The sequence below is a fragment of the Artemia franciscana genome, chromosome 3 (genome assembly GCF_032884065.1).
Source record: "Artemia franciscana chromosome 3, ASM3288406v1, whole genome shotgun sequence".
Taxonomy (NCBI): Eukaryota; Metazoa; Arthropoda; class Branchiopoda; order Anostraca; family Artemiidae; genus Artemia; species Artemia franciscana.
The window spans coordinates 40,540,190-40,642,845 of record NC_088865.1 but is presented as its reverse complement, the minus strand read 5'-3'; the positions used below and the strand labels follow the sequence as shown (position 1 = coordinate 40,642,845).

At 35.4% G+C, this 102,656-nt stretch overlaps 1 protein-coding gene across 1 annotated transcript; it reads right to left on the bottom strand.

The window, feature by feature from the left end:
* Positions 1-2,270: 2,270 nt before the first annotated feature.
* LOC136025267 (uncharacterized) lies at positions 2,271-60,993 on the bottom strand. The gene is made up of 3 exons (XM_065701128.1): positions 60,847-60,993; positions 15,704-15,835; positions 2,271-5,214 (listed from the first exon to the last, which is right to left on the bottom strand). The coding sequence occupies exons 1-3, from the start codon at positions 60,887-60,889 to the stop codon at positions 2,516-2,518; spliced, it is 2,874 nt and encodes a 957-aa protein (XP_065557200.1). The 5' UTR covers positions 60,890-60,993; the 3' UTR covers positions 2,271-2,515.
* Positions 60,994-102,656: the final 41,663 nt, after the last annotated feature.

Here is a 102,656-nt window from a genome sequence, read left to right as displayed (position 1 = left end):
ATATATATATATATATATATATATATCCCTTTTATATCATCTGTTCTTGCGTAGTAGCACTCCAAATGTTTATTTTTCTACAATCTCAAGCAAGTTAAGGTTTATGTAGTGGCAAATAAATTAAATATGCTTGTGTTAAAAAAGTAACAAACATTTAAAATAGGGTATCAAAATTCTTTCACAATAAATAATTTTTTATGATATTTTTAATATATATAGGGAATTTTCAAGGCCACTATAAATTCAGATTTACATTCGAAGAGCTATTACCTGACGCTTTGCACTCACTGGGTCAATACGATAGTCCTTGTTAAAAAACAACAACCCAAACAACAAAATACACATCTGTAAACCCTTGTTTTTACCTCCAAAACCATTCTTCTTGGGGAAAATAATAGATTTCGTCTTTTGTAGATAAGGGTTCGGAACATCCATTTTAAGGTTCTCAGACATGTCAAATTTAATAGTGCAGTTTTCATAAGGATCAGATCTCTTTTCATGGGTGTTTTACCTCTTTTCTAAAATTTGGCAAATCGTCTTATGATAACAACTTTTAATGGGCACCGTTGAGCTTCATTAGTTTTACATATTTGGATCCAGATTTCAGGTAATTTCCTTTTAAGACATATATAGCATAGAACTTCAAATTTTCAGGTAAACATGACAAGGGCCTTTCTTTACTTACTATTCATGACAATGAATAGCTCGGTAAGCTCTTGTTTGCAATTGTATCGAATTTAATGTATAAATTAGCATTACAAAAAGATTCAAGACATACAGTACAAATACAGGAATATTCAAAATTGAAAAAAAAAAAAATGCCTGAACAAAGAAAAATATAAATACAAGACGCCAAAAAAAAACAATGCGTAAAATACAGTAATCAGTAAAATGAGGAAAGAAGCGAAACAAAACAAAAGAAATTATAAATACGGCAAAATAAAAAAGACATAACAAAACACAACTAAATAATTATTAAGTGAGGAGGTTCACCGGAGTATTTTTACCAACAGTATCGATTATCACACATATTACAAAATGTATTTTCAGAGAGAAGGAGGGAGGTGGTTAGTGAGGGGCTTTACCACATATTTTTGAAGATGTAAAAGACTACCGCATACATCTTAAAGCTTTTATCAAAGAACATACGGACTTAGGTTAAGAACGTGAACTGCAAATACCCATATTTTAATAGTCCCTGTAAAATTGTCTGTAATGATATCAACTTACTGAAATCAGCAGGTTGCAGGAGCTGATTAGCTCGCTTGTGGCTAATTTCTGTGAAGAATCGCTAGGTAAGCCAATGCTTATGCCCCCTTCTCGTGAAGTTTCTCCCCTTTAAACAAGCCATAGCTGGTACAGTTGATAATAAACTGACGACTGGGTATATTTACATATAAAAGTACTTTTTATAACCATTTTAAGTTTAATTGCAAGTTGACTTTTGCTTTGGTCTCAAATGGCAGCCAAAGTAGCCTTGAGGAGGCGTTACTGCAAAAAATTGATTTCAAATATATCCTTATTCTGAATCAAATTAGTTATTGATTGAGTTTAAGTTTTGTAAAGATGAAAAAAAGTCCGAGGTAAGGAAACATTAGTTTTAGACACTTGATGTAGATGTTTCCTTTAATTTGAGTCCTTTTTATAGCTTACTTTGCGATGATGAATTGCGTTTTAAGGAAAATCTATCGTATAATATCAAATAGTTCATAAAAACGATTTTCAACAATTACCAAACACCTATTATTGAAAAATCATATGTTTAAAAACACCCCTATGAAATAAGTCACGGGTGTATTCAAAAAGAGTGTATCAGAATTTAACGCTCCGAACCCGCTGTTTCAAATGCTTTGATTATCTTAAAAATTGTCGACAAAAAACACATGTTTGGTGCAACTTTCAATGTCATTCCATACCCAATTGAAGAAAATAAAGTAAAACACCTATTGGGACCATTGTCGTAATGGCTTATCCCATCTAATCCATCTGTTGATCCTTTTATGTGAAGATTAAATAGATGCATAATGTACTATGGTCAATCATGGTAAAGGACTAGCTACCTGTAGGGCAGTTACAATGTAACCGGCCCCGTAAATTACGTTGTAAAAAAAAATTCGATAAGTAAATGTTCAAGATCCAGACTGCATAATAAGTCGATTTTCTAATGGGCAAACTTTGTTTCATCAAAAAGTACGTCCCATCTTTAAAATTTGAAGATGCACGATACGCACTTTATAATATGTTACTCATAGTAGGCAATACAACTTATTTAATAAATGTTGACATGGAACAACTTTCTTAACCATATGCACTGTTAAGAAATAATTTTTGTTTAGCGTTGGAGTATTTTCTAACTTTGACATTTTTTTATGATTAAGGATAATCCCTTGTTGATGTCAATTGTGTTCTTAGATTCAAGATTCACAACACAACTCTCGGAAAGTCTGACACATTTCGTGCGATAGACTTGCGTCACAACAGAAGTAACTGTTTTTTTTTTCACTAGAATGTAATTTTAACCAAGAAAACCTGGAAATGTCAATCCACCCATTCCTGGGAACATATTAGGGAACATTGTCGGTTGCAGTGGTATGGAGGAAGTTACATACGAGGTAACAACAGTCGGAAAAACTGTGGTAGAAGTTACTGTTGTCATCGTCGCTTGGGCTCTAAAAATGATTCTGTATGTCCTATAATCTGTGGAAGTGGTCATAGTCTCCACTGTTACGGGACTACTCATAACAGTATACTGGAGAAAAGGGTTTGTAACAGAGGTGCTTGGGATATTTTCATATTTTGTTATCGTTGTTTCACCAATTTTTCGCGTCAAAGAGCTATAAATCGTAGAAACACCGTTCCAAATAGGAACTAAATCAGTTTTGAAAACATCACTAGTTTCAAAAACTGGCTTCTGAGAAGCTTGGGGAAACAAAGGATTTACAGGGGGCATTCCAAATCCAAATCCTGGGTTCATGTAAGGGTTCAAAGCTGCATATTGGTTTACGTAACGCATCATCGCAAACTGCTGCATTTGCTCTGCAGTCAAACTGCTTGGTTCTGAAGCAATAGGTGTTGCATCAATTGTTTTGTAAATTTCTGAAACAGCAGAAGTTACTTCTTCAAGTGGGGGTGTTGGTTCTACAAGTAATGCCGAAGTATCGATAATGCTCGGTAAAATTTCAAACCTTTCAAAGTCGGTTGGATCAAAGTCATTGTCAATTTCTGATAAATCCGATAAGGTACTATATGGCTGGCGAAGAACTCTTTTCTGATTTGGTATATTTTCATCATAGTCATCCTTAAAGTTAAGGTCGGAATTGTCTAGTCTACTGTTATCATCACTTGTTTCAGGTAAAGAATCCAGTAAGTCAGTTTGTAAAAATTCTGAAGGAACAGTCTTTACAGCAGTAATGAGCCTAGTTATATAGTATGATTGCGTTAAAGTCATATCTGTTGAAAGCCTACCTCTAGTGAATGGGACAATGCTTGTTTTAGTCATGAGCTCAACAGAGCTAAATGTTTCTGTTATAGTACTCATCATCAGCTCAGGCACAAAATGACTGTCTTCTATGTCTTCATTAACTTCTTCCAACTCTTGAACTTCCTCTTCTCTATTTACAGGTTCTATCTGAGGTACCTCTACATCACCTCCTTTAGTTTCATCTACCTCTTGTTGATATTGGTACTCATTGTCTTCTGGAAAGGGCTCCTCAGGTTGTATTGGCTCGTCGTAATCAGGAACTTCTATTTCGGGTTCTGGTGTAAGAGGTCTTGGAGAGTGCCTTGTACTTGTTTTGGTAACAGTTAGATACCGGGTGCTTTTAATATTTCCAATCTTCATTACCTGGGGAGACTTTAGTGTTACAAGCTCTAAGTATATATCTGAATATGCACTAGGAGTCACAGTCTGTACATGCAAAGTAATTATTGTAGGTTCTAAGGGTGGCTCGGAATTAATTTGTTCAACAGCAGCAGGCTCATCATAGAGATCTTCTTTTTCTAAACTACTATAAAAATCTTGTTTACTATAATTATCATACGATTCATCGAAATCTTCATCATAATAGCTTTCAGATGTAGTCGTAGTTGGTTCAGTCGTTCTTTCCTCTCTAACCTGCTGATAGCGATTTTTTCCTTGTATATTTACGAAGGGCTTCGGAGAAGGACGGTAGCGCCATCTTTCTCCATTATTTTGCAGCTTTCTAATTGCTACTATTCTACCCAATGCTGGTGTTTTATTTATGTTATTTTCGACATTAAGGTTTCGCTTCTTAGAGACTATGTACCCAGCCCTTCTAGTATATCTGGGTTTATCACTCTGATCTAATGGCTCTGGATTAGTTGGAGCAATAGTTGTACTTCGGAAGGAGCTACGACGGAAGGATGGTTTCACAATAGTTTTTTGTGCAATAGTTTCTGCCGCATCTGCATCCTCGTCGAGTAGTTGGTTTTGTCGATGGCGCTGTAACCTTTGCAAAAATGTTTCTTGTGCTGATTTTCTTTCCAAATGTTTTTGACTCGTGGTCTCAACTTTGGGAGACGACTTGAAGGACTTTCGCGTGGTACTTTCAGGCTTTGTTATTTCAAAAAGAGCTTCAAGAGGTAAATTTTCATCGTTGTCTAATGATGATTTATTAATTTGTGGCGTGGATGTAACTGCAATGGCAGCATGAATAAGTGACGGTTTTATTCTGTTATTATCATCATCTCCAGCAACAACTTGTACAGAGCCTTTTTTCCCACCTACTAGATCACTACTGACAGCCATAAATATTGTTGACGTGCTTGATTTTAGCTGTGCATATTTTCCATCTATATACGTGCCAATAACACTTGTTTCATGAACTGTTGTAACTCCATGTTTAATAACTGTTCCACCATATTTTGAAACAAGGCCAAGCTTTAGTTCAGGATTATAAGAGTTTGTTTTACTCTCTTCGGATTGCTCTACGTTCATGCTCAATGGCTGCAAGACGTCTTTTAATTTATAAACTGACAGTTTAGCATATGCAACTCCATCATTCGACCTGCCTGATTCAATAGCATGATCTGCCACGTCAAACTGTGCTTCAGTACTTGTCATACTTCCTTCAATGAGTATGTTTGCGTCTGTGCTAGCCTCTATGCTATATGAGTTATGAAGCTTTTTCTTCACCGGATTTTTTGAGCTTTTCTTCTGTGACCCACTGCTACTAGATTTCTTCGGATGTTTCTCTGTAAATAAAATCAGAATATTAGCTCCAGCTTACTTATACAGAATAACTTTCACTTTTAAAAATATATGGAAAGTTTTGCCCTTAAAGAATTAAAAGAAAGTTAAAAAAAAAATAAGATTAAAAGAAAAAAAACTGTTTTGTAAAGCTGGCAAATTTCAACCTCGAAGAATGGATATATCAACAGTTAAAGGGACAAGTAGCGAAGACTGATACGTAGATTAACTTTATTTACGGACATAAAATGTACGAACAGAATAAACATACTAACATTAACACAGAATTAACGATCGAAAATTAACTTAAGAACAAACAGAAATACGACTTTTCTCTTTGTTGGGGGAGGGGAGGGAGGGAGTATGTAAAAGCTTAAGCAAAGCTTAAGTAAAACCCACATCTAAATTTATTGAACCACAAAAGCCGAAAAGATCATCACTCATCGTACAAAAAAAACACAAAATACGGAATAAGACTTTAAAATGGACGACAAACTTAAATAAGAAGAAGAAAAGGACATATGAAGGAGCAAAACTTGAAAATACCGAAAAGCCGAAAAAGTTGAGGAAAATGGGAAAATAATACAGGAGTCATGTAATTTATAGGTTGCGACCGCTGTTCTTGCATTTTCTGAGTAGAATTATTTTTGTTTTATATTATGCTTGTCTTGTGGTAGAAAAAATGGATAGTCTTTCCGATACACAAATTAGGTTTTGAAAACTCTGAAGATCTTAAAATTTTCGATTTATGTATAGATCAGAATTCTGTTGATTCAATATCGATATGTTTTTCCAACAGTTCTGTTAAGTTGTATCAAAGAAGGCGGTGAAGTGCCATGACTTATAAGTTGGAGATAAAACAATAATATTTGATGCAAAACCCGAGTTTTATGTGGAAATTAAACAAAAAAGTTTTTTTTTCAAAAGCAAGTAAGGAGCAACATTAAAACTGATAACAAACAGAAATTATTCCGTATATGAAAGGAGCCAGCTCTTTACGCTGAAGTTTTTTGTTACTTTAAAGAGCAGAGCTGTGACTAAGAGGCAATATGCAGCGTAAAGAGCGGGGCGTTGAGGAGGGGACAGCCCTTTTCATTTCTGGAATAATTTTGTTCGTTTTAAGTTTTAATATCACCCCTTACTTTATGTTTAAAAAAACTTGTTTTTTTTATTTAATTTCTGAAAGTTTTTCAACTAATGCAGGTTCGAATTTGGCTCACCTTACATGAACAACTAAAACTGAACTTGCAAATTAATTTTGGCGAAATTTCCCACACGTAAAATTTCATCTGGAAAGTTCATCTCTAGAAACTATCCTCCCAATGTGAACATCTCACAGTATAAAACCAATATTATTGATTGTGTGTGAGCGGGCTGTGCCCTCGTACAGTTGCCAGGAGATGTGGCTCCCTCTCCATGAAAAATTCCTTCTGCTCAGTTCTTCCCACATAAATACCCCTTCACCAAGAAAATACCCCCAAACAATTCCATACTAGCTGAAAGTTACCCCTGGAAAATTTCTTGCAGACGATTCCGGCTGATAACTTTTTCTTAGCCCACTTTTATTTGAAAAAACTTTAATTTTTGATTGTTCTTCAAATCCTGCTGGAAATCCCCCCTCTGTGGAAACTTCTTCTCATAAATACCACCGCTCCCTAGTAGAAAGGTGTTCCCGCAGAAAATTCCATTTAGAGAATTTATCCTGCGGAAAACTCCCCCATGGAGAATTTTCCCATGAAAAATCCTCCCACCAACAGAAATATGCTCTAGACAATTCCAACCCGGTAAATATTTCCCCCGGACAATTCCCCTTAATATCTCCACATGTAAAATTGAGTCGGCAAAGAGAAAGAAAGACAAAAAAAAGAATTTTACATAGGAATCTTGGCGAATTTATCCTGTGTAAAATTTTCTTTGGAAAGTTCACTCCTCGTGAACTACAGTTCCCGAGTAAGTTCACTACAATTACTGGACTTTTCGACTATGCTGTACAGAAAAGCTATCTCAGAATTTCGGTAGGATGACTTTTAGGAAAAAAGTGGGTGGGAGGGGGGCCAGTTGCTAACCAATTTTTCGGTCACTTAAAAAGGGCACTAGGACTTTTAATTTCCGATCGAATGAGCCCTTATTGATATTATAGGATTATTGGTTCGATGCAATCACCCCCGGAAAAAATTATAATAATAAAATAAATAAACATGCATTAGTGATCTTTCTTCTGGCAAAAAATACAAAATTCCACATTTTTGTAGATGAAAGCTTGAAACTTCAATATCAGGGCTATTGGATACGCTGAATCTGATGGTTTGATTTTCATTAAGATTTTTTGACCGTTAGGGGATGCTTTCTCCCTTTTTCGAAAATTTTGCAAGTTTTCTTATTCTCATAGCATTTGATGCGTAACACTAAACTTAATGAATCTTATATATTTAGAATCAACATAATAAGCTGATTCTTTTAATATATCTATTGATATCAAAATTCCGTTTCTAGAGTTTCGGGTACTTCTGAGCCGCATCGCTCCTTACGTAAGTAAGACGTATTCGTTACCACGAACTGTTGGATGTAGCCTAGTTGCAGAAATTGAGGGGTTGATCATTCAAAACAAAACCTTTCAGCCTGAATATTCACAACCCTATCTTTGCGTACTTTGTGTTGCTCTAAGCAAGGCGTAAACGTAGGGACTTATAACGGTGCGTTTGTGGGGGGGGCTACATTTTAGGAGTGTTTAAAAATTTGATGAGAACAAAAAATAAGAAAATTATATATTACATCTACGAAACACAAGAAAAATCAAGAATTTGAGATGGCAGGAAGGACAGAGTCCCAAACTTTCCCCTCCTCTTGCAAATGTGCCTACTTCAAGGGTGTTGAGTTTTTTTTTTTATACAACTAAAATACTGGAACTATATAGTGACAACAAAGGACATTTATGATAAGCGAAGATCAGAGGATTTCACCCCCCCCCCTGGAACACAAAAATCTACGAAGGTTTCACATTTGTAGCATTTGTAAAGCAATATGTGCTTTTTTGACAAAACGAAAACTTTCCTCCAACCTTTAATTTTGCCTGGAAATTTTTTTTGCAGGCTCAGCGCCCCTTCTATCCAAAACAATTTGACTGATGCCTTCTTTCAGGGATTTTGAAGTTGTTCTATACAACTAAAATACCGTAACTAAATACTGACAACCAAGGCAACCCACGGGGATTGCAGATGGATGATTTCGCCCCCCCCCCTTTCTAGAGTAAGATAGTCTATGTAAGTTTCACATCATGTAACATTTGTGAAAAAATAATACTTATCAAACAGTTGATAAGTATTGTACAGTTCGTGGTAACGAACTGTAGTAAGGAGCGACCCGGCTCAATAGTAACCGAAACTCTAGAAAATGGAATTTTGATACTAATAGTTACATCAATAGAATCACATTTTAATACTGATTTTAAATATATAAGTTTCATCAAGATCAATTACACCCATCAAATAAGAAAATTTGCCTCATTTTAGAAAATAGGGGAAAACACCCCCTAAAATTCATACAATCTTAACGAAAATAACACCATCAGATTCAGCGTATCAAAGAACCTTATTTTAGAAGTTTGAAGCTCGTATCTACAAAAATGTGGAATTTCGTACTTTTTTCCAGAAGACAGATCACAGGTGCGTGTTTATTTGTTTGTTTTTTTTTGTTTTTTTTTCCAGGGGTGATCGTATCGACTGAGTGGTCCTAGAATGTCACGAGAGGGCTCATTCTAACGGAAATTAAAAGTTCTAGTGCCCTTTTTAAGTGACCAAAAAAATTGGAGGGCACTTAGGCCCCTCACAAGCTCATTTTCTCCCAAAAGTCACCGGATCAAAATTCTGAGATAGCCATTTTATCCACCATAGTCGAAAACCTAATAACTATGTCTTTAGGAACGATCTACTCCCCCGCAGTCCCAGTGAGAAGGGCTGCAAGTTACAAACTTTAACCCGTGTTTACATATAGTAATGGTTACTGGGAAGTGTACAGACGTTTTCAGGGGTATTTTTTTGGTTTAGGGGGAGAGTTGAGGGGGGAGGTTACGTGGGAAGATATTTCCATGGAGGAACTTCTCATGGGGGAAGATAATTTCAATGAAGGGGCGCAGGATTTTCTAGCATTATTTGAAAAAAAATGAAAAAATAAATATGAAAAGTTTTTTCTACTGAAAGTAAGGAGCAGCATTAAAATTTAAAACGAACAAAAATTATTACGCATATGAGGGGTTTACCTCCTCGTTATACCTCAATCTTTACGCTAAAGTATTTTTAGTAATTTCAACTATTTATTCCACGGCCTTTGGGATTTAGAGGTCATTCTTAAGGAATTGGGACAAAATTTAAGCTGTGTGTAAAGAGCGAGGTATTGACGAGGGTAGAACCCCCTCATATACACAATAAAAACATACGAATATAGAAATTCGTTACATAAGTTAATTCGTAAGTTACGTGTATTTTTTACCAGTGAAAATGTTTGTAAAAAATTAAAAGTTCTAGTTGCCTTCTTAAGCAGTCGAAAAATTGGAGGGCAACTAGGCCTCCTCCCTCGCTCCTTTTTTCTCAAAATATTCCGATTAATTGCAATTAATTAATATGCAAATTTCGTTTTAATTATTTGAGTGCGGAGAGCCAAGATCAAAACGTGCATTAATTCAAAAACGTCAAGAAATAAAATAAAAAAACAAGTTTTTTTAAATGAAAGTAAGGAGCAACATTAAAACTTAAAACGAACAGAGACTACTCCGTATATGAAAAGGGCTTTTCCTCCTCAACGCCCGGCTCTTTACGCTAAAGTTTCTTACTGTTTTGAAAAGTAGAGTTAAGAGAAAGAGTCAAACTTTAGCGTAAAGAGCGGGGCGTTGAGGAGGAAAAGCCCTTTTCAAATACGGAGTAATTTCTGTTCGTTTTAAGTTTTAATGTTGCTCCTTACTTTTATTTAAAAAACTTTTTTTTTTAATTTAATTTGGCAAAAAAGAATGTTTCCCAAGTCTTAGTTTCTCCTGCAATTTTTTTTGTAAGCTCAGTACCCCACCCTCCATGAAACAGTTTAGCTGTCTCTAGGCATAAAACTGTCTCTTTAACGTGCGGAATACTTGTAGTTTCCTAACAGTTTCTTACAAGTACATTATATTGATATTAAAACATTAAATCACAAGCCAATTATCTCACATGTTTCTTGCTGGCTTAATTGACTGCTTATACCATTTCAATTAAAATAACGCACCAAGGACTCTACCTGAAAATTTAGGGTGTAAAATTTGCATCTTAAAATCATGCCCTTTTAGATCATGTTAAATTTATTTTTGTTTTTTCTTTCAAGATTTTAACTAGTATCAGAACAAGGACGAACAGGTTTTATTAGGGCTTAAGCGATTTTTGCTTCAATGTTTAAATGTGGTTTTAATTTTTATTGTCCTATTTAACCTCATGCTATTGTTTTAATTCATATTATGCAAAAGCTATTGCTGAGATATATTTTACATCATAATTAATTATGTATTACGTAATTGCTCAAATCCGTCATAAATCAGAGTTGTCCCAGCCTCTCAATGCAAAAAAGGGAATTTTCTACTTGTCAATAAAGATGGACTTAGTATTTTGATTGAGAATGTCTTAACTAAAGAAAACATAAAAATTGGCCTATCAATTAATCAAGTAAGGAACATTTAAATTCATTTACGACCTTCCTGGAGGCTCACCCCCTCCCTCTGAGAGATTCTTGTGTGGCATGCCACCACGCAAAAGTTTGGATTTGTCAACTAAAGAAATAATCAAGTTCTAAATATAATAAAAAGAAATAAATAAAAACAATTTTAGTTTCAGCATGCAATCAAAGAATATGATGATTCATATAATTTTTGGCATTTAGTCAAAGTTGGGGGGGGGACATAAAAACACCCAAAAACTTGTGGAACACTCCAGAAATATGAGTATTGGAGTGTGCTTCACCGATTTTGTTGTGAAATTTAACTATTGCTCCATTACAAACACATTTTATATTTGCATTTCAAAAACTAAATTAATTTTTGTCTCAAATTTGAACTCTAGACAATAGAAACACAACTAAGAGTAGAGATACGTTGCATTGAAGTAAATGACGAAAACGATTACAAAATTAGGCGTACATTACTGACATAATAGTAATCAAACCATTAAGAAGCAAATGAGGAAACAGATATGCAAGCAGTATCTAAAGGTAGGGGTAACTAATGTAAAATGTAAAGACTGCTTTAAAAAATATTATTACTACCAACAGGTCGTTAAAGCACCATTGCCAACACTGCTGCACAAACTCCTTATCCCCTAATAAGCGTCTATGCGTCATTCCTAGGGCAGAAGAACTAAGGTTGATAGTCATAGAACTAAGATAGTCATAGAATCTCTAGTTTTCAAAGTGCTTGGTTAAATGGAACGGGTACATTACTGACATAATAATCAAACCATTAAAAAGCTAATGAGGAAACAGATATGCAAGCAGCATCTAAAGGTACAGGTAACCAATGTAAAGTTTAAAGACAGCTTTAAAAATGCTATTACTATTAATAGCTCGTTATAGAACCATGGCCAACACCGCTGCCTAAACTCCTTATATCCCTTAACATTTTCATAGTTTCACAATTCACTCTCCCCATGAAGCTTGAACTTACTCTACATAGTTTTTATGACCCACGTCTGCCTCATTGGAAAACATTTTTTTGGCCCCAGCTTGATCGCAAAAGAAAGCAACATTTTTGGCAACGGACGGTTATTTTACTGCAGCTCGGTTTTATCTACCATAGCGCCCTCACTTTGACAGCGACATCAATGCAAGACACTTAGCCTCATCAATATGGGTGTCTAGCAGAGTAATAGACATTTAAGTACTGTAGCTAAGCATGCATAGGTCTAACACACGCACATACATATATATATATATATATATATATATATATATATATATATATATATATATATATATATATATATATATATATATATATATATATATGTATATATATATATATATATATATATATATATATATATATATATATATATATATATATATATATATATATATATATACGGAACTACTAACTACTACTACTAAAAACTCACCGCAGTACCAAGCCACCTGAAGCCACCACGGCTACGAACGCTCCTCCTTCATCCCAATCTATTCACAGCCTCCCTCTTTACACCCTACAGGAAGTTTCCATTTCCTTTAAATCCTTCTTTATGACATCCTCCTACCCTAACCGTGGACGCCTGCTTTCCGTTTAGCCCTACACGGCTGGCTGGAATCCTTCATCCACAGAACGTGCCCTAGCCATCTCAACCTTTCTCTAATTATAGCCCTAGAAATGACACGTTATACATGTATAGCCCGGAAACAGATGCGTAGATACGTATCTGGTCATATATGGTCATTATTTTACATGGTCAATGTGTCCCTGTTCATTTGCGTCTTTTGACTTGAAATATTGTCATTAACATTAGTAATAAGATATTAGATTCGTTACTGTTATGCTAGCCTGGGTAAATTAGGTGTAGGAAAAGAAAATAGTAATGGCTACAGACTATTGCAATTTTGTAGGTATAACAATATAGTTATAATCAATAAAAGTGTGGTAAATTATTTTCTTAAATATGGCGACTCTGAAGTTAAAAATAAGCAACTGAAGATTATGAATACGATTTTTGAAAAAAAGGGAAGTACCTAGCTCTTTAAGGAAAATCTTAATTAAACCACTGTACATGAAAGGTGATAAGAGTAAGTGTGGTAATTATCGAGGCATTAGTCTGGTCTCTGTAGGTAGCAAATTACTTAACAATATGATACTTTTCAGACTGAGAGATGCTGTAGACAAAGATTTATGAGAAGAACAATGCGGTTTTTAGAAAAGGTAGAGGATATGTCTACCAAATTTTCACTCTTAGGTTAATAATTGAGAACTGCTTGAGTTATCAAACACCTTTGGTCACTTCTTAGTTTTATAGATTATGAGCAATCGTACGATTCTGTTGATAGAAGGGCCTTAGCAAAGGTCTTGTCTCTGTATGGTATACCAGACAAAAACCATTAAAGTGATTGGTGCTATATACGAGAATAACACTGCTGCGGTTAAGGTAGGAAATGAGGCTTGCAGCTGGTTTCCTATTGAATTAGGAGTTAAGCAGGGTTGTGTTCTATCTCCCTTTATATGGATCATTTTGATGAATTTTGTTTTAAGGTGTACAGGAAAGGCGATGGAAGCCCACGGATTCAAATGGGGAGGAAAAACTCTCCTAGACTTAGACGGCGAAACCAGTGAAGATGTCAAAAGTGGAATAGCCAAGGCTCAGGGTGTTTTTTCATAGTAAAAAAAGTTTGGAAGAATAGGAACATAATTCTGCAAACCAAGATTAGAATATTAGAAGCTACAGCTATGACAATGGTCAAATATGGCTCTGAGGCATGGGCGCTCCAAAGAGCGGATGAAGATTTGCTAGATAATTTCTAGAGAAATTGGTTACGGAATGATCTAGGTATCTGGCTGACTGACCGTATTTCAAACAGTGTGTCTAGGTACCCAGGCTGTACGAAAAGTATGGTTCGATCTCGCTTTCTAGAGCTATAATGAAAAAAGAGGTCGAGATGGCTAGAACATGTTCTACGGATAAAGGGTGACAGATTGCCGAAGATTATCCTTTTCGGCCAACCGTCTAGGGCTATGTATGTACGGATGGATGATACACTTATCTATTAAAAAGTAAAATGAGATCATTTTTATACATTCCTAAAAAGGGATTATACCTAGATTTACATCTCACCTGGACTATCTGTCTTGGCTTTTTCTAAAATTAGCCATGGCTTGATGCCCGCAACCACATGATTTTGATTGAAAACCGATGGACTCCGTATATTTTTAATTAAAATCATGTGGTTGTGTGCATAAAACCATGGCTAATTGAAGAAAAAGCCAAGACAGATAGTCCTGGCGAGAGGCAAATCTGGCATAAGTCCTTTTTGGTATTGTATAGTTTTCGAAGTGTTTGGTTAAATGGCATGCGTAAACGGCGGGAGTGAGTATGACTCTCTTGTTGGACAAATACTTGTGTGTTAGCTTTTGGAAAGGCACACCAACCTAGTGTCTCAGGCAGGTTAACCAAGAATTTAAAATTGACACAGGACCGATAGATTGCCTGGAATGACAAGCAAATATGGCAAGCCCTCCTATAGTCTTAGGCAGGATGATCAAGAATTTAGAATTGACACAGGGCCCTTAATTTGCCTTGAATGACAGGCAAAAAAGCGTCCAAAGCCTAGTAGTGGGGCCCCAACTATCTCGAGTGTCAGGCAAGTGACTCAATCAACAAACTCAGATAGTTGATCTACCAAAAAAATCATTTAATATTGGGTTACCAAAAGTTTGCCTGGAATAGCAAGGCAAACAAGTATCCAAGACCTATTTGGGCCAATCCGGATAGTATCAGGCGAGTTACCAGATTCATAAACTCAGACAGTTACACTAACAAAAACTTGGTTCGATATTAGTTCAAAAACGGAAAGAAGGTCGTCCGCGGTTGGGGTGGGAGGATGTCATAAAGAAAAAAAAAGTAAAGGTAAAGGATACGGCATTAGACTTTACAGTCCCTACCGGCGGTTCTGATCTCCGTTTCTTGGCCCCTCAGCCAGGAAGTGCAATAGGGGCTGGGGGCCAACCATCCTGTGCTTTCGCACACCCTTCCTGTTTACCTTCCCCAGATTTCTCCAGGCACCCATTTAGAGCTGGGTCGACTGTAGCTAAGCTTACAGAGTCAAGCCACTGACCCCCGTCCCAAACTGAACAATTGGGTACACTGGGATTCGAACCCGCATCCTCTCAGACAAAGGATCCTGAATCCAGCGCACCAATCCACTCGGCCAGGACATAAAGAAAGATTTAAGATGTCATAAAGAAAAATTTGAATAAAATGGGAACTTCCTGGTAGGGTGTTAAGAGGGAGGCTTTGAATAGATTGGGATAGAGGAGGAGCGTGCGTAAATGTGTCTCCCTCAGCCGGCTCGGTGGTGCAGTAAGTTGTTAGTAGTAGTAGTAGTATATAAGGTACCGAAATTCTAGATGTCCGTTAAGAATTTTTTTTTCATCGATGCTTGTATATTTCTATAATGACGTCAAGGAGTAAACCTTTAAATAACATACCTATATCCTTAGATAATAAAATTCAATTAAACAAATGGACAAAAGGGAGAAAAAATTGGTTTTTAAGAGATTTTTAATACCTATGGCTAAAATGTAAAAGCACAAAGATGAAAAAGAATAATAAAGTAGAGTAAGCGATACACTGATGAGTTTTTTTGCTGAGAGACGGTGTTTTTCTTTGGAGAAAAGAAGGGGTATACGGTTAGCATATAAATTGCACACTGTTCCATAGACAATGTCTAATAATTGGCTGTTAATCCTCTCCCACCCGGAAGAAAAGCACAGTTAACGAACCCTTTGTTTACCTGTTGGCTTGTTTTGTGGCTTGAAGACCATGACTGTATTGCTAACAGTTGTAGTAAAATCTGAGAATCCATAGACAGTTCTTGTTGGCATTGCCAATGACGAGTCAATTGACGAGACATCCTCTGCTAGAGCTGAAACATATTTCAATTTACTAACGGTTTTATTCTAACCCAATTTTGGTGCCGACCTAGTGATGAATAGGTCTGCTAATACACACTAAATGTTACAGAAATGATGCTTGCAAATCGTTGATGTAGTATTGTGCCCCTAAAGGGGTTATTCACTAGACTTCTTTTCGGAGAGAGTTCAGTGACAAAGTTCATTCAAAGTATTGATGTAAATTTTCTTCTTTAATCTTGCCCAAACGTAAAATAAATTTTCAATGAAGGTGGCAAAGTCTTTTGTATCTTTTAATTACAAACGAGATGATGATTTTATAACTGTATACTTGATTTGCCTCATTTCCCCATATATACGACTAATATGTGATCGGAGTATCTAGACTTTTATACCCGTTTTCACTGTCTAAATAAATGGATTCATCCTCATTTGAACGTTTATTTGTTCGTCATAGAAAGGCAGTGTGGTCTGAGAAAAGGATACCTAATTTAAGGCCTTGCTTCGAAACTTCTGATGTATATATTTTGCAGCAGCTTTGGGAAGTTCGCGGGGGCTTCTAAAAATATTAGTACTTGTGGTTACCTATATAAGACCAATGATACCAAACTTACGAACATTGGTTAAGCAGCACACAAAAATTAAAAAATAATTCATCCCTCCCATCTAAATAACATGAACCGTCGCAAGGTAAATTCCTTTTTCTTCACCTAATAGTCCATCCCAGTTAAAGTCCTGAGCATAATGCTCAACTAAGTTGAAGTCATTTTTTCAACATTCCATGCGTATTTCGGTCTCGAGGGAATTATCTTTCATCACTCTTTCCCCATCGAGAGTCAAGGTATGTATATGTTACCCTGAATATCCGAAATCTGGGTAATGTCGACATCCACCCGGTAAGTTTCCAATTTCTTCTTCTCTGCCTGGATTCAATTAGCTTTGCGAGTCAGCTTTTTCAGTTTTATGCAAGCTATGATGGTAAAAGTTAAAGTTAGGTTAGGATAGATTATGTTAGTCTAGGCTAGTTAAGGTTAGGGTTAAAAGCCTAATCTAAGTTAACCTGTCATCATCAAACCTTGCATTAAGTTGAAAAAGTTGATTGGCAACGCTGAAAACCTAAGGCTGAAAAGGTTGAAAAGCACACCCTAGAAGCTTCAAGAATAATTTTCTTAGCAGCAAAATTTCTCCTTGGAGTGGTCTCCTGATGGATGTCAGGCCTTAAGTACTTCCAGTAGAAAGCTTAAAACGAAATCTTAGGAATTTGACAAACCGCAGTGAAACAGAAGCGTTTCAGAGGGGAGAAAAGCGCGTAAAAAAATGCTAAACATTATCAAATTGCATGGCAGTATCGTATTAAAAATGTTCCGCGGGACTAGCATAAGTTACAAAAGCTCTGTTGCTACATTAGATAACAGAGTACAATTGTATCGACTTTTCAATCAATGTTCAGCTTAAATTGCTGCATTAATCAATGACACCTACTGTTCAGCATGAATTTTACCTATTAATCAGGCACGTACACTAAATTAATCTCAGGAGAAGGGAATCGTCAAACCACAAAGAGCAAAAGATCTGTGTGAAAACTGAAGAAAATTATATGAAAATCTAATAAAATAAAAACATTTCGGAGGAAGATGGCCTTTAGTGTCCCTTAAGTACGTAAATACTTTCAATAATTTTGATAATATAGCAATGTCATGATCAAAATTATCGGAATGATGGTAGTTTGTAATAATTTAATCAAACAGGTCGTGGTAACGAACAGTAAGTAAGGACCGACACGGCTCAATAATAACCAAACTCCAATAAACGGAATTATTATACCAATAGATACATTGAAAGAATCGGAGTTTTGTTCTGATTTCAAATATATAAGTTTCAATAAGTTTAGTCTTACCCATCAAGAGTTAAGAGCCTGAGAATATTTGCCTGATTTTCAAAAAAAAAAGGTGGAAACAGCCCTGAAAAGTCAATAAATCCCAATGAAAATAAGTTTAGTCTTACACACCAAGAGTTATAAGCCTGAGAAAATTTGCCTGATGTTCAAAAAAAGGTGGAAATGCCCCTTAAAAATGAACAAATCCTAATGAAAATCACACCATCAGATTCAGCGTATCAGATAACCCTACTGTAGATTTTTTTTTCTTTTTTTTTTCTATATAAATATACACCGGGAAAATGTATAAAAGGAAAAGGTAATTTTTTTAATACCGGGTGAGGGCTCATTCGAACGGAATTCAAAATTCTAGTGCCCTTTTTAATTGACCAAAAATATTGGAGGGCAACTAGGCCCCCTCCAACACCCTTTTTTCTCTAGATCATATAATCCAAATTTTTATATAGCCATTTTGTTCAGCATAGTTGAAAGGCCGATTAACTATGCCTTTGGAGATATCATGACCCCCAGTGCCCCTGGGGAAAGGTCTTTAGTTTACAAAATTTGTCCATTCTTTACGTATGGTATTTGTTACTGGGAAGTATGCATGTATTTTTAGGGTGGGGGGATTTTTTGCAGGGAGAGGGGTTTTTCTACGTTGATAATTTTCCATCGGGAGGGAAGTTTCCAGGAAGTGAATTTTTCATGAGAAATTTTACACTGAAGGAATTTGTCAGAATTCCTTTAGCGTTTTATGTCTTGCTTTCTCTTTGCCAACTCAATTTTACGGGCGAAGATGCTAAGGATAATTGCCCAGGTAAATTTTCACCAGGATTGAATTGTCTAGAGAATAAATCTGTGGCGAGGAGGGGTTTTTCTGAGGAGGTGTAGCAATATATCCTGAAATTATTAAAAAAACGATCAGAAATTAAATTAAAAAAAAAAGTTTTTTCAACTGGAAGTAAGAAGCAACGTTAAAACTTAAAACGGATAGAAGTTATTACGTATATGAGGGGGGTTGCTCTTCTTCAAGAATTCGCTCTTTACTCTATGGTTTGAATTCTATCCCAATTTTTTAAGAATGACTCCTGAAACACTACTTTCGTTTCATTAGAACAATATGAAGCTTTTTTTAAAAGAACTAAAAAACTTTAGCATAAAGAACGAGGTGTTGAGGAAGACCACACGCCCTCACATATGTTATAATTTCTATTCGTTTTAAGTTTTAATCTTGCTCCTTACTTTCAGCTGAACAAACTTGTTTTTTTATTTAATAAATAAAGAGAGCGTGGAGAAATTTTACCAGCCTTTTGTCAAGGCTAACATTTGATTTTCAATCAATTTCTGTTGGATAATTGTTATATTACCACCACACGAATTCAATGTGTGTCAAAGTTCAACGTCCAAATCAGTTCTTCATTTCACTTAACCGGAATCATAAGCACATTCTGTTTGAGTTTATCTCTAAAATTATTGCAGCATTGTCATATATATTTATTTATATATATATATATTTGCGCCAATTGGCTGTTTTTTTTTCTAGGTTGTTGCAAATTGAATTTTTCAAATCAATACATTTACTTAGTGATTTTTTTAACTGCACCTTCTCGCATTCCCCCCCCCCAAAAAAAACTGTGCTTTGGGCACATTTTATTTTATATAGCCTAATATCGGACATTTGGCAGCACTTTTTGAAGGCAAGGCTATCCCATATCCTACAAGTATGCCTCAAAATTCATTAATTGTCATAAAAATATTATAAAAATGAGCATTTGAATTTTAGGAGGCTTACTTTGGGAGCTTGACCCGAACCAAAAGAGATCAAATCTAATGTATTGTTTTGAGAAGTAGCACTTAAAATCCTTTTAAGTTCCAAAATAAATTTTTGCTTAGGCGTAAAACATAATCAGGTTGTTATATGCGTAGCAATGTTAGTCTTCTAGTTTCAGAAAGTAGAAATTATGTTTAACCAGTGAGATAAAATTCTATTTATAACCGTAATTAATGTTTTTTTTTCTTGGACAATTTCAAAGCCTCATAAGTGTGGGCTTTGAACAGGGGCGGATCCAGAATTTTCTTTAGGGGGTTGGGTTACATAATGGTTTGCTTCGATAAACTTACGAGCAAAGAAATACCCGTAATTTAAAGGGAACCTCCACAACTTTGTGTCCTAGATAGGTAGCGGAAATGGTCGTAAATTTAGTCTAAAGTCTGGTGAGGGTTAAAGTTTTAATTAATCTGTTGATATTGAAATGGTATAAAAATGTTGATTCAAAAAAATATTAAGCTATAACAACCACCCCGCCATAGAAAAAAGCTGTTCACCATCTATAAAAAAATATGATATTTAATATTACCTGCATAGTTTTTTGCCTTTGCACCTCTGACCACTATAGCAAGTGAGTTAAGCTTTTTATTATTATTGTCAAAAATAAAAGGTCTCGAACCATCTTTTGGAGTCATGCACTCTTTGTGAGAATTTGTATAGGTCAAACCATTTAGCATGTCGCCTAATTTTGCGGCATCGCTTAGTAAATATGATAGTAATGAAGAGTAGGAAATGAGGATAAAGATATAACTTTATATTCGTAAAAGAATATTAAACATTAAATACTAGTTTTTTTTAGGAGTGTAACACAAAAAACAGAAGGAAGATGCAGAAATGCATAGTAGACATTTAAAACGAGGGTCTTAAGTATAGGCAATATAGCATTAACTAATCACTGTTTCTTTCTAAATATAGTGTTTTAATAAACAGTGTCCACTTTAACGAAATCTCAAAAATTTAATAATGAAAATTATACTTTTCATAAAAACGTAGCGTAGGCTATCTTTCAACTTTTTAAAGTTTGATATATTTCGCTTAAATTACAGAATTCAAAATTTTATTAGGAACAGTCGATTTCTCGATTTCCACTCCTGCCATATCTATTACACGGTCGATGTCTACCTCATTATTTTGGTGAACGTTTATAATGGCTAGTCCCGTCAGTTTAGAGCTCTTTGTTAGTACTTCCTCCTCTATTCATCCTAAAATATTCGAACAAAAACCAAAATCGTCAGAAAAATATGAACTCCAATATGTGCATCAAACTAGGTATATGAGCCGAAATGCTCCTTAAAAAATAAACATTTATGTGTTTGTTATCCTTGTATTTGATAGGTATAGATTGGTAATTTAAATTCTCAGGGTTACAAACCGTAGAAATTTCTAATTATTTTTTTTTAATCTTGATATTTTCAGATATTCAATTCAAACGTTTGAATCTGAATATGCCTGTTGAGCACAAAAATAAAAAATTGATTCAGATTTAGCATTAAGCAGAAGAATTGTCCTATAGAAATTTTGATTTATAAACAACTAATCGTGGAAATACGATTGATGGCAGATATCAAAGTAAGTATAAAAATCCTCAGCGGTATATATAGCAGTTTAGACAATTTTATGGACAAATATATGCAACCCTTATACAAAAACACAACTATATTTTGTGACTGGTTGGTATTGAGAAGGTGCAAAATTATGAACTAATTGTGTTGCGAGAGCAACACTTTGGTTTTGTCGAATTTTTTTTTTTTTTTTTTTTTTTGTTCCTAACACCCCAATTTCAGCTTATTTCCTAGAAAGTGGTAAGGCTCTAACCTCTGCGGTTTTTACGGAAAGTGTGGATATTAGGCTGGATTGATGAATACTACTGCATTTTGGAAAGCTTCTTAGAACTCTTGCCTGGAGCCAAAAATTGTTTCTACACATTTTGTTTCTACACATTCCTGTTTGTGATTTCAGCTGAGTTTGTCATTCCGTTTCTTGCACATGGGATGGAGGTAGAGAAATAATATCAGATGTGCCTCTTAAACCTTAAAAGTTCTCTCATTCCTAAAGAAATTAGAGTTTATCCTTTGCTCCTTTCTAAGTGATGACGTTAGAAACTTGGCCTACGGCAAAGAAAGTCAAATTTTGAGCTAAGACAGATAGATTTTTTTTTCGACGGCAGTCGATAGCTCTTGGTGAGCTGATCGAAGCGTATGTCATCTTTATGCTTTGGTGGAAAAAGTCCTCCATGAGATATATTAGTTACAAAATTTAAAGGAGTTGACAACTTCAGTAGTAAGGTACACAATAAAACCAAAATTAGGCCGATACAGAAATGGTATCAGATGTGCCTCTTAAACTTTAAAAGTTCTCTCATTGCTAAGGATATTAAAGTTTATGCTTTGCTCTTTTCTAAGTGATGACGTTAGAAACTTGGCCTGTGGCAAAAAAGTCAACTTTTGAACTAAGACAGATAGATTTTTTTTCGACGGCAGTCGATAACTCTTGATGGGCAGATCAAAGTATATTTCTTCCATTTTTTGGTAGAAAAATTCTTTTATGAAATATACCAGTTTGAAAGTTTAAAGGGGTTGACAACTTCAATAGTAAGGTACACACTGAAACCAAAAATAGACCGATACCAATTGTGAGACATATTGGGGAGTTTTAAGTAACAGTCGGCTGTTAGCTCATAATCATCTTCAGCAATGAGGGGTTCGCAACTTTTGGTAGTTGGTGTATCTATTACTTGTTTCCGTTGTATTTGATGGTAAGACCAATTTGGTTCCAGTGATAAGACATGTTGGTTCCAGTGACTTGTAAGTAATCAAATAAAAAAAAAACAAGTTTTTTTAACTGAAGGTAAGGAGCGACATTAAAACTTAAAACGAACAGAAATTACTTCGTATATGAAAGAGGCTGCTTCCTCATCAACGCCCCGCTCTTTACGCTAAAGTTTGACTCTGTCTATCAATTCTTCTTTTTAAAACAGTAAAAAACTTTAGCGTAAAGAGCGGGGCGTTGATGAGGAAGCAGCCTCTTTCATATACGAAGTAATTTCTGTTCGTTTTAAGTTTTAATGTCGCTCATTACTTTCAGTTAAAAAAAACTTGTTTTTTTTTATTTGATTTCTGAACGTTTTTGAATCAATGCATGTTTTGATTTTGGCTCTCCGCAGAGGAATAATTAAAACGAAATTTGCATTTTTTTTTGGCTAAATGGCTTTCTCATAATTTTGATCGAATGATTTTGAGAAAAAAAGAGCGGGGGAGGAAGCCTAGTTGCCCTCCGATTTTTTGGTTAATTAAAAAGGCAACTAGAACTTTTAATTTTTTACGAATATTTTTATTAGTAAAAGATTTACGTAACTTATAAATTAGCTTACGTAAAGAACTTTTGTATTCTCATATTTTCATTACATATATGAGGGGGTTTGCCCCCTTGTCAGATCCTCGCTCTTTACACTTAAGCTTAAATTTTGTCCCAATTCATTAAGAATGACCCCAGAATCACAAAAGCCGTAGAATAAATAGTTGAAATTACTAAAAATACTTTAACGTAAAGAGCAAGGTATTAGGAGGAGGTGAGCCCCTCAAATGGGTAATAATTTCTGTTTGTTTTAAGTTTTAATGCTGTTCCTTACTTCCAGCTGAAAGATTTTTTCATATTTATTTTTTCATTGTGTTTTTAAATAATGCTAGTAAATCCTGCGCTCCCTTCATGGAGATTTTCTTCCCCCATGACAAATCATCGATGGAAAGTTTCCCCCAGCATATCTCCCTCTTCTCAACCCCTCCCCCAGCCAAAAAATCCTCCTAAAAACGCCTGTATACTTCCCAATAACCATTACTATATGTAAGCATTGGTCAAAGTTTGTAACTTGTTGCCCCTCCCATGGGGACTGTGGGGGAGTAAGTCGTCCCCAAAGACATAGTTATGAGGTTTTTCGACTACGCTGAATAAAATGGCTATCTCAGAATTTTGATCCGTTGACTTTGGTAAAATAATTAGCGAGGGAGGGGGCCTAGGTGCCCTCCAATTTTTTTGGTCACTTAAAAAGGGCACTAGAACTTTTCATTTCCGTTAGAATGAGCCCTCTTGCAACATTCTAGGACAAGAGGGTCGATACGATCACCCCTGGGAAAAAAAAAACAAACAAATAAACACGCATCCGTGATCTGCCTTCTGGCAAAAAAAATACAAAATTCCACATTTTTGTAGATAGGAGCTTGAAACATCTACAGTAAGGTTCTCTGATACGCTGAATCTGATGGTGTGATTTTTGTTAAGATTCTATGACTTCTAGGGGGCGTTTCCCCCTATTTTCTAAAATAACGCAAATTTTCTCAGGCTCGTAACTTTTGATGGGTGATACTAAACTTGATGAAACTTATATATTTAAAATCAGCATTAAAATGCGATTCTTTTGATGTAGGTATTGGTATCAAAATTCCATTTTTTAAAGTTTTGGTTACTATTGAGCCGGGTCGCTCCTTACTACAGTTCGTTACCACGAACTGTTTGATAATCGGCCGTTAGGCTACAATCATCATCAGTGATGAGGGGTTTGCAACTTTTGCTAGTTGCAATGAGGGATTTGCAACTTTTACGAGTTGGTGTACCTAGTATCTATTTTAAGATCCTTACAGATTGACAACTTCAGCGTTTAATCGAAGCGAGGAAACAAAACTGAAGTGTTACTCTCGCAAGACTTTACTCGGCGAAGCCGAACAAAGGTTGCCGCAACATCTCATGTTGCCCATGCAACGCAGATCTATTATTGTAGTTGCATTCCGTTTCCGTGGTTAACTTAAATTGTATGAATTTCCACTTTTTATCGATATTTATTAGTAAATGTTAGAAAAAAGCGATGCCATTCTACTGATTCGAAGACCCATTCAGAGACCCATCTATTCCAGCTAGAAAAAAAACATATAGTTATTTGCCTTCTTTTATAAAAAAAATTTTCGAAGATTTATTCCTCTTAAATGATTACTCCGACCTTTAAAGGAGTATTATGACTCATATACTTAGTTTTAAGTATATACTTATACGAACCTTTATTAAAATTCTAAAGAGTTTTGCCATTATTTTAATGTCTTAGGATGAACAGTGAAGGTGACATGTCATATAATGCAGAGTTTTAATTTGATTAAAATAGGCTGTAAAGTGCCCACCATTTGCTGACCAAAATCCAAAACTTAAATTAATAATTTTTTGCAATTCTCATACATTTACTTTCTAATATGCACATCCCCTAAAAAAAAAAGGTTGCAAAAACCACCCCGCTTCGCAAAAAAAGAAAAACCCAAAAAACCAAAACATGTAATAATATCAATTTCTTCGCCTCAGGGCCATAGCAAGAATCGAAAACAAATTTTGGTAGAGAAAAGAGGTAAATATTTTGCTTTTCAGTCCCGTTGTGACACCACAATCCTGAAATATAATTTCGACAGCCTAAAGAAGTTAGGATTTCAAATTTCCCCTCCTTGCTTTTACGAAATGAAGATTTTAATCTTCCAATTGGCTTTTGCGGTAATACGGACAGATTCACTTGATAAATCCAAATTTAATTAAATATTTTTTGACGGTATGCGTCATTAGTAAAACTTAACAGAAACTGCACAAAGTAGCTAAAACCTTGTTTCAAACATGTTTGCAAAAACAAACAATCTTAATAATTAAAAACTTATTGAAAACTCAACTATTAAAAACCAATTACAAAAAAAATTACTCTTGTCCCAACCCAAACCAGAGCAAGCGGTCCCAATCACAAATTCACAACTAAGTCAGGGGGCGCGCCCCCTGGATCTGCCACTGGCTTGGAATTGTGTGGATATGGTTCCTTTTAATACTAAACGCACTCATTCAGTGTTTTTATTTTATTAAAAGACTAAGAATTTAAACAAAAAGAAACCTAGAAACGTAACAAAAAGAAACCTAAAAACGATCAACAAGAGATCCAGAATTGCAGACTTGTAATCATAAAAAATATCCTATTTGGCAGTTTCTCCCACGCTTGTCATATTTGATCGGTGCTCACATTCAATTATCACTACACTATTAACACATTTAAGCACGAAGTTTTTAGGTAAAACTTTCCAAGAGTGTTGACAGGCATTAAAATTTCTCACGAGATACAGAAAATTCACAGACTTAACTAAGGAAGTCCCAAGGTATTCTTTACGGCCTTTAAAGGATTCATGAACAGTGTCGCCTACATATTATATCCCGGAAATAGTATGATGTATTAATGCCAATTTTTCATGCCATTCTCGCTGCTAAACATAAATTTTCATTAAGATAATAATGTAAATGACCAGAACACTTTCTGAGCTAACTCGTCCTGGACCGCTTTTACTCCACGTTTAGGAAAATATTTCTGGTTAATGGGTGGAGAGCCTAAAAATTACATTTGGATTGCAAAACCAGATTTTCTAGTGTCAGGGATTATTACAACTTTACTTCTCTACTTTTTTGGCATTGATTAGTAATACCTTTGTGTAAAAAAAAAAACCTATTCCAAAGTTACGCGTAAGAAATTAACGAAGAAGCTCAGGCCCTAGATGCACATAAAACAGAAAAATTTTGTCAACACCCACGGCTTTCTGTGTTTAAAAATTATAGTTGAATCTGAGGATAGTGATTGTCATAGTAAGGAATTGTTTATACTCCTCGCAAAACTTGGGCATATCAAACACAACAACCAAACAAGCTAAAGCCAACACAGCTTTTACAAACTTCAAAAAAGCATAAACTTTAGCCCACCAACAGCATCCATAATTGAGAAGATTTGGTCCCAATAATGGTCAACGTGTGATGGTGTTGATTCTACTGAGTTCTTGGCTTATACACACTCACTTCTAACACTGAAACTGAAACTGAAAAACTTCTAAACTGAAAAACTAAGAAATGCACAGCTGTATGCTAAAGGGTGACCCAAAAAAAATGCGTACCCATATGTTATTCGATAAAAAAAACAATTTTTTAACGAATGTATTTTCGGTTGCAAGACTAAAAGGTGAACCTATGAATGATCGTCTGCTCCCAAAAATATCTTGGACAAAACAGCAGAACATATTCTCCCTGAAGACCTATTTTGCGACAAAATCATACCAGAGTGTGCAAATTCAATTTCGAAAATGTTTCCCTTGTCGCAACTTTCCACCAAAATCAACGATTGCTAGTTAGGTTACGAAGTTCAGAGAGCATGGGACTGTAGTGGACTTAAGTTCTAAAGCCACAGGGGGAACTTATTTAGGCAGGAAAAAGAGTGCAAGGACAAAATAAAACATTGTTGCAGTGAGGGACTACACTGTCCCTCACTGTTCAACTATACGTTACTAAACGTGTTCAATTAAACGTAAGAACACGTCGCAGTGACTCCCTTGTCATTCCGAGTTCTTGGCTGCGTCTACGCTGATTTCCTAGAGATGTGTCCTACTGAGTCCGTCACTGCCCCAATGTTTTCTTCTGTACAAATACAATGCTTGATGTACATACAAAGACAAGGATGCTTTTTCTTGGAGGGAGGGGATATTCACCAAGGAGGAATTGCCATCATAGTAGCTATGGAAAATTTAGGAGTCACATGATTTTTTAGAAGTAGTCCCTCTGTTTCTCGGAGGCGGAGATGTATACAATTAAAGACTGAATAATATTAACTAAACCATTAACAACTGTAGAATTATGGTTATTATGCTATATTGAAAGCGAGAGATAGTCATTCCAAAAGATTATTAACCAGTGTGTGGTGCTTCGAACAGTTGGCTTATAAATGCGGTTTTTCTACGGGACGAGCGGTAATGTTGTGCTGATTTCAGTTTATGCGTAGTTAAAGCCAGTGTACAAGAGGAGGATTCAAGTGCAAGCCTTCCAAAATTTCAATTTGTTATGATATATCCTGTGATTTAATCTGCTTTTTATTTAGTTCATCTAAAGAGGCAACGAAAGATAACTGTTATATATTTTCGTGTTCAAATGTATGCTTCAAGAGCATTGGTTTATTTTTATGACGTATTATCGCAAGCCAATTGCATTATTCCTTTTTCCAGAACAAAACAGTAGCCACGCCTGTTTAAAATCGGTTTAACTAATACTTCGGGGTAGCTATGTCAACAATCTAGCAAGACTAGGAAATTTAATTTTCGAGAGACAAATAATTCTGACTTTTAAAAACCTGGTTGGTTCTTTTGCATAAAATCTTAAGCCAGTAAAAAACGACAAATAGTTTTTTAGTCATATAATTTTTGTAAGTATACTCTCTGTTTCTCTGTGGTTGGTCCCCTTCTTGCTTTTTATTATTATTATTACATCGACAAATTTGTCACTGATTATAGCCTACGAGCCGATTGGTTTTTGCTACATAGTATTAGATTCTTAGCTCTTACCAAGATTTTGCTTATAAATTTATTTGTTGATCATAATGTGTAAGAAACATTTACAAAATATCTAATGAAAAGTTTACTCATGAATTTCTTAGGTATTTGATTTTTGATTTTATAGCTGATACCAGTAATCTCTACTTTGTATTTTTTCACTTGAGGTTCATTTGAGTAAGATAGTTTATTCTGTTTTTGTTTTTAAATTTCATTTGCAATTGCTATTAAGCTTAAAACAAAACGAAAATTTCACGACTCGTCAAAATTGGATTATGCTATACTACACGCATAGTCAAACTCAGGTCTTTAAGACTGAATGCGGTTCTCGAAAATAATCGAAAAATTAATAGATATGGAATTTATTTCATTGAATGAAAATAAAAGAAATATGACAAAATTCATGCTATTCATATCTAACTGTACCATCATAATGTAATGAACTATAATGTCTTGTGCACACAGTCTTAAAATGCATCACAAATCAGCACAATCTGCATATGAGTTTCAGAAACTAGGGTTACAAGCAAACTACCCGAATTCAAAAAATGGTGCTTGCAGACTACTGTCCACATTCGGCACAATAAAATGGTGTTAGGCCCTTCTTTCAAAAATGAAGTTTATAATGTCAAAGCAACGTTCAAAACTCACATATTAGTATATAACAGAATTAATTTGTATCACGCTAAAGAACTATAGCTCCAATTCCAGAAAATGGACGGCCCAATTACAAATAATAATGCAGCAAACAATAGATGTCATGAAATGCAATTTAAATATATGTATTATATTTTAAAATATACCCAAGAAAATAAAAATTCCATAACAAATGATATTTTTAACATCTTGTTTTTATGCTGGCTCTCGTATCGAAATGACTGTTTGAATGTGGCTTCACGCATGTAATAAGGCTCGGCCAGCTCTGCTATATTATTAAATATAAGAAAAAAAACAAGTTTGTTCAACCAAAAGTAACGAGCAACATTAAAACTCAAAACGAAAAGAAATCATTCCGGATATCAAAGGGTTGTTTGTCTCCTCAATACATGGCTCTTTACTTTAAAGATTTCAGCACTTTCAAAAAAAGCTTCCTACTCCGATTAAACGGCCCTTGTGTTTCAGGAGTAATTTAAAAAAAATTGGAACAAACAGTCAAACTCTAGCGTAAAGAACAAGGTATTGAGGAGGGGCAATTTTTTCATATACAGAATAATTTCTGTTAGTTTTGAGTTTTATTGTAGCTCCTTACTTTCAGTTGAATTTTTTTCTTTTATTTCTGATCGTTTTTCAATTAATGCCAGTAAATATGGCTCACCCTCAATGAAACATTCCCTCTCCTCACAGGAAAATCCTCCGTGGGATGTTCCTCCACGCAAAACACACCCTCCCGGTAAAATTCCTCCCGGAAAATTCCATCCTCAATGAAATCCCGTCCCACCACCCTTCCGTAAAATTCTTTGCCGACGATTCAGCCTGAAAAATTGTCCTTAGCAAACTTACATTTGAAATTGAATTTATTTTTCAGATTACTCCTGAAATACCCCCTTCCGTGGTAATTTTTTTCCAGAAATCCAAACACATTGAAAATTTTCTCGGACAATTCCTCCGGAACATCTCTAAGTGCAAAATTGAGTCGGCAAAGAGATATTAATACAAATACAAATAATTTTTATAAGGATTGTGTCAAATTCCCTTCGTAAAATTTCCCATGAAAAGTTCACCCCCTTATATTTACCTCCCAATGGAGAATTTTCAATATGGAGACCCAGTCCAAGCACAAAACCCTCCTCTGAAAAATGCCTGTATACTTCCCAATAATAAATAGTATACGTAAACAATGGGCAAATTTTATTAAGCTAAAGACCTGCCTCCAGGGGCATTTAAAATTTTAATCAGACGGTTTGGGCAGAAAAGGAGCATGGAAGGGAGGCTAGTTGCCCACCAGTCTTTTTGGTCACTTTAAAAGGGCACTAGAACTTTTAAGTTCCGCTCAAGTGAGTCCTCTCCCAGTTTTCTAAGACCATTGGCTCGATACGATCGCCCCTGGGAAAAAAAACAATGAAAAAACAAATGAACAGGCATTCGTGATAATTCTTTTGGCAAAAAACATAAAATTCCACATTTTTGCCGATATGAACTTGAAACTTTTACAGTAGGGCTCTTTTATACGCTGAATTTAATGGTGTGATTTTTCTTCAGATTTCTGACTTTTAAGGGATGTTTCTTCCCTTTTCCAAAAATTAAGCACAGATTTTTCAGGCTCATAGCCTTTTATGGGTAACACTAAGCTTACTGAATCTTATATATTTAGAATCAGCATAATAACCCAATTCTTTTGATATTTCTATTGATTTCAAAATTCTGTTTTTAGGGTTTCGGTTACTATTGAGCCGCATCGTTCCTTACTTACAGTTCGTCACCACAAACTACTTGATATCAGTTACTATGATTTATTATCATGTTCTTCGATGTAACAGTATTATGTTTTTCTTTATAATTTCATTATGATGTATTATTATGATGTATTATTCTGATTCATTATTTTGTTATATAGAGTCTGTCATGGTCTTGTTTACCATAGTTTTCACAATAAAAGCTAAATGTTCACAATTACACAGAGAAAAAAAAAATGATTTGAAGATTGATTGCGGTTATCGATTATTGTTGGATAATTAAAATAAAAGAAAAGACGGTATAAAAAATGGATAAAAATTCATCAAATTTATTACCAATTTTACTATTTTAATAAAAATTTACCACATATTAATAAAATTTACCAATTTAATAAAACAGTAAAGCAAATGGCAAAAAATTAATAAAGTTGCGTTAAAAAAAATTTCTTATGCGTTTTTGAAGTTTTTCATATTCCCCCCTAAAAAAATATCCCTCCCCCAAAAAATATCCCTTCCTTCAGAACAAAAATCTTTGATATGGCCTTGTCATTGATTGTTTTATCTTGGCTTTTTAGTACCTAGAGCAAAATCCTTTAATTTGGCTTGCATTTAATAAAGTAGAAAACTAGCTGATTTCACCTAAATTGACCCCATTTTTAGATACTAGACAAAAACTGGATTTCACAAGGAAAAAGTTAATGAAATTCTCATAATAAAACGCCCATTCCATGTTTTTTTCTTTTTTGCATAGTTAACAGGAAGCTAAAAATTGGCATTATTTATTGTAGCGCATTCGCCGGTAAAATGAAGTTCAGCATAATTTATGTTTGCTTTGATTAAAACATCATGAAGTTTTGAAACATAAAAACAATGTGTTATTTGTGTGTTTAGTGTTTTCATGACACTAAATTTTGAAGCAATATCAGATTGGAAGGCAAACTTTTTGTTTTTATGCATCTTTTTGTTACAGTAACTTCTAGAGGCTGTCCGCTTTGAATGAATGTCTCCACTAGTGCCACTCAGGGCTAAAGCGTGCAAAATTCGGCCGGAAGTAAGCCATTCATGGTGTGCTGGGGCAGAATTATGCCACGCATGGTAAAGCAAGTAGTGTTTTAAGATGTACACCAGGAGTAGAGGGTAGATAACCCATCCTTCAATTCCTTTTGCATTTTTACAAGTCTTTTTTTCTGTTTTTTTTTTTTTAGATACTAAGCAACAACTCTGATAATCAAATTCATCAAATTTCAAATTTGAATTCATCCATTTTATGATCATCAAATTTCCATTTAGTGTGTATATGATAATATAGCTAATTTTGGAAACAATACACAGTTCTAGATGTTTGAAGAATGTAGCAAAATGTGAGAAAACGGATATAACCAATCGATATAACTCGCTTGGCCTGAGGTTGTGGAATTTACAAATTTACGTAAATATGGGTTTTCCAAAAAATATTTTTTAGCATCACTTGTATTACAGTAGATAATTTGCTTAGCACAGAGAAGTACGCACGCAGTACACTCCTCCTAAAACACTATGATTTTTATTCCATTATTGCATGTTTTATTATTTGTTATATACATATGTGGTCTATTTTGACAAGCTATCCGAGCTATCCTGACGATCTATCCTCCACACTCTAATGATACTGTATTATGTATACCTGGACATTCATCTAAGAAAATTTCCTGTAAGATCAGTATTTTGTCAAACAGTTCGTGGTAACGAACTGTAATAAGGAGCGACCCGGCTCAATAGTAACCAAAACTCTAAAAAATGGAATTTTGATACCAATAGCTACATCAAAAGAATCGCATTTTAATGCTGGTTTTAAATATATAAGTTTCATCAAGTTTAGTCTTACCCATCAAAAGTTACGAGCCTGAGAAAATTTGCGTTATTTTAGAAAATAGGGGGAAACACCCCCTAAAAGTCATAGAATCTTAACGAAAATCACACCATCAGATTCAGCGTATCAGAGAACCCTATTGTAGAAGTTTCGAGCTCCTATCTACAAAAATGTGGAATTTTGCATTTTTTGCCAGAAGGCAGATCACGGATGCGTGTTTATTTGTTTTTTTTTTTTTTTTTTTTTTTTTTTCCCAGGGGTGATCGTATCGACCAAGTGGTCCTAGAATATCGCAATAGGGCTCATTCTAACGGAAATGAAAAGTTCTAGTGCCCTTTTTAAGTGACCAAAAAAATTGGAGGGCACATAGGCCCCCTCCCACGCTACTTATTTTCCCAAAGTCAACGAATCAAAATTCTGAGATAGCCATTTTATTCAGCGTAGTCGAAAAACCTTATAAGTATGTCTTTGGGGACGACTTACTCCCCCACAGTCCCCGTGGGAGGGGCAACAAGTTACAAACTTTGACCTGTGCTTACATATAGTATTGGTTATTGGGAAGTATACAGGCGTTTTCAGGAGGATTTTTTTGGTTGGGGGGAGGGGTTGAGAAGAGGGGGATATGCTGGGGGAAGTTTCCATCGAGAATTTGTCATGGGAGAAGAAAACTTCCATGAAGGGAGATCAGGATTTACTAGCATTATTTAAAAAAGAATTAAAAAATAAATGTGAAAAATCTTTTTCAGCTGGAAGTAAGGAACAGCAATAAAACTTAAAACAAACAGAAATTATTACCCATATAAGGGGCTCACCTCCTTATGATACCTAGCTCTTTAAACTAAAGTATTTTTAGTAATTTCAACTATTTATTCTACGGCTTTTGTGATTCAGGGGTCATTCTTAATGAATTGGGATAAAATTTAAGCTTTAGTGTAAAGAGCGAGGTACTGACGATGGGGCGAATCCCCTCATATATGTAATAAAAACATGAGAATACAAAAGTTCTTTACGTAAGCTAATTTATAAGTTACGTAAATCTTTTACCAATAAAAAGATTCGTAAAAAATTAAAAGTTCTAGTTGCCTTTTTAATTAACCAAAAAATCGGAGGGCAACTAGGCTTCGCCCCCGCTCTTTTTTTCTCAAAATCATTCGATCAAAATTATGAGAAAGCCATTTAGCCCCCCCCCCCAAAAAAATATGCAAATTTCGTTTTGATTATTCCTCTGCGGAGAGCCAAAATCAAAACATGCATTGATTCAAAAACGTTCAGAAATTAAATAAAAAAAACGAGTTTTTTTAACTGAAAGTAAGGAGCGACATTAAAACTTAAAACGCACAGAAATTACTTCGTATATGAAAGAGGCTGCTTCCTCATCAACGCCCTGCTCTTTACGCTAAAGTTTTTTACTGTTTTAAAAAGAAGAATTGAGAGAAAGAGTCAAACTTTAGCGTAAAGAGCGGGGCGTTGATGAGGAAGCAGCCTCTTTCATATACGAAGTAATTTCTGTGCGTTTTAAGTTTTAATGTCGCTCCTTACTTTCAGTTAAAAAAACTCGTTTTTTTTATTTAATACAAGAAGAAAACGAATCCACCAAATAATGGTGTACTTTTCTTAGACTTGATGTGTTTTTGATATCAGGAATATTGATTTCTGCCGCCGGAGGTCTCTATGACTAGTGGTTTAGTTGTAGGAGGGTAAAACGTTTTACATTTTGAGTGAATCCGCAGATACTGGTAGTTAAATTAAGATGTAGCAATGTTCCATTTTCAAAATTAGACACAAAAACTGTGGTTATGACATAGATTACAATGTTTTGTCAAGAAACTAGATATGATAACGTATAGTTATTATATAACTACAAAAGGAGTTATTTAACTATAAAAAGAGTTATTATAAATCATCCATGGCCTCCTTCTCAATAATAAAAAAAAATTTGGGCATTCCGAGAGCTAAAAAACAAACAAAACTAGCCCTTCAAATACCCTACTGGAAAAATACAGTAGAAAAAAAAATCTAAGTAGACTGTAAAAAATTGTCGCTTGTTTACTTCCTTTTTAATCTCTACTTTGGTGTTGCATTTAAGTGTCTTCTCTTACTCCATTAATTTATTCCTGGGGAATTGAATTTATTCTAATGTTCGTAGTATTTTTTTAATCTTTTTTTGTAATCTGACATTAAAAAAGAATAAGATAATCTTTATAAACTTTCGATAACATATTTTTGATATCTGGCGCGACCACCTTCTTCTCTTAAATGAGACAGGGGCTGAAACCGGGCACTGTAAAATAAACTATTGTATTGTAAATATTAGAATCAAACGTTCTTTTCATAAATATTGATATTTAAATAAATCGATTGACACAAGCCCAAAATTGTAGAAATTTTTTACACTTATTTATGTGCATGTTCGTTCGTCAAATGGCACATTTTAAATAAGAAAAGTACTTATTTTTCTTCCTTCAACATTTCCAGAATTTTGAAGGTGTTTTGAAATTTAATTTACAAGTGTTTTTGCTCATTTCAATATAAGATATTTTTTAAGGTTTGCGTCGACAATAGATCCAACCCTGAATAAATAAAATACAGAATGCATATATTGATTTAAGTATGATCGTTCTTCAAGAATGGTCAGATGTCATGGCTCTTTGATGTGCCATCATAATTAACGCGACACTGATCGAGATCCTGCTCCCGAGGTTGAGGGTTCGGGTCGAATCTACGACCTCCAGAACAGGATCTTCATGGCGCAGCCGATTCCTTTAGCTCCCGCAGAGGCTAAGTTTATTCTGAAGGTCATTTGCTTAATCATATGCTTAATTGATTCTTGGTTATTAATTATTGTCAATATTGATTAGCATAGACATATGTAAAATAATCCTAAATAAGTCAATTCCATCAAAATTTAATTTCTACGAAGCTTCAAATTTTCACAGTTTTGAGATATTGCTAAAAGTTGTCTTTAGAACATCTGAGAGAAGAAGAGAAACAAAAAGGCAAAAACTCAGATTGATGACGAATTTATTGCTTGACTTCAAAAAGAATTTGATATCGTATCCGACAAAGCATCTTGTTTTAACTTTTAAAATAGTGTGCTCAAAAACATGTTTTGTCAGATGCCAAGTATTTCCAAAATACCAGCCTCTCCTCCCGCCTTAGTGGTATATAATTTTTGTTATTTAATTAGATTCCTTTTATGCACACGAAGGAAATGCTAAGGCAAGAACTATATTAGGTCTGGGTATTCAAAATAGCAACTACCATTACAATTATTAGATCAGCCTTATCTATCCCAATCCCCCTAAATATAGCCCTCAGCTCCATACTAAAGTTAGCTGATTTAATTTTTTTTTTCTTTTTTATTCCTCATTAATGGAGTTAGTAATACCAATTAAAAAAAAAGCAATAAAAGCAAACTTTTGTATATAACAATAATGTATGTTTTATTTTTACCGGTTATAAAGTGGAAAGTCAAAAATATATAATATACTAGAAGCAAAAACAGTGAAATGAACTAAAAGGAACTAATCTTTTGAAAAACATGAGATAAGACCGAGAGACAAAACAAAATTTGAAAAATGAAGACTCAGACAACCGAAGATAATGACACCATTGTCATTCAAAAAGCAGTCACACAAGATAAATTTTACTGGATATCAGAAAAACTAAAAAATCAATTTTATGATTTTTCCACAATTATTTAAAAGCAGTTACTTGCAAAAGGAAGTGCAATTCCTAATGATACTAAAGAAATTTAAAATAATCAAAGTGCAAAAAGAAAAATCACTAGCAAAAGCTCAGCTTGTGAGATCATACGGCGAAAACGCTAAGAAAAACAATAATAAACAAAATGAAATAAACACACAAAAAAAAAACACCGAACCAAAACATTATATTACATGACCCAGAGCAACATGACAATTTTGCCATCTTTTCTCTAAGTTATCTGATCTTTTCTTATAAAGACAGATAGTCCAATTGTTGGGTATTATCGTTGACGATAATACTAACGTGGAAACTAGGCATATGATAATAATCGGTCATTGTCGACGTCAAGAGCCACAATAATGACCTAGGTGACGATGGTATCGTTGATAATAATGGCGAGAACGCCAAAAACAGGGATGATGATAACCAACGAAGAAAGCAATGAGGTCTATGGCGATAAAAATGGTGATGAAAATCGTAGTATTTAAGATTGCGATGATGATTCGCTTTTGATAAACCTGGATGTCATATGGCTTAGTACTATCTCATCTCCTTCTTTGTGAAGATTAAATAATAAAAAAACAAGTTTTTTTTAACCGAAAGTAGGGAGCGACAGTAAAGAGCGATGCGAGGGCTTGAAAAGTAAATCGGTCCTAAGAAATAAGCCTTTTTTAATGTCAGATTGCGAAAAAAAGATTAAAAATATTATGAACATTAGAAAAAATTCAATTCCCCAGGAATGAATTAAATGAGAAAAAGAAAGCAAGACACATTTGGGTTTCAAGTTCTTTCTCGAAATTCCTGAGATTGGGTGTAATTTACTTACTGGTGAAATAAACAAAAATAGTTTTTCCTTTTTTATTCCTTAATAAGTTTTTTATTCCTTAATAAGGAATAAAGATTCTAATTCCTTGTTCCTTGATAAGCAATAACAAATATTAATTCTTATTCCATAATAAGCTTTGAAATTGAACGAAACCCTTATTACATTGGAGAGCTTTTTTCTCAAAACTCGTTTTTATTTTTCACTTATTTATTAGACCCGGAAGGGGAATACTCAAGAGGGGATTTTAAGCCTCCGGTTAAGGACTTTTGCGATGGAGATTTCAATGCTACATTGTCTATGCTTGTAGCCAAATGCACTTCAGAAATGACATTAAAAGTCCCATGGTGCCATATACGATCTTACAATGACCTTATTCAGACAAATTTACGCAAAGCACAAAAAAGTAAGCATTAGCTTTCAAATGAACTGTTAGACTAGCTTTCTACGATGTTTCGGTAGCCCACTAATGCTAAAGAAATAAAAAGAATATACAAAAAAGACACATCAGCGTTTTAACCACTAATTGAAATTTCTTAAAAATTGTTTTAGTACTTACCTTTTAGGCTACTGTTAAGATAATCATAGATAACCGTTGTTATTCCAAAATCAAAGTTAACATAATTATTTCCTTAGACAGTTGTTTCTGAAATCTTTTTTTGGTTTTTATGAGCAAAGGGTGACTGAAAGAGGGGGTATACAAAAGAGGGAGCAGTAAGCCTCCAGTTAAAGTTTTTCTGATTTCGACAGAACCTGTTTTTTAAAACGGTACCCGTTTATACTTCCCAATCTTTCAATTTCACAAACGGCACCAAAAAGTGCTATTTTTAGTGCTAAATGACACTTTTCGATGAGATTAACAAGACAAACTTAAATAAACATGTAGATATGATCAATAGCTTCGAAAAGAATCTCTCTGTGATGTGGAATAGACGATAAATAGTATCAACAAGAATATTTTAAAAGTCAAATTCTAAGAGGCGACAAGCATCAGCTAATATCTAGTTTTGGAATAGGCTAAATATCGGTGTAACCAAAATATTCAGATTCATTTATTCAAAAATGAATCTGAATAGTAATGAAAATATTCAGATTCATTTATTCAAAAATGAATCTGAATAGTAATGAAAATATTGGTAAGATCAGTGAAAGTAACCATTTAAGATTTGAGTTTATCATTTTTTAATCTTTACAATTCTACGGCTTTCCAGCCGTCTATTTTGCTTTTTAGGGTTATAAGGAGAGAAATGCCGAAATAGCTAGGACACCATCTGTGGATGAAAGATGACAGATTGTCAAAGAAAACCATATTTGCCAACTATCTGGGGCCAAACGAAAAGTGGGTCGTTCCCGAATGGAGTTAGAGAGATCGTAAGAAAGGATTTACAGCAAATTGAGGATTCTTGGGAAGGTGTAAAAAGGAAAGCCTTGAATAGATTGGCATGGAGAAGGAGCGCGCGCAGCTGTGTTGGTCCATCTTGTTGCTGCAGTGAGTTGTTGCTATTAGTAGTAGTAGTAGCATTTTTTAAAGTTAAATGTCACATAGCTTCTTTTGAATTACCCCATCTGTTTATTTTCTAGAATTACCTCATTAAAAATAGAAATAAACCACCCTCTTTCTAATATGAGTCAAATACTACAGTGACGACTTTGGAATTATTTATGCTTTTTTTGAGTCGTGAAAAGAGAAGCATAAAAACTAGTTCAATAAAAAAACAGATTGCAAATTTAAATGACAAAGAAAAAAAATGATAATCATCATATTTTACAAATTCAAGACCTTTTCATACTAACTAAGGTCAAACATCATATGCTATATTTACACCATACGAGCGAACAAATGGCTTCAACGCTTTATGATCTTCGGTGAAAGAGAGAGTATTTGAAACTAATTAAGCCATTCAAATGAGAAATAAATACTACATAGTATTATTAAAAACATTCAGTCAACTGTTCAAAAAAAATACCTACCAAAAACGACCAAATACTACGCAGAGATCAGGGCTTGAGATTTAACTGTCCCTGAAATTGTACAGCATATTGAAAATATGAAGAACAGACAACGTTAGTTACTTTTGGCAAGAAGGTGTTTTTACTAATATCTGGTTTTGAAAGAGGCTGGATATCGGTGTAGCTAAAACATCGGTATGTTGGGTGTAAATAGCTATTTAAGATTATAATTTATCAGTCTTTCAATCTTTATAATTTTATTGCTCTTCAGCTAAGTAATAAAGATTAATTCTCAATGTCTCTTAGTCTGGTGGCATGCAAAGTCCGTCTGTGATAAATCAAAACAAGTTGTTTATTTTCAAATAAAAAAAGAGTGGCGTTGAACCTTAAGAACAAGAGCTAAGAGCTCATATGGCACTTGTGGCGAGGTCAGAAGAGCCAAGAGCTCATATGGCATGAGCTCTAGCAAAATTCTAAGAATCAATAGATTAATTTAAAAGGAAAATCAGAGGCTTAATGCCAGTCGGGATTTAAAATAAGAGCTCTGAGACACGAAAATTCAGAGCTCTGAGACAAGAAAATTCATTAAGATCCGATCAACCACTCGTAAGTTAAAAATACCTCATTTTTTTCTAATTTTTCCTCTCCCTTCAGCCCCCCACCAGATGATCGACTCAAGAAAAACGACTTTATCAAGTCAATTTGTGCAGGTCTCTGACACACCTACAAATTTTCATCGTCCTAGCACGTTCCGAAGCACCGAACTCGCCAAAGCACTGGACCCCTCTAACTCCCCCAAAGGGAGTAGATCTAGTTCGGTTACGTCAATCACGTATCTACGACATTTGCTTATTCTACCCGCCAAGTTTCATCCCGATCTCTCCACTCTAAGTGTTTTCAAGATCTCCAGTTTCCCCCTCCAACTCCCTCCCCAATGTCACCAGATCCGATCGGGATTTAAAATAGGAGCTCTGAGACATGAGTTCCTTCTAAATATCAAATTTAGAAATACCTCAAGAACGGTCACCCGTTCTTGAGTAAAAAAGACTCAATTTTTCTAATTTTTCCGAATTAACACCCCTCCAACTCCCCCAAAGAGAATGGATTCAGTCTGGTTATGTCAATCACGTATCTAGGACTTGTGCTTATTCTTTCCACCAAGTTTCATCCTGATCTCTCCACTCTAAGTGTTTTCCAAGATTCCCGGTTCCCTTCCCAACTTTCCCCAATGACACTGGATCCGGTCGGAATTTAAAATAAGAGATCTGAGTTACGAGGTTCTTCTAAATATGAAATTTCATTAAGATCCGATCACTCCTTCGTAAGTTAAAAATACCTCATTTTTTTCTAATTTTTCAGAATTAACCCTCCCCCAAAGAGAGCGAATCCGTTCTGGTTATGTCAATCATGTATCTAGGACTTGTGCTTATTTTTCCCACTACGTTTCATCCCGATCCCTCCACTCTAAGCGTTTTCTAAGATTTTAGTTTCCCCCCTACATCCCCACCAATGTCAACGGATCTGATCGGGATTGAAAATAAGAGCTCTGAGACAAGATATCCTTCAAAATATCACATTTCATTAACATCTGATGACCCGTTCGTATGTTAAAAATACCTCAATTTTTCTAATTTTTCCGAATTAACACCCCCTCCAACTCCCCCAAAGAGAGCGGATTCAGTCCGTTTATGTCACACACGTATCTAGGCCTTGTGTTTATTCTTCCCACCAAATTTCATCCTTAGCTCTCCACTCTAAGCGTTTTCCAAGATTTCGGTCCCCCCCCCCCCGGTCGGGATTCAAAATAAGAGATCTGAATTACCAGGTCCTTCTAAATACGAAATTTCATTAAGATCTGATCACTACTTCGTAAGTTAAAAATACCTCATTTTATCTAATTTTTCAGAATTAACCCTCCCCCCAACTCCCACAAAGAGAGCGAATCCGTTATGGTTATGTTAATTACGTATCTAGGACTTGTGCTTATTTTTCCCGCCAAGCTTCATCCAGATCCCTCCACTCTAAGCGTTTTCCAAGATTTTAGGTTTCCCCCTCCGAACCCTTCAATGTTACCGGATCTGGTCGGGATTTAAAATAAAAGTTCTACGGCACAAGATCCTTCTAGATATCAAATTTCATTAAGATCCGATAGCTACTTCCTAAGGTATAAATACCTCATTTTTTCTAATTTTTCCGAATTAACCATCCCCCCACTCCCCCCCCAATGGTCGAATTGGGGAAACGACTATTCATAATTTGATCTGGTCTGGTCTCTGATACGGCTGTCAAAGTTCATCGTCCCAGCTTATCTGGAAGTGCTTAAACTACCAAAACCGGGACCGACAGAACGACAGAATTTGCGATCGCTAAATGGCGCTTGGTATTTACCAAGTCCCATAAAAACAAAATTATCTTAAGTAAGACGAGGATTCCACCCGCTCCAATATTTCCCTCTTTACACTAAAGTTCACTCTTTTGTTTAAGTATTAAGGACGTTCAATACTGAAAATGCCATTTCGCGAGTCGGCTGACAGTTTCAAAGACAAGAGTCCATTTGTAAATTTTCCCAACACCACGGACAGCTTCCGAAAGCAGTTTTGGTAGAAATTAATAGGGGGTCTAATATATGTCAACAGTTTGCACAGCTAACGAGATACTAAATAGAATTATAAGCTTCTTAAAAATTCAAAAAACAGCGTAAAGAACGAGGTAATGAGGAAGAGGCAACCCCCTCATATATGTACTAATTTCTGTTCGTTTTAAGTTTTAACGTTACTCCTTACTTTAAGTTGCAAAAAACTGTTTTATTATTCAATTTCTGATAGTTTTTTTAAAAGTAATGCTGGGAAATCCAGCTCCCATGTAAAATTCCCTACCCCACCAAATTCCTCCATGAAAAGATCCTCCCACGTAAGCAACCCCACCAGAAAATCCCCTCCCCCTGAAAATATCTTTATGCTTATATATGCTCAATAGCCAATACTATATGTAAGCAATGGGCAAAGTTCATAATTGTAGCCCTTCCCCTGGAGGCTGTGACGGGCCAGGTCATCCTGAAAGATATGGTTTCTTTTGACTAAGATATCTTTTGACTATGTTGAAGAAAATGGCTATCTCGAAATCTTTTATCGGACAATTTTGGGTAAAAAGTGGGAAGGGGCGGGTAGCTGCTCTTCAATATTTTTGGTCACAAAATGGCACTACAATTTTTGATTTCCAATCAAATGAGCCTTCTCCCAATTTTCTAGGGTCGCTGGTTTGATACGGTCACTCTTGGGATGACCGCACAACAAAACAAATAATAACAAATAGCAAACAAATAAAAACGCATCCGCTATCTTACTTTTAGCAATAAGTTCAAAATTCCACATTTTTATATATGGGAGCTTGAAACCTCTCGAGTAGAGTTTCTGTTATCCTGTGTCTCATGGTGTGGTTTTCATAAGAATTACCAGATTTCTTAGGGGTGTTTCTTCCCTTTTTCAAAATTAGGAACATTTCTCAGGCTCGTAGCTTTTGATGGGTAACATTAAACTTAATGAGTTCTATATATTTAGAATAAGTATCAAAATTTAATTCTTTTGATGTATCTATTATTATCAAGACTCTGTTTCTTACAGTTTCGGCTACTATTTAGACGCATCGCTCCTTACTTACTGTTCATTACCACGAACTATTTGATTGAATAGAAAAATACAAGTTTTTTTTTCAAAATCGGAACGATTTTCGTTCGCTTTAAGTTTTATGCTGCTCCTTACTTTCAGTCGAAAAGACTTGTTTTTTATTTAGTTTCTGATCGTTTTTCAAATCAGGCCGGTAAATCCCCCTCCGTGTAAAATTACCCCCGGGAAATCCCCCTTAAAAAAACCTCCCGAAACGTTTTAAGTTTTATCATTGTTTTTTATATTCATGTAATAATTATTGTAACTATAAACTTCTTTTATTTTGCAATGTCTTAAGAACACAAAATGTTTCAATAAAGTATATTACTCATTTGAATCCCAAATTTCTTCTATTGTTCGCTTACAAGAGGAGGATGTAGCATGTTTTCGTTAAGAGTACTAAGGCCTCCCGAATTGTGGCTACAGGGCAGGAACGTGTAATTTCAGCCCCGCCGAAACCATAAATTTGGCCTAGTTTATGGTGATTTCTTATTCAAATCATTCATAGTAGTGTTTTTAATTACATCCCCCTAAAATATTACTGCGTGCGAGCCTAAGACAGAGAACAAACATATAACTTCCCAGGGTCTTCGAAAGTACAAATTTAGTAGCAATTTTCAAAATAGTATTATTACTAATTCTAAAAAAAATATTTGCATCTCCTCAAAGCCATGCCCAGGGGGGTTACTGGTTAGCCCCCCTCCCCAATTTTTTTCTGATGTGTAAAAAAATTAAAAATGCATATAATCAAATTTTGATGCACTCTGTAAATACTTTGTTCTAACCCTCCCCCTCCTCCTCAAAAAATGAATCCTCCGAAAAAAAAATCCTAGATAAGCTATTGCCTCTCCCTCTATTTTGACGTGAATTGGTGCTATTCGAACGAATAGAAACTACAATGAGTTATCAAGTCGGTTTTAGAACAAAACCAATACTAACAAATGAGAGTAGGGCCTCCGTCCTAAATCCTCCCAACTGTACAATATACACCTGGAGTGTCATTGGCCAGAGTGCCAAGCTACAGTTTAATCACTGTTTTCGTGATTTTCTACATTTCTATATTTCCTACGGTTTCTACATTTTAATCACTGTTAGGCGGAAACCCTCATTCCGCCTAACCTCCTCTCTTTCTTGGGACGATGCAACGTTGTACATGAATCAATGAAGTTATATCAACTTATTCAAACGAAGCTTTCAAATCAAACAGTTCTAGCGTAAGAGTGAGGGATTGCGGAGGGGACAACGCATTTCATATACGGAGTATTTTCTGTTCGTTTTAAGTTTTAATGTCGCTCCTTACTTTCAGTTAAAAAAACTAGTTTTTTTTTATTTAATTATTGACAGGAACAAGCCATTAAGCTTGTATATTCCGGTGGTCACGGCAAAAGTAAAGAGGTGTCAAATCATTTTTCTGTTGCTATAAATTTTAAATAAAACTATAATTTTTTTTTACCGTTTAGTTACGAAATTGAGAGAAAGTAAACTGTTTTTAAACAATAAAGCTTCAATGATGAAATCGTAACAGCTGCTAATAAGAAATCATGAACTATAGGCCTACGTAAACTGCAAAATCAGATCGAGATGATTAAATGTTTTTTAGATTACTCTCATCATTGGTGGTACGAATTTCTAATTATTCATTGACGGACTTTGATCAATGACTGCAGCCAGTACAGGCCAGTAGCAGGAGAAGGTGCTAAGTCTATAGCAGAAAGTAGTTAAACAAAGGGTAATAAAGATATATTTTGCAACGTGGCATACATGTTCATGTAATAGGTGAAACCAGTAAATAGTTCGAGAAAAATTCCTTTCCCAATGATCAAAGGATCCCAAAAGTTCGCGAAGCAAATACATTCTCTAAGTCTTTTTCTGTTTTAATGGTTTTTCCATGACTTATTTCTATTCAAATTTGATATTTTTCAATGTAATTTATCTTATTTCAGGAGCCCATTATAAAATAAAGGTCGTACTGTCAAAGAGGCTATAATGAGCTGAAACCTCTATACCCCAAGCTTGAGGAACTTATCTCTGAGGAACTATCATCTTATTATTAGAGACGAGGTGTCTCAGTTGTGAGAATATGAAATTGTACATTAGAGGTTAAAAGGGCCTCAATAACGCATGCGTTTAGTCTTCAGAAAATGACCTAAAATCAGTACTTTTTGCAAGAATAGGACTAGAATGTGTATTAAAAATGCTGAATTTGTATTAACTTAAACTTATTTTTATTTTTTCTCTTCCTTTTCTAAAAATTACAGGAACTTCATACTGCAAGCCCGAATAATAATGCTAAGGGGATTCTTTGACCCAAAAAGGTTCTAATCTTTCGAATAAAATCCATGGGTCAAAATTTAATATCTATGTTTGCAAACTATAAAACCTGTTTGACAGTTCATTCATCTGCAATAAAACAAAAAAATGCGGGAGCCAACAAGATCTGCCTCACGGATAGACGTAACCTTAACCCTGAAAGTATATGCTTTCACTGATAGCTATTGGGTCTCATTTGGAGAAAGTTATCTGATAACATTCTAGTGTGTTTTGAACATAAGTAAATGATGTCAGATAATGCATCTCCTGGAATTACCGAAGTTGCATGCACTATTCACGTTTTACTGAGCCATAAGAATGAGAGGCATAGTTATGGGGGAGCCGAATTTGAAAAGAAAAAATTATGAAGAAATTTGGTTGTTTTAGTTACACATTAGCTATAAAGTACACCTTTTGTAGTTTGATTCAAATCACTCTCTTACAACGTATTTGATCCTCTCTCCCACCCCCAAAAATACTTCTGGCCACGGTGCTACAAAAATATGTACATTGGCCAGACCGAAGCAACTAAACACAGAAGATAAACAAGAGCCGAGAGCTCATATTGCACTTGTGACGAGGTCGGAAGAACCAAGAGCCTTCAGCCCCCCAGATGGTCGAATCAGGGAAAACGACTGTTATCAAGTCAATTTGTACCCTGACACACCCACCTATTTTCATCGTCCTAGCACATCCAGAATCCCCGAATTCGCCAAAGCACTGGAGCCCCCCTCCAACTTCCCCAAAGAGAGTAGATCCGGTCCGGTTATGTCAATCACGCACCTAGAGCTTGTGCCTATTCTCGAAATCGTCAAAGCTCTAGAAATCCCCCAACTCCCCCAAAGAGATCGGATCTGATCCGGTTATGTTAATAACGTATCTAGAACGTGTGCTTATTCTTCACATCAAGTTTCATCCTTATATCTCCACTCTAAGCGTTTTCCAAGATTTCTGGTTTCCAAGATTTTTATTTTCCCCCTCAGTCCCCCAGTGTACCCGGATCCGATCTGAATTGAAAACAGAGCATCTGAGACATGACATCTTTCTATATATCAAGTTTGATTAAGATCCGATCACCCATTCGTGAGATAAGCATACCTAATTTTTCGCGTTTTCCCCTCCCTCCAGGCCCCCAGATGGTTGAATCAGGGAAAAGACTGTTATCAAGTAAACTTGTACAGGTCCCTGACACGCCTACTAATTTTCATCGTCCCTGCACATCAAGAAGCACCGAACTCGCTAAAGCACTGGGAATCCCCCTACCCTCAACTTTCCAACAGAGAGCGGATCCGGTCTGGTTATGTCAACCACGTATCTATGACTTGTGATTATTCCCCCCACCAAGTTTCATCCCGATCTCTCCACTTTAAGCATTTTCCAAATTTTTCGGTTTCTCCCTCCAACTCCCCCAATGTCACCGGATCCGGTTGGGATCTAGAACAAGTGCTCTGAGACACAAGGTCCTTTTAAATATCAAATTACATTAAGATCCGACAGCCCATTCGTAACTTAAAAAATACCTCATTTTTCTAATTTTTCCGAATTAATCGTCCTCCCACTCCCCCCACCCCCAGATGGTTGAATCGGGTATTCCTAAGCGAATACCCTAGGGAAGAAAGTATTCTTAATTTAATCTGGTCCCGTCCCTGATATGTTTGCCAGCTTTCATCGTCTTAGCTAATCTGGAAGTGCCCGAACTAGCAAAACCGGGACTGACAGACAGACAGAAATTGCGACCGGTATATGTCACTTGGTAAATACCAAGTGCCATAAAAATAAGCTATGCAGTCAGAAAAGTAACTAAAATATTTTTTTCAGGAGGCATAGACGTAAAAATTTATTGCCTCAATGGAAGAGGGACAAATTCGTCAAAATCTGAAAAAGACAAAGATTATACAGAGCTGTAGAAAAACTGTAGAAAGCTAGAAGTGGTAATGGGGGGGGGGAATGGGGGAAGAGAGTATCCTCTATTATTTAAGTTATTTTTCTCCTCCTACATTTTGAAAAATACTCGTTTTGGTACTTAGTTGAAAAAAATTTTTGATTGTATTTTATTGAAAAAAAAGAAAAAAAAACAGAAACGCCCCTCCAATTTGATTTAGATAAATTAACTTTACTCCCCCGCCCCGTAGATTTTCCTAAATTGGCACCACTGTAGAAATCATGAATTTTCTCTATTTGTCGAATGTGTGGACAGCAGTATACGTAGGCTGCGTGTCTGTCTATATGTCAGGTCATCTAGTTTATATTGATGAACAAATGTGATCATAGACGAAAATTAAATAAAAAAAACATGTTTTTTTAAGCGAAAGTAAGGAGCGACGTTAAAACTTAAAACAAACAGAAATTACTCCGTATATGAAAGGGGCTTTTCCTTCTCAACGCCCCGCTCTTTACGCTAAAGTTTGACTCTTTCTCTTAACTCTACATTTTAAAACAGTAAAAAACATTAGCGTAAAGAGCGGGGCATTGAGAAGGAAAAGACCCTTTCATATACGGAGTAATTTCTGTTCGTTTTAAGTTTTAATGTCGCTCCTTACTTTCACTTAAAAAAACTTGTTTTTTTTATATTTAATTTCTGAACGTTTTTGAATCAATGCATGTTTTGATTTTGGCTCTCCGCAGAGGAATAATTAAAACGAAATTTGTATATTTATTTTTTTTGCTAAATGGCTTTCTCATAATTTTGATCGAATGATTTTGAGAAAAAAGAGCGGGGGAGGAAGCCTAGTTGCCCTCCGATTTTCGGTTAATTAAAAAGGCAACTAGAACTTTTAATTTTTTACGAATCTTTTTATAAGTAAAAGATATGCGTAACTTATAAATTAGCTTACGTAAAGAACTTTTGTATTCTCATGTATTTATTACATACTAGCTGTTGGGATGGCACTTCGAGCCACCCCAATACCTAGTTGGTGGGAGCCCCCCCAATCCCCCCCCCCCACCGCGCGCGTAAGTCGTTACGCGCCATATTAGTTACGCGCCATTGTAGTTGTGTCCCTGTGTCCCACCCGTGAATATATATATATATATATATATATATATATATATATATATATATATATATATATATATATATATATATATATGTTTATATATATATATATATATATATATATATATATATATATATATATATATATATATATATATATATATATATATATATATATATATATATATATATATATATATATATATATATATATATAGATATATATATATTTTCAACTACGTAAAACTTGCAAATATACAACATTCCTCGCTGTCCCATTGTCTGTGTATATAAATAGATTGTCAGGTTTACTGACTCTTGAACATGCAACATATAATTGTCCATGGGAAAAACAATCTGTATTCAGATCTATACCTCATTATTCTAATGATTGCCCTTGATCTTTGTTGATGGTGATTGCTAATCGAACATTCCCTGTGTCCCCGTCGTCATTTATATATACCCCTATGCCCCCGGCGTCCCCGTTGTAGTTGTGTCCCTGTGTCGCGGTCGTCATTTATATTCCCTGTGTCCCGGTGTCCCGGTCGTCATTTGTGTCCCGGTCTGTAATTTCTCTTCGAACATTCCCTGTGTCCTGGTCATTTATATATCCCCCCTGTGCCCCTGGCGTCCCCGTTGTAGTTGTGTCCCTGTGTCCCGGTCGTCATTTATATTCCCTGTGTCCCGGTCGTGATTTGTTTCCCGGTGTCCCAGTCTGTAATTTCTCTTTGAGTGTCCCGGTCGTCATTTATATTCCCTGTGTCCCGGTGTCCCGGTCGTCATTTGTATATCGGTGTCCCGGTCTGTAATTTCATCAGTTGACAAACATGACGTCAGTCGACAAACAACTTCATGACGACATACAGCTTAATCCTTATAATGCCGTCAGTCGATAGACATACAAACAAACAACTTATTTTTATATATATATATATAGAAAATAGATAGATATGAGGGGGTTCGCCCCCTCGTCAGCACCTCGCTCTTTACACTAAAGCTTAAATTTTGTCCCAATTAATTAAGAATGACCCCTGAATCACAAAAGCCGCAGAATAAATAGTTGAAATTCCTAAAAATACTTGAGCGTAAAGAGCGAGGTATTAGGAGGAGGTGAGCCTCTCTAATGGGTAATAATTTCTGTTCGTTTTAAGTTTTAATGCTGCTGCTTACTTCCACCTGAAAAAAAACAACTTTTTCATATTTATTTTTTCATCCTTTTTTTTTAAGTAATGCTAGTAAATCCTGTGCTCCCTTCATGGAAATTTTCTTCCCCCATGACACATTCCTCGATGGAAAGTTCCCCCAGTATATCCCCCTCTTCTCAACCCCTGCCTCCAACCAAAAAAATCCTCCTGAAAACGCCTGTACACTTCCCAATAACCATTACTATATGTAAGCACTGGTCAAAGTTTTGAACTTGTAACCCCTCCCACGAGGACTGTGGGGGAATAAGTCGTCTCCAAAGACATAGCTCTAATGTTTTTCGACTACGCTGAATAAAATGGCTATCTCAGAATTTTGATCCTTTGACTTTGGGAAAATAATTAGCGTGGGAGGGGGCCTAGGTGCCCTCCAATTTTTTTGGTCACTTAAAAAGGGCACTAGAACTTTTCATTTCCGTTAGAATGAGCCCTCTCGCAACATTTTAGGACAACTGGGTCGATACGATCGCCCCTTGGAAAAAAAAAACAGACAAATAAACACGCATCCGTGATCTGCCTTCTGGCAAAAAATATAAAATTCCACATTTTTATAGATAAGAGCTTGAAACTTCTACAGTAGGGTTCTCTGATACGTTAAATCTGATGGTGTGATTTTCGTTAAGATTCTATGACTTTTAGGGGGTGTTTCTCCCTGTTTTCTAAAATAACGCAAATTTTCTCAGGCTCGTAACTTTTGATTGGTAAGACTAAACTTGATGAAACTTATATATATTTAAAATCAGCATGAAAATGCGATTCTTTTGATGCAGCTATTGGTACCAAAATTCCATTTTTTAGGGTTTTGGTTACTATTGAGCCGGGTCGCTCCTTACTACAGTTCGTTACCACGAACTGTTTGATAGATTTTTCACTTGATTAGAGGCAGACGTTTTTACTGAGTTTTGTCTTTTTAACAATAAATTTCCTGTTGTTTGAAAATAACCACGTCTATATTAAACGGTTCACGGTAAACACACTGTAAGTAAAGAGTGACCCATGTAACTCTTAAAATGACCCGTATGTACTTATGCATGTCACTCTTTACTTTAATTGTGATGAAATGAAATGCATGCAATAAGTTTTAATTTTGCGTGATTTAAAAAAAAATACAATGAAAGCAACTTCTAGCAATTGATTTCGAAATAACTTTCGTCGTTTGGATGAAACGAAACATATTTTTTTTTACGTCAGTTATGATGAAGCACCCTAACGGAGCAATTCAACATAAAAACGTAAAGCAGTGTATCTTAAAATTATACTTTCTAACTGGGTATATGTCTAAACTAAAAGGCATAAAATTGCTGACGAATGTTATTTCCTTTTCATAAATATCTACAAGAACGTATGTTGATGGTAATAGTTTCAAATAAATCAAAGAAGAAATTTTATATTAATCATAACTACTAATTTTAATTTTTTGGCAAAATATGATCATGAGCCATTAGTGTTGAAGAGGAGAGACGGAAGATGAACTATGATTTATTTCTTTTAGGAAGGAAAGGGGGCTTCCCTGTTTTGACACACTTTAGGGATACTTTGCACTTTAATGAAGATTTTCCCTTAGTCTCTTCTGCCCAGTAGTGACTTTGTTTATGACATGACAGACTTACAACTTGAAAAGAAGTAAACAATGCCTTTAAGACGCATGTTGTTCCTTTTACTACTTCCATTCATATGTTTCTTTATTTGGAATTCAGACGGTTTTCGTGGGAGCACCTTCCCCAATTCCTTATTCTTTTTGCAAGCATCAATGGCCGAGTATAGTTTTAACAGTAAGTCAAATCAGCGCAAATGAATAGGTATGTTTTTGATGAAAAAAAAAGTGTGGCCTAAGTATTGACGCTTCCAAAAAGTAAAGAGTTTCGGATGAAATTTTCCAGTACGCATTCTCAAGAATTGTGAATACATAAAATGTATTTTCTTAATTGACGAAACATAGTTATTTAGATTTATTTATAATATTTTTTCTTTCTTTTTAATGAATAGAGTATGATGAAAGAGGGCATTTTGAGTTGTTTTTTTTTTAATCGTTGAGTAATCAGTAGAATCAAAGGAATGCAGGAGTCCTATATCAGGCGCTTTGATGCCTTCTCTTGGTAATTGTTTTTGAATGGTATTTAATTGTAAATAAATTAGTCAGTCAGTCAGTCAGTGTACTACTACTCAATGCAGCGTCAAGCCACCAGAGGTCAACAAACCTTTCCTCTAAAAGCTGCAAGCACCTCTAAAAGCTGCAAAGCTGCGAGCACCTTTCCTCCACTCGATCTATTTAAAGCTCCTCTAAAAGCTTTAAAGTTTTCCTCTAAAAGGAAAACTTTATACCTTTAATAGCTTAAAGTTTTCCTCTAAAAGCTGCAAAGCTGCGAGCACCTTTCCTCTATTCGATCTATTTAAAGTTTCACTCATTACATCCCCTCATGAAGTTCCGATTTTTTTAAATCCTCTCCCATGGCCTTTATCATCCAGTTCACCCCAACTCTTCTCAGGGAATATAGGTGTGAATAACAATAGGAAAAAAAGATACAGGAGTACCTATAATGGAGCATTGAACTGAAAATAGTTTTATTTTAGAACATTTTTTTGTGGTCCAATTATCGAATAATGAATGTCTTACAAACAGAATAAAGCCAAAACGGGGAAGACTTTCTTTATAAAAGCAAAATCAAAGATTTTAAGTATTTTGTTTCTTTTTGAAGTCTCAGTCAAATATAATTTATCAGTATCCAAAACAATAAATTCAATGTACAAAAGAAAACAACAAATCGAAAAATAATGGTACGTTTGAAGTAAACAATCCTTTCTTGGGGCCTCTATACTTTTTACAATGAAATTCTGTATTTTGATACTGAATCTAGGAAAGGTTGGTCTGATTTAAGGAACCCGAGCAAGCAGCTCATCATTATCAAATTTCTCCTTAAATCACAAGCCCATTGCACCTAAAAAGAAATGATTTCAGACCAATTGCCACAAATAACACATAGTCGGCAACTTTGCCGTCTATTTGAAAAAAAATTAAATAAAAAAAAACAAGTTTTTTGAGCTGAAAGTAAGGAGCGACATTAAAAATAAAAACGAACAGAAATTACTCCGCGTATGAAAGGGGCTGTTCCCTCCTCAACGCCCGATCTTTACTTTGACTGGAATCGCACTTTCTTTTTCCTCAATGGTAAACAGATGTCAAATAGCCAAATCCAAATTCAAAATTACTTAATGTACCAAGAAAATAAAAACAAAATATTTTTGGCCCTCTGATGCATCCTAGGTGCACTCATTTTTGAAAACACAATTTTCTAAGATTTTCGCTTTGGTTGTTTTAAGTTTATGAAATTTTCAGGGCAACACTGTATTTTCAAAATAAATGAGCCAACTACTTAAGATAAAGCTGACAACGATTTTTGTCGGTAAAAAAAAAAATGAAACATTAACACTCTTTTGAATTCTCAAAATTACCATAACTTCAAAGAAAATCCAAACTGTTTGATGCTGTTTTTTTCAGATTTTTCACCAATCTTTCTTTTTCTTATACTTGACACCCACTGTTAGGAAAACTTCAGAACTGCATATGAAGGGTCTATTTCACTACAAATAAATTCTACCGATTTTATATATATATATATATATATATATATATATATATATATATATATATATATATATATATATATATATACTGCTGCGTAAGTTTCAACTTAACCAATTCAAACCATCAGATTCTATTTTTATTGTCCTTGGTACTTTAAAATAATATTTCTCGTCATATCGCTTCGGTTAAAAGTAGTTCAAATTTTAACAAGCTTGTAATTAACATGGACTGAACAAATGAACTCACAAATGAACCGAAGCCTACTTCTAATTAAAAAATGAATTATCAACAGCCTTGCTCAAATCACTAGGCATTGATCACAAATCACTGAGTAAAATATAAATTTTACAGTTGAGGTAAAAATCAAATAAATTTGTGACAAAGTTTATGGAACAATAAACATCATCAATAACAGATTTTCACGAAAATGGGAGTGTGACTCGGGGTGGCCTTGTTATGTTTTTTTTTTTTAATAAGCTCTATCAAGCTGAAAAAATTGTGTAAACACTACATTCGAGCGTTGACAGGCTATATTAAAAACCAATATTTCATTTCATTAGTTCTCTTATGTCCTTCAATACAGATTTAATTCCAACTGAAAATCCCTTTTATTAGCTGCAGAGAAGCTACAAAAGCTACTGCGAAGAACTACAAGAATGACATAGTTGTAAAATATAAATTTGAAATTTGTACGATTCAGCTGAAATTATATCCGAGTCTTCTCATTTAAATTCTAATTTTAACTGTTTTAAAACAAAGATTTCCTTGCCTTGCATCTCTTATTTCTGAATTCAATGTGACGATTTAATCTAGAGATTAATTTGACAAGCTCATTTAATTCAGATGAATTTTGACTTGACCGAATCAACAAGCAAAACTTTCTTTCTGATACATGCGAAGAGCATTAAAACTTAGAACAAACAAAGAATGCCAAATGTTGGAAGAACAAATGAGAACGGGAAAGTCTGCTTTGTTTAATGTGATGTAATCCGAAAGTCACTTGCAACTTATTTACGGTTTGCATCCACACACTATTTTGTTTTTCAATTTGGTATTTTAGAGTCAATGCTAGAGTGCTGAGATAGTAAACAGCGATGTGTTTTGTGCATATTTTTTCTCTGGCCACTGCAGAGATTGGATGGTCTTTAAAACTTGGAATAAAACTCATGATATCTCTTTTGCCCAAATAAAGGACAATATATTATCGGAAGACAAATCGACCCTTTTCACCCCCTGGGCTTCCCTACAAACCCCTATGACATCAGATCAAAATTTTCAGATAGTCAGTTCACACAAAAAAGTCAAAAGTTCCATTCGTTAATGATCCAGATATAGAGGCAAAGTTGGGCTTGTTAGCTTGTTACGCGACGGACTTTCTGAGTCGGCTGTTATAGCTATTTTGAATCTGCTATTTTGTAAGTAAATCAATTATATATTGTATCAATTATAAATATATATATATATATATATATATATATATATATATATATATATATATATATATATATATATATATATATATATATATGTATATATATATATATATATATATATATATATATATATATATATATATATATATATATATATATATATATATATATTAATTTAATCTTTAATATGATATAATGTTATTTAAATGACTTTAATGCGATATTTAAATAAATATGTTGTAAATTGCAACATGTCGATCTTAATATTTTAATCAATGTTATAAAATAGGTTATAAATAAGCTACAATTATTATATCTAAAAACCCGGTAATTCTAAATATGTCCAATCAACTGCCCAACTTTGTTTAGTACGTTAACCTACTGATGGAGCCACATTTTTGATTTGGCGAACAAAAGTGAAAACTTTACCGTTTATAAAGCACATATCAAAAGCAAAACTCTTATGGTCACCGCTAATAATTGGTTAATCGTCGTTTTTGTTGCTTTAACGGTTTTTATAAATTAACCGTTTATTTGTAAAACCACTAAGTGATCATTTGGTTTATCATAGAGTCTATAATTGTTTAAATCTTAATATTTCAGTTTTAATATTCAAGGTAAAGAAGGGAGATTTATATAATACCCACACAAACACTCGCATAGGCACATGACACCTGAACAACCTGAAATACACCCGAAATAGACACCTGAACATAACAGAACCTCATACAAAAATATGTTAAATAAAACTAACACATATCAAAGCTTACACGTTGCAACCTGCATAACGTAGTTTTGACTAACAGGGGTCCGTTGAAAACACTTTGAGATACAAAGGTAAACTTTGACTCGTGGAGGTAAAGTGAAAATTTTTTTGGCTAAATGGCTTTCTCATAATTTTTATCGGACGATTTTGATAAAAAAAAAGGGTGGGGGAGGAGGCCTAGTTGCCCTGCAATTTTTAGCTACTTAAAAAGACAACTAGAACTTTTTATTTTTTTACGAACGTTTATATTAGTAATGAATATACGTAACTTACGAATTAACTTAAGTAATGAACATATATATTTGTATATTTTTATTACGTATATGAGTGGGTTCATCCTCTCGTCAATACCTCACTCTTTACATTAAAGCTTGATTTTTGTCCCAATTCTTTAAGAATGACCCGTGAATCACAAAGGCCGTAGAATAAATTGTTGAAATTACTAAAAATACTTTAGCATAAAGAGCGAGGTATCGTGGAGGAGATGAATCCCCTTATATAGGTAATGATTTCTATTCACTTAGGTTCTAATGCTGCTCCTTACTTCCAGCTGAGAAAAACCCTTTTTTCTCATTAGTTTTTTTTAATAATGCTAGAAAATCGGTCGTGGAAATTATGAATTTCCAATTTGGAATATTAGGAAAATTTGGAAATTTGGAAAATTAGGCCTCTTCATGGAAATTTTCTTCCCTCAAGATAAATTCCTCAATGGAAAGATACTCCCACGTAACGCCCTACCCTCGACCCCCCTCCCTTAACGTTAAAAAGTCCTCCTGAAAACGTCTGTACACTTCCCAGTAAACATTACCATATCTAAACAAGGGTCTAAGTTTGTCACTTGCAGCCCCTCCCCCAGGGACTGTGGGGGATTAAGTCGTCCCGAAAGACATAGTTACTTGGCTTTTCGACTAGGCTGAACAAAATAGCTATCTCAAAATTTTGATCCAGTGACCTTGGAAAAAAATGAGCGTGGAAAGGGGCCTAGGTGCCCTCCAATTTTTGGTCATTTAAAAAGGACACCTGAACTTTTAATTTCCGTTAGAATGAGCCCTCTCGCGACATTCTAGGACCACTGGATCGATACGATCGCCCCTGGGGAAAAAAACAAACAAAAAACAAACACACATCGTGATCTCTCTTCTAATAAAAAATACAAAATTCCATATTTTTATAGCTTGAAACGTCTACAGTAGGTTCTCTTATACGCTGAATCTGATGGTGGGATTTTCATCAAGATTCTACAACTTTTAGGGGGTGTTTCTCCCTATTTTCTAAAATAAGGCAACTTTTCTCAGGCTCGTAACTTTTGATGGGTAATACTAAACTTGATGAAACTTATATATATTCAAAATCAGCATTAAAATTCGATTCTTTTGATTTAACAATTGGTATCAAAATTCCGTTTTTTAGAGTTTCAATTATTATTAAGCCGGGTCGCTCTTTTCTACAGTTTCTTACCACGAACTGTTTGATAATGACTCACGTTAGACTTTGCCCGTTTATAAATTTTCACTTCACTTCCATAGACATTCATATGACAGATAAAATACCTTTTCTCAATTTTTAGTGCCTACTATTATTCACCCGTTAGCTGAAATTAATTTATTCATTCGAAACAGCAATCGAAACGATAGGCACGAAAGGGAAAATCAATGCCGAAAAGGGGAAAATCTGCAATGAACGTCGATTTGGCAGCCCTGGACAAACCAAACTTAGAGTTTTAGACTAAACAAGGTTGGCCTATCCAACCACCAGTGGTTTAATCTTGTAAATTTATTTCAAGATCTAGCAGAAAAACAAAATGATTTTGTTCCCTGATTTTTTTCTTCTTTCAGTGAGGCCAAAAAAAATTTGTGCCGCCTTCATATATCTTGTGCTCATTTTATATGTATATGACCTTTATGGGAAATTTATGTTTCAAATATTGTAAGATAGGCAGATATATTGGACCAATTTCTTAGAGCTTCTATTTAACATAGTTATCACCATTCTCATTTATCAAACATTTCCAAGTTTTAACATTCATCTTATTTTAGAGTTTGCTTGCCCTCTTCAGTATTTCTCAACTGCAAAAAAAAACTGATGCTGTGTCTTAAGAAGGCTTCTCGAAAAAAAAAAAACGTTCAGAGTTCTAGCAAGGGAGGGAACGCCATAGTGCCGTCATTTATTCAAGAATGAAACGTTACTGAAAATTTTGAGGAAAGATGATATGAATTGTACCTTCGGTTTAAATGGCACTTGGTATTAACCAAGTGACACATAGCAATCGCCAATTATGTCGGTCTGTCTGTCTGTCGGTCTGTCTGTCCCAGTTTTGCTACTTTAGGCACTTCCAGGTAAGCTAGGACGATGAAATTTGGCAGGCGTATCAGGGACGAGACCATTTTAAATTAGAAATAGTCGTTTTCCCAATTTGACCATCTGTGGGGGAGTGGGGGGCCGGTTAATTCGGAAAAAATAGAAAAAATGAAGTATTTTTAACTTATGAATGGGTGATGGGATCTTAATGAAATATGATGTTTGGAATGATATTGTGTCTCAAAGCTCTTATTTTAAATTCCGACCAGATCTGATGACATTGGGGTGAGTTGGAGGGGGGAAACCTAAAATCTTGGAAAACACTTAGAGTGGAGGGATTGGGATGAAACTTGATGGGGAAAATAAGCATAGGTCCCAGGTACATGATTGACATAATCGGAACGGATCCGCTCTCTTTGGGGTAGTTGGGGGGGGGGGTAATTCTGAAAAATTAGAAAAAATGAGGTATTTTTAACTTACGAACGGGTGATCGGATCTCAATGAAATTTGATGTTTAGAAGGATATCGTGTCTTAGAGCTCTTATTTTAAATCCCGACCGGATCTGATGACATTGGGGGGGGGGAGTTGGGAGGGGAAAACCTAAAACTTGGAAAACACTTAGAGTGGAGGGATCGGGATGAAACTTGGTGGGAAAAATTAACACAAGTGCTAGATACATGATTGACATAAATGGAACGGATCCGCTCTCTTTGGGATAGTTGGGGGGGGGGGGGTGTTTCTGAAAAAATGAAGTATTTTTAACTTACGAACGGGTGATCGGATCTCGATGAAATTTGATATTTAGAAGGATATCGTGGCTCAGAGCTCTTATTTTATACCCAACCAGATCTGGTGACATAGGAGGGGGGAGTTGGGAGGGGGAAACCTAAAACTTGAAAAACACTTAGAGTGAAGGGATCGTGATGAAACTTAGTGGAAAAAATAATCACGAGTCCTAGATACATGATTGACATAGCCGGAACGGATCCGCTCTCTTTGGGGTAGTTGGGGGAGGGGTTAATTCTGAAAAATTAGAAAAAATGAGGTATTTTTAACTTACGAACGGGGTTATCGCATCTCAGTGAAATTTGTTATTTAGAAGGATATCGTGTCTCAATGCTCTTATTTTAGATCCTGACTGGATCTGGTGACGTTGGGGGAAGTTTGTGGTGGGGGAACCTAAAATCATGGAAAACGCTTAGATTGGAGGGATCGGGATGAAACTTGGTGGGAAAAATAAGCAGAAGTCTGACATACGTGATTTACGTAATTGGAACGGATCCGATCTATTGGGGGGGGGGGGGGTTAATTCTGAAAAGTAAGAAAAATGACGTATTTTTAACTTACGAAGGAGTGATCGGATCTTCAAGAAACTTCATATTTAGAAGGACCTCGTAACTCAGATCTCTTATTTTAAATCTCAACCGGATCAAGCGTAATTGGGGGGGGGGGGGAAATCTTAGAAAATACTTAAAGCGGTGAGATCAGGGTGAAACTGGATGGGAAGAATAAAAACCTGTCTAAGATACGTGACTGACATAACCGGACCGGATCTGCTCTCTTTGGTGGAATTGGAGGGGGGGGTGGTAATTTTGAAAATTGAGGTATTTGTAACTTACGAAAGGGTGACCAGATCTTAATGAAATTTGATATTTAAAAGGATCTTGTGCTTTAAAGTTCTTATTTTAAGTTCCGACCAGATCCTGTGACGTTGGGGGGAGTTGGAGGGGGAAACCGGAATTCTTGGAAAATGTGAAAATTGGGGTATTTTTATCTTACGAATAGATGATCGGATCTTAATGAAATTTGATTTTTAGAAAGAATTCATGTCTCAGAGCTCTTATTTCAAATCCCGACCAGATCGTTTGACATTGGGGGAAGTTGGAGGGGGAAATCTTGGAAAAACACTTGGAGTGTAGGAATCGGGATGAAGCTTGGTGGATAGAATAAACAAATGTCCTTGATACGTGATTGACAGAATCGTACTGGATTTGCTCTCTTTGGGGGAGTTGGGGGGGTGTTAGTGATTTGGCGAGTTTGGTGCTTCTGGACGGGTAGGACGATGAAAATTGATAGGCGTGTCAGGGAGCTGCACAATTTGAATTGATAAAGTCGTTTTCCCAGATACGACCATCTGGGGGGCTAAAGGGAGAGGAAAAATTAGAAAAAATTAGTTATTTATAACTTACGAGTGGGTGATCGGATCTTAATGAATTTTGATATTTAGAAGGACATCGTGACTCAGAGCTCTTATTTTAAATCCTGACCGGCATTAAGCCTCATATTTTCCTCTTTAAATCAATCTATTGATTCATAGAATTTTGTTAGAGCTCATACCATATGATCTCTTGGCTCTTAGCTCTTCTCGCCTCGTCACAAGTGCCATATGAGCTCTTAGGTCTTGTTTTTCATTAAAAGTACCAAAAAGGAAGTATTTTTCCAGAACTAAGAAGAACAAATACCCCCTCCTTTTGCCTCGCTCCAATTGGTGCCACTGGGAGAAGGGTGGTGATGAGGTGAGTGGCAGCTTTGCTCATTCCTAAAATAACCTCATTATGGTTTTTAACTTTAAAGTTGATCTTTACCAATAAACACACTTTTTTAACTTAATTTCTGTTCGATATTCAAATGTTCGATTTTATGTGGTTTTTCAGTTGAAGCTACTTATAGAAGAGAAATCAGTTAGGAAAAAAAAGAAATATATTATTCGGTTCACCATTCAATGTTCTTTCTAAATATGATAATCACTAACATTCCGAATTTGTACCAGCCCGTCCCCCATCCCTAATGGGACCAAATATAGCCTTAGCCTGTATTCAAAATTTGTTTCTTTAAGCTTAGCTTCATTTGGAATTATAAAAAAGTTACTGGAAAGAAATATATTAAGAAAACAAAATTACAAACCTACAAAATCAACAAACTCTTGCATATAGCTTGGGACAATATTTGGCCCATTTAGCGGGTGATGGAGACAAACTGTGATGACAGGGAAATTGTATTTGTAATAAGCATTGAATCGGAAGTGCTTTTCTTAGGGTATGTTTTCAAGGTATATTTTTTAGGGTATACATTCTTAGAAGGTATATTTTTTCATATCTGATTTCTCTTCCGTAAGTAACCTTAACCAATTTTTCAGTGGAAGGGGGGGGGGAGAAGCGCACCTCCTGTTATACCTAGAATACTCGTTTCTTTAAGGTTTGACTTTGCTCTGAATTTTCCTTTTAAAAACAAGTCTCCTTCTGCCCAATGCTCTTTTTGGCTAAAGGTAGCTGAAGAGCCCTCAAACTTAGTTATTTGCACCAAAGTCATCTATGGCTTGGAATAATGAACCCTTTTATGCCCAGCGACAGACTAAAAAGGTTAGATTTTAGCGAGAAAAGACAGTGATTCAGGTTGAGAGGTGGTTGTCGTCCCGATTGTACTGAGGATAAGTTGCATATCCCTTAAATTTGATGTTAACTATTCATTTCACATAAGGAAATTTTATGGAGTTAAAATCACTAGGTGCGAGGGTTTCTCATATATATTTCTTTATTTCAAGGAGGTTCGACGTGAATTGACCCCTACCGTCCTTTATATTCGGATGTATCCTCTCTCAAGGGATTTTTGAGAATTTATGCTTTAAAAATTTGTGCCCTGTCCCTCTTCTCCGGAGAAAGCTCTTCTTATCTCCGCCTAATAGCCTAGTGGATGTGTATCTATCCAGCACTGTATAAATATAAATTTTGTTTTAATTGAATCAACCAAAGTTTACAAATAATTATAGCATATAACTCGCAAATTTATATTATTATTTATCCCTCAGTTGGCAGGTGTCCATGTCTATCCCCTTTCCGTTTGCCCTGCTTGCACCCATGCCAAAAAAGAAGTTTGAATACTAATAGTAATACTATTGTTTAAGCATAATTGAAAAACGACAGACGCATAGAAAAACTATACATCCTATATACCTAAAAGGAAAAAAATAATGCCAAAGCAAAAATACCTGAAAATACCGAAGAAAGTAAAAGAAATATCCAGCCGTTCATGATGGGCAAGTGCGACTCACTTATGAGAGATATGAAACAAGTCTGCTTAACTAACTTAAATAATTTGCCGGTACGGGTAGAGTACCATGCTTTGACATTGGGTAAACTTCTAAAACGAATCTAGTACCTCACAATTTACACAATCTTACGCAAAAATCAAGGAGATCGAAAAGCCTATTATTCATAACCGTATTAATTGGGCTGTCATTTATTTACCGATTTCATTAACAAAGCGCAACGGCAGTTGACCCACAAGTACCTTATAATATCTTTTATAAATTTTGGATGAACACGAAATTCCATTTCTCTCTGCTTAAAATTTGTTTTATGTCTTGACCCAGTACGGTACTCAGTGGTTAGACGGTACTGGGACCTTCCCCAAAATTAATACAAATTGTAAACGAATCTGTAATTCAAAATAATATAATGGCTATTCAAACAGTTTTAATTTTTGATCCTAGGCCCTCCCAGTAGTCACCCAAACGTTATATATATATATATATATATATATATATATATATATATATATATATATATATATATATATATATATATATATATATATATATATATATATATATATATATATATATATATATATATATATAGTACATATAAGGGGACCCATCTTTCCTACAATTTAAGAATCCATAAAATAATTGCAAAGAAAACGATACATTTTCGTTGGTACTGTGTACCCAGGCAGATCATGGCTCTTCACCGCAGCTCCAAGAAAAATTGAAATAGTATATATATATATATATATATATATATATATATATATATATATATATATATATATATGTGTATATGTGTGTGTGTGTTTGTATGTGTATATGATACAGTGTAATAGATAAAATATACAATAAGCTATAGAAATCCAAATAATTTGTGGCTGTAATTTGCTTCTTGTACTTTAAAAAATTTCTGGAAATAAAAACGGGACACTACATCTTTCACGGATGTCGAAGAAATAAACTTCACTTTTTCCACTTTTTCTAATGCATTTTTATTTCTTCGTTCTTTCTTTATTTTTGTGATTGTGCCAGTGCAAGTCTTGAATTGTTTTTGTGTTTATGGTGACACTAATAGCGATCGTGTGTCACTATTTTTGGCAATTACTTGTTTTGTCATTGTATATTTTGCAATACGTTTTTGTATTTTTTTTTTCATTGCACGTTTTTATTATCAATATGGTCAAGATAAGATTTATTCATCATGAAATACACATACAATATTACATTTTACTATTACCCAAAAATATATTTTTCTTTTCTCGAAAACGGGTACATATTTTTTCGGAAAAATTGGCATCCTGGGATCTTTTGGCCAAAAACAAACAATATATATTGGTCAAAAGTTTGAGAAGGTTCGTTAAGAGCCTTAATCTTGGAAATTTATGAATTCGAAAAGCATACTTACGTCATAGTTTATACAGGACATAGTTGATACTTACGTCATATATACAGGAGTTGTGTCGTTTTCAGTGTCTATGATGCAGGCAAAATTAAACAAGAATCATGATTGACAAGAAAAATCATATTTATGAATACATCTCAAGGGATAAATTGCATAATCCCCCTCCAGAAGTGAAAGTATCGTTCTTACAACTATGACGCATGCGAAATTACAAAAGGAGCATAGCTAAGAATAAAATCCCAAGTGTAATTAGTTTACTTACAAAAGGCCTTTTAAGTAGTTTCATAATGCCTAGAGAACAATTGAACAACCTAGACCATCAAAGAAAATACCAATCTGAGCAGCTTAGGTAAAGGGTATTTAAAAATGTCTAGGGTAATGATAAACGAAAATGAGAAGCAAATGCATACAGTCAGAATACTCCCGCCAGCAACAATTACAACGAGTCAAAAACAAAAGTGAAGAATAAAGAAACACACGGTTTGAATCTAAGCAGCAGTAAGAATTAAAAGTACTCAAAAACAAAATTGAAGAACAAAGAAGAATGCGACTAAAAAATACCATAGCGAGAACAAGGAAATATGTGGGTAAAAGACAAGCAACAGTCAGAATTACAAGCAATAGCCAGAAAGCGAGTATCAGAACATGCCAAAAATAGAGTGAAAAAATCGAATCGGGCTGTTAGATGACAAGACCCTTCAGCATTCTAAGTGTTCCCTGGAGAGCCCTCAATTTTCCCGAGGATAGGGTAGCAAACAAAGCTGACTCATTTGGAGGTTAACTACTTACAACGAGAATCAATATATACATACAGTGGCGTCATTGAGTGGGGCACGAGGGGCAGTTGCCTATCACCAATAGTTTGGAAGAAAACTATAATTTATTAAGTAGCTTTAAAACTGTTGCTCGTTTTAAGCGTCAAATTTGTTCATTAGTTTGAGCAGGTAATTTCTTTTAAATTAATCAATGCTTGTTTTTAACATAAGGAAAACAAGAAAAATAGGGGTCCATTACACTTCTGTGTATCCTTGAAGCCTTATCAAACAGTTCGTGGTAACGAACTGTAGTAAGGAGTGACCCGGCTCAATAGTAAACAAAACTCTAAAAAACGGAATTTGTATGCTAAAGGATACATCAAAAGAATCAAATTTTCATGCTAATTCTAAATATATAAGTTTCATCAAATTTAGTCTTTGTGAAACACCCCCTAAAAGATAGAATATTAACGAAATCACACCACCGCATTCAGCACATCAGAGAACCCCATAGAACCCAAGCTCCTATCTACAAAAATGTGGAATTTTTATCATTTATGTGGAATTTTCCCAGGGGTCATCGTATCGACCAAGTGGTCCTAGAATGTCGCAAGAGGACTCGTTCTAACGGAAATGAAAATTTCTAGTGCCCTTTTTAAGTGACAAAAAAAATTTGGAGGGCACCTAGGCCCCCTCCCACGGTCATTTTTTCCCAAAGTCAACGGATTAAAATTTTGAGATAGCCATTTTGTTCCGCATAGTCGAAAACTATACCAACTATGTCTTTGGGAATGACTTACTCCCCACAATCCCTGGGGGAGGGGCTGCAAGTTACAAACTTAGACCAGTGTTCAAACAGTTCGTGGCAACGAACTGTAGTAAGGAGCGACCCGGCTCAATAGTAACCAAAACTCTAAAAAATGAAATTTTGATACCAATAGCTACATCAAAAGAATCGTATTTTAATGCTGATTTTAAATCATCAAGTTTAATCTTACCCATCAAAAGTTACGCGCCTGAGAAAATTTTCCTTATTTTAGAAAATAGGGGGAAACAATCCCTAAAAGTCATAGAATCTTAACGAAAATCACACCATCAGATTCAGCGTATCAGAGAACCCTATTGTAGAAGTTTCAAGCTCCTATCTATAAAAATGTAGAATTTTGTATTTTTTGCCAGAAGGCAGATCACGGATGCGTGTTTATTTGTTTGTTTGTTTTTTTTTTTTTTTTTTTTCCCAGGGGTGATCGTATCGACCCAGTGGTCCTAAAATCTTGCAAGAGGGCTCATTCTAAAGGAAATGAAAAGTTCTAGTGCCCTTTTATGGACCAAAAAATTGGAGGGCACCTAGGCCCCCTCCCAAGCTAATTTTTTCCCAAAGTCACCGAATCAAAATTTTCAGATAGCCATTTTGTTCAGCATAGTCGAAAATAATAATAACTATGTCTTTGGATGACTTACTCTCCAACAGTTCTCGGGGGAGGGGCTGAAAGTTACAAACTTAGACCAGTGTTTACATACAGCAATGGTTATTTGGAAGTGTACAGACGTTTTTCAGGGGGATTATTTTGGTTTGGGGGGGGGGGGTGAGGGGAGGGGGCTATGTGGAAGGATCTTTCTTTGGAGGACTATGTCATGGGGGCAGAGAAATTCAATGAAGGGGGCGCAGGATTTTCTCGAATTATTATAAAAAAAACAATGAAAAAATAAATATGAAAAAGTTTTTTCAACTGAAAGTAAGGAACAGCATTAAAAATTAAAACAAACAGATATTATTACACATATGAGGGGTTCATTTCCACCTAAATACTTCACTCTTTACGCTAAATTATTTTTAGTAATTTCAACCATTTATTTTACGGCCTTTCTGGTTCAGGGGTCATTCTTAAAAGAGTTGGGACAAAATTTAAGCTTTAGTGTAAAGAGTGAGGTATTAGTGAGGGGACTAACCCCCCTCATTTAGATAATAAAAATATAAGAATATAAAGGTTTGCTACGTAAGTTAATTCTTAAGTTACGTATATTTTTTACTAATAAAAACGTTCGTTAAGTAACCGTTTTAAGTAACCGTTTCGTTTTAAGTAACCGAAAAATTGGAGGGCAACTTGGCCTCCTTCCCCACCACTTATTTCTCAAAATCGCCTGATCAAAACTAAGAGAAAGCCATTTAGCCGAAAAAAGAATTAATATGCAAATTTCATTTCAATAATTTATGTGCGGAGAGCCAAAATCAAACATGCATAAATTCAAAAACGTTCAGAAATTAAATATAAAAAAAATAGTTTTTTTTAACTGAAAGTAAGGAACAACATTAAATTTTAAATTGAACAGAAATTACTCCGTGTATGAAAGGGGCTGTTCCCTTCTCAACGCCCCGCTCTATACGCTAAAGTTTTTTACTGTTTAATAAAGTAAAATTGAGAGAAAGAGTCAAACTTAAGCGTTAAGAGCGGGGCGTTGAGAAGGGAACATCCCCTTTTATGCACGGAGTAATTTCTTTTCGTTTTAAATTTTAATGTCGTTCCTTCCTTTCAGTTAAAAAAAAACTAGTTTTTTTTATATTTAATTACATATAATAATGGTTATTGGGAAGTGCACAGACGTTTTCAGGGGGATTTTTTTGGTTTGGAGGTGGGGTTGAGTGGAGGGGTTATGTGGGAGGATCTTTCCGTGGAGGAATAGGTCATGGGGGAAGAAAAATTCAATGAAAAGGGTGCAGGATTTTCTAGCGTAAAGAGTGAGGGATTGCGGAGGGGACAACCCATTTCATATACGGAGTAATTTCTGTTCGTTTTAAGTTTAAATGTCGCTCCTTACTTGGAGTTAAAAAAACTAGTTTTTTTTTTATTTAATCATCAAGTAAAAATGTGAGCCTAGTTAATGGAAAAATTTAAAAATGTTGTGTGTTTCCATTTCACCAAATTTACTCAGCGCCACTTGTGGGACACCTCCAGACCCTGATTTAAACGAGAAAAACTTTTGATAGTTCTTATAGAATTAGTTTTTTTAAATAAAGATACAATGGGGAAGGTAATTTTCAAACTCTACAGGTCAATTTACCCTTCCAATTGGCATCCCTGTCAATTTCTAACTAATTTAAGGTTTCTGCCAGAATGATACCAAGAATTGTTCATATTTTCTGAAGGTTCATTGTCAAACAATGCCCAACGGATAAGTTAATAATTCTAACATTACTTTTCGAATAGTTTCAAATTTGAAGTACGGTCGCTATCTCAATGTTTGGTAATTTTTGGTAACAATCTTTATAACACAATCTTTGGTAATTTGGTAACCGCTGAAAAAAGCCAAGTGTATACGACGTTCACCTTCACTTACTCGAAAACTTGTCTACACTTTACTACTTTCGTCTGCAGCAGCTCATTGCTGACAATCATAGACAGGCGCAAGAGCGCTGCCTAAGTAAAGAGCAAAGTGGGTACAATGTACTATTTATTTATTTACTTTTTTGTTTGGGTTAGACTAGGGCACTTTGTACCAAAGGAGTTTTCGTAGAAACTTTGAAAAGGAGGATTTTTGAATTGTGGATTTGAAAGAGCTAGTGCCCTTTTTAATCTTTAGCAGTGATTGGAGGGCAAATAATCCGCCTCCCAAGCCTACCATTTCCCCAAAAACATCCAACAAAAATTTTGAGATTGTAATTTTATTCAACGTAGTTGAAAGGTGTACCAACTATGTGTCTGGGTATGACAGCCCCCCTCCCCCCTCCACAGCCCTCAGGGCAAAGGTTGTAAGTTATGCCCTGGGCTCATATAAGGTCTATATAGAAATAGTAAGCGTACAAACTTAGGAGGGGGTTCATTGGACTGGTAATCAGACGTTCTAGTAGCCTTTTTAAGATTCAGACTGATCAGAAGGTGAACCCCCACCACACACACATACATCGTATTTTCCCAAATACATCTGAAAGAAACTTTGAGATGACCATTTGTTGTCGTATAAACTTCGAAAAAGGCTCGTTTGATTAGAAATTGAAAGGGCTAATGCCCTTTTTAGTAGTCCAAAGTAATTGGAGGGTAACTAAACCCCCTCCCACGCAAATCCAATCAAAATTTTGAGGTATCCATTTTTTTCAACGTGGTTGAAAGGTCTGGAAACTGTGTCTTTTAAGATGACAACCCCACAGCCCTCAAGGCAAGGGTTGTAAGTTATGCCCTGAGGCATATAAGGTTTACATAGAAAGGGTGAGCGTATAAGATTTGGAGGGTAATCAGAAGTTCTAGTGCCCTTTTTAAGATTCAGATTGATCGGAGGATGAAAACCCCTCCTCACACCTCGTATTTTCCTGAAATGCATGTGATAAAAATTTTGAGATGGACATTTGTTGTCGCAGAAACTTCAAAAAAGGCTCATTTGATTGCAAATTTAAAGGGCTAGCGCTAATTTAATAGTCAAAAGTGATTGGAGGGCAACAATCCCCTCCAAGCCCATGAATTCCCATAGCACAAATTTTGATTTGTGAATTTTGTAAATTTTGAAATTTTGAAATTTTGAATTTTGAATTCCCATAGCACATCTAATGTAAATTTTGAGATAGCCATTTTGTCCAGCGTAGTTGATATGTCTGTAAATTATATCTTTGACGATTTTAAAGGTTGTGAGTTATGGTCCAAGCACATATTACATAAAAAAAAAACGAGTTTTTTTAACTGAAAGTAAGGAGCGACATTAAAACTTAAAACGCACAGAAATTACTTCGTATATGAAAGAGGCTGCTTCCTCATCAACGCCCCGCTCTTTACGCTAAAGTTTGACTCTTTCTCTCAATTCTTCTTTTTAAAACAGTAAAAAACTTTAGCGTAAAGAGCGGGGCGTTGATGAGGAAGCAGCCTCTTTCATATACGAAGTAATTTCTGTGCGTTTTAAGTTTTAATGTCGCTCCTTACTGTCAGTTAAAAAAACTCGTTTTTTTTATTTAATTTCTGAACGTTCTTGAATCAATGCATGTTTTGATTTTGGCTCTCCGCAGAGGAATAATCAAAACGAAATTTTGCATATTTTTTTGGGGGGGGGGGCTAAATGGCTTTCTCATAATTTTGATCGAATGATTTTGAGAAAAAAAAGAGCGGGGGCGAAGCCTAGTTGCCCTCCGATTTTTTGGTTAATTAAAAAGGCAACTAGAACTTTTAATTTTTTACGAATCTTTTTATTGGTAAAAGATTTACGTAACTTATAAATTAGCTTACGTAAAGAACTTTTGTATTCTCATGTTTTTATTACATATATGAGGGGATTCGCCCCATCGTCAGTACCTCGCTCTTTACACTAAAGCTTAAATTTTATCCCAATTCATTAAGGATGACCCCTGAATCACAAAAGCCGTAGAATAAATAGTTGAAATTACTAAAAATACTTTAGCGTAAAGAGCTAGGTATCAGAAGGAGGAGAGCCCCTTATATGGGTAATCATTTCTGTTTGTTTTAAGTTTTATTGCTGTTCCTTACTTCCAGGTGAAAAAGCTTTTTCACATTTATTTTTTATTTTTTTTTTAAATAATGCTAGTAAATCCTGCTCTCCCTTCATGGAAGTTTTCTTCTCCCATGACAAATTCTCGATGGAAAGTTCCCCCAGAATATCCCCCTCTTCTCAACCCCTCCCCCCCAACCAAAAAAATCCTCCTGAAAACGCCTGTATGCTTCCCAATAACCATTACTATATGTAAGCACAGGTCAAAGTTTGTAACTTGTTGCCCCTCCCACGAGGACTGTGGGGGAGTAAGTCGTCCCCAAAGACATAGTTATAAGGTTTTTCGACTACGTTGAATAAAATGGCTATCTCAGAATTTTGATCCGTTGACTTTGGGAAAATAATTAGCGTGGGAGGGGGCCTAGGTGCCCTCCAATTTTTTGGGTCACTTAAAAAGGGCACTAGAACTTTTCATTTCCGTTAGAATGAGCCCTCTTGCAACATTCTAGGACAACTGGGTCGATACGATCACCCCTGGGAAAAAAAAAACAAAAAAAAAAACAAAAAAACAAATAAACACGCATCCGTGATCTGCCTTCTGGCAAAAAATGCAAAATTCCACATATTTGTAGGTAGGAGCTCGAAACTTCTGCAATAGGGTTCTCTGATACGCTGAATCTGATGGTGTGATTTTCGTTAAGATTCTATTACTTTTAGGGGGTGTTTCCCCCTATTTTCTAAAATAACGCAAATTTTCTCAGGCTCGTAACTTTTGATGGGTAAGACTGAACTTGAGGAAACTTATATATTTAAAACCAGCATTAAAATGCGATTCTTTTGATATAGCTATTGGTATCAAAATTCCATTTTTTAGGGTTTTGGTTACTATTGAGCCGGGTCGCTCCTTACTACAGTTCGTTACCACGAACTGTTTGATATGTTTTTTTATGGAAAGGTGATCTTGAAAAACCCTAGAATGGGCTCATTTGATTGGAAATCAGATGTTCTAATGCACTTTTTATGAGTCAAAGTGATCAGAGGGCAGCCACCCCCCCCCACATTGTATTTTCCACAAACGTATCCTATAGAGATTTTGAGATAGCCCTTTATTCAAAAGTCTTTACTTTCTAAGAAGACGAAGGGGATTCAGTCGAGCCTTTCAAAGAATGTTGAGAGCAATGTTAAACTGAATGAAATCACGTTATATGTATACGGATATTCAAAAGGGTGTAACACAGGAATAGCTGAGAATATTAACTTGGCGAATTCAGGAAATGATAAGGGATATGATTAAAAAGGTAATATTTGTATGCTACTAATACTACTACAACTACCACCACTACTACTAACTGACTACTCAATTTACAGCATCGAGGTAATATTTAAACTAAATCAAAATACACCATGTGCATGTAAATTTTAAAAATAGTATATCTCATGAACTGATTTGGGTATTAAGTTGGAATTTCCAGAGAATGCTTAAAGGGAAAAATAATCATAGGTAGCACATTAGCGCTGCCTAAGTAAAGAGAGATGTGGGCACAATGTATTATTTATCTCACAAAGAGGCAATATGTTTACATTACTGTTATTACTACTGTTACTGCTACATTTACTACTAATGCTTCTACTACTTCTATTGCAACTACTTGTAGGATTAAGAGGTTTGAGATGAAAATTTCAAGAAGTATATGAACATAGACGTTATTAAAAGTACATATCAGTAATGTCGTACCAATGGCTAATTGTGTTAAGTTGAAATTTCCAGGACTAGATGAGAGGGATGTTCTACTGACCAAATGGCAATATGGCCATGTTACTACTACTAGTAGTACTACCGCTATTCAATACTATTATTATTCAATTTTATTATACTGAAAACAAAATAAGTTTTAAATGTTTTTACTTTACTCTACTTTCATAAATAAAAAAAAATATCAAAACTTTAAGGAAAAATATCACTACATTTCAATTAAACTGACAAACCATGGTCATTTGTTTGTTTGTTTTTTGTTTTGTTTTTTCAGTGAAACGCAAATTATGTTCTGGTCTTGAAAAGGCATGTGGGTTATCAGCCCTTCTCTTGTTAATTTCTGCTCGTTTTGAATTTGACTCCGCTGTTTATTGTAATTTATGTTCGTTTTTTGAGTTTCATTTATTTATGGATAGTGATTTGTGGTAGTTTTAAGCTTAGAAGATTCTTTGACTTTATTTCTGCTCATTATTTGCCTAATGGAGCTCTTTACTTTTCTTTGGACTTGTTTGTGGAAAAAGTTTTTTAGGTTCATTTTAGTAAAAGCCAAGCACCACCACTTATATTCATGATTGTTTAATGTGTGTTTATTGTTTATAATGAATTGCGTAATGTTTTTAAATTCACCAATAAGCGTGTTTGTTAAGCAGTTACTTTTCTTCACTGCCGTTTGAATAGCGCCTACTTCAATAGCAACCTCTTTTGGCCCCCCCCCCCAATAAAAATACTGTACCTACGCCCCTGTGCAAGTCCACCACATGCCGAATGCCGGGACCCAGCTTCGAGATCGGCTACATAGTTTTTTTTTCTTAATTAGCATATTGACATTTCTGGCCATTTAAATGATCTAAAAAGGTCACAACTTTATGGAAGAATTTGTATTTTTCCCATGGTGGTTGTATGTACCCTACGGTGACACTGTGACATCAAGAAGAGGCTCACATTGTCTGCGGTAACAAGATGGGTGACAATGAGAATCAATAAAAAAACCTGTCACGTAGCCTTGCCAGGCCCAGCCTCAAAATCGGCTCAATAGTTTCTTTTTTTCTTAAAACTCGCAAAATAAAATTTCTGGCTAAGAGAACAATCTAAATAGGTACAACTTTTAGAATGAATTTTCTTTTTCCCAGGGTGGCTGTATCAAACCTGATGTGAACCGTCATGACAACAAGGAAAGGTTCAAATTTTCTGCGGTTAGAAGACAAGTGACAATGAGAATCCATATAAGAAGCCTTCTATGTGCCAAGAGCCAGAGCCCGGCGGCACAACCACTGGGCTCCCGATACTTGTATTTTATTGTATTGTACTATCTTAGTATATTATTTTCATTTGATCGTACGATTTTCATCAATTTGAACAACATTTCTTTCATTGCGTTTCTTTTCATTTTTTTTTTTTGCGACTCCTCAAAACAGTTTAAACGCCTCTTAAAGACGTTGGAGGATGTATAGGTGATTGCTCCTTCAAGAAGACTCTCGGAGATTTTTACTACTCAGTAGAGTTTGCCTTCAAAAGGGTAAATGTGGTAGCATTACTGGGCACAGAGAAACGCTGGTAACTTTCCATATTAATAAAAAGAGAACTGTTTAAACCAGGGCATTGCGTAAACTATCCATTTGACAGGAGCTGTTGCAACAGGAGAGGTTGTGTCACATATCATCTAACTTAATAAAAATCTAATTTTAATTGGATTTTAATAAAAAAATCGATTGAAATTAAGAAAAAGCATTAAAACTTGGAACGAAAAGAAATTATTCCGTATATAAGGAAGGCTGCCTCCTCTTAAATTCTCCACTCTTTACGCCAAAGTTTTAAGGCTCTATAAAAACACTTCTCCTTCAAATTCATTATATTTCAGCAGTAATAGTTCAGCAGTCGTCCTTATAGAAATGTGACAAAAAGAAAATCTTTGGCATAAAGAGCAGGGGATTGAGTTGGGCAGCACCCCCTTCACATACGGAATATATTTTGTTAGTTTAAGTCTTACTGGTGCTACTTATTTTCAATTGAAAAAGCTTGTTTTTAATTTCATTTTTGACTGTTTGTTAAATCATACCAGGAAATTCTCTTCCTTCCCCCTTGTAATATCTCCCTAGATAATTCCCCTAAAAACTTCTCTCCCCGCAGAAACTTTTCACTTGAAATATCCCCCCTACAGAATTCCCCCCACTACAAAAAAGAAATCCGTATGTCTCTCAATAACAAACCCCATATGTGAACAATGGGCAAACTGTGTAACTTACGGCCTTTTCCCCAGGGACTATGGGGAGCCATTTCATCCCCGGAGACATAGTTATTGGGTCTCCCGATGATGCTAAATCAAATGGATATCATATGGATAAATTATATTAGATTTCTTTGGTGGAAACAGGGGCGTAGGAGGGGGCTAGTTGACCTTCGGTCTTTTTGAGCACTTAAAAAGGACGCTAGAGCTTTTGATCTTCGTTGAATGAGCTTTCTGACGATCTTCTAGGACCATTGGTTTGATGTAATCACCCCTGGGAAAAAGCAAATAAATGAACACGCATCCGTAATCTTTCTTCCGGGAAAAATTACGAAATTCAATATTTTTGTATATAGAGCTTGAAACCTTTGCAGTAGGGCTCTCTGATAGGCTGAATCTGATGGTGTGATATTGATTAAGATCGCTTGACTACTTAAGGGTGTTTCTTCTCTTTTTTCAAAAATCAGACAAACTTTCTCAGGCTCGTAGTTTTTGATGGGCAAGATTAAGCTTGATTAATTTTAAATGTTTGGAACCAGCACAAAAACCAATTTGGTTCAGGTATCTATTGTTATCAATTTTTTTTAAGAATTTCGGTTACTATTGGTTAGAATCACTCCTTACTTACAGTTCATTACTATGAAGGGTTTGAAAGGTTAGATCTACAATAGAAATTTTGAATCCTTAGCTCCGTGCAAGTTAGGTCTATGGTTCTTCTAACTGAGAAGAAGAAAGAGAAGTCGGATGTCAACCCAAAGCGTGAAACAGTGATGGTAAGCTTCGGGAGGGTGGGTCAGACTACAAATATTACGTAGAAGAAATTCTACCGTTTTAGCAAAAATCATGTTTTGTAAGGGTTTACTCTTAAGTAAGGGGTACAGTACCCTTCTAATTACATCTAATAGGACACAACAATAAAAATCTTTTACCATATGGGCTGTACATAAATCAAGCATTAGTCAACTCATAGTGTTTCATCTGTAAACGCATTAAGCTACCCTATACTGTAATGGGGTAGCTACTCTATTTTACTCGTGGTCAGTGGCATCATCGGGGGAAGGGGCAGTTGCTCCCAATAATTTGAAGAAAATATAATTTAAGTAAGCTTTATCTATAATTTAAGTAATATAATTTAATATCTAAATATAGTATGATTTAATATAAGTATAATTTAATATAATATAATTTATAATTTAATTTATTAAATATATAATTTAATATAATATAATTTAATAATAATTTAGTAAGTTCTTACTAAATTATAATACGAATATAATTTAAGTAAGCTCGTGTAAAATTGACAGCATTTTCAAAATCTTATTTTATTCACACTAAACATAAGCCTGATAGCCAACACTTGCAGATTTTCATGCAGATTAAACCATATCCTGTTAATTAAAATTATGATGTTCATTTCTGGAAAAATGGCTATGTTTTTTCTCGTGCTTTTGTCGTGGAATATTACTTATAATCTGTGAAGTTTTGCTTCGTGTTAAATAAGGAAATGGCGACGGTTTAGTATTTTGGCCTTGCTGTAACTTTTTATCCAAAGTGCGTTGAACTTGAGGGTGAACCATATAAAGGATGTTCTGATAAGTGGCTTTTACTACACGTTTATAACTGTTCACCCCCCTCTTTTTCTTTCTTTTTACATTTGCATTTTGCATCAAAGTATAATCAGCTATAAACACTACTATCTTTTTTAGCCATGCAATAAAATGGTTATTAAAAACATAATTTTTGTCATTAAAGTAAAACGGAGCATCAAAACTAAAAACAAACATAAAGTAGTCCAAATTTTTAAAATAAATTCTAAGGTCATGGTCTAAATTTCCTGAAACTTGGGAATTTTTCTGTTCCAACCCCCCCCCCCCCCCTCTTGTGTAAAGGTAGGCGGAAGAACATAATCGTCCATTGTCCTTACAATTTTTTTTATTGACAGAGGAACTTCATAAATGGCTATGTTTTTCTCATCCTTTAGTCGCGGAATATTATTTCATAATCAGCAAAGTTCTTTTTTAGCACTAAACCAGGAAATGGTAATGGTTTAGGATTTTTGACCTTGCTACAAATCCTCATCCACGGAGTATTGAACTTAAGCGCAAACAAATGTTCTTAAAAAGTAGCCTTTACTCTGGGGTGTCACTTGAAAATACAGAAGGGGGTCAAAATTTATGTTTCAAAATCTAGGGGAGGGGATTTTGTTTCAAAATCTAGGTAATTTTTTGTTCTTTCAAATTTTGTAAATGAAAATACAAAACGGTGACTTTCAATGAAAATTCCAATAATAAGGAATTTTTCAAAATCTAGGGAAGAGACAAAAAAATCTAGGAAGAAATTACGCGTTTGTTCTCCACCCCCGATTGGCACGCTTGTTTTTATTAAGTTTTAAGGATTGTAGTATTTATTAATTTTATACCAAAATATGAAATAATCTGTTACAGGCTTACAACCATCTTTAACCATACAGTAAGACAGTTATTCAAAAACATATCTTTTCACATCAAAGAAAATACAACATGAACACTTAAAACAAAGATATTACCCCAAAAATTAAATCTTAAGGGCAGAGATAAATCTTAAAATCTTAAGTTCTTGGTAGTATAGGAGTTTTTTAGACCAATACCCTCCCCCCTCTTCTAGGCAAACGTAGGCTAAGGGAGGTAATTTTCAATTCTGGCTGAGGTTTCTCTCTTTTTAAGAGGCTTTGTGTTTATTAGTTTTACCCAACACATATTCAGCAAAACCTACCATTAGTTAAAAAAAAAAACTCACAACAAAACAAAAATACAGCATTAAAGCTTGTAACAACTAAAAGGCAATTTGTTCATACTACTGCTATTACTACTAATGATACTGCTACTACTAAGGTTATAAGGGTAAAATTTGTAGAGAGTATTAAGGGGGATGTCGAACTAACCTAAAGGAGCTAAATGTATACTATGCCAATACTGCTACTATTACATGCTGCTACTACTATCTCTATTACTACCAGTACTACTGCTACTACTATAAACTACTACTACTGCTACTATTACTTACTGCTACTACTATCTCTATTACTACTACTACTACTACTACTACTACTATAAACTACTACTACTGCAACTAATACTACTACTTCTACTTCTACTGTTCTTACCGCTACTACTACTGCAATTATCAAACAATACGTGGTAACGAACTGTAGTAAGGAGCGACGCGGCTCAATAGTAACCAAAACTCTTAAAAATGGAATTTTGATACCAATAGCTACATCAAAAGAATTGCATTTTAATGCTGATTTTAAATATATAAGTTTCATCAAGTTTAGTCTTACCCATCAAAAGTTACGAGCCTAAGAAAATTTGCCTTATTTTAGAAAATAGGGGGAAACACCCACTAAAAGTCATAGAATCTTAACGAAAATCACACCATCAAATTCAGCGTATCAGCAAACCCTAATGTAGAAGTTTCAAGCTCCTATCTACAAAAATGTAGACTTTTGTATTTTTTGCCAGAAGGCAGATCACGGATGCGTGTTTATTTGTTGTTTTTTTTTTTTTTTTTTTTCCCCAGGGGTGACCGTATCGACCCAGTGGTCCTAGCATCTTGCGAGAGGGCTCATCCTAATGGAAATGAAAAGTTCTAGTGCCCTTTTTAAGTGACCAGCGAAATTGGAGGGTACCTAGGCCCCCTCCCACGCTAATTATTTTCCAAAAGTCAACGGGTCAAAATTCTGAGATAGCCATTTTATTCAGCGTAGTCGAAAAACCTTATAACTATGTCTTTGGGGACGACTTACTCCCCCACAGTCCCGGTGGGAGGGTCTACAAGTTACAAACTTTGACCAGTGCTTACATATAGTAATGCTTTTTGGGAAGTGTACAGACGTTTTCAGGGGGATTTTTTGTTTGGGGGGAGGGGTTGACAAGAGGGGGATATGTTGGGGGAAATTTCCATCGAGGAATTTGTCATGGGGGAAGATAATTTCCATGAAGGGAGCGCAGGATTTTCTAGCATTATTAAAAAAACAATGAAAAAATAAATATGAAAAGTTTTTTCAACTGAAAGTAAGGAGCAGCATTAAAACTTAAAACGAACAGAAATTATTACGCATATGAGAGGCTCACCTCCTCCTAATACCTCGCTCTTTACGCTAAAGTATTTTTGGTGATTTCAACTATTTATTCTAGGGCTTTTGTGATTCAGGGGTCATTCTTAATGAATTGTGACAAAATTTAATCTTTAGTGTAAAGAGCAAGGTACTGACGAGGGGTGAACCCCTTATATATGTAATAAAAACATGATATTACAAAAGTTCGCTACGTAAGTTAATTTATAAGTTACGTTCATCTTTTACTAATAAAAACATTCGTAAAAAATTACAAGTTCTAGTCGTCTTTTTAAGTAACCAAAAAATCGAAGGGCAACTAGGCTTCCTCCATCGTTCCTTTTTTTCTCAAAATCATTCAATCAAAACTATGAGAAAGCCATTTGGCCAAAAAAAAAACTTGCAAATTTCGTGTTGATTATTCCTCTGCGGAGAGCCAAAATCGAAACATACATTGATTCAAAAACGTTCAGAAATTAAGTAAGAAAAAAAAGTTTTTTTTAGCTGAAAGTAAGGAGCAACATTAAAACTTAAAAAGAACAGAAATTAGTTCATATATGAAAGGGGCTGCTTCCTTATCAACGCCCCGCTCATTACGCTAAAGTTTTTTGCTGTTATAAAAAGCAGAGTTGAGAGAAAGAGTCAAACTTTAGCGTAAAGAGCGGGGCGTTGATGAGGAAGCAGTCCCTAACTAATTTCTGTTCGTTTTAAGTTTTAATGTCGCTCCTTACTTTCAGCTAAAAAAAAACTTGTTTTTTTTACTTAATCACTTCTAAGGCAAAGTGTATTACGGTGAAACTTTGAGGGAATGTTGAATTGGATATAGAACTAAATTAGAGCACATTATGTGCACACACGATGTCGAAAACACATATTAGCGAATTTTTAGGAGCGACATAGATTATCAAACAGTTCGTGGTAACGAACTGTAGCAAGGAGCGACCCGGCTCAATAGTAACCAAAACTCTAAAAAATGAAATTTTGATATCAATAGCTACATCAAAAAAATCGCATTTTAATTCTGATTTTGAATATATAAGTTTCATCAAGTTTAGTCTTACCCAACAAAAGTTACGAGCCTGAGAAAATTTGCCTTCTTAGGAAAATAGGGGGAAACACCCCCTAAAAACCGTAGGATCTTAACGAAAATGACACCATCAGATTCAGCGTATCAGAGAACCTTACTATAGAAGTTTTAAGCTCCTATCTACAAAAATGTGGAATTTTGTATTTTTTGCCAGAAGACAAATCACGGGTGCGTGTTTATTTGTTTGTTTGTTTGTTGTTTTTTTTGTTTTTTCCCCAGGGGTCATCGTATCGACCAAGTGGTCCTAGAATGTCACAAGAGGGCTCATTCTAGCGGAAATGAAAAGTTCTAGTGCCCTTTTTAAGTGACCAAAAAAATTGGAGGGCATCTAGGCCCACTCCTACGCTCATTTTTTTCCAAAAGTCAACGGATCAAAATTCTGAGATAGCCATTTTGTTCAGCATAGTCAAAAATCATAATAACTATGTCTTTGGGAATGACTTACTCTCCCACAATCCCTGGGGGAGTGGCTGCAAGTTACAAACTTTGACCAGTGTTTACATATAATAATGGTTATTGGGAAGTGTAAAGACGTTTTCAGGGGGATTTTATTTTGTTTGGGGGTGGGGCTGAGGAGAGGGGGCTACGTTGGAGGATCTTCCCTTGGAGGAATCTGTCATGGGGGAAGAAAAATTCAATGAAAAGGGCGCAGGATTTTCTAGCATTACTATAAGAAAACAATGAAAAATAAACATGAAAACGTTTTTTCAAATGGAAGGAAGAAGTAGCATTGAAACTTAAAACGAACAGAGATTATTACGCATATGAGGGGTTCTAAAAATACTTTAGCATAAAGAGTGAGGTATTTAGGAGGAGATAAATACCTTGCTATTTATGTAAAAGTATTTTTAGTAATTTCAACTATTTATTCTACGGCCTTTCTTATTCAGGGGTCATTCTTAAAGAATTGGGACAAAACTTACGATTTAGTGTAAAGAGCGAGGTATTAACGAGGGTACAAACCCCCTCGTGCACATAATAAAAACATAAGGTTACGAAAGTTTGCTACGTAAATTAATTCTTAAGTTACGTATATTTTTTACTAATAAAAACGTTCGTTAAAAATTAAAAGTTCTAGTTGCCTTTTTAAGTAACCGAAAAATTGGAGGGCAACTAGGCCTCCATCTCTACCCCTTATTTCTCAAAATCGTCTGATCAAAACTAAGAGTAAGCCATTTAGCCAAAAAAAAGAATTAATATACAAATTTCATTTTAATAATTTATGTGCGGAGAGCCAAAACCAAACATGCATTAATTCAAAAACGTTCAGAAATTAAATAAAAAAAAGGTAATTTTTTTAGTTGAAAGTAAGGAGCGACATTAAAACTTAAAATGAACAGAAATTACTCCGTATATGAAATGGGTTGTCCCCTCCGCAATCCCTCGCTCTTTACGCTAAAGTTTGACTCTTTGCCACAATTCTACTTTTTAAAACAATTAAAAGCTTTAGCGTGAAGAGCGAGGGATTGCGGAGGGGACAACCCATTTCATATACGGAGTAATTTCTGTTAATTTTAAGTTTTAATGTCGCTCCTTACTTTCAACTAAAAAAATTACCTTTTTTTTATTTAATTAAGCTGAAAAGTTCAGGGTGTGTTGGACAAACCAAAAGGAAGACAAAGCAAAAGGTAGTAAAGGCTACAACTGCTATCACTAATGCTACTGATGCTCATAGTACTGTGACTGCTACAACTTCTTGTAAGGCTAACTGTATTAAAGTGAAAGTTTCAGGGAACGTTCAGGGGGGTGATTAACTAAATCAAAACACACTCTGTGCATGCAGGTTGTCAAAAGGGTGTATCAGCAATATCTAAAGAACAGTGTAGAGTATTCAGTTGAAACTTACAGAGAACGTGAGGGGGATGTCGAACTAACCAAAAGGCACAATGTGCATACTTCTAAAACTACTGCTACTACTGCTACTGGTGCTACAGATAATAGTTGGGCTAAGGGTATTAAGGTGAAAATCTCAGGGAATGTATGAGAGGATGTTCAACTAAATCAAAATACACCAAGTGCAAACAGGTTGTGAAAAAGTTTTATCAAAAATATCTCAGGAACGGCTTACAGAGTTAATTAAAACTATCATGGCATGTTTAGGGGGATACTGAAGCAGCATAAATGGAATATATTCATACTCCTACTGGTACAACTACAATAATGACCGCTAGTACAACTGATAATCAGGGTATTAAGGTGAAACTTTAATAAGGGGACATTGAACTCACCAAATGGCTCTATGTGCATACTATTACAATTACTACCACCATCACTACTAATACTAAGATTATAAGGGTGAAACTTGAAGGGAGCATTGAGGGGGATGCTGAACTGACCTAAAGGAACAAAGTACATGCTACAGCTACTACTGCTACTAATACTACTGCTATTAGAACTACTATTATTACTATTTTTACTATTACTACTCGTGAGACATTCAGGGAAATTTGAGTGGGATATTCAACTAAATAAAAACGCACTATATGCTTGCTGGTTGTCAAAAGGGTGTATCAACAATATCTAAGGAACGGCGTAGAGTATTAAGGTGAAACTCTCAGGGTCTGTTGAGGGTATCTTATATTAACCATAAGGCAATATATGCATACTACTACTATTATCATGGCAAAGGGTATTAAACCAAAACTTTCAGGGCTATTAATACTACTATGGCTACTCCTACTAATTACTGCTACTATTGGGCCAGATCAAAAGACTTTAATTGCACCCAGGCTGTCAAAATGGCACAAATGTAATCTCCCAGGCACTGGGTAGGATGATAAGTTGAAACCTTAGCGGAAACGTGAGGGGTCTGTAAAAAAAAAATGAAAAAGCGCTAGGTGCAAGCAGGACGTCGAAAGGGTGCGTCACATGCGTCACAAAAGTGTGTATGCATTATCTCAGGAAGGACTGAAGGTAATAATTTGAAAATTTTACGGCTACTTCTACTTCTAAGAGTACTACTATTTATATTATGGGACTAATTCAAAAGAGTTTAAGTACATCGTGGCTGTCAACATCGTAAAAGTGAAATATCTCAGGAACGGAATATGGCGTTTAGTTTCGACTTTCAGGGAAAGCTCAGGGGGTGTAAAACTAAAGGAACTAAATGCATTCGAAGCATTACAAAGAGTGTATATGCAATATACCAGGAGTAGTTAAGGTTGTTACGTTGGAACTTTCATAGCAAGTTGTTGGGGAGTTTGGACTAAATCAAAAGAGACTAGTTGCATCAAAGATTGTCATGAAGGCGTATTTGCAATATCACAGGAACGGCTAATTGTATTTGGTTCAAACTTTCAGGGCATGTTGAAAGAGATTTTTAACTAAAAAAAGTTGTTAAAAGGGCGTATGTTCAATATCTCTGGAACGGCTGAGTGCATCAATTTGAAGTTCTTAGGGCGACTTCAATCTACTACTACTGCTACTACTACTACTAACGCGACCAGTTATGACTGCTACTGTAGCTAATTGTGACTTTGAGTTCTTAAAACTGGGATTTCTTACAACTACTACTGCAACTAACCGTTATTGCTTGTGACTGCGATTGGGAGTTCTTAAAACTGTTCTTAACTGTAACCGTGAATATTCACGGCTGTGGCTAATTTTCCCTCCGATTATTATGACGGTGACTCCAACAGCCCAACTACTTGTGACCGTGATTACTTGTGACTGTTACAACTTGAGACTGCGATTGTGACTATATGTCATTCTGATTCCAGAAAAAACTTGCTTCCGCAGCTACTTACGACTGCGACTTCAACTAATTTCAACTGTTTCCACGACGATATGATAAAGCAACTGTGACTACTTATGACTGTGACTACTTTTGATAGCAACTATTTGGAAATACGACTTCGACAGCATGTGAATGCGAATACTTGCACCGACAGCTTTCCCTTGTAACTTCTACTCCTTGTGACTACTGCGATTATAACCACAGCTATTACTACTACTTATATAAACAACAAAAAGGTAAAACAATCAATAAAAAGCTTACAAAAAAGATGAATTTCAGCCAACCCCATATTCCACCTAAACATCAGCAGGGACCCACTTTTTTCCCAGTGAAATAAGAGAAAAAGCAAAGAAACTAAAAAAACCGAAAGTTACCAGGACTCGACCGCATGTCACCTGAGATGATTAAGGCATCAATGTCCTCATGTATCTTCCTTTGGCCTTTACTCGTCACTCGGATATGGACAATGGCCAAAGAACCATCAGACTTGAAACGCAGCACACTCATAAGGATATTCAAAAGAAGACACTTCTGTGGCAGGCAACTGGCAGGGTGTAAATCTAGCGTGCATACCTGGGAAGATTATCTCTCACTTTATCCTACAGGGAACCTGACCACGACTTTATCAAAACATCTGAGACGAATACCGTGGTTTTCGGTTAAATGGGGGATTCACGCTTAGACTTCTAGTTGAAGAAAGCAGAGAGTGGCGTTTGAAGATCTATGTGATCATTGTGAACTTCAAGAAGGCTTTCGACTCTGCAGATCGTAAACGTCTATGGAAGATTCTCATCTATTATCGGATCTCTGAGAAAATAGTGAAGAGTATTACCATCACGTGCATTATATCTTGGTTAGGCCTAGGCATGATTTGAAGAGAGATTAGAAACAAAATTTTATAAAACAAGTGTTTTTCTTCTGAAAGCAAGGAGCATCATTGAAACTTAAAAAGAAAAGAAACTATTACGCGTGTGGGGGGGACTATTCCCTTCTCATTTCCTAGCTCTTTACGCTAAAGTTTCACTTTTTGTCACAATTCTTTAAGAACGGCTGCTGAAACACCAGGGCCGCTGACTTGGAATATGAAGCTTTTTCAGCACTATAAAACATTAGCCCAATAAGCGAGGGAAGTTCCAAGAAGCATGATAACGGATACGTGTTTATTTGTTCGTTTGTTCCTCGAGGGTGATCACATCGAACCAATGGTACTAGAATATAGGGTAATAGCTCATCATAACGGAAATCTATCGTTCTACTGACCTTTCATGGTGTTAGAAAATATTTTCTCACAACAAAGTAGCGTTATCTTCCAATTTATGGCGCAAAATGACAATTTTGGCCCACAAAGTGCCTGAGTTTTAAAAAGTGTACTTTTATGCCAAGATTTTCTAACTATCCGTGAGCGTTTGGGTAAAAATATAGAATGTAGCCAAAATAGTTTTTGCCATATTTTTATATATGATCTGGGTAATAGCACTCTTTTCACTGCAAAAAATATTTTCGACGTAATATAAAAGATTATATTCTTGAGTCTGCCCACATAGAAGTGAAAAGGAGGGGAGGGGAGTCATGAGCATCACCAGGAAATTTTACGTGGGGGTTAGAGGGGGATGCAAATGATACTAGGAGCCTTAGTTTCATCGCCACGTGAATGGCAATATTTTTCACTTCCTGTTTACATACAATGTTTGATGTCTTCATGTTTCCAGGGGACGTTATACATCTTATGGCGTCCATGAGCAGCATCCTACAGAATTATTTTTAAGAATTCGCCTTTAAAACGGTGATAATGATAACCCTATACTTGGTTTTTGATATACCTCTTCCTACTACTAAATGTTTGAGGATGAATTTTTCAGGGATGATTATAATTCTAGAAACTTCCGTTTACGAATATTGCAAAAACAGGGGTTAAATGAGGGAGTAGTAGCCCTCCTCCACAATTAAGAGAACCATGGATCAAACAGCTCTGAATAACATACTTGAAGAGTGACTCTTGTCAATAGAAACCAAAACTGTAAAAAAACGAAGTTTTGATTACAATACACACTACAACAAAATCTATTATTTATGGTGATTCTAAAAATACAAAATGTATTAATTTTAGGGTTGTTCATTAAAAACTATTAGCAAATAAAAAATTTCTTTTGCTTTAGGAACAGGAATTAAAATCCCCCAAAAACAGAGCGTATGAGGCCTGAGAGGTGAAAGCTCACTCCTTATTGCGGGTATGATAGTTCATTGTAGATGAATATACTTTAATTTTGGAAAGCAATTACATTAAATGAGCTGTTTTTCTCCAAGCATTGCTGCGCAAAGTGAAAATCTGAGTTAAAGAGTTTGATTTGAGAGGGGGTTGCCCTCCTTACATTTAAGACAACACATAAGCATTTTTCATAAATTTGTCTTTTGGTTATCAAGCAGTTCGTGGTAGCGAACTGTAGTAAAGAGCGGCCCGGCTCAATAGTAACCGAAACTCTAAAAAACGGAATTTTTATAACAATAATTACATCAAAAGAATCGCAGTTTAGTGCTAATTTTAAATATATAAGTTTCATCAAGTTTAGACTTACCCATCAAAAGTTACGAGCCTGAGAAAATTTGCCTTATTTTAGAAAATAGGAGGAATCACCCCTTAAAAGTCATAGAATCTTAACGAAAATCTCACCATCAGGTTTAGCGTATCGGAGAACTCTACAGTAGAAGTTTCAGGCTCCTATCTACAAAAATCCAGAATTTTGTATTTTTTGCCACAAGACAGATCATGGATGTATGTTTTTTTTTTTTTTTTTTTTTTTTTTTTTTTTTTTTTTTTTTTTTTTTTTTTTTTTTTTTTTTTTTTTTTTTTTAGTGGTGATTGCATCGACCCAGTGATCCTAGAATGTCGCGAGAGTGCTCATTCTAACGGAAATTAAAAGTTATAGTGCCCATTTTAAGTGACCAAAAAGTTGGAGGGCACCTAGGCCCCCTCCCACACTAATTTTTTTCCCAAAGTCACCGGATCAAAACTCTGAGATGGCCATTTTATGCAGCATAGTCGATTGACCTAATAACTATGTGTTTGAGGACGACTTAATCCCCCGCAGTCCCCGTGGGAGGGGCTCCAAGTTACAAACTTTGCCCAGTGTTTACATATTGTAATGGATATTGGGAAGTGTACAGACGCTTTCAGGGGGATTTCTTTGTTGGGGGAGGGGCTGAGAAGAGGGGCTTATGCAGGGGGAACTTTCCATGGAGGAATCTGTCATGGTGGAAGAAAATTTCTATGAAGGGGGCGCAGGGTTTTTAGCATTTTTTTTTTAAAAACAATGAAAAAATAAATATGAAATTTTTTTTCAACTGAAAGTAAGGAGCAGCATTAAAACTTAAAACGAACAGAAATAGTTACGCATATGAGGGATTCACTTCCTCCTAATACCTTCCTCTTTACGCTAATGTAATTTATTAATTTCAACTATTTATTCTACGACCTTTGTGATTCATGGGCCATTCTTAAGGGATTGGGAAAAAATTTAAGCTTTAGTGTAAAGAGAGAGGTGTTGACGGGGGGGAAAGTGAAACCCCCATATACGTAATAAAAACATACGAATATAGAAGTTCGTTACGTAAGTTAATTCTTAAGTTACGTATATTTTTACTGATAAAAACGTTCGTAAGAAATTATAAGTTCTAGCTGCCTTTTTAAATAAGAAAAAATTGGAGGGTAACTAGGCCTACTCCCCCGCTCCTTTTTTCTCAAAATCATCCGATCAAAACTATGAGAAAGCCATTTAACCAATAAAATAAATTAATATGCAAACTTCACTTTAATTATTCATGTGCGGAGAGACTAAATAAAAACATGCATTAATTCAAAAATGTTCAGAAATTAAATGAAAAAGCAAGTTTTTTTAACTGAAAGTAAGGAGCGACATTAAAACTTAAAACAAACAGAAATTACTCCATATATGAAAGGGGCTGTTCCCTCTTCAACACCCCGCTCTTTACGCTAAAGTTTTTTACTGTTTTAAAAAGTTGAGTTGAGAGAACTGCCACCAAGAAAACTTTAGAAAATATGTTTACACATAAACATATAATTTTGATATATTTGAATATACAACTAATATCACTTGGTTAATATTCATATTAATTACTTAGTAGTAATTAGAGCTAATATAAATATTAATCAGACATTATGTTATTTGGCATGTAAATTTAATATATAATAGGACATTTAAAAAAATAGAAAAGCGCTTAGTACCTAAAAAACACGACAAATTTACGTCTAGCGTTTTTCACTTTGCTTGATATATAATAATAATTGCTTTCAAATAACAGATGGCCTTCAAAGTTTTTTCTTCAGTCGTGGATGATTTGGGTTAAAATTTTGCTTTTATTTAATTGCTACGTACGTACGCCGTTTGCATTCTGTTTTCATCGCGATATTAAAATTGACCTTGCTCCTTTTTTGGGATTTGAAATAATTTTTTTATTGTCATGGTTACTTTCAAACGAAAACAAATTTGTGTCTCATTACAATAAATGCATCAAAATTAAAAAAAAAAGAAAAAGATCTAAGTTTGAAAACGCAGCAGTTTTCCCACGACTCAACTTTTTACGTGACTGACACTAAACTAAAAATTTAAAACTTAAACTACGAATCGCCATTACATCATGAGTAGTCACAATGTACTGTCATCCTAGATTAATGCGTTTCTTGTCAAAAGAAAAAGTAAGAAAATCACATGCCAAGGTTGATTCTTTCTTGTGCCCTAAAGAAATAAGAAAACATATTTGACTAAGAAATTGCAATCTTCGTCCAAAGAAAAGCAATCATAGAGTTGGAAAAATGCAAGGAAAAACAGAAGGTAAATGACCTCTTGAGTTTAGCTTTATCAAGAATGTAAATTTTACCGACTCCTTTTATGGAGATGGATTTTAATCTAGTGTTACAACAATAAAAATGGTGAGGGATGATATCATAGTGTCTCTTTATTTTATTTATTTTGTTGCCCACCCTTGTCATACCAAATGAGACGTTAACCTTTTTAGTGTAGTCTCTTTAACTTTATGAACGAATTACGTTGAAAACACGATTTCATAACTTTTTTATTGATTTTATTGATTTCATTTTTATTGATTATTTTTTATGATTCGTTGTTATGATTTTATTGATGATCATTTTTACTGATGTCATCAATAATTTTGCCTTTAATTATTAACAATTATTTTCAGTAATTAGAAACTGATTTCCTATTTGACACGATCAATTTCAATTTTCATGTAGAGTTGGCTATCCTTAAGTTGGTTTCCCCTTTTCAAATATCTTCTATAGCAACAAAATTTGTAATTCATTGAATTCAGTATAGCTCTATTTAATAAATTTTTATAGGGGCTATCATTTTATTGGCATTTTACAAAGACATTTGAAATTACCACGTTTTTCAATTGGATCAGGTTAAATGGTAATTAATATACTACTACTACTACTACTACCAACAACTCACCGCAGCACCAAGCCTCGTGAGGTGAAAACAACATAGCTACGCGTGCTCCTTCTCCGTTCCAATCTATTCAAATTTCCCTCTTTATACCTTCCCAGGAAGTTCCCATTTCCCTTAAATATTTCCTTATGGCATTCTCCCCTCACCCCCCCCCAAACAAAGGACGACCTGCTTTTCGTCTAACCCTAGAAGTTTAGCCAGAAAGGACAATCTGTCATCCTTCATCTTCAGAATGTGCCCTAGCCATCTCAACCTTTCTTTCATTATAGCCCTAGAAAGTGGGATTGAATTCCACTTTTCGAACAACCTTAGTAGGGGGACAATTCTCCTGTGAGGCCCATAAACGCTACTCTTTACTGCTATACTGGTTTAAGATCACAAAGAAGGTTTAACGGTGATCCACTCAGGTCATTCTCCAAGACACACGTGGTATTGTTTATTTGGTCTATTGTGCACAGGTACCTGTTACGTTACAGTTTAGCAGATGTTATTATTTACATATGCAAACTTAAATGTGGATGACGTTGATTTTCTGCAAATTTAAATGTTTAAAAACTATGAGTCAGGTACGAAAAACAGCAAGGACCTTCTCCAAGACTTTAGTCTAATGTTTACTTATGCAAATTTAAACGAACTTATCAATGATGTGGTTTAGAGGGTCAACCACGCTTGTTTTGCTTCCAAAAACCTTTGTTACCCGACGACAATGGAGTTTGAGGTTCCACGACCATTGTTTTGGTAGGGCTTACGCAAGCGTTTTTTTTGGTCCAAGAAGCCTCGTGGATATAAAAACCTGATATTTCCCATTACTTGGCCTACACAAGGGTTCGTTTTGATCCAAGAAGCCTCGTAAACACAAACATCGGAAATATCCCATTACTTGGCTGACGCAAGGGTTTCCTTACGTACAGGGTTCTACACTTCACAGCATAAGAGTCTCATGAATACAGGCAGGGCCCTATCCCTTTGATTCCCGGTACATGAACTTTTTTTAAGCTATTGGATATTTGAAAAATGCTTAATAGGCTATTTTTATTCAATATGTCTTTTTCGAGATATTTTTTTTCTTAAAGACTTTTTTCTTCGAGGTGTTCTTAAAGATTTTTTTTTCGATATGTTTTTTCAATTTTTTTTCTTCGAGGTGTGTTTTTCAAGACATTTTTCTTCGAGACATTTTTCTTCGAGACATTTTCCAAGATGTTTCAAGACTTTTCAAGACGTTTTTAAAAAATTTTTTGTTCAAGACGTTCTTCTTCAAGACATTTTTCCTCAAGATTGTTTCTTGAAGGTGTTTTTTCAAGATTTTGTTTTCTTCAGGACATTCTTAAATACATTTCAAGACAATTTTTGAGATGTTTTCCCTTAGGACCTTCTCCAAGACTGTAAGTTTATGCTGCACATAAGACAGTTTTCTTCAAGGCAGTTTTCTAATTATCTTACTGAGTAATGGACCGGGTAGTTCTTTGTTTCTCGAGGAATATAATAATTTTAGGGTTGTTTTGAAAAAGAGTTCAGAACGATAACATTGTGACTAAACATTTTCGTTCACAGAAAACATATTTCACTATTCGATTTGAGTGGTTTTACTCTGTTGGAACTTGAAGCTCCTTGTGGTAGTGAAATGAGGCTAAGATTTCCCATATGGTTAGAATATGGTATGTCTTCTTACACGAACACCACTCTGTCTTTTCCTCTTCGATAAACTGAAGTTTACAGTTACATTAGAAACAATCCTGAACAAGTGTACTTTTGACTGCAAATGTACATAGACTACAAGATGGATTAAATACAACTGTCAAATATATTGCAGACAATGACTCGAACCATTATGTGATAATAGTGAGATAGCTATGTTATTATTGTCCTATTTTTGTGAATAAAATGTGTCAAAATAAGAAAAAATACTGGCTTTTTCATGCTATACGATTTAGTACGTTACCGGACTCCTCAATGTCAAGAAACACATACAGGAATAGATGAGAAGAATCTGCAGGAGATGAGGAGAAAAAATATTGAATGAAAGGAAATTAACAAGAATGGAGAGAAACACAGTTTTACATCGGCCAAGTAAGAAAATAATGGAAGAAAAATTACCCTTACCACCCAAATAAAGCTCAAAAACACAAGGAAGCATTTTGAAACGGACCTAAACTATACTAAACAGGGTTCAAGAAGAGCAGAATAAAAGATCGAGAAAAACTGAGTCCCATTACAGGAATTTTTCATATTCTATGAAAAACGACAAAGAAGATTTGTCACCATTTCTGAGCCCCATACTCAGGCCAACCTTCAGAGGCAATACACTCCCTCCAGGGGGGCTCCCAATGTCAATAAAGTTGATGCTAGCGAGCATTGCTCCCTATAAAAAATTTAATATGGGATTTTGAGAAGGAGCTTGTGATCATAAATTTGTCTAGCAAAACAAAGCCCTACTGAACATCTTTCGGAGGGTTCCATATCCCCCTCCAGGGGGCCACCAAAAGTTGAAATCACACGATCAGATTCAATGTATTAGAGTTCAATGAGCATATGAGCTCATTCAGGTTAGGACCAATGAGCATATCTGTTGGTACAACACCAACAACACTATTCCTTTCACAGGCGCTTAGATTTTCATCGATTCGTATTCAGAATTAAATAAAAAAATAAGTTTTTTGAAATGAAAGTAAGGAGCAACATTAAAACTTAAAACAAACAGAAATTACTCCGTATATGAAAGGGGCTTTTCCTCCTCTACGCCTTGCTCTTTACGCTAAAGTTTGACTCTTTCTCTTAACTCTATTTTTAAAACAGTAAGAAACTTTAGCGTAAAGAGCAAGGCGTTGAGGAGGAAAAGCCCCTTTCATATATGGAGCTATTTCTGTTCGTTTTAAGATTTAATTTTGCTCCTTACTCATTTAAAAAAACTTTTTTATTTAATTTCTGGACGTTTTTTAATTAATGCATGTTTGATCTTGGCTCTCTGCACATAAATAATTAAAACAAAATTTGCATATTAATTAATTGCAATTAATCGGAAGATTTTGAGAAAAAAGGAGCGAGGGAGGAGGCCTAGTTGCCCTCCAAGTTTTTGATTACTTAAAAAAGCAACTAGAACTTTTAATTTTTTACAAACGTTTTCATTGGTAAAAAATATAAGTTTATTTACGAATTAACTTACGTATCGAACTTCTATATTCGTATATTTTTATTGCGTATATGAGGGGGTTCAAACCTCTCGATGCCTCGCTCTTTACACTAAAGCTTAGATTTTGTCCCAATTCCTTAAGAATGACTTCTGAATCACAAAGGTCGTAGAATAAATAGTTGAAATTACTAAAAATACTTTAGCGTAAATAGTGAGGTATAACGAGGACGTAAACCCCTCATATGCGTAATAATTTTCGTTCGTTTTAAGTTTTAATGTTGCTCCTTACTTCCAGTAGAAAAAACTTTTCATACTTATTTTTTCATTTTTTTTCAAATAATACTAGAAAATCCTGCTCCCCCTTCATTGAAATTCTCTTCCCCCATGAGAAGTTTCTCCATGGAAATATCCTCCCACGTAACACCCCCCCCCGCCCTCAACTCTCCCACCTAAACCAGAAAATCCCCCTGAAAACGTCTGTAGGCTACACTTCCCAGTAACCATTACTATATGTAAACACAGGTCAAAGTTTGTAACTTGTAGCCCCTCCTACGGGGACTGCGGGGGAGTAAGTCGTCCCTAAAGACATAGTTATTAGGCTTTTGGACTATGGTGAATTAAATGGCTATCTCAGAATCTTGATCCGGTGACTTTTGGGAAAATAATTAGCGTGGGAGGGGGCCTAGGTGCCCTCCAATTTTTTTGGTCACTTAAAAAACGGCACTAGAACTTTTGATTTCCGTTAGAATGAGACCTCTTGCAACATTCTAGGACAACGGGGTCGATACGATCACCCCTGGGAAAAAAAAAACAAAAAAAAAAAAAACAAATAAACACGCATCCGTTATCTGTCTTCTGGCAAAAAATATGAAATTCAACATTTTTGTCGATAGGAGCTTAAAACTTCTACAACAAGGTTCTCTGATACGCTGAATCTCATGGTGTAACTTTCGTTAAGATTGTATGACTTTTACGGGGTGTTTCCCCCATTTTCTAAAATGAGGCAAATTTTCTCAGGCTCGTAACTTTTGATGGGTATAACAGATCTCCATTTTTTAGAGTTTCGGTTACTATTGAGCCGGGTCGCTCCTTACTACAGTTCGTTACCACGAACTGTTTGATCCTTAGTGATATTATCAGCCAATGTCATTTTTTATTTTGCTTGCAATTTCACTCTCTATTACAACTTTACTTTTACTAAAGTAACATTTTCGACATGTAGATAAAATATGGCTTATGACATTGCTACGGCAATTTGCCTGTCTTCTTCTTGCCTTCTTTTGAATGATAATACCCGCAAATGTTTGGTAATATGATTTATCGACCGGTAATGTGTTACTATATGCAGTAGCAAGAAGCTTGCACTCATTGTCAACCATTAGTTTTAGACTTGTGTTATCTTCTCTGTAAGTGTTATCTCTGTCTATGTAAAGGGTCTGTAATCTGCTTCTCTGTAAATGTTACTCTTGCGTACCCAACGTTCTGCCAGTGAAAATTCTCAGGCACTCCAAAGAAACTTAATACATCAATTTCATGACAAACGACGCATGCGTTTCCATTGATAATACCATTAGTGCTTATATCTTAGTTCAGGTATTAATCTTTACGAACATTCAATGCTACGGTAACATTATCATGTAAACACACTTTCTTGAAATATTTCATCTTCACTTTTTTACAATAAGTTACAGGTCTATATTCCATCAGCCCACTATTTGTACTGATTATGTAAAATAAATGAAACAGCGTTTTCAAACAGTTCGTGGTAACGAACTGTAGTAAGGAGCGACCCGGCTCAATAGCAACCAAAACTCTAAAAAATGGGAAAACTCTAACTCTAAAAAATGGGAAAACTCTAAAAGTCATAGAATCTTAACGAAAATCACACCATCAGATTCAGCGTATCAGAGAACCCTATTGTAGGAGTTTCGAGCTCCTATCTACAAAAATGTGGAATTTCGTATTTTTTGCCAGAAGACAAATCACGGGTGCGTGTTCATTTTTTTTTCCCAGGGGTCATCGTATCGACCAAGTGGTCCTAGAATGTCGCAAGAGGGCTCATTCTAACGAAAATGAAAAGTTCTAGTGCCCTTTTTAAGTGACCAAAAAATTGGAGGGCACCTAGGCCCCCTCCCACGCTCATTTTTTCTCCAAAGTCAATGGACCAAAATTTTGAGATAGCCATTTTGTTCCGCATAGTCAAAAACCATAATAACTATGTCTTTGGGAATGACTTATTCCCCCACAGTCCCTGGGGGAGGCGCTGCAAGTTACAAACTTCGGCCAGTGTTTACATATAATAATGGTTACTTGGAAATGTACAGCGTTTTCAGGGAATTTTTTTGGTTTTGGGGGTGGGGTTGAGGGAAAGGAGCTATGTGGGAGGATCATTCTTTGGAGAAATATATCATGGGGGACCAGAAATTCAATGAAAAGGGCGCAAGATTTTCTAAAATTACTATAAAAAACAGTGAAAAATAAACATGGAAAAGTTTTTTTCAATTGAAAGCAAGGAGTAGCACTGAAACTTAAAACAAACAGAGATGATTACGAATATGAGGGGTTCTAAAAATACTTTAGCATAAAGAGCGAAGTATTTAGGAGGAGATAAATACCTCGCTCTTTATGCTATAGTATTTTTAGTAATTTCAACTATTTACTCTACGGCCTTTCAGATTCAGGGGTCATTCTTAAAAAATTGGGACAAAACTTACGATTTAGTGCAAAGAGCGAGGTATTAACGAGGGTACAAACCCCCTCATATACATAATAAAAATTTAAGAATATAAAAGCTTGTTACGTAAGGTAATTCATAAGTTACGTATATTTTTTACTAATAAAAATATTCGTAAAAATTAAAATTTATAGTTGCCTTTTTATGTAACCGAAAAATTGCAGGGCAACTAGACTTTCCCCACCCCTTATTTCTCAAAATCGTCTGATCAAAACTAAGAGAAAGCCATTTAGCCAAAAAAGGAATTAATATACAAATTTCATTTTAATAATTTATGTGTGGATAGCCAAAATCAAACGCATTAACTCAAAAACGTTCAGGAATTACATAAAAAAAAACTAGTTTTTTTAACTGAAAGTAAGGAACGACATTAAAACTTAAAACGAAAAGAAATTACTCCGTATATGAAATGGGTTGTCCCCTCCGCAATCCCTTGCTCTTTACGCTAAGGTTTGACTCTTTGCCACAATTCTGCTTTTTAAAACAATTAAAAACTTTAGCGTAAAGAGCAAGGCATTGCGGAGGGGACAGCCCATTTCATATACGGAGTAATTTCTGTTCGTTTTAAGTTTTAATGTCGCTCCTTACTTTCAGTTAAAAAAAACTAGTTTTTTTTTATGTAATTGTACTTAAAGGGTGAATGTGTTTCCATGACAAGACAGCATACGCATTCTGGATTATTTTGGGAAGAATAGTTTTTTTCGCAATGATTATTTATTTAATTTCTGTTCGTTTTGGGTTGTATTTATACTTAAATAGTAATTTCTGGCTGGTTTGAATTTGAGTTATTGTAGGTTTCTATTTCTTCTGATCTTAAGTTTAACATGGCCCGTACTTTTGTTTTATAAACTGTTTTTTCGGAAATCTTTTTAATTTAATTTTTGTTCATTTTTTTATTACCAAAGCTTCAAGTTTTCCTAAATTCCCTATTTCGAAATAATTTTTGATTCCAAAATAAATTAACAGTCATGGCAAGAACTAATAAAATTAAACAGAATATTTGATACATAATTAGATTAAATTGCTGAAAGTTCAACAGCTCAAGATTTTTTTTTCACTCATGACCAGATTTAAAGCGTTAACGTTTCCAACATCAAAGCGTTTTTGCAGCTCCTTTTCTACATAATTTTCGGGGGAACCCCAAAATTTCGGGGATAGTGAAAGCCGCATGGCCTAGAGGGCCTATTGGTAAATTTTGGTCTGGTTAATTGCAATTTTCATTTTATTTTCAATGTTCCGATAAGCATAAAAGAAAATATTTGTGATATAATTAGTTTTAGTAAAGCGTTAAATACTTAGTGGTCATTATGCTTTTACCGTTTGGGAAACGGGCAATAGCCGAACTCTTGTTTTTAGTGAATAATTAAATAAAAAAACAAGTTTTTTTAACTAAAAGTAAGGAGTGACATTAAAACTTAAAACGACCAGAAATTACTTCGTATATGAAAGAGGCTGCTTCCTCGTCAACGCCTCGCTCTTTACGCTAAAGTTTGACTCTTTCTCTCAATTCTTCTTTTTAAAACAGTAAAAAACTTTAGCTTAAAGAGCGGGGCGTTGATGAGGAAGCAGCCTCTTTCATATACGAAGTAATTTCTGGTCGTTTTAAGTTTTAGTGTCACTCCTTACTTTTAGTTAAAAAAACTTGTTTTTTTTATTTAATTTCTGGACGTTTTTGAATCAATGCATGTTTTGATTTTGATAATTAAAACAAAATTTGCTTTTTTTTTGGCTAAATGGCTTTCTCATAATTTTGATCGAATGATTTTGAGAAAAAAGAGCGGGGGAGGAAGCCTAGTTGCCCACCAATTTTTTGGTTAATTAAAAAGGCAACTAGAATTTTTAATTTTTTACGAATATTTTTATTAGTAAAAGATCTACGTAACTTATAAATTAGCTTACGTAAAGAACTTTTGTATTCTCATATTTTTATTACATATATGAGGGGGTTCTTCCCCTTGTCAGATCCTCGCTCTTTACACTAAAGCTTAAATTTTGTCCCAATTCATTAAGAATGACCCCAGAATCACAAAAGCCGTAGAATAAATAGTTGAAATTACTAAAAATACTTTAGCATAAAGAGCGAGGTATTAGGAGGAGGTGAGCCCCTCAAATGGGTAATAATTTCTGTTTGTTTTAAGTTTTAATGCTGCTCCTTACTTCCAGCTGAAAGAACTTTTTCATATTTATTTTTTCGTTGTTTTTTTTTTTTAAATAATGCTATTAAATCCTGCGCTCCCTTCATGGAGATTTTCTTCCCCCATGACAAACTATCGATGGAAAGTTCCCCCAGAATATCCCCCTCTTCTCAGCCCCTCCCCCAACCAAAAAAATCCTCCTGAAAACGCCTGTACACTTCCCAATAACCATTACTATATGTAAGCACTGGTCAAAGTTTGTAACTTGTTGCCCCTCCCACGGGGACTGTGGGGGAGTAAGTCGTCCCCAAAGACATAGTTATAAGGTTTTTCGACTACGCTGAATAAAATGGCTATCTCAGAATTTTGATCCGTTGACTTTGGTAAAATAATTAGCGTGGGAGGGGGCCTAGGTGCCCTCCAATTTTTTGGTCACTTAAAAAAGGGCACTAGAACTTTTGATTTCCGTTAGAATGAGACCTCTTGCAACATTCTAGGACAACGGGGTCGATACGATCACCCCTGGGAAAAAAAAAACAAAAAAAAAAACAAAAAAACAAATAAACACGCATCCGTGATCTGCCTTCTGGCAAAAATACAAAATTCCACATTTTTGTAGATAGGAGCTTGAAACTTCTACAGTAGGGTTCTCTGATACGCTGAATCTGATGGTGTGATTTTCGTCAAGATTCTATGACTTCTAGGGGGCGTTTCCCCCTATTTTCTAAAATAATAGATTTTTGGTTACTATTAAGCCGGGTCGCTCCTTACTACAGTTCGTTACCACGAACTGTTTGATACAGTTTTCTTGAACAATTTCGGAAAGAGCTAATAAAATTATACTGACCCATAGTTTTGGGAATAAAATATCTTTAATAAGGTTGTTTTGGACGGAGGGATCGGGCCAGGATGTGGGCCAGGGGTCAGTTTCAATGATTTTTGGAATCGAATATCGTTCATGTTTTGTTTTTTTTTAGGCAGGGGGGTATGGCCATGGAGGGAGGGCCAGGAGTCAGCTCCAATGGTTTATCATGCCGTTTGGATCATGCGTTGGATAAAATATCGCTTTATAATTCGTTTTCTTTGGGGGGGGGGCAAGGGAGGCCATGCGGGGAGGGCAGGGGTCAATTTTCGTCAGTTTTGAAATAAAATATTGTCAATAAATTTTATTAGTGGGGATGGGGGTCTGGCTTATCTGATCTTTGAACTATATTAAAAACCCTAGCATTAAATCTTATATATCCCTAGGGTATAACATACAACACTTTCCCCAGGGGCTCTAGGGGGTTGTGTTGACACTGGATTTTTGTTATCTGATCTTTTGGCTTATTTTAACAAAATGACTATCTCAAAAATTCAATTGGATGGATTTGGTGAAAAGACAGCAGGGGGCTAGGTACCCTCGGGTTCCTAATAACTCTTATACAGGGAACTATAACTTTCAATTTCCAATAGAATTAGCCCAATCAGAAGTTTATGCCACTATTCCTTCCATAAGAACCGTATATGCCCGGGGCATAATTTATAACACTTACCATCGGGTTCAGGGAGGGGGGGGGGGTCGTGTAATCTCCAGAGTTTTTATTATGTGATCTTTGGTTTATCTTGACAAAATAATAATCTCGAAAATGGATCGGACACTTTTGGAAAAAAGGGGTCAGTGGTGGGGGTTGAAACTAAAACTTTCAATTTCTAATCATTTGAGTTCCCTCTGAAGCTTACTTCTTCACAAAAACCTTTAACAGCCCTGGCGTCATAAGTTAAAACCTTCCCTCGTGCTCTGGGGGAGCAATATATTGACATCAAACTTTTAGTTATCTGACCGTCGATGCGTTTTAAACAAGTTATATTACAACTTTTATTGAATGCATTTGGGGAATAGAGGATGTGTGTAAGGGGGGAGGGTAGATGCCCTCCGATTACTTTTGACTCTTAAAAAGGTACCTGGAACTTTCAAAATCCTCTATACGACCCTCCTTACATAAAAACCTTATACGGCCCAGGGCGCAACTTACAACGCTTTTACCGTTAGCGAAACGGGCAGTAGCCGAACTCTTGTTTGTAGTGAATAATATAGATTTCTTGAACAATACTGGAAAGAGTTATTAAAATTAAACTGAATTCCCATGATTTTTGGAATAAAATATCGTTAATAAGGTTGTTTTGGGTGGGGATTGGGCCGGGATGTGGGGCCAGGGGTTAGCTTCTATGATTTTTGGAATAAAATATCGATATTTTTTCTGGGGGGCATGGAGGGAGGGCCAAGGGACAGATCCAATGGTATATCATGCTGTGGAGGGCCAGGGGTCAGCTCCCATAAGTTTGGATAAAATATCGTTGATAAGTCATTTTCTTTGGGGAGACCTTGGAGGGTCAGGGGTGAGTTTCCATAATTTTTATATTAAAATATCGTTATTAAGTTTTTGATGGGAGGGTCAGGCCATGCAGGGAGGGCCTAGGGTCAGTTTTCTTAAGTTTTGGAATAAAATACCGTCAATAAGTTTTTTGAGTGGGGATAGGGGTCTGGCTTATCTAATCTTTGAACTATATTATAAACCCTCGCATAAAACCTTATATACCCCCAGGGCATAACATACAATATTTACCCCCGGGCTCTAAGGGGTTGTGTTGACCCTGGAGTTTTTATCTGATCTTTGGGCTCATTTTAACAAAATGGCTATCTTAAAAATTCGATTGGATGGATTTGGGGTAAAGACAGCAGGGGGCTAGGTACCCTCCGGTCCCTATTCACTCTTATACAGGGAACTTAACTTTCAATTTCCAATAGAATTAGCCAAGTCGGAAGTTTATCCAACCATTCCTTCCATAAGAACCGTATATGCCCACAGAGCGGAATCTACAACACTTACCATTGGATTCTGGAGGGTTTTGTAATCCCCAGAGTTTTTATTAACTCTGGCATTCTGCCATTGGGTTACTTTTGACTTTCAAAAAAGAAACTAGAACTTTCAATTTCTAGTCATTTGAGTCCCCTCAGAAGCTTACCTTTTCCATAAAATCCTTAAACAGTCCTGGCGTTATAAATTAAAACCTTCCCCCGTACTCTGGGGGAGCAATACGTTGAACTCAAAGTTTTATTTATCTGACTGTTGATCTGTTTCAAACAAGTTATCTTACAATTTTCATTGAATGCATTTGGGGAAAAGAGGGTGTGTGTAGGGGGAGGGTAGATGCCCTCCGATCACTTTTAACTCTTAAATAGGTAACTAGAACTTTCAATTTCCAATCAAATGAGCCACCTCTGAAGTTTATACAACCCTTCTTACATAAGAACTTTATATGGCCTAGGGTATAACTTACAACACTTGCCCCTGGGCTCTGGGGGGTTTTGTTGATTTTTTTGTTATTCGATCTTTAGTCTGATCTTTAGTCCCTTTCTTAAAACCTTATATGCCGCCGGGGCATAATTTAAAGCACTTGTCCTTGAGTTCTGGGGGGCTGTATTATCTCTGAAGTTTTTATTATTTGATATTTGGTCTATTTAGAACAAAATAGCTAACTGAAAAATTCGATCTGATGCATTTGAGAAAAAGAGGGTGTGTGTGGGGGGGGGGGAGTACATGCCCTCCTATCACTTTTAATCGTAAAAAGGTAACTAGAAATTTCAATCTCCAATACCCCTGGCGCAAAAATTACAACTTTTCACCCAAGATCTGGGGGGTTATGTTGTTTTAAACCATTTAAAACAATATGTTTCAAACAATTTGAAACAAAATGGTTATCTCAAAACTTTGATCGGATACATTTGGGGAAAAGAGTGTTCGTGAGGTGATAGTTGCCCTACGATCACTTTTTACTCTTAAAAAGGGTACTAAAAATTCCTATTTACAATGGACTGAGCCCCCTCCGAAATTTATATGGTCATCTCTTCCAGTTATAACCCTTCCAACGGGCTCTGGGGGGGGGTATGTTGACCCAGAAGTGTTTCAAACAAACTGGCTAACTCAAAATTTTGATCTGACACATTTGGGGAAAAAGGGTGTAGGGGTTAGATGCCCTTCGATCACGTTTGACTCATAAAAGGTAACTATAACTTTCAATTTCCAATAAAATGAGCCACCTTTGAAGCTTATACGACAACATCTTGCATAAAAACCTTATATGCCCTCGGGGCATTACTTTAAACACTCGCCTCCGGGTTCTGGGAGTTGAGCGACCCAAAAGTATTTGTCATCTGATGTTTGAACTATTTTCCACAAAATGGCTATCTCAAAATTTTATCGGGTGGGCTTAGGGGAAAAGAGCGTAAGAGGGGGGCTAGTTGCCCTAATATCTCTTTTGACTCTTGAAAAGTGAACTCTTGGAAAGTGAAGTAGAAACTTCAATCTAAGATCGGTTGAGCCCCCCCCCCCTGAAGTTTATGCGAGCACCCTATCCATAAGAACCATATATACCCCAGGTTATGACTTACAACACCTGCCCCAGGTTCCTGGGGGGGCCTGTTTCGACCCAGAGTCCTGTTATCTGATCTTTGAACTATTTTGAACAAAACGGCAAATTTTTATCAGATGAATTTGTGGAAAAATGGCGTGGGGGGGGCTAGTTGACCTCCGATCACTTTTGACTGTTAAAACGGGCGCTAGAAATTCCAATTTTCAATCAAATGAGCCTCCTCCGAAGCTTATACAGCCACCTTTTCCATATGATGCGCTTCTGGGAAACAAAACTTATAATAAATAATAAAACATTTGGGCCTTATGGCCTGTACTATTGCTGCAAATTGCCTCTGATTTGACTGCTTCAAGAATAAACTAGTGGAAAGCATTATTATTAAAAGTTAAGCTTCCTTTCTTGTCTCGATGTTTTGAGAACGATAAGGCTCTGTAAGTAAAATTTGCTTTTAACCATAAATTATCAGTTGAGACGTTCTTAAACTAGTTCAAAAATGCTGAGATTGTTAAAATGATTCAGATTCTAAAATGTTATAAGGGAAATGAAATCCTTAAAATTGTAAACTGCCTATTTTTACTGGATTCTTTAAAGACTTTCAGTAAAGTAACACATCAGCTTTAGCCTAAAAAGTGCGGAGTGAGGGAAGAGGCGGCAGCCATCTTATATGTAGGGCAATTCTGGTTCCTTTTCAGCCTTAACGTTGCAATTTACCTTTATTTGAAAAAAGTTTTTTGTTTAGCAAAATATAAGTTCAAACAGCTCGTGGTAACGAACTGTAGTAAGGAGCGACCCGGCTCAATAGTAACCAAAACTCTAAAAAATTAAATTTTGATACCAATAGCTACATCAGAAGAATTGCATTTTAATACTGATTTTAAATATATAAGTTTCATCAAGTTTAGTCTTACCCACCAAAAGTTACGAGCCTGAGACAATTTGCCTTATTTTAGAAAATAGGGAGAAACGCCTCCGAAAAGTCATAGAATCTTAACGATAGGGTATCAGAGAATCCTATTGTAGAAGTTTCAAGCTCCTATATACAAAAATGTGGAATTTTACATTTTTTGCCAAAAGGCAGATCACGGATGCGTGTTTATTTGTTTGTTTGTTTGTTTGTTTTTTCCCCAGGGGTGATCGTATCGACCCATTGGTCCTAGAATCTTGCGAAAGGGCTCATTCTAACGGAAATGAAAAGTTCTAGTGCCCTTTTTAAGTAACCAAAAAAATTTGAGAGCACCTAGGCCCCTTCCCACGCTAATTATTTTCCCAAAGTCAACGGATCAAAATTCTGAGATGGCCATTTTATTCAGCGTAGTCAAAAAACCTTATAACTATGTCTTTGGGGACAACTTACTCCCCCACAGTACCCGTGGGAGGGGCTACAAGTTACAAACTTTGACCAGTGCTTACATATAGTAATGGTTATTGGGAGGTGTACAGACGTTTCCAGGGGGATTTTTTGGTTGGGGGGAGGGGTTGACAAGAAGGGGATATGCTGGGGGAACTTTCCATCGAGGAATTTGTCATGGGGAAAGAAAATTTCCATGAAGGGAGCGCAGGATTTTCTAGCATTATTAAAAAAAACAATGCAAAAATAAATATGAAAAGTTTTTTTTCAACTGGAAGTAAGGAGCAGCATTAAAACTTAAAACGAACGGAAATTATTACGCATATAAGGGGCTCACCTCCTCCTAATATCTCGCTTTTTACGCTAAAGTATTTTTAGTGATTTCAACTATTTATTCTACGGCTTTTGTGATTCAGGGGTCATTCTTAATGAATTTGGACAAAATTTAATCTTAAGTGTAAAGACCGAGGTACTGAAGAGGGGGTGAACCCCTCATATATGTAATAAAAACATGAGATTACAAAAGTTCGTTACGAAGCTAATTTATAAGTTACGTTTATCTTTTACTAATAAAAACATTCGTAAAAAATTAAAAGTTCTAGTTGCCTTTTTAAGTAATAAACAAAAAAACAAGTTTTTTTTAAATGAAAGTAAGGAGCGACATGAAAACTTAAAACGAACAGAAATTACTGCATATATGAAAGGGGCTTTTTGTCCTCAACGCCTCGCTCTTTACGCTAAAGTTTGACTCTTTCTCTTAACTCGACTTCTTAAAAATTAAAAAAAACTTTAGCGTAAATAGCGAGGCGTTGAGGACGAAAAGCCCCTTTCATATACGGAGTAATTTCTGTTCGTTTTAAGTTTTTATGTTGATCCTTACTTTCATTTAAAAAAACTTGTTTTTTTTGTTTAATTTCTGGACGTTTTTAAATTAATGCATTTTTTTTATCTTGGCTCTCCGCGCATAAATAATTAAAACGAAATTTGCATATTAATTTTTTTAGGCTAAATGGGTTTTTCATAGTTATAATTGGAAGATTTTGAGAAAAAGGAGCGAGAGAGGAGGCCTAGTTGCCCTCTAATTTTTTGATTACATAAAAAGGCAACTATAACTTTTAATTTTTTACTAACGTTTTCATAAGTAAAAAATATACGTAACTTACGAATTAACTTACGTAGCGAACTTCTATATTCGTATGTTTTATTGCGTTTTTATGGGGGATCACCCCTCGTCGATACCTCGCTCTTTACACTAAAGCTTAAATCTTATCCCAATTCCTTAAGAATGACCCCTGAATCACAAAGGCCGCAGAATAAATAGTTGAAATTACTAAAAATAATTTAGCGTAAAGAGCGAGGTATTGCGAGGAGGTAAACCCCTCATATGCGTAATAATTTCTGTTCATTTTAAGTATTAATGCTGCTCCTCACTTTCAGTAGAAAAAACTTTTCATATTTATTTTTTCATTGTTTTTTTAAATAATGCTAGAAAATCCTGCGCCCCCTCCATTGAAAGTCTCTTCCCCCATGAGAAGTTCCTCCATGGAAAGATCCTCCCACGTAAACACCCCCTCAACTCTCCCCCAAACCAAAAAAATCCCCCTGAAAACGTCTGTACACTTCCCAGTAACCATTACTACATGTAAACACAGGTCAAAGTTTGTAACTTGCAGCCCCTCCCACGGGGACTGCAGGGGAGTAAGTCGTCCCCAATGACATAGCTATTAGGTTTTTCGACTATGGTGAATAAAATGGCTATCTCAGAATTTTGATCCGGTGACTTTGGGGAAACATGAGCGTGGGAGGGGGCCTAGGGCCCCTCCAATGTTTTGGTCACTTAACAAGGGCACTAGAACTTTTAATTTCCGTTAGAATGAGCCCTTTCACGACATTCTAGGGCCACTGAGTCGATACGATCACTCCTGGAAAAAAAAAAAAATAAATAAAAACACGCATCCGTGATTTGTCTTCTGGCAAAAAATGCAAAATTCCACATTTTTGTCGATAAGGGCTTAAAACTTCTACAATAAGGTTCT

Bases quoted from the DNA above. Each gene is read 5' to 3' on its own strand.
- LOC136025267 (XM_065701128.1), bottom strand. From the start codon at position 60,889: ATGAACGGCTGGATATTTCTTTTACTTTCTTCGGTATTTTCAG. The intron at 15,836-60,846 runs GTATTTTTGCTT...AATATGTTTCAG, and splicing joins ACTTTCTTCGGTATTTTCAG to CTCTAGCAGAGGATGTCTCG. The intron at 5,215-15,703 runs GTAAACAAAGGG...TTTTATTTACAG, and splicing joins GCCACAAAACAAGCCAACAG to AGAAACATCCGAAGAAATCT.